Source organism: Prunus avium, chromosome 8 (assembly GCF_965620075.1).
Source record: "Prunus avium chromosome 8, drPruAviu1.hap1.1, whole genome shotgun sequence".
NCBI classification, from domain to species: Eukaryota; Viridiplantae; Streptophyta; class Magnoliopsida; order Rosales; family Rosaceae; genus Prunus; species Prunus avium.
Genome location: NC_142291.1, coordinates 30,732,295 through 30,856,964, shown reverse-complemented (window position 1 = coordinate 30,856,964; position 124,670 = coordinate 30,732,295). Strand labels below are relative to the sequence as shown.

Here is a 124,670-nt window from a genome sequence, read left to right as displayed (position 1 = left end):
TATGCATATTTAGGTGATGAAAAGACGCTGCCTGTAATCATTGCTTCTAATTTGAGTGCATCTGAAGAAGACAAACTAATTAGAGTTCTAAGGGAGCACAAGACTGCCCTAGGTTGGACCATTGCAGACATCAAAGGTATAAGCCCTACAAAGTGCATGCATAGGATCCTTTTGGAAGGAGAATCTAAACCTACAAGGGAAGCCCAAAGGAGGCTGAATCCGGTGATGAAAGAAGTTGTTAAGAAGGAAGTTTTGAAGCTTTTGGACGTGGGAATTATATACCCCATTTCGGATAGCAAGTGGGTGAGTCCCGTCCAAGTTGTTCCCAAGAAATCCGGAATTACCGTTGTGAAGAATGAAGACAATGAGTTGGTGCCTCAAAGAATTCAAACGGGTTGGAGAGTATGCATAGATTATAGAAAGCTCAATACCACGACACGTAAGGATCACTTTCCGTTACCATTTATTGATCAAATGCTTGAGCGTCTTGCAGGTCATAGTCATTTTTCTGATATGGTGGAGGAGATAATCGAGGTATTTATGGATGATTTTTCTGTTTTTGGTGATTCATTTGATATTTGTCTTCACAACCTTTCTTTAGTGTTGAAAAGGTGTCAGGAATGCAATTTAGTGCTCAACTGGGAGAAGTGCCACTTCATGGTACAGCAGGGTATTGTCTTGGGTCACATTATCTCTTGTAGGGGAATTGAAGTGGACAAGGCAAAAATCGACATTGTGAGAAGCTTGCAGCCCCCCAAAACCGTGAAGGAGATTAGGTCATTCCTAGGACATGCAGGGTTCTATAGGCGTTTCATCAAGGACTTTTCAAAGATATCAAGGCCCCTATGTCGGTTGCTTGGCAAAGATGTGGAATTCGAGTTTAATGAAGAGTGCTTGGCTGCATTTAACAAGCTTAAGGAGCTTTTGACATCTGCCCCTATCATGCAGCCTCTAGATTGGAATTTTCCCTTTGAGTTGATGTGTGACGCCTCGGATTATGCAGTGGGGGCCGTGCTTGGACAAAGAGTGCACAACGTACCACATGCCATCTATTATGCTTCCCGGACTTTGAATGATGCTCAGTTGAATTATTCAACTACGGAAAAGGAGTTGCTTGCTGTTATTTTTGCTTTAGAGAAATTTAGATCATATCTTATTGGCACTAAGGTAATTGTATTCTCTGATCATGCAGCACTTAGGTACCTCCTCCACAAGAAGGACGCCAAGCCGCGACTGATTAGGTGGACTCTCTTGCTTCAAGAATTTGATTTGGTGATTAGAGACAAGAAAGGGAGTGAAAACGTGGTGGCTGACCATTTGAGTAGGCTGGTGCACGGATCCAATGAAGAAGAGGACGTGCTTCCTCTACGTGAAAGTTTCCCCGATGAGCAACTCTTCACCTTCGAAGCCAAGGACCCTTGGTACGCTGACATTATCAATTACAAGGCTTCAAAACTGATTCCAGAGGATTCACGTCCGAAGGAGATCAACCGCGCAAGAGGAAAAAGCTGCCAGCGAGTTCTTTCTTTTCCTTTCTTCTTTTAATTTTCAGTTCTTATGTATTTATTTTTGAGTTCATCCCAGAACATGAGTAACTAATTTCTTGTTAGTTAGGGCTTAATCTTGAAGCCCTAAACATGATTTCAATTCTATAAACAAGTTTGAATGGATTTTTCAGTTTCTACAAGCGGGATGATTTCGGTTTCTCGATGTTATGTGAATTCTGATATTTTGTTTCTTTGAGTAGCTAACTTTGAAGCATGTATCGGAATTACATTGTTGTAGAACATAGGTCAATTGCCATATTGAATGTGTTCTTGTTGGCAACGAATAATTGGGTTAAGAACTAGTTATGGGAAATCGATTCTTGAATTCCTAATAACAAATGCCATGTTTTAGGGTTTTTGTGACACTCATATTCTCTTTGATCTTAATGGATTCTTGATTGTTAATTTGAGTAAATGCCATACTGGATTTCAATTAAGAATACACGTATTGATGTAAATGCCATACACTTTACATACACTTAAGAGAGAATCATACAACTCGAGTCAAATGCCATGATCTTGTTGTGAGTGTCGTCATCATATGCTTGCTAGAAATTGATTATCTATTGTTGTTTATGGATTGATTGATTGTTTGGAGGTGGATAGTGAGTCCTAGCTATTGTTCTTGATTGATTTTAAACTAATTTCTCTTAAACTCTAATTTAAATTCTGTTTTGTTTTCTTTTATTTACAAAATCAAATCAAAACCCCCTTGGTGTTGGCGTGTGTGTGGAAGTCCTTGTGATTTCAATCTTTATTTTATTTTCGTGTTTAATTGTGTTCTAGTTTTCTTTGTGTGACATTGATAAACATCTCTTTAGATTACAATCTCTGTGGGAATGACCCTTGCTTGCTTACTATACTATCATTTGATTTGTGCACTTGCAAGGTTTTAATATTGTTGTTAAAAATTACCAACAAGTTTTTGGCGGTGATCCGAGTGGCGGAGGTATGCTCTCCCAAAATTTTGAAAAGCAATATATATTGGGCTTTGCAATCGACAACCTAGGATAATATATATATTAAAATAATACTTGCGTTCCCCTCACAATAAAGAGAATGAAGGATTTAGAGCATGTCCAGCGTTAGCATCAAACCGGGTAGGAGGCCCCCCAGTCAAGCCCAGCACGCCTCCAGCGCGAGAGAAGAAGCCCGGGCAAAATGGGTGGACATGCTCTTACGATTCCCCACTCCAACTAAAAGGCTAATTCCTTTTAGCAAAATGGCTAAGGAATGGGAGATAGACACATTGTCACACTTCAGCTGCACACCATCATCAAACTTGGTGGCAAATAATTGCTTTTGCTAGTATAGCTTATCGTACATAATTGGTCGTCCACTGTGAACTTATGGGGCCGGCAGTTAGGTTTTTTCCTTCAACTCCTATATATGAAGTGACTCTTTCATTCTTTTTGGTTTAAACATAATAATTTCAGTCTAACAAAGCAAAAGTAAATGAATCATATTTAAGTCCATACATAGTTTATAACATTCAATAAAATAACCTATTCTTTGACAATAAGTTCACAAGTCAAGCCCAACAACAAAAAGCAAGAACAAAGCTCAGCATAGACCAACAAATACGGTTTAGGGTTGGGAAAAAATAATTTGCTGAATAGGAAAAAATATAAAGAGAAATTCATAAATCTGATTACCTTTCTAAATTCTCATGTTCTTATTCTCTTGGTCAAAAATTGAGAGCTTTTCAGTGAGAGATCGATTCTTAGGATTATAATGTGAGAAAAGAGGGATGAGAGAAACTGAAAATAATAGATAGCTTGAAGAGAAATTGGGAAAACATACAATAATATGGTGGTGGATTAAGGGCTGAGTGGATTCAATTAAGATTTTAAATGAGTTTAAAAATCTAGATGTTTTCAATTCAGATTTCAATTGACTTTAAAAAATATATCGAAATCTAGGTGTATCCAATTATAATATTTTAGAAGTCAAACAAAGTTTAGGTGTCTTCAAAAAGTCATTTATTTTGAAGGAATTAATGAGTTGGTCAATTCGTTAGAATTTAAAGTGGTAAGTATAAATACAAAAGGCCCAGACAAATCTTATGTAAACTCAAAAAGTGCTCTACACTTTCCAGTCTTTGAACGTGTGTACTTGTCAAGTGGAGGTAAAAAATCTCCTCTTTTTCTACTACACTTTCATATATGTATGATCTCTCATCAATAATCTTCCCAATAGTTGTTGTTGTACAATATATCTCATATATCTTCCCAACGTGTGTTTCTCTTTTTCCCAATAGTCGCTGTTGTTGTTACAAATAAAAGGGGGCTTTCTCTATTGCGAACTGCAAGTGTGCGGAGTGGATGCGGACTTCTATTTGTTACCGTTAGATTCCTTGTACGCTGTAGATTTAAAACATCATTGAGAACTTCTATTTCTATCAGACCTTTTCAGTTTTTTGGTAAGAGCCAAAATTTCCCGCGCTTACTCCTCCAATCTACTAACCTCTGTTTCTTTCTTCCACCACAACACCTTCTCTTCCCCGTGCCTTCATCTGATGCTTTCATCAATTGCTATTTGTGACTCTGTATATGCAATACGTCATTTCCCTTCTTCTCCACATTGATTTTCTATTTCTTTTTATAGGGATATCCTCGCTGATTTGGGTTTGGGTTCTACTTGGTCTTCGTATGAACTTAGCTGATCTGTTGTTTAATTATTGTTTCCCTCTTTTCGGCCGGATAGGCCAATGGAAGGAGTTTTTGGTCCTTCTTCTCTTGAGATGCGTAGGCGTGCCACCACCAAACCACTTGATGGCTTGGATGGAAAGATTGTGTGAGTGTGTTTGCGCTTCTGACTTTTAATCAAACAATTGATCGACCAAGCAAGGAACCTCCTCTTGGCCTTGGTTCTTTTTCTTCCTTGAGGTCAAGGATGATTGAGCTATTTTTAGGATTTTTGTGATAAGTGCAGCGAATGTAAATGCAATAAATGAAATGACAGAAATCTAAGTGCGAGAAATGTAAGTGCGAGGAAAATATATTAAAGTGATAAAGACTTGAATTAAATTCGAATGTAAAGACAATTGAAATTGAATTGCAAGAAAGTAAGCTTACACTAGGAAAACGAAGAACTTTGATAATCTGAAGAGCTTGAAAGATAAAATCCTAGACTATGAATTGAAAAGTACAGGATAAAGAGATAGATTTTGTGTATTCAGTTGGCGGTCCTCTTCTCTTCTTCTGACGATCAATTTATAGAGCTTCCATCAGTTCATGGATTTGGTTGATAAATGGCCTCAACCAACTCTGTCTTGAAAATCTTCCTAGAATTAATGCCTTCCGGAGCTCTAGGCGTGAACTGCCCCCAATGTCTTGATAATCCTCCCAATGTTAATGCCTTCCGGAACTCTACGCGCGAACTGCCCGACAATTTATTTCTCTCAATGTTAATGTTCTCCTATCTTTAAACTCCGCCGCTTGTAGGAAAACAACTGCTGGAACTCCAAAGCATACTTCTTGAGTTCAGGCTACTCTGACATTTTTACATTGAGGAACATTTCTCACAACCGAGGATTTTTTATGCAATCCGAGGATTTTTGGCTCAACGGAGGATTTTTATGTAATCCGAGGATTTTTGGCTCAGCGGAGGATTTTTGGCTCAGCGGAGGATTTTTATGTAATCCGAGGATTCTTGGCTCAGCGGAGGATTTTTATGTAATCCGAGGATTTTTGGCGTAGGCGGAGGATTTTTTATGTAATCCGAGGATTTTTGCCAAATAATTGGTGGGTGGGTCTAATAATACCAATCATGACATATATATAACTTAAACAAAAAGCAATAGGCCAATTGGTGGCCTCTGAGTCATCTTCAGAAAATTCCTGCGCCACTTTCATATATATATATATATATATATATATATGTATATAAAGTGATTGTAATCATGCAAAAGCTAAAGTTCCCGTCACTTTCTCCCACCAACACATAGTTTTATATTGAAAAGTTGCAACCCTTCATCTTTTCTCTTCCCTTTTGCAAAGAATTCCTACGCCACTTTCATCACTTCATCTGCTCAACTCCAGCTCCAACCTCCCCTATAGTTGTAAGCTCCTCCATAGCCAGTTAGTCCATCAACAGGTATGCCAAACTCTTTATCCTATTTAAATTTAGACTGATGACAACAAGCCAATTGATGGCTTTTGAATTATTTTCAGATTTTAATGCATTTTTTTTTTCACATATATTTGAGTTGTTTTCAGCAAGTTCCCACGCCATTGACATCATGTACTGGGATATTTTTGGATATAAAGGCAATCCATTGAGTGCATTTATATAAATGCATTAGTTGAGGCTAACAATCCATTTTATCAGATGCAACTTGATCTAATATGCCTTCTGCATGAATAGATATGAATAAATATATTGGTGCACCATATTGTTGAGGCTCAATTATATATTATTGAAAGGAGCACCAAGATGTATTTATTCATATTCGTTGTACAACAATCAAATAGATGCATTTATATTGTTGAAAGCATTCTTATGGGCTGTAATCAATTGCTGTGAATTTTCAACCACACTCAAACATTGCCCCCTCGATTTCTTAGCCTTTAGTTGACAAAAGGGGAAAGGAATCGAAAGTCAGGAATTAGATGTTGGTCTTCTTGGATTTATGCCAATCTCTGGCATATTTTATCTTGGATTGAGTTAGATTCTAGGGAGGCACTACCCATCAATCTTGAAGGAACTCATTAGCTCCTAACTTTAGGAAACCCAAGGTACTATACATACCAGTTTGCCTTCAAACATTTAATTCCCAGTCAAGACTTCTGAAAGCCCGAATAATTCTAGTGTTCTTAGCAGTCTTCGCGTTTGCCATTATATGCTTTCTGATCTTGATGTTTGTAGGAGGATTATGGCGCCAGACCCAGTCACATCTCATTTGGCCAAATTGAAGAAAGCCATGGATGAAAGTCAAAACCAACCCAAGGAATCATTTGCCGTCCGACACCAGGGAAACTTATTTGTTTTGGGCCCTCTTTACTTACTTCAACCGCCGGATGATGTGGTGGTGATTTGGGCTGAACAACATGACGACCAGCCACCCTATAAAATGAAATTTGAATGGTCGAAGACTTGGGAGAAAATTCGACCTATCAAAGGTTGGCCAAATGTGCCTATTGATCGGTGCATATTTACATATCATTTTGTACCCTTCTAGCTTATGATTTGGTTATGTTTTTGAGTTAAACTTGTGCTTTTAATCCTTTTTGTGTTTATCTTTCAGTTCATTGAGCTTTAGGTAATAATGAGGGCTTTGGATAGTAAATGATGCAATCCATGCATGTTAGGGCCTAATTTGGATGAATGGATGAAGAGCTTAAAGACAAACTCAATTTTGGCTACAGTCCCCTGCCAGCCCAGTTTCGTAGGTCATATTGCAAGCTTTGTTTCAGCAACCTACATAGCTCGGATGAGGCCACATTCTTCATGAAAGTTGTTCCAATGGGTGTGTAATATAACATATCCAAAATTCAGCCCCATTGGATAAATATGGAGTCTGTTACCTAGCAAACACAGAGCCATGCTCAGGATGGATTTTATCAGCGCGCAAAATGAGTTAGCAATTTGTTTTGGCCTTAACTTCCTCCTCCGACCTTGGATTGGCCCAAATGATATATGGCTGGAAAGAAGACATTCTGAACTTCAAGTTTGAGTGCTTAAAGTCTTAATTTGCTTAAGGGAAGCCCAATTCGTAAGCCCTTGAAGTTGCTGGTCATGCTGACCTCAGGATGAGCTATTATTTCTGGTTGGAAGCTTGGTCATGGTGACATGAAGATGAGCTAGGGCTGCTGGTGGGATTTATTAGTGAAGTGCATCAACCATTTCAGATTTTATAAAACAAGTGTTGTATGCATTAGCCATACTTAATTCAGATTTTCAGCTTCCTTAGGCCTATATATAGTGAGGTTTCCCAAGCTTGTAAACACACCCCAAGGGGGGGAGCTCTCAAACACTTCTCTAGAGCTCCCTTCCCTTCTCTCCCTCAAATTCTCTTAGTTTCCTTTGTAGTTCTCAATTGTTGTAATAAGATCATTCTACTAAATTTTCTTCTCCAAATCTCTCAAACACTTCTCCCATCTCTAAAGTTCTCCAAACACTTCTCCTCCCTTCTCCAAATTTCCCAAACACATTTCCCTTCTCTTCCAAAAGTCTCCATGTCTCAAACACTTCACAAACACCTTTCTCTCCACTCCCTAAGTTCCCAAAGTCTCCAAGTTCACAAACATTCTCCATGTTCTCCAAACACTTTCTCAAACAACTCTCTACTTCTACTTTCTTCTCCAAAAAGCCTCCATGTCCTCAAACACTTTTCCCAAACACTTCTCCTTTCTTCCTCAAAGTTCTCTTAGTCTCTCTTTAATGTTTTCTTAGTTGTAATTTATTTTTCTTGTAATGTACATTCTTTCTTAAGTATTCAAGTTTGATAAGTTTCCAAGTTTCAATTATGGTTTTTGTTCTTATTCATTATGCTTATAAGTTAATATGCTAGTTTGAATGATTGATCACCATTTAGGCTTGCATGTTAGCTATCTTGGTTTGAATTAAGAGTAGACACCATGCTTTAATTCGAATTGAACTATGAATAGGAAGAGTATGTATGGACATTCGACAACAGGGATTAGATACATGCTTGGTTGTTTAAATTGTTCTTCTATGCTTAATGGGTTCCTAATGCTTAATTTTAGGTTAGACAACAAATGATCAAATTAGGGAATTAGGAACACAAGGTTATGACCACACACCATGGCTTAATCATACTTTAGCTAGAATCAATCCATTAATCTAATTGAACTTGGGAACTTATCTACTTGAGTTAGTTATTTTCTTTCTTCCTTGTTTTATTTATTTCCTTTCTTTTTCATTTCTGTTTTGTGTAGGGAAAATGAATTGGATCATTCAATCACCAATCCTCGTGGGATCGACCTCGCACTTACATATGCTATACTACCAAACGGCTCGTGCACTTGCGAGTATCACAAGTTGAGGATGCAACTGAATCCATTTTGGTGCAGCTGAAATCCACACAACAAGTTTTTGGCGCCGTTGCCGGGGATTGGCAGCATAGTTTGGTTCTATTTCTTTTCCCTACTTTATTTATTTATTTATTTATTTTTATTTTTCATTTTCATGTTTTTCTAAACAATTTCTTGTTTTAAAGTTAATAACGTTAATGGACCAGTTGTGTTTGTAGTCCAACAGAAAAGGACAATTGCCCAACAAGCAAGAGAACTGGGTTTAAGTCCCAGCTTACACAACCCATTGGTGCTTGTTGCTTTGAAGCATGGAATTGGATGTGTGTTGATTTTCCTTTTCATTTTAGTTTTTATTTCCTAATCATTTTAATTCCATTTCAAGTTTGTGTGTTTGTTTTAGCAATTTATGACAGCTTAATAAAAATGGAGAGAGATGGCAACTTCAAAGATAGGAAGTGTGGAGTAGTGGGAGAAGTCGCGACCTCCAAATGCATGACGCTCGACCTAATCGCTTCAAGGGGGAGCATTTCAATCCTTTCTCTTTACTTGTTATTATTTTAAATTTCTGTTTCTTTTTTTATAAAAATTTAAAAAAAATAAAAAATTTAAAAATTTAAAAAGATTTTTCATATGAGCTGACTTATGGTAACTCCAGTGAGCACTTCCGTCAATACAGTGTCTAGGAGTTCTTTAGGCGACACCTTCGGTGTCTAAGAAGTTTGGGTTTTAAGCGGGACCATTGTGACCCCTCCAACCTTCCCGGATCCCCTGGCTGTGTTTTCTGAGGCCCTTAACTGGTCATCCGTGAGTTGCTTGTATATTCGTGTGTTTTTAAATTAAGTTTTTATTATTATTTTATTTTCTTTGTTTTCTTTTCTGTTGAGTCTTTGTTTTTGTTTTGTTTCTGTTTTTTTTGTTATGTTAGTTTATTTATTTATTTACGTGGTATGGTTAGTTAGTTTATTTCTGAGTGTTAAAACACATTTTTATTTCAAACATTGCATAAAAACAAAAAAAAAAACAAAAATAAAAAACAAAAAAAATAAAAAATAAAAAATAAAAAAAAACAAAAAAAAAAAACAACATCATCATCATTTTCTTCATCATCTTCTTCATCTTCTTCATCTCCATCATCATCATGGCTTGCCTCTATTTTCTCGCACTTGTAGAATCTGCAGCAGCTCCACATGGTCCTCATTTTTTCTCTGCAGTGCTTCCACGTGCTGATTGGCACAGTAGAGCCGCTTCTGCAAGTCCGCCACCATAGCCTTCAAGGAAGCTATTTCCTCGCTCATCGCGGCACACTCCCTTGTCCTCGCCAGTAATCGCATGCCCAAATTGGTAGCGGAGACCGCGTGGAGCACAGTTAAATTGTGGGACTCCTCTACCGCTGCCTTATCAGACCTCTGTGCCACATGCAGATGATCTGTCGGAGTGAGCTTGCTGCTAATCATGCCTCCTAGCAGCACTGCTCTATTCGACAGTGCCTCAGAAAAGTTCGGTATTGCCTCAGCAAAGTTTGAGGCCGTGCCGTGATGATATGTGGAGTTTGGGAAGACAGGAGTTGGAGGAGCCCTTGTCTGGGCATTCGGTGGTGCAAGTGAGAGCTCAAGGTTGAGATCATCAAGGTGAGTGCATGAGGATGCCATTTTTTTTTTTCTGTTTCTGGATTTTTTGATGTTTTTCCTTGAGTTGCAGGAAGAAATGCTGGGTATCATCCGCTTGCAGAGGTGTGGTTTAAATAGACATATGCTGATGAGAGAGAGCCAACACCATTTCGGATTTCCCGGGCATGCTCGACCTAATCGCTTCAAGGGGGAGCACCTTTACTTTTACTTTACTTTTCTTTTTTCCGTGTTTTCTGGTGTTTAATGTTTTTGCCCGTTACTTTCATTTTCTAGAGCTTTGTGTTTTTGCTTTTCCCTTTCGGCTATCATCTTTATCTTATTTTAGTTAGGGAAATGTGTTTTCTTTTCCGTTTGCCGTCTTTGTTTTCTTTTTCTTTTTCTTTTTCTTTCTGCAACCTTACTCTTTTATTTCCGAAATAAAATAACGAAAATACAAAAGCAACAAAATAAAATAAAAACAACAATAATGCAGTAGGAAATCATTTCTTCTCGGTGCTTGGTGTCTCGACCATTGGAGCTTTGAGTTTGGCCCTCTGGCTGTCCTCTTCCGGGGCTTCACGCACAGCTTCTTGGGGCTCATCACTTGAGCTCCCAAAGATCGCAATCTTAGCTTGAGCGTAACTACTCTCGCGATCTGCTTGTTTGCGTTTACCCGGTCGGTCTAGGTCTTCCAGCTGTTTTCGCATGTCGCGAGAGTACAACTCTACCATCTTTGATAGGTTTCTATTCTCGTCCCGCAATACTTCTAGCTGGTGTCGATTCACCTCCACTATCCTTGACCTCTCCCTTTTCAAGCTTTTTATAGCAGTCTGACACTCCTCAACCATACTTCGTTCCGCCGCCAACTGACCTTTCAGCACCTCTACCTCATGGGACTTCGCAAGTAGGCGATGACCCAAACTTGCGACTGTTGCCGTACTCTGCACGCTCAGTGCTAGGGCATCGCTCACGACCCGGTTGTCATCCCTTGTCCCCAGAACACGTATATCTTTAGGGGTCACTAAATTTCTAGCCACTCCAATGGCAACATCGTTGTCCAGGAGTATTGAGTCAGTTACTGTCACAGGCCCCCGTGCGGAAGCAAAGTAGGGCATCCATACTGGTGCCGCTGCTTGGCCTCGTGTCTGAGTCGGTGGAGCTAGGTTGAGATCCAACGAAAATGGGTAGTTAGAGGCCATTTGATTTCTCACTCTCTTTTCTTCTTTCTTTCTTTTCTCTTTTGTGTGTTTCTGAGTTTGTGTTTTTTTTACCCTTTCTTTTTACCTTTTATAGACTTAGTTTGCTAAACCCTAGCCGTTGCGGTTCTGAGTTCTGTGCGGCCCTTACGGCTTATCTCTATATGTCGTCGCACCCGTTTCCCAACCCCCCTTAATTGCATTTTCACCTTTCACCACCTTCTAGTGAAAAAGTCGTCCCGCTTCACCCAAGAAGCCAATAATTCTGGCTTGGGGGATGTGACAGCTGCTTCTGCGCGGCGACACGTCCCTCACCCCTTTCACCCGTGACTTCCCAGGAACCAAGGCATCAGGGACTACACACTTTCTTTTCAGAAATCCCGCCTTTGCTCTCCCAATTCAAGTTTCATTTTATTTAAAATAATAATAATAATAATAATAACAAACGTTTGGGCTTCAAAAATTTTTTGGGTTTCGGAATTGTGTGATTAGGGTTTACTGTTTCATTTTTTTGTTTGTTTGTTTGTTTGTGTTGTATTTTTTATTTTATAATTATTTTGTTTTTGTTTTCTTTTGTGATTTGGTGATTTTTTTTTATTTGCTTTAATACCTTTCATTTGTTGTTATGACATTGTTTGTGGCTAATTTTTAAACATTGAGGACAATGTTCATTTCTAGGTTTGGGGGTATTGGAGTTTAGCATGTAAAATTGGTTTTTCCTTAATTTAATTTAATTTTTTTATTTATTTGTTTTTTTTTTTTTTTTTTTTGTTTTGTTAAGTCTTGCTTTTATTTTGATTTTGATTTTGATTTTATTCACTTTCCGAACACATTTGATGAGATTGTGATAAATGTTTGCATGACTTAAATGAAAATTGAATTTTATTTATTTATTTTTTTTTTCCTTGTAAATTTTTATTGTAAAAAAAAAATTAATTAATTAATTGATTAATTTGGCATCGTTCTAGCATGATATGTTCGAAACCTTCTTTGCACTTGCCATTTGTTTCATAATTCTCCAATTAAAGGATTTGCATGACCCAAAGAATTGTATTAAGCATAAATTAGACTTATATAACCATAAATGTGAGCTTTTGAGCCTTGTGCTTCATTTCATGAGTGTTATACACATACTCTTATTTTCTTGTCATCAAAGTTGTTGTTTGATCTCATTATTCATTGATTTGGTTGAATACTTAAAAGTCATTCATTCTTTTGCAATTCGATTTCATGACATTTAAGAAATGATATTAAGGCCCTCTTTGGATCGTTTGTGCCTTTCAAGCTAACCTTATGCATGCTTAAGCATGATTTTCCATTGTTAACCATTTTAAGCCTACATGTAAACCTTTTCTTTCATTTACCAATTTTATTTCCTCGCCTTAGCCTGAAAAACAAATATTTACCTTTCTAAGGAACTCATAGGGAATGGGTGTTACATTTCGAAAAAGAAAAAAAAAAAAATCACACAATTGGTGAAAGAAAAGAGAAAAGTTGTAATTAAGTGGTGGTTGAATGAAATTTCATTTTTGGGTTTCATTTTTGGGCCTTCAAAATAAATTGGTGGTTGTTCAGGAAAGGAGTGAATCAATGTAAATGAAGGTATAAGGAGTTTTGATCATGTAAAAGAAAAATAAATTCTCATTGTGATGATTCGAAGTCTTGTAAACAATTGTTTTATGCTCTTATATTTTGAGTTCCTTGGACTTTGTTTTATCCATACCTTTCATTTCTTACTCACCTTACACCCTTGGCCCCATTACAACCTATGTTAAAGACCTAAATTGATCTTAAATGTCATGTGGTTGAATTGCATTCATTTTTCTACTTTTAAGTGTTTGGCATCTTTCTTGAGATCATTTTAATGCAAGTTCTTCATCTTTCTATTTCGAGTTAAGTCTTTATGGTTTAACTCTAATCTCATGTTTATAACTGAGTGTTGCATTATAGCCCTCTTCCGAGTGATTCATTTGTGAGAGGACAATTTTGGTGAGATTTGAAGTTGAACTTGTGCTTTGTATGATTTTTGAAATTGTGTGAAAACTAAGATTGGGGAATTTGTTGCATTTGGCTATCACACTACCACACTTTGAGCATATTATGTTTTGAACTTTGCCGCTTTGTGAATAATGTTTAAAATTGAGCTTTTATTGTTAAAACTTTTGAGTCATGTGCATGAGTCATTTCTCTTCAGAAAATGTTCGGAAAGATTGTTTTGAGTTCTTTTTATTTTTGTAATTTTTTTGTTTTGTTTTGTTTTTGTTAATGTAATTTTTTTTTTTTTTTTTTTTGTTTTTTATTTTGCTTAAAGACTAACAATCTTTTAAGTTTTCTAATTACCTTGTTTTACAGAGTCAGTAAAACGTTTGTGGGTATCGTATCTGTTAAACCCTCAGGAGACACAAAGGGATGCCTAGAGGTTTAAAGGCTTGTTGCATATGCTCAATGCAATCGAGTTACCTACGAAAGTGGTCTAGTTAACTTCTTGTTTGTTTTTATCTTTGTTTTCCTTTTGTTTTGCTCGAGGACTAGCAAAATCTAGGTTTGAGGGTATTTGATCGGTGCATATTTACATATCATTTTGTACCCTTCTAGCTTATGATTTGGTTATGTTTTTGAGTTAAACTTGTGCTTTTAATCCTTTTTGTGTTTATCTTTCAGTTCATTGAGCTTTAGGTAATAATGAGGGCTTTGGATAGTAAATGATGCAATCCATGCATGTTAGGGCCTAATTTGGATGAATGGATGAAGAGCTTAAAGACAAACTCAATTTTGGCTACAGTCCCCTGCCAGCCCAGTTTCGTAGGTCATATTCCAAGCTTTGTTTCAGCAACCTACATAGCTCGGATGAGGCCACATTCTTCATGAAAGTTGTTCCAATGGGTGTGTAATATAACATATCCAAAATTCAGCCCCATTGGATAAATATGGAGTCTGTTACCTAGCAAACACAGAGCCATGCTCAGGATGGATTTTATCAGCGCGCAAAATGAGTTAGCAATTTGTTTTGGCCTTAACTTCCTCCTCCGACCTTGGATTGGCCCAAATGATATATGGCTGGAAAGAAGACATTCTGAACTTCAAGTTTGAGTGCTTAAAGTCTTAATTTGCTTAAGGGAAGCCCAATTCGTAAGCCCTTGAAGTTGCTGGTCATGCTGACCTCAGGATGAGCTATTATTTCTGGTTGGAAGCTTGGTCATGGTGACATGAAGATGAGCTAGGGCTGCTGGTGGGATTTATTAGTGAAGTGCATCAACCATTTCAGATTTTATAAAACAAGTGTTGTATGCATTAGCCATACTTAATTCAGATTTTCAGCTTCCTTAGGCCTATATATAGTGAGGTTTCCCAAGCTTGTAAACACACCCCAAGGGGGGGAGCTCTCAAACACTTCTCTAGAGCTCCCTTCCCTTCTCTCCCTCAAATTCTCTTAGTTTCCTTTGTAGTTCTCAATTGTTGTAATAAGATCATTCTACTAAATTTTCTTCTCCAAATCTCTCAAACACTTCTCCCATCTCTAAAGTTCTCCAAACACTTCTCCTCCCTTCTCCAAATTTCCCAAACACATTTCCCTTCTCTTCCAAAAGTCTCCATGTCTCAAACACTTCACAAACACCTTTCTCTCCACTCCCTAAGTTCCCAAAGTCTCCAAGTTCACAAACATTCTCCATGTTCTCCAAACACTTTCTCAAACAACTCTCTACTTCTACTTTCTTCTCCAAAAAGCCTCCATGTCCTCAAACACTTTTCCCAAAAACTTCTCCTTTCTTCCTCAAAGTTCTCTTAGTCTCTCTTTAATGTTTTCTTAGTTGTAATTTATTTTTCTTGTAATGTACATTCTTTCTTAAGTATTCAAGTTTGATAAGTTTCCAAGTTTCAATTATGGTTTTTGTTCTTATTCATTATGCTTATAAGTTAATATGCTAGTTTGAATGATTGATCACCATTTAGGCTTGCATGTTAGCTATCTTGGTTTGAATTAAGAGTAGACACCATGCTTTAATTCGAATTGAACTATGAATAGGAAGAGTATGTATGGACATTCGACAACAGGGATTAGATACATGCTTGGTTGTTTAAATTGTTCTTCTATGCTTAATGGGTTCCTAATGCTTAATTTTAGGTTAGACAACAAATGATCAAATTAGGGAATTAGGAACACAAGGTTATGACCACACACCATGGCTTAATCATACTTTAGCTAGAATCAATCCATTAATCTAATTGAACTTGGGAACTTATCTACTTGAGTTAGTTATTTTCTTTCTTCCTTGTTTTATTTATTTCCTTTCTTTTTCATTTCTGTTTTGTGTAGGGAAAATGAATTGGATCATTCAATCACCAATCCTCGTGGGATCGACCTCGCACTTACATATGCTATACTACCAAACGGCTCGTGCACTTGCGAGTATCACAAGTTGAGGATGCAACTGAATCCATTTTGGTGCAGCTGAAATCCACACAACACCTATTCCTAATGCCATCACCACTGCTGGAACAACGTCCAAGGTAAAGAAAAATAATCCGGGCGGCGATCCCAAAAGAGATTGGTATGATTGGTTCAAAGCTCTGGAGCCAAAGCTGAAAACCTTCTGGCATAAAATCGGGATTTATGATACCTTAGTTTTATGCGCCACTGGGACTTTTCCTTGTGACCGCTCCCTCCTCATAGCAAGTTTATGCTTTTGGTCATGCTCCGCCAACTGCATGAAGCTCCGGTTTGGGATGATGACTCCTACTTTACTTGATTTAGCCGCGATTGCCGGCCTCCGACCACATGGAAAGGACTATTCAGCAGCTGACCTTCCAAAATCTATTTCAAAGCTATCCTATAGTAAGACCAACAAATATTTCAGCAAATGGGTCGAAACTTATTTTCGCTTTGCCAAGTCCTCATCCGGAGCTCCGAGGAATGGGGTATCTTATGAGGAACATGTGGCCTTTCTACATATGTGGTTGTGCAAGTTCTTGACTTGTTCGAAGTCTGGCCACATTACCCAAGAAGTTCAATCTTTGGCCGAAACTCTTGCAAATGGCGAAATAGTGGCCTTGGGTCCCATCTTCCTGGCATATCTCTATAGAGGCCTTCACCAAATGGTGTCGCCTAACCCCGTGTCATGCAATGTTTCGGGCCCAATATGGCTTTTTCAATTATGGCTCCATATTTATTTTCCGGAATTGGGGCCATCTGAAGTCACATTCCAGAGTGACACACTTCTAGGCTTGCCAATAGCTCAACTTCCTTTACAGAAGCATCACGTCGAGGATTGCTTCGACTTCTTCTATGAATGTTCAGAGAGGTCACCTAATGATTTTTCCATCTGTCTTGATCGTCGTTACCCAAGCTATTTGGCCATGGATCTTGCCACCTCAGCTACTTTGGAGAACAGAAAAGAACGGCAAGAGCTTTGGGCTAGCATTCTCATCAACTGAGACCTTCCTTATGGTCTCGTGGTAGGCGAAGGGAACCAATATCATTGCGGTTGTGAGATCTACTACCCCGCCGCTGTTGGCCGCCAATTAGGTTTTATCCAGGGCGTTCCAGCTCCCATGGTTGATTCTCTCAACCATTTCTCCTCATGGAGAGTATCTTTCAAGAAAAAGGATGAGGTGATTTCCTTGGTGATTGATAATCGCGAGTTAGCCGCACCTTTTGTCTTTCCAACTAGGGACCCTCAATTTGGTTTTACTGATTTCTTCAAGTCCTGGTGGGAGAGGATGTCATCCACCTGGTTCTCGCAACCCTTCAAAGCTGATATTGCGGGGATCTTCCGAGGTTGTCCCTGTTCATCCTCCTACAGCCAGTGGAAGAAAGGTAAACTTTTAATCTTCACTCCACTTTTTTTTTTTTTTTTTTTTTTTTTTTTTTGGACTATAAGCCTTATCGATACTTTGTATCTTTTGCAGCTAGAGCTAGAGAGATGGGGTCGATAGCTCTTGCCGACTCCAGTTCCAATCAAGGCGAGAAGAGGGCACTTTCTTCTGACAGTGGTAAGCCGATTTCTGTTGAACTTTAGCCCTTTTATTTATTTTTTTATACCTCCTATATCTTTCAGGGACAGCGGAAGATGGGCACCTCTCCAACCATGATATTGAGTTTCCACCAGTCGACAATATTTCACTCGCTCGACCGCGAAAAACCAGAAAGAACCCACATCCTACAGGCTTGGGTGTTGAAGACTCAATAAGGTTGGTGGAACTACCCAACCAATTTCATTCGACTGCGATTGCTCAATCAGCTGTTTCCTCTTCAATTGCTCCAGTGAGTTCATCTCTTACCTCGTGTTTCCTATTTAATTTTTTAGCAAGTTCCTTAACTTGTAGTTTAATATAGGATTCTCACGCTTCCACGCTTGAGCTCGATCTCGGTGGGCTGACTACGACTTCTAGTCATGGAGTTGAGGTAAGCTTCCTTTTATCAGTTGGGCTTTTTATACTTTGCCTCACTCTTACATTCTGTGGTACTTTCAGAATGAGGCAGCTGTCGACGACATGGGAGGTGTATGCGGGGCTGCCCTAACATTCGGACACTGCACTACTGAGGCCTATCTTGAGGCCACTCAGGTAACCTTGAATTTGTAATTTTTTGATACAATTTCTCCTGAACCTTTTACCAAAATCCTCGGTTATTCAGGGTACAAGGCTTGGATTTGGCAACGCTCCAGCCGTTCAACCGGCTATTGAGATAGAACTTCCAGCTTATTTGAATTCAATCTCAACCCCACGAAGAGACCCAGCTGATAAATTCATGGAGACGGGGACAGAAGGTCAACCTCCTCAGGTTAGTCTTGACACCAATTTACTTGTCCTCGGATGATTTCCCACTCTTATGAACCACCTTTATATACATGTATTTGTTTTGCAGGCCGTCGAGGATATCTTTGCCTATCTTGATCAATGGGCTGCCTCAACTTCCAAAAATGATGCTTCAACCCGACTAGCTACCTCATCTTTAACTTTTGGGATGTTACGAGATCCTGGAGCTGAAGCTTTAGTTCGAGCCTACCTAGATCGGGATTATACTTCTTTTGCTGACGAGACTGAGCGAGCTAGACTCAAAACTTCTCTTGACAATTTGGCTGCTTCTGGCTTTTTTCCTGGTCGGATCACAACTAAAACAATCACTCATCTCTTCGAAGAGGCAGAAAAGAAAATTGTCCGCTATTCTATTGCCCAAGCGGAACTAGAGGCAGGTCGAGCCTTGAAGCATAAGGTTTCTTCGGCCAATGCCGTTATTATGCAGAAGGTCGAGTTGGGCCGAAAGAAGCAGCAAGAAGTTCTGAGTATTGATGGAGAGGTGGAAAGATCTCGTGACAAAATTAAGCAACTCCAGAATCAAGTTGAGCAAATCCAAAGGCACATTGAGCAACTTGAGGAGACGAGGAATGCCATCATCACTCAGGTTTCCGAGGATGTTCGAAATCACAGATCGCTTCAGGCTCAACTCCAACAGGATTCAGAAGTTGCAAGGTGGTTCGGGGAAGACGAGACGAGCTTGCTAGCCATCATAGCAGACGGGAACCGAGCGTGGGAGAACTTCACGAGATCCCTCCGTGACTTTTTCCCTAATGCTTAGATTTATGTTAGGCCACTAGTTGGCCTGTTTTATGCTTAGCTAGACTTGTGTTTTATTGTCATGCTTTATTTCGCTGGTTTATGTAATTTGATAAACTCTTTGACCGTTGTTCGGCCTATCGTGTGATGACTCTATTTTGTAATGAATGTTTCTTGGAAAATCTTTTCATTTGTCATACACATTTCCTCGCCCTTAACATGACCAAGATGGATCACGTCCCCATCATCTCCCAAGAAGTAGGGTAATATTTTTTCAAAAAACGGCCATTGATGGGTGAATCATGGAGACGACCATTCTCATAACTCAACCTATATGCTCCTTTTCCTAAAACTTGGTTGATAAGAAAAGGTCCTTCCCATGTTGGAGACCATTTACCAAAACTACGATCTCTCGTTCCCAATGGGACAATAGTTTTCCATACTAAATCTCCAACTCCGAAGCTCTTCGCCTTAGTCTTCTTATCATATGCTCTGGCCACCTTTTCTTTTTGGGCCTTTAATTTATCCAAAGCCTCAAGTCGGACTTCGTCGAGATCATCTAGCTCTTGAGCCATTGCCTGATTATACTCATCTTCACTCCATTCAGCATGGCGAGCCACCCTTAAAGATTTTACAGAAATCTCGAGAGGTAAGACGGCGTCATGGCCGTATGTGAGTGCGAATGGTGTCGTCCCCGTGCCGGACCTTTTAGAGGTCCTGTACGCCCAAAGGGTATTGGAGAGGAGAGAATACCATTCTTTAGGATTTTTCTCAATCATTTTTTCCAAAATCCCTTTTATTACTTTGTTGCTGGCCTCAGCTTGACCATTTGACTGAGGATTGTATGGGGTGGACTGAACCATCCTAACTCCCCAATTTTTTGCAGCTGCTTTGACAGCTTCTCCCACGAAAGCCGTTCCTCGGTCAGTCATGATAGACTCTGGTAATCCGAATCGATGGATGATAGACTTCTCAATAAACTCTATCACTTCAGCTTGGGTAACTTGCTTGAGTGGTACAGCCTCTACCCATTTTGTAAAGAAGTCTGTGGCCACTAAAATGAACTTGTGACCCTTAGATGATTTCGGGTGGATTTGGCCAATCACATCCATCGCCCAACCCTTGAAATGCCAAGCCTTCACAATAGGATTCATGGGTCCGGCCGGAACATGTTGAACCGGACCATGCCTTTGACAACCTTGGCATCCTTTGGCGTAATCAATGCAATCCTTCAAGATGGTTGGCCAATAGTACCCATGCCTCCTTAGCAACCATCTCATCTTGATGCCTGCTTGATGAGCTCCGCATATTCCTTCATGAACCTCAGTCATAACCACCATCTGATCAATTCTACCCAGACATTTCATGAGTAAGTCGTCAGAGCCAATACGAAAGAGCTCTTCATCCCTGAGCACATAACTTATGGCCCTTTGTCGAACCTGCCGGCAATGCGGATCACTTGGACATTGCAGATACTCCACGATGTCGTGTCTCCAATCATCTGGAGTTACAGTCAATGCCATCACTTCCATTGGTATTCCTCTTTCAAAAACTGAGGGCAACGACCGTTTTTCAACTTTGAATAACTCCTCAGAAAGCCCTTCAGAGATCTGAACTCCAGAGGCCAATTGGGCCATTGCATTGGCCTGTGAGTTGTGCTCCCTTGGTAGGTGAGTGAGTCTCACATCATCAAAACCTTCTATTAGTTGGCTGGCCAAGGCATGATAGCCAAGCAATGCTTGACTGGTTACCTTGTAGTCGCCGGATAGTTGTTTTAGAACCAACATCGAATCCCCCATTATCGACACATTATTTATTCCAAGTTCTCTCAAAATCTCCAACCCAATGATCAAGGCCTCATATTCGGCCTGATTGTTGGTGCAATCAAAGTCTAATTGAAATGAATAACGAGTTCGAAATCCTTGGGGTGACTCAATGATGACACCTGCTCCCCCCATATTTGATGTTCGAGATCCGTCGAAATAGAGACGCCATGGGAATAAATTTACCATGTCGACTTTGAAGAAGTCCATGTCTTCTATTTCAACACAAGGGTGAGAGGCCAAGAAATCAGCCAAAGCTTGCCCCTTGACGGCTTGCTGAGGTACGTATCGGAAGGTGAATTCTGCCAATGCTATCGTCCATTTTCCAATTCACCCTCTAATGATTGGCCGAGTGAGCATGTACTTGATCAAATCAGTCTTGGCGATTATATGCACCACGGAAGGCAACATATAGTGCCTTAACTTGATTGCGGTGAAGTATAAGGCTAAACAAAGTTTCTCCACCGGTGAATACTTTCTCTCGATGTCCGTTAAAATTCGGCTTAGGTAGTACACTGCTTGCTCCTTTTTCTCATCGTTGTCTTGGGCCAAAAAACTTCCGATGGAATTTTCTGCGGCCGAAATATATAACTTCAAAGGTCGGCCTCGCTTCGGCGGGATTAGCACTGGTGGCTTGGTCAAATACTCTTTGATGGAATCAAATGCCTTTTGGTGAACTTCTTCCCATCGAAATTTCTCCTCATCCTTGAGTTTTAGCAAAGATGAAAAAGGCTCGACTTTCCCGGCTGAATTAGCTATAAAACGCCGGAGGAAGTTTATTTGGCCTAGCAAGCTTTGCAATCCTTTCTTGTTTTTTGGGGGAGATGCATCAATGATGGCCTTAGCCTTATTTTTATCAATTTCGATCCCCTTTTGATGTACCAAAAATCCTAGGAAATTTCCGGCAGAAACTCCAAAGGCACATTTCTTTGGGTTCATCTTCAATTGATGTTTTCGCATTCTCTCGAAGGCTAACCGAAGGTCATTCAAATGGCCTGGTCTCGACTCCGACTTCACAACCACATCATCGATATAAACTTCTAAGTTTCGACCGATCATGTCGTGGAAGATGGTATTCATTGCCCGTTGGTATGTGGCTCCGGCATTCTTTAGGCCGAAAGGCATCACGACATACTCAAAGGTTCCAATGGAACCCGGACATCTAAAGGCTGTCTTGTGAATGTCTTCTTCGGCTATGAAAATTTGATTATAGCCGGAGTGTCCATCCATGAAGGATAAAATTTCATGCTTGGCTGCCCCATCAACTAAGAGGTCCGCCATGGGCATGGGATATTCATCTTTGGGAGTTGCAAGATTAAGGTTCTGAAAATCAACACAAATTCTTATTGCTCCCGTTTTCTTCTTTACAGGTACAATATTAGAAAGCCACTCCACATATCTTGCTGGCCTAATAAATTTGGCTTTAACAAGCCTTACAATTTCTTCCTTGACCTGTAATTCTACTTCCGCCGACATTCGGCGAGGTGGCTGCTTGAAGGGCTTGAAATCCTCCGTTGTTGGTATACGGTGCTCGACCAAGTCACGACTTAGTCCAGGCATCTCAGTGTAATCCCAAGCAAAGCAATCCTTGAACTCTCTTAAAAGCTCTTCCATCTTGGCCCGAAGTTCTGGCTCCATCAAACCACTAATGTAGATTGGCCGACGATTGTCTTCCGTCCCCAAGTTGATTTCCAACAAAGGGTCTTGGACTTCCACCTTTGAATCATCCATCTGGGTTGGTGCCAACTCCACTTCCTCAATTTCAAGTGCATCATCTTCAGGGCCTTCGTGGAGGAACTCCACCAAATGAGCGGTGGACCCATGCTCGGCCGCTCTCTCGGCCCAAAAACCATATAGCCGTCTCAAGGTGTCTTCCACCGCGGCTCTATTCTCTTCTTTCATGGTTGTATCAATCATTAAGAGAGAAAAAATCAGACATCGTGGGGCGCTCCCCATCTGTTTGGGCATCGTGTGCCCCCAAGTCTATCAACTTCTTGGCCGAGACTCCCGTGGGTCGGCCGTTCATATCTGACCCTGTAAAATAAAGAGGACCAAGATCATCCTCGTAAAACCTGGCCTCCACCGCGTTGGCTGAAGCCATGAAAGGCCGTGAGTTGGCCCGAACCAATTCCACGCTCCCATCCTCATGCCAAAACTGTAGAGTTTGATGGAGCGATGAAGGGACACACATATTTCCATGAATCCAATCTCGACCTAACAACGCGGTAAAGTGAGCCGTTGTTTCCACCACAAAGAAAGCTGTTGCCCTTACCTTTTCTCCTACTCTGACTTGGAGTGGGATGATTCCTTTTGATATTGTGGTGTCTCCCACAAAGCCACTGACCGTTGTCTCAGTTGAAATTAGTTCTTCTGAGCTTTTCTTCAATTTCCTCATCACTGAAACTGGGAGGATATTCACCGTGGCTCCCGTATCAACTAGAACTCTGCTCACTGGAACCCCATCAAAGTGAGCATTTACGTATAAAGGTTTAAGGTGGGAAGACATCTTCTTGGTAGGCATTTCAAAGCACACTTTCTCTGGCATTTCCTTCTCCGCACTTGGCATCACAATTTGAGGTTGAGCTACCTCTGCCTTTGGAATCTCCCGAATTACCTCGATTTCCTTTGGTTCTCCCATCTAAACCATGGACTCGACTTCATCAAAAACATCTCCCTCCATGGAGTTTGGTTGACCTGGCTGAGCTTCGAAAAATAGTGGAAGTGTGACCACCATAGCATCGACCTCGTCGAAGTCCCCAAACCTCACCTTGGTCTTATTTGTCTTCAATTCAGTTTCCAACTTGGTAATCTCTTCCCTACACTCATTAGCTAGTTGCTCCATAGCTTCTTCTGGGAGGTCTTCAAAATACTCGTCATCACCATACTCTTCATTCTCCCCATAAAGTTCTTCATCATTGGCCAAGGTGCCTCCTAGGTTTTCTGAAGTCTCTTCAGTCTCTTCGTTGGCCGTTGGTTCGGCCTTTTCTTCCACTACAGATGTTTGGACATCGACCATGACTTGGTCCTCCTCCGTCGTCAGCTTATCTTCTGTCGTCTGGGGTTTTCCTCTGACATCCTCGACCATTTCATGGTTATTTTCTTTTTTCTCCTCGACCACGGGTGGTGATATCACTTTAATTGGTATTTGCTTCTTGGAGGTCGAAGGATTGGCCTTGGATTGAATTTTTTTAAACTTCTCAACTTTTGATGGTCCATCATCCAACACTTTCATTGGCCTGCTAGATTCCGCCTTGAGATTGCTTGCTTCAAAAGCTCCAGTCAAATGAGCCTCCAACTCCAACATCGGCTCATCTAAGGCTGTCACCACAACTTGACCATTCACCCATTGTCGATTTATTTTCATCTCCTCGGCCGCTGCTGCCTCTAACGAAGCCACGGCATCAGCTTTGGCGAACTCCAACTCTTCTAGTCGAAGCTTCTCTCGAAGGTCGACCAATCGGTTAAGTTGGGCTTGCCTCTCGTCCGCCCACCCAAACTCCGCTTTACAAGTGGCAGCATATTGTCTCTGAGCCCTTCTTGTTTGAGTTTTGCTCAATGGTATCGGAGGCACCTTCGAACCTCTACTCCTATACCATTGTCCTGCCTTTGTGTTTGGCATCTTGAAAGTTGGGACACCACTACCATCAGATGGGTGAGGTCTTGACACATAAGCCACATCTCGATTCTTTCCTTCTCCCACCGAAACCCACATGCTTCTATTTTTATCTTGGCTTGGGTTCAGTGGATCAACATCTTCATACTTGAGTGGCATCTGATGATTTCTTCTCTTAGGCTGATATCGCGGCCTCTCGTACCTATCTTGGTACTCATGTAATGGCCGTTTGTTCGGCCTAGTCTCCATCATGCCCCTTGGGCTATATGGACCGTAATTCCCAGCCGAACTTTTAATCTTATTTTTCCCAGCACTTCTTGGTCTACCTGTCTGGGCTTGATCCTTGATCATCTCCTTAGTCGGTTCCCTGGCTGACTCCTTGGGTTTTGGTAGAACTACCTCCACTGAGACCTCACATTGACATCGACTGCATAGTACAATAGCCTTGGGAGGTTCTTCCATAATTGGCATTTTCTCATCTAGAGCCTTTGTCACTTCTGGGTACATTTTGGCCTTACCCTTCACCTTAGGATCCATCAAGTTCTCCCTTGCTCTTCTCTCAGCTGCTGCCTTTCTGGAGCCACCCAAGTCTAATCTTGGTCGAGGTTGATCTGGCCTTGGGAAGTTGGCATTTACCATGTTGGCCTGAGCATTTGGGAATGGATTCTGATCAACACCCATTGTAGCTTTCTCTGGAAATTTCAAGATCTTCCGATCAATGAGATCCTGCACGACATTACGAAAAACAAGGCAATTGTTAGTCGCATGAGACCATACATTATGCCATTTGCAAAAAGTCTTGTTCCTAAGTTCATTAGCCGATGGAATATCATGACCATTTGGCAATTTTATCATCTTTTCTTTTAAAAGTTGGTCAAAAATTAGTTCGGCTTTCGAAATGTCAAAGGTATAGGACTTGGTTCCGACTCCCTTTTGAGAAGTTCCACTAAACTTAGAAATCTGGACCGTTGTTGGCCTCTGATCCTTGGAGGCTTTGGACAAAGCCTTGCATACGCGTGGTTCGCTGAACACGATTTCAGCCAAGTTTATCCCCGCCAATTTTTCTTCCTCTTCTAGGAAAACTTCATCGTCTGCTTCATTCGAGTCCATATTTTCGACCTCCACTGCGTGGACAGCCGTGGTTCTAGATGTGGAAGGTTTTGGTAGATCTCTATAGAAAGTTGGTCGAGATATCGGTCGATTCTTTTGTTGTTCCTCCTTTAAAAGAGCTTCGTATCGATCCACCCGAAGTAGGAGATCATAAATATCGCGGAATTCAATACCCTCGAACTTCTTCCGAAGGTCAAGCAACAACCCACCTTGAGCCAACTTTGCAAACTCCTGTTCAGGCATGTTGACCGTACATCTAGCCCTTGCTTCTCTGAATTTCCCCAAGTATTCTTGGACGGACTCGTTTTGTCCTTGGCGCATCTTGGCCAAGTCGGCCATTGACACATCTGGCTCCGGCCGATAAAATTGTTCGTGGAAGATTTGCTCCATGGTCTGCCAATTTGGAACAGAGTTCAGAGGAATTTTGACATACCATGAAAAAGCAGCCCCCGTGAGGGTGCTCGGGAATAGCCTTAATTTCAAGACCTCGCGATGTCCGATTTCGGCACATTGAGCAGTGAATCGACCAATATGCTCCACGGTCGACTGGAGTCCATCCCCTGAAAATAATGCAAAATCCGGAACTTTGAATCCTCGTGGAAATTCCTCTTGATCAAAATGCTCCGGATATGGCCTCCGGTAGACGGGTCTACCAATTCTTCTAGCATGAGGGACCATATCTTGGATCATCTGCTCGACCGCTCCTCGGTCGATTGCTTGATTTCCTAGTAATGGATTATTCCCACCAAGATTATTCCATCCACCCACTCCGGCGAATTGGTTTATATGAGGTCCAGCGAAATTGGCCCCTGCCCCCTGGTGAACTTGTGGGCGGAATTGGTTGAACTGCGGGAGCCCTTGGAATTGATTGGCCGCCGCATATGGGTTATTACCCATCGGCAGAACATTGACTGCTGGAGCTGGGTTGCCCCCAGCCGGTGCATTTGGTTGAGGCGGATTCGCTCCAAAGATGTTTGGTTGGGCCTCCACTTGAAGCCCTGCCGCTGGTATTCCATTTTGGCCATTTTGTTGGCCTAACAATCGATTAAACCTCTCATTGATCTGAGCATTCTGAGTGGCCATGGTTTGAGCCAAGGTTTGAGCAACAGTTTGAGCAATAGTTTGAGCTGCCTCCTGCATTCTCTGATTGCTCGACATTTCCATCGTACGGAAGAATTGTTGGAGTTCCAATGATGTGGCCAAACTTGGCCTCAAGACTGGTCCTTCGGCGACTTCCATAACATCTTCGACCACCATATGGTCGAGATCGACAGCCGCATTTCGGCCAAGGCCATTTTGCCATTGCTGATTGTTCGGAACATCTTGTGACTGAGAACTTGTAGGAAGTGAACCAGCCATGTTTGACTCTCATTCCGAATGAAGTCTAGACTCTTCAAACTCTTGATCTCTTCTAGGATTCCTCCTAGTGTTTACAACCATACAATTCTTTTCTAGTCCCACTGGGCGTGCCAAATTATGTTTCCCTCTTTTCGGCCAGATAGGCCAATGGAAGGAGTTTTTGGTCCTTCTTCTCTTGAGATGCGTAGGCGTGCCACCACCAAACCACTTGATGGCTTGGATGGAAAGATTGTGTGAGTGTGTTTGCGCTTCTGACTTTTAATCAAACAATTGATCGACCAAGCAAGGAACCTCCTCTTGGCCTAGGTTCTTTTTCTTCCTTGAGGTCAAGGATGATTGAGCTATTTTTAGGATTTTTGTGATAAGTGCAGCGAATGTAAATGCAATAAACGAAATGATAGAAATCTAAGTGCGAGAAATGTAAGTGCGAGGAAAATATATTAAAGTGATAAAGACTTGAATTAAATTCAAATGTAAAGACAATTGAAATTGAATTGCAAGAAAGTAAGCTTACACTAGGAAAACGAAGAACTTTGATAATCTGAAGAGCTTGAAAGATAAAATCCTAGACTATGAATTGAAAAGTACAGGATAAAGAGATAGATTTTGTGTATTCAGTTGGCGGTCCTCTTCTCTTCTTCTGACGATCAATTTATAGAGCTTCCATCAGTTCATGGATTTGGTTGATAAATGGCCTCAACCAACTCTATCTTGAAAATCTTCCTAGAATTAATGCCTTCCGGAGTTCTAGGCGTGAACTGCCCCCAATGTCTTGATAATCCTCCCAATGTTAATGCCTTCCGGAACTCTACGCGCGAACTGCCCGACAATTTATTTCTCTCAATGTTAATGTTCTCCTATCTTTAAACTCCGCCGCTTGTAGGAAAACAACTGCTGGAACTCCAAAGCATACTTCTTGAGTTCAGGCTACTCTGACATTTTTACATTGAGGAACATTTCTCACAACCGAGGATTTTTTATGCAATCCGAGGATTTTTGGCTCAACGGAGGATTTTTATGTAATCCGAGGATTTTTGGCTCAGCGGAGGATTTTTATGTAATCCGAGGATTTTTGGCTCAGCGGAGGATTTTTATGTAATCCGAGGATTTTTGGCGTAGGCGGAGGATTTTTTATGTAATCCGAGGATTTTTGGCGCAGGCGGAGGATTTTTATGTAATCCGAGGATTTTTGGCGTAGGCGGAGGATTTTTTATGTAATCCGAGGATTTTTGCCAAATAATTGGTGGGTGGGTCTAATAATACCAATCATGACATATATATATATATATATATATATATATATATATATATAACTTAAACAAAAAGCAATAGGCCAATTGGTGGCCTCTGAGTCATCTTCAGAAAATTCCTGCGCCACTTTCATATATATATATATATATGTATATAAAGTGATTGTAATCATGCAAAAGCTAAAGCTCCCGTCACTTTCTCCCACCAACACATAGTTTTATATTGAAAAGTTGCAACCCTTCATCTTTTCTCTTCCCTTTTGCAGAGAATTCCTACGCCACTTTCATCACTTCATCTGCTCAACTCCAGCTCCAACCTCCCCTATAGTTGTAAGCTCCTCCATAGCCAGTTAGTCCATCAACAGGTATGCCAAACTCTTTATCCTATTTAAATTTAGACTGATGACAACAAGCCAATTGATGGCTTTTGAATTATTTTCAGATTTTAATGCATATTTTTTTTTTTCACATATATAGCCATGGTCTGCATATATATACATATGCATATATATATATATATATATATATATATATATATATATATAACTTAAACAAATAACAATAGGCCAATTGATGGCCTTTGAGTTGTTTTCAGCAAGTTCTCACGCCATTGACATCATGTACTGGGATATTTTTGGATATAAAGGCAATCCATTGAGTGCATTTATATAAATGCATTAGTTGAGGCTAACAATCCATTTTATCAGATGCAACTTGATCTAATATGCCTTCTGCATTAATAGATATGAATAAATATATTGGTGCACCATATTGTTGAGGCTCAATTATATATTATTGAAAGGAGCACCAAGATGTATTTATTCATATTCGTTGTACAACAATCAAATAGATGCATTTATATTGTTGAAAGCATTCTTATGGGCTGTAATCAATTGCTGTGAATTTTCAACCACACTCAAACATTGCCCCCTCGATTTCTTAGCCTTTAGTTGACAAAAGGGGAAAGGAATCGAAAGTCAGGAATTAGATGTTGGTCTTCATGGATTTATGCCAATCTCTGGCATATTTTATCTTGGATTGAGTTAGATTCTAGGGAGGCACTACCCATCAATCTTGAAGGAACTCATTAGCTCCTAACTTTAGGAAACCCAAGGTACTATACATACCGGTTTGCCTTCAAACATTTAATTCCCAGTCAAGACTTCTGAAAGCCCGAATAATTCTAGTGTTCTTAGCAGTCTTCGCGTTTGCCATTATATGCTTTCTGATCTTGATGTTTGTAGGAGGATTATGGCGCCAGACCCAGTCACATCTCATTTGGCCAAATTGAAGAAAGCCATGGATGAAAGTCAAAACCAACCCAAGGAATCATTTGCCGTCCGACACCAGGGAAACTTATTTGTTTTGGGCCCTCTTTACTTACTTCAACCGCCGGATGATGTGGTGGTGATTTGGGCTGAACAACATGACGACCAGCCACCCTATAAAATGAAATTTGAATGGTCGAAGACTTGGGAGAAAATTCGACCTATCAAAGGTTGGCCAAATGTGCCTATTCCTAATGCCATCACCACTGCTGGAACAACGTCCAAGGTAAAGAAAAATAATCCGGGCGGCGATCCCAAAAGAGATTGGTATGATTGGTTCAAAGCTCTGGAGCCAAAGCTGAAAACCTTCTGGCATAAAATCGGGATTTATGATACCTTAGTTTTATGCGCCACTGGGACTTTTCCTTGTGACCGCTCCCTCCTCATAGCAAGTTTATGCTTTTGGTCATGCTCCGCCAACTGCATGAAGCTCCGGTTTGGGATGATGACTCCTACTTTACTTGATTTAGCCGCGATTGCCGGCCTCCGACCACATGGAAAGGACTATTCAGCAGCTGACCTTCCAAAATCTATTTCAAAGCTATCCTATAGTAAGACCAACAAATATTTCAGCAAATGGGTCGAAACTTATTTTCGCTTTGCCAAGTCCTCATCCGGAGCTCCGAGGAATGGGGTATCTTATGAGGAACATGTGGCCTTTCTACATATGTGGTTGTGCAAGTTCTTGACTTGTTCGAAGTCTGGCCACATTACCCAAGAAGTTCAATCTTTGGCCGAAACTCTTGCAAATGGCGAAATAGTGGCCTTGGGTCCCATCTTCCTGGCATATCTCTATAGAGGCCTTCACCAAATGGTGTCGCCTAACCCCGTGTCATGCAATGTTTCGGGCCCAATATGGCTTTTTCAATTATGGCTCCATATTTATTTTCCGGAATTGGGGCCATCTGAAGTCACATTCCAGAGTGACACACTTCTAGGCTTGCCAATAGCTCAACTTCCTTTACAGAAGCATCACGTCGAGGATTGCTTCGACTTCTTCTATGAATGTTCAGAGAGGTCACCTAATGATTTTTCCATCTGTCTTGATCGTCGTTACCCAAGCTATTTGGCCATGGATCTTGCCACCTCAGCTACTTTGGAGAACAGAAAAGAACGGCAAGAGCTTTGGGCTAGCATTCTCATCAACTGAGACCTTCCTTATGGTCTCGTGGTAGGCGAAGGGAACCAATATCATTGCGGTTGTGAGATCTACTACCCCGCCGCTGTTGGCCGCCAATTAGGTTTTATCCAGGGCGTTCCAGCTCCCATGGTTGATTCTCTCAACCATTTCTCCTCATGGAGAGTATCTTTCAAGAAAAAGGATGAGGTGATTTCCTTGGTGATTGATAATCGCGAGTTAGCCGCACCTTTTGTCTTTCCAACTAGGGACCCTCAATTTGGTTTTACTGATTTCTTCAAGTCCTGGTGGGAGAGGATGTCATCCACCTGGTTCTCGCAACCCTTCAAAGCTGATATTGCGGGGATCTTCCGAGGTTGTCCCTGTTCATCCTCCTACAGCCAGTGGAAGAAAGGTAAACTTTTAATCTTCACTCCACTTTTTTTTTTTTTTTTTTTTTTTTTTTTTGGACTATAAGCCTTATCGATACTTTGTATCTTTTGCAGCTAGAGCTAGAGAGATGGGGTCGATAGCTCTTGCCGACTCCAGTTCCAATCAAGGCGAGAAGAGGGCACTTTCTTCTGACAGTGGTAAGCCGATTTCTGTTGAACTTTAGCCCTTTTATTTATTTTTTTATACCTCCTATATCTTTCAGGGACAGCGGAAGATGGGCACCTCTCCAACCATGATATTGAGTTTCCACCAGCCGACAATATTTCACTCGCTCGACCGCGAAAAACCAGAAAGAACCCACATCCTACAGGCTTGGGTGTTGAAGACTCAATAAGGTTGGTGGAACTACCCAACCAATTTCATTCGACTGCGATTGCTCAATCAGCTGTTTCCTCTTCAATTGCTCCAGTGAGTTCATCTCTTACCTCGTGTTTCCTATTTAATTTTTTAGCAAGTTCCTTAACTTGTAGTTTAATATAGGATTCTCACGCTTCCACGCTTGAGCTCGATCTCGGTGGGCTGACTACGACTTCTAGTCATGGAGTTGAGGTAAGCTTCCTTTTATCAGTTGGGCTTTTTATACTTTGCCTCACTCTTACATTCTGTGGTACTTTCAGAATGAGGCAGCTGTCGACGACATGGGAGGTGTATGCGGGGCTGCCCTAACATTCGGACACTGCACTACTGAGGCCTATCTTGAGGCCACTCAGGTAACCTTGAATTTGTAATTTTTTGATACAATTTCTCCTGAACCTTTTACCAAAATCCTCGGTTATTCAGGGTACAAGGCTTGGATTTGGCAACGCTCCAGCCGTTCAACCGGCTATTGAGATAGAACTTCCAGCTTATTTGAATTCAATCTCAACCCCACGAAGAGACCCAGCTGATAAATTCATGGAGACGGGGACAGAAGGTCAACCTCCTCAGGTTAGTCTTGACACCAATTTACTTGTCCTCGGATGATTTCCCACTCTTATGAACCACCTTTATATACATGTATTTGTTTTGCAGGCCGTCGAGGATATCTTTGCCTATCTTGATCAATGGGCTGCCTCAACTTCCAAAAATGATGCTTCAACCCGACTAGCTACCTCATCTTTAACTTTTGGGATGTTACGAGATCCTGGAGCTGAAGCTTTAGTTCGAGCCTACCTAGATCGGGATTATACTTCTTTTGCTGACGAGACTGAGCGAGCTAGACTCAAAACTTCTCTTGACAATTTGGCTGCTTCTGGCTTTTTTCCTGGTCGGATCACAACTAAAGCAATCACTCATCTCTTCAAAGAGGCAGAAAAGAAAATTGTCCGCTATTCTATTGCCCAAGCGGAACTAGAGGCAGGTCGAGCCTTGAAGCATAAGGTTTCTTCGGCCAATGCCGTTATTATGCAGAAGGTCGAGTTGGGCCGAAAGAAGCAGCAAGATGGATCAAGATGGATCACGACCAAGATGACCAAGATGACCTCTATTTTGTAATGAATGTTTCTTGGAAAATCTTTTCATTTGTCATACACATTTCCTTGCCCTTAACATGACCAAGATGGATCACGTCCCCATCATCTCCCAAGAAGTAGGGTAATATTTTTTCAAAAAACGGCCATTGATGGGTGAATCATGGAGACGACCATTCTCATAACTCAACCTATATGCTCCTTTTCCTAAAACTTGGTTGATAAGAAAAGGTCCTTCCCATGTTGGAGACCATTTACCAAAACTACGATCTCTCGTTCCCAATGGGACAATAGTTTTCCATACTAAATCTCCAACTCCGAAGCTCTTCGCCTTAGTCTTCTTATCATATGCTCTGGCCACCTTTTCTTTTTGGGCCTTTAATTTATCCAAAGCCTCAAGTCGGACTTCGTCGAGATCATCTAGCTCTTGAGCCATTGCCTGATTATACTCATCTTCACTCCATTCAGCATGGCGAGCTGATCGGTGCATATTTACATATCATTTTGTACCCTTCTAGCTTATGATTTGGTTATGTTTTTGAGTTAAACTTGTGCTTTTAATCCTTTTTGTGTTTATCTTTCAGTTCATTGAGCTTTAGGTAATAATGAGGGCTTTGGATAGTAAATGATGCAATCCATGCATGTTAGGGCCTAATTTGGATGAATGGATGAAGAGCTTAAAGACAAACTCAATTTTGGCTACAGTCCCCTGCCAGCCCAATTTCGTAGGTCATATTGCAAGCTTTGTTTCAGCAACCTACATAGCTCGGATGAGGCCACATTCTTCATGAAAGTTGTTCCAATGGGTGTGTAATATAACATATCCAAAATTCAGCCCCATTGGATAAATATGGAGTCTGTTACCTAGCAAACACAGAGCCATGCTCAGGATGGATTTTATCAGCGCGCAAAATGAGTTAGCAATTTGTTTTGGCCTTAACTTCCTCCTCCGACCTTGGATTGGCCCAAATGATATATGGCTGGAAAGAAGACATTCTAAACTTCAAGTTTGAGTGCTTAAAGTCTTAATTTGCTTAAGGGAAGCCCAATTCGTAAGCCCTTGAAGTTGCTGGTCATGCTGACCTCAGGATGAGCTTTTATTTCTGGTTGGAAGCTTGGTCATGGTGACATGAAGATGAGCTAGGGCTGCTGGTGGGATTTATTAGTGAAGTGCATCAACCATTTCAGATTTTATAATGGAAGTGTTGTATGCATTAGTGAAGTGCATCAACCATTTCAGATTTTATAAAACAAGTGTTGTATGCATTAGCCATACTTAATTCAGATTTTCAGCTTCCTTAGGCCTATATATAGTGAGGTTTCCCAAGCTTGTAAACACCCCAAGGGGGGGGAGCTCTCAAACACTTCTCTAGAGCTCCCTTCCCTTCTCTCCCTCAAATTCTCTTAGTTTCCCTTTGTAGTTCTCAATTGTTGTAATAAGATCATTCTATTAAATTTTCTTTGTACTAAATATCAAACACTTTTCCTTTCTCTTCTTCTAATTCTCTAAAGCTTTCAAACACATGTTCTTCCAAAATTCTCAAAGTTCCTAAACACTCTCTTCCAAAATCCACAAAGCTCTCAAAACACCTCTCTACTTTCTTCTCCAAATCCTCCAAGTTCTCAAACACTCTCTTCCAAATTCCCCATGTCTTAAACACATTCCCTTCCAAAATCCTCAAAGCTCTCAAACACATGTTCTTCCAAAATTCTCTAAAGTTCCCAAACACTTTCTTCTCCCTCCTCAAAGTTCTCAAACACTTCCTTTCTTCCTCAAAGTTCTCTTAGTTTCCTTAATGTTTTCTTAGTTGTAATTTATTTTTCTTTGTTATGTAAATTCTTTTCTTAAGTTTTCAAGTTGAATTAGTTTCCAAGTTTCAATTATGGTTTTTGTTCTTATTCATTATGCTTATAAGTTAATATGCTAGTTTGAATGATTGATCACCATTTAGGCTTGCATGTTAGCTATCTTGGTTTGAATTAAGAGTATACACCATGCTTTAATTCGAATTGAACTATGAATAGGAAGAGTATGTATGGACATTCGACAACAGGGATTAGATACATGCTTGGTTGTTTAAAATGTTCTTCTATGCTTAATGGGTTCCTAATGCTTAATTTTAGGTTAGACAACAAATGATCAAATTAGGGAATTAGGAACACAAGGTTATGACCACACACCATGGCTTAATCATACTTTAGCTAGAATCAATCCATTAATCTAAATTGAACTTGGGAACTTATTTGCTTGAGTTACTTATTTCTTTCTTCCTTGTTTTATGTTCTTTTTTTTTTGTTTCTATTTTGTGTAGGGAAACTAAATTGGATCATTCAATCACCAATCCCTGTGGAATCGACCTCGCACTTACATATGCTATACTACCAACGGTTCGTGCACTTGCGAGTATCACAAGTTGAGGATGCAGCTTAATCCATTTTGGTGGAGCTAAATCCCCGGCAACGGCTTGACCTCTCCCTTTTCAAGCTTTTTATAGCAGTCTGACACTCCTCAACCATACTTCGCTCCGCCGCCAACTGACCTTTCAGCACCTCTACCTCATGGGACTTCGCAAGTAGGCGATGACCCAAACTTGCGACTGTTGCTGTACTCTGCACGCTCAGTGCCAGGGCATCGCTCACGACCCGGTTGTCATCCCTTGTCCCCAGAACACGTATATCTTTAGGGGTCACTAAATTTCTAGCCACTCCAATGGCAACATCGTTGTCCAGGAGTATTGAGTCAGTTACTGTCACAGGCCCCCGTGCGGAAGCAAAGTAGGGCATCCATACTGGTGCCGCTGCTTGGCCTCGTGTCTGAGTCGGTGGAGCTAGGTTGAGATCCAACGAAAATGGGTAGTTAGAGGCCATTTGATTTCTCACTCTCTTTTCTTCTTTCTTTCTTTTCTCTTTTGTGTGTTTCTGAGTTTGCGTTTTTTTTCACCCTTTCTTATAGACTTAGTCTTTGACAAACCCTAGCCATTACAGCATCTGAGCATTTTCTGAATCTCCAGCATTCCTTGAGTCCCACAACCTTCTCGCCTTCCAACCATACCCAACTCATTTATCACGACGTGTCTTTTCTGAACGAACGCGTTCAGTAAAGTCTTCGCGCCTTTCCATGAGCCCGTAATTTTTGCTTGTGGAGTCTGCGGCGCCTCTACGCGTCAACACGTGTCTCGCCCTGTCAGTTGGTCCCTTACACTGAACCGAGACATCATGACCCATGTTCTCTTAAAAATAAAAAATAAAAAAAAAAAAACGTGTGGGCTTCGGATTTCATTGTGGGTCGGGTTTTCACCGTTGTTTAGGTTTCAAGGTGGGTTAACTTTCTTTTGGGTTGGGCTTTCAATTGTTTGGGTTTTGGTTTGCGTAAGACTGTCTGTTTAGGGCTTACTGTTTTGTCTGTTTAGGGCTTTCTGTTTCGAGTGTTTTACTGTTTCATTTTTTTTCTTTTTTGTTTATTTGTTTGTTTGTTTTGTAATTTTTATTTTTGTAATTATTTTATTTGTGTTTTTTTTTTTTTTGTGTGGTTTATATTTACTTTAGTACCTTTCATTTCTTATTATGACATTGTTTGTTCCTAATTTTTAAACATTGAGGACAATGTTCATTTCTAGGTTTGGGGGTATTGGAGTTTAGCATGTAAAATTGGTTTTTCCTTAATTTTATTTAATTTTTTTTTTTATTTGCTTGTTTTTATTTTTATTTTATTTTGTTAAGTCTTGCTTTTATTTTGATTTTGATTTTATTCACTTTCCGAACACATTTGATGAGATTGTGATAAATGTTTGCATGACTTAAATGAAAATTGAATTTTATTTATTATTTATTTTTTTTCCTTGTAAATTTTTATTGTAAAAAAAAAAAAAATTAATTAATTGATTAATTTGGCATCGTTCTAGCATGATATGTTCGAAACCTTCTTTGCACTTGCCATTTGTTTCATAATTCTCCAATTAAAGGATTTGCATGACCCAAAGAATTGTATCAAGCATAAATTAGACTTATATAACCATAAATGTGAGCTTTTGAGCCTTGTGCTTCATTTCATGAGTGTTATACACATACTCTTATTTTCTTGTCATCAAAGTTGTTGTTTGATCTCATTATTCATTGATTTGGTTGAATACTTAAAAGTCATTCATTCTTTTGCAATTCGATTTCATGACATTTAAGAAATGATATTAGGCCCTCTTTGGATCGTTTGTACCTTTCAAGCTAACCTTATGCATGCTTAAGCATGATTTTCCATTGTTAACCATTTTGAGCCTACATGTAAACCTTTTCTTTCATTTACCAATTATATTTCCTCGCCTTAGCCTGAAAAACAAATATTTACCTTTCTAAGGAACTCATGAGCTTTAATTGGGATGTGTTTTTCATACTAAGTTTAGGAATTGGTGTTACATTTTGAAGGAAAAAAAAAAAAATCACACAATTGGTGAAAGAAAAGAGAAAAGTTGTGATTAAGTGGTGGTTGAATGAAATTTCATTTTTGGGTTTCATTTTTGGGCCTTCAAAATAAATTGGTGTTTAAGGAAAGGAGTGAATCAATGTAAATGAAGGTATAAGGAGTTTTGATCATGTAAAAGAAAAATAAATTCTCATTGTGATGATTCGAAGTCTTGTAAACAATTGTTTTATGCTCTTATATTTTGAGTTCCTTGGACTTTGTTTTATCCATACCTTTCATTTCTTACTCACCTTACACCCTTGGCCCCATTACAACCTATGTTAAAGACCTAAATTGATCTTAAATGTCATGTGGTTGAATTGCATTCATTTTTCTACTTTTAAGTGTTTGGCATCCTTCTTGAGATCATATTAATGCAAGTTCTTCATCTTTCTATTTCGAGTTAAGTCTTTATGGTTTAACTCTAATCTCATGTTTATAACTGAGTGTTGCATTATAGCCCTCTTCCGAGTGATTCCTTTGTGAGAGGACAACTTTGGTGAGATTTGAAGTTGAACTTGTGCTTTGTATGATTTTTGAAATTGTGTGAAAACTAAGATTGGGGAATTTGTTGCATTTGGCTATCACACTACCACACTTTGAGCATATTATGTTTTGAACTTTGCCGCTTTGTGAATAATGTTTAAAATTGAGCTTTTATTGTTAAAACTTTTGAGTCATGTGCATGAGTCATTTCTCTTCAGAAAATGTTCGGAAAGATTGTTTTGAGTTCTTTTTATTTTTGTAATTTTTTTGTTTTGTTTTGTTTTGTTTTGTTTTTTTTGTTTTGTTTTTGTTAATGTAATTATTTTTTTTGTTTTTGTTTTTTATTTTGCTTAAGGACTAACAATCTTTTAAGTTTTCTAATTACCTTGTTTTACAGAGTCAGTAAAACGTTTGTGGGTATCGTATCTGTTAAACCCTCAGGAGACACAACTCCTCCTACTAGGGATGCCTAGAGGTTTAAAGGCTTGTTGCATATGCTCAATGCAATCGAGTTACCTACGAAAGTGGTCTAGTTAACTTCTTGTTTGTTTTTATCTTTGTTTTCCTTTTGTTTTGCTCGAGGACTAGCAAAATCTAGGTTTGGGGGTATTTGATCGGTGCATATTTACATATCATTTTGTACCCTTCTAGCTTATGATTTGGTTATGTTTTTGAGTTAAACTTGTGCTTTTAATCCTTTTTGTGTTTATCTTTCAGTTCATTGAGCTTTAGGTAATAATGAGGGCTTTGGATAGTAAATGATGCAATCCATGCATGTTAGGGCCTAATTTGGATGAATGGATGAAGAGCTTAAAGACAAACTCAATTTTGGCTACAGTCCCCTGCCAGCCCAATTTCGTAGGTCATATTGCAAGCTTTGTTTCAGCAACCTACATAGCTCGGATGAGGCCACATTCTTCATGAAAGTTGTTCCAATGGGTGTGTAATATAACATATCCAAAATTCAGCCCCATTGGATAAATATGGAGTCTGTTACCTAGCAAACACAGAGCCATGCTCAGGATGGATTTTATCAGCGCGCAAAATGAGTTAGCAATTTGTTTTGGCCTTAACTTCCTCCTCCGACCTTGGATTGGCCCAAATGATATATGGCTGGAAAGAAGACATTCTAAACTTCAAGTTTGAGTGCTTAAAGTCTTAATTTGCTTAAGGGAAGCCCAATTCGTAAGCCCTTGAAGTTGCTGGTCATGCTGACCTCAGGATGAGCTATTATTTCTGGTTGGAAGCTTGGTCATGGTGACATGAAGATGAGCTAGGGCTGCTGGTGGGATTTATTAGTGAAGTGCATCAACCATTTCAGATTTTATAATGGAAGTGTTGTATGCATTAGTGAAGTGCATCAACCATTTCAGATTTTATAAAACAAGTGTTGTATGCATTAGCCATACTTAATTCAGATTTTCAGCTTCCTTAGGCCTATATATAGTGAGGTTTCCCAAGCTTGTAAACACCCCAAGGGGGGGGAGCTCTCAAACACTTCTCTAGAGCTCCCTTCCCTTCTCTCCCTCAAATTCTCTTAGTTTCCCTTTGTAGTTCTCAATTGTTGTAATAAGATCATTCTATTAAATTTTCTTTGTACTAAATATCAAACACTTTTCCTTTCTCTTCTTCTAATTCTCTAAAGCTTTCAAACACATGTTCTTCCAAAATTCTCAAAGTTCCTAAACACTCTCTTCCAAAATCCACAAAGCTCTCAAAACACCTCTCTACTTTCTTCTCCAAATCCTCCAAGTTCTCAAACACTCTCTTCCAAATTCCCCATGTCTTAAACACATTCCCTTCCAAAATCCTCAAAGCTCTCAAACACATGTTCTTCCAAAATTCTCTAAAGTTCCCAAACACTTTCTTCTCCCTCCTCAAAGTTCTCAAACACTTCCTTTCTTCCTCAAAGTTCTCTTAGTTTCCTTAATGTTTTCTTAGTTGTAATTTATTTTTCTTTGTTATGTAAATTCTTTTCTTAAGTTTTCAAGTTGAATTAGTTTCCAAGTTTCAATTATGGTTTTTGTTCTTATTCATTATGCTTATAAGTTAATATGCTAGTTTGAATGATTGATCACCATTTAGGCTTGCATGTTAGCTATCTTGGTTTGAATTAAGAGTATACACCATGCTTTAATTCGAATTGAACTATGAATAGGAAGAGTATGTATGGACATTCGACAACAGGGATTAGATACATGCTTGGTTGTTTAAAATGTTCTTCTATGCTTAATGGGTTCCTAATGCTTAATTTTAGGTTAGACAACAAATGATCAAATTAGGGAATTAGGAACACAAGGTTATGACCACACACCATGGCTTAATCATACTTTAGCTAGAATCAATCCATTAATCTAAATTGAACTTGGGAACTTATTTGCTTGAGTTACTTATTTCTTTCTTCCTTGTTTTATGTTCTTTTTTTTTTGTTTCTATTTTGTGTAGGGAAACTAAATTGGATCATTCAATCACCAATCCCTGTGGAATCGACCTCGCACTTACATATGCTATACTACCAACGGTTCGTGCACTTGCGAGTATCACAAGTTGAGGATGCAGCTTAATCCATTTTGGTGGAGCTAAATCTACGCAACACGAGCCACCCTTAAAGATTTTACAGAAATCTCGAGAGGTAAGACGGCGTCATGGCCGTATGTGAGTGCGAATGGTGTCGTCCCCGTGCCGGACCTTTTAGAGGTCCTGTACGCCCAAAGGGTATTGGAGAGGAGAGAATACCATTCTTTAGGATTTTTCTCAATCATTTTTTCCAAAATCCCTTTTATTACTTTGTTGCTGGCCTCAGCTTGACCATTTGACTGAGGATTGTATGGGGTGGACTGAACCATCCTAACTCCCCAATTTTTTGCAGCTGCTTTGACAGCTTCTCCCACGAAAGCCGTTCCTCGGTCAGTCATGATAGACTCTGGTAATCCGAATCGATGGATGATAGACTTCTTCTATGAATGTTCAGAGAGGTCACCTAATGATTTTTCCATCTGTCTTGATCGTCGTTACCCAAGCTATTTGGCCATGGATCTTGCCACCCCAGCTACTTTGGAGAACAGAAAAGAACGGCAAGAGCTTTGGGCTAGCATTCTCATCAACTGAGACCTTCCTTATGGTCTCGTGGTAGGCGAAGGGAACCAATATCATTGCGGTTGTGAGATCTACTACCCCGCCGCTGTTGGCCGCCAATTAGGTTTTATCCAGGGCGTTCCAGCTCCCATGGTTGATTCTCTTAACCATTTCTCCTCATGGAGAGTATCTTTCAAGAAAAAGGATGAGGTGATTTCCTTGGTGATTGATAATCGCGAGTTGCATTTTCATTATTGCTTCCACATATATTTTCATTAGTATCTTCCATAAATTCATATGTCCCGAGTCATTCTTGTGGGCTTCCCATCTCTAAAGTTTCATCTATTAAAGCAAAAAATAACAAAAATATTGGTCAATGGGACATTGGTAAACAATAGCAAAGAATACTGTAGCAATGCTTAAACCAAAAGCCAAACTCGTAAGTGCATATCAAAAACAAAGACCAATTAGTAGCCAAATCCATATAACTCATACATCAGTGATGTCTGTTTTTCCGATTCCAACCTTCAAGATTTCCAACAAAACCCAAATATTTTTAGTAAACAATCCCATACCATAAGAAAATCAGAAAACTTTGTATAAGCAAAATGGAAAATATCCATATATCATAAAGCCAAAAAAAAAAGAAGAAGAAATAAAAATATTCTAACCTGGAGGAGCAGTTGTGATTAGACCTGGCAATATTATACGAAACACGATAACACGACACGAATTCGCAAAAAAATTTCAGTATTCGTGTCCGTGTTATCGTGTCGTGTTGCTATCGTGTCAACCCGTTAGTCACACGATAAGTTATCGTGTCGTGTCGTGTAAATTCGCGAATACCCGTTAACCCGTTAAGCTCAGGGGCATTTTTGTAAATTTATCTCTTTCTTTTTTTATTTTTATTTTTTCTTCTTCTCTTTCTTCTCTTTTGTCTCTTCCTCCCCCATTCCACCGATTCTCTCACTACCCCATCTCTCTCTCTCTCTCTCTCTCTCTCTCTTCAAAACCCAGAAACCTTTAAGCTTTCTTCTTCTCTCAACTTGAGAGTCTTAAGCAGCCACCACACCACCTAACCACCATGAGCCATCCCAGCCACCTCCCCCTTCTGTCTCCCTCCCTCACCGATCAATGCAGATACATACAAGCTCAAACTCGTGGATCAAACTCTGAGAAATTTTCAAGCCCAGATTAGCATTTGGAGCCTCCATGAAGATCACAACCATGGCTGAAGCAGAACTAGAAGCAAAACCCAGAAGCCCTTTAAATGTGCATGCATGAAAAAGCTGAAGATCAAACAACAACAAGAAGCAGACAACGTGTTGTTTGGAGACCAGACAAAAAAATATATTTTATTTTAAGATTTTAAAAATCATATGTTTTTATTTTTTTATTTAATATTTTAATTCTTATCGTGTTAATCGTGTCGTGTCGTGTGATTCGCGAATCGTAATGGGTCGTGTTCGTGTTGGGCATTTCCAACTCGTTTTCTTATCGTGTCGTGTCGTGTCAACCCGTTAAGAAAAGCGGGTTGACACGAACACGACACGAACACTGATAACACGACACGAATGCCAGGTCTAGTTGTGATATTGCTAGGGATGAGAGCACACTGAAGAGAAGGTGTTGAAAAGAAGAAATAAAAATATTATAACCCGGAGGAGCAGCTGTGATATTGGCTCTTACCAAAAGACTGAAAAGGTTTGATAGAAATAGAAGTTCTCAATGATGTTTTAAATCTACAGCGTACAAGGAATCTAACGGTGACAAATAGAAGTCCGCATCCACTCCGCACACTTGCAGTTCGCAATAGAGAAAGCCCCCAAATAAAAGCTCCAATCTCTTATCTTTGAGTGGTTGTTGTACATCATATATCGATGTACAGTAGCATCCCAATCTACTTTTCTTTTCTTTTCTTTTTTTGGTTGCTGTTATTTTTTATTTGTTTTTTTACATCATGTCATATATATGCTATAGCCTTCTTTATCGATCTACAGGAATCTTTTTTTTTTTGTTGTCATTAATGGAGATGGAAGTAGGTGTAGTAGTAGTACTACGGAATGAAGAAATCGAGGGAAAAAAAAAAGAAGAGGAAATGGTTGATGAAGAATTAGAGAAACATTATTCTGAAACATAAAGATATTGTTGATGGAAAAACGATAAACATCCCAAAAAAAGGAAATAAAATAAAATAACATTTTAGAACTCTAATCAATTATTTTAAAATCATAAAACTTTAACAAACACCATTAAAATCAAACTAGGAATTCAGTCAAACTCTAAGTAGTATTTATAGAAATCAATTGAAATATATTGAACTCTATAAACTTTATAACTCCATTGAACTCTTTTAAAATCTTAATTGAATACACCCTCCTAAATAGAGAGTATAATCTTCTATGGAAAAACTGAAGTAGGCATTGCGTGAGAAAAGAAGAAGAGTGTTGGAGTTTCTTCTCTGGAAAGGAATTGTGTTTCCTCATTTAATTTCATCGTGTGTGTGTGTTTTTTTTAATTGGACACTTTTGCTGTGTAATATATATAATACTAGCCTCTCTGCACGCGCTTTCGCGCTTGCAAGAGGCTTTTTTAAAAAATATTTTATTTTATTTTAGAATTAAAAAAATAATGGGTAGTTGTGTTCCTTAAAAATAGGATCCACTATCTGATTTTTCTTTTAATTTTAATTTTTTTTAAATATGAAAATGTATGAATTTACCATATTATTCTCATTTAATTAATAATTTCAATTCTTAATATTTGCATTAACCAAGGACATTTTCTGGTATTTTGAATGTTTCACCATTCTCTGCCTTTTGGTTTATATATATAGATATACAATAATTTAGGGGCCCCCTTAATTGGAGGCCATGGCCCTTCCACTCACCCTAAAGGTCCACCCTGAACATTAGGTGTTAGTCCAAGAAACAAAGACTATTAGGTGAAAGTAGCCTCGTGAGTGTACAAGAAGACCCTCTTCTCACAAGGATATATATGATTTCCTTACCTACTTTATTTATGAAATTTATTTTATTAAAATCAGTTTGCCATTTTCAACAAAATCAATTGTAACATTTGGTTGTTTGAAAATAATAGAGTTGGACAGATTTAGCTCATGTGAAAAGCAACTCATTAGCAACCACTCAAAGATCATTTCTGTAAAAAAAATTACTTCAATTTGAAACCATTTGACCACTCAATTAGATGATTGTTATTTAATCTGTTCTTCAAGCACCGTGTTCGTCTATTTTGTTGTTTGCAATGCCTTAATGATTTTCAATTTATCTGATTTTTTTTCAAAAATTATCTATGAATGAAGACTTGAATAGATGGTTTGTATCGTTGAAAAAAAATTATAGGGTATCATTAGCGACTGTTTAAGAGTTCGACCCACGGATCGTTGAAATAAATTTTATAGAGACTTTACAAGTGTTAATAGATAAGAATGACATAAATGAGAGAGTTTGGTGTGTTGTTCAAACTATGAAGTGAGTGTACATATATATGGATGGGGTTGGATAACATTAATAATGAGGTGGAACTTCATAATCAATATCAGAAAAGGACTCCATGAAATTGTCCCTTTTATTTTCTTTTTACTTTTGTACATATTATGGGTGCAAGTTAGATTGGAAAATCTAATTCTAACCGATTCCGATATAAAAATTTCTACTTTTGACAAGTCCAAATTAATTCGGATATTAAAAACTTTTGAAATTCGAAAATTCTGAAAATAAAAAATAAAAAATGTTGGATTGGAATCTCAAGATTTTGAAAATTTTCAAATTCCGAAATATATTGGGGTTTCAAGCTTAGACTATATACAATTACTAATTCCATGTTGAACTAAATATAATTTAATGACCAAATAGACATAGAATGGTTATTCCATAAAGAATAACAACATCCAAGTACTATAATATAATAATGGTTGGGCATGTTTAAAACTTTTGTACTATGTTCCGAAATTTTCCAAAAACAACTCGAAATTTTCAGAAAATTCTGAATGTTCGGAGTTTTTCGAATCATAATGGATATTGAAATTTCAAATTTTTTTGGAAAGGAAATGGAATAGAATTTTTATGTAGGAAAAAATATGGGTAAATTCTTACGAAGGAAAATAAAGAAAAAAAGTTGGTTTGAAATTGGCAAGAAAGCCCACAAGAAGAAACAATCGCAGCCAAATATCAATTATGAAGTTAAAAGAAGGAAGGCGTATTGTTGGGATTTTCGGGTTGCTTGATTAAAGTTTGAAGCGTAGATGATCTTTGGAAAAATTTATTTTAATTTTATAATAAGTAGGATCCTCAATATAAGCTTATATATATAATTTGATAAATGAACAAGATAAAAGAAAGGCAGAGGGCTTATCCCTTGCAACCATGGTGGTGATATCAGAATAAGAAATACACTCAAGCGCACTTGGTTGGCTAGCTGATTCATCCAGCAACACTGACTCATCACATCTCTGAACTTGACAGCAAAGCAAGCCAACAGCTTGGCCAAAATCCTCCTCGAAGACTTCGAGTTATTTCAGAGAGGTAAATGATGACTATATTTATGTGGGTTTTGGTCGGAGATCTCAGTTGGTATTTGTAGAGAGTATTTGTGATGATAAAGTGTTATAAAATAAATAGATAAAATATTTATAGGCATAAAAGGTAAATAAATAATTCTCAATAACTCAAGGCTAAAGTATATTTTATTTATTTTTTGTGCCTACTATTTATAGGCATAGGAAATACATCGTTATTTACCACCCTTAAATAGTACGTTACAACAACCTTTTATAGGTATAATGATAGGAATTACAATATCCTTATAGTGGAGATCCATAACCTTTGAGTTTACAACAAAAATATAAAATAATATAAGATAAATAACCCATCACCCCATCTTCCCTGCAAACCCTTCCCATCAATTAAAATTTCATTTTGTATGTGAGGTCCAACTTTACCTTTGGCAACTCAACTCTTCTATTAAAGCATTCAAATCAAAATGGGATGATCCTCCTTTCTCAATAGCCCATCTTGCCTGCTCTGCTAGTCCCTTGGATCTGCTTCTCATTTCCTCTGCTTCCTCACCCACCATAATCTGAGTCACAGCTTTTTCAATAGCTTCCCTCTTGACGCTATCACCCTCAACACTCACCCACATCTGATCACCAACACCAACCCCAATTTTCAGCACTTGGGTCACCAACTTCTCATTGTAAAATTGCTCTGCAGAAACTGGCCATGTCACCATAGGCAACCCAGCAGCAATTCCTTCCAATGTGGAATTCCACCCACAATGAGTCACAAATCCCCCAACAGCCCCATGATCAAGAATCGGGACTTGTGGAGCCCACCCTCTTATGATTAGCCCTTTTCCTTCCATCCTCTCCTCAAACCCTTCAGGCAACCAATCCTCTTTGCCCACATCATCATCATTTTTGCCTCTCCTCACAACCCAAATGAACTCCAGCCTAGTAGCCTCAAGCCCAGCTGCAATCTCCTTCAGCTGAGAATTACTGAATCTAGCCATACTCCCAAAGCACACATAAACAACTGAATTGGGTTTCTTTGAATTAAGCCACTTCAAACATTCGTGCTCATCAATAGAAACTTCCTTTCCTCTATATGATTTTTCCTCATTGTCCCTGTTGCACAGAGAAAGAGGACCAATATGCCATGCCTTCCTCCCTAAGAGCTTTCTGTAATAATCTGCATAAACTGGTTCAAGTTCATAGAAACTATTGACAACAATACCATAGCTCCCCACCTCAGAGTCATGAGCTTGTTTCATTAACTGGGTCAAGTCATTTTCAATATTCTCCTTCAAAAAATAAGGCACTTGGGCTCTTGTCATCTTGATCTCCCCTGGAAGATTGGGAATCACAAAGGGTTCTGAATCAGATGACATGTTCTTGAAAGGTTGATATCGCCTCACACAATCTGATGCAGCCAAAGCGAAGAAACTAATCCCATGAAAAACGAGCCTTGGAATGCCAAATTTTGCAGCAGCATCAGTTGCCCAAGGAAAAAACATGCCAGCTACAAGGCAAGACGGTTGGTCTTCAAATAGCAGCCGTTCGAGTGGTTCTTGGAGCAAGCCCAATGCTTTAGAGAAATTATTGGCGAATTCTGGTGTGGGGAGTGAGTCTAGATTCTCACACCCTTCTGGCAGCCCAGCCTCTTGAGAAGGGAACTTGATGGTTTTGATTTCGATTTCGATGCGGCCGGAGTTGGTTTTTCTTGATCGGGTGGATTTAGAGAATGTTGGGGCGTTGAGAGGGGTTGTGAATCTGTGATTATGGTTGTCTTCACTCCTTGTGCTGCAAATAGCTTTGCCATGTCTGAGACTGGTATCATGTGCCCATAAGCCATGAAAGGGAACAAGAATATGTGCAACTCTCGGTTTTCACTACTCATGCTTGGGACTAGAAATGAAGATGAAGAGGTGTAGGGTTTTAGAAAAATTCGGGTGGTGGTGCTTTTTATGTTTATGTTTGTGTTTGTGATACTGGTATGGACATGAAGGTCACATATAGAGGATGTAAATCACTTACATACTGTTCTGGCTACCTATCCTAACTCAAGCCAGTCCACCCGTCCGCTGATATAAAGTGCATTATTGCTACAACGTTTCTACAAATGGGACATGTGATTATACAGCATGTTGGCCCCATTTATGGAAAATCATTAACTTTGCTGACTAATTCTTTCTCAATGATTTGAGCTCTGAAATCAAAGCATCCACCCCTTCATACGAGGAACCACCTTCTTCGACGGCTCTCCTAGCCTTCTCCTCAAGCGCTCTCGCTTGCTTCCTCATCTCCTCCGCCTCCTCACCGCCACCCATCACCCTCCTCACCACCGCTTCCACCTTCTCTCTCTCCACCAACTCCTCCCTCTCCGCATTCCACGACACCCACTCTTTGCTCCCAACCTGGACTCCAATCCCCAACACATCAGTTATCAGCTTCTCATTGTAGAATTGCTCCGCCGACAGCGGCCACGTCATCATGGGGACCCCAGCAGTCACACTCTCCAACGTCGAGTTCCAGCCACAGTGGCTCATAAACCCCCCAACAGCGCCATGCTCCAGCATCAATATCTGCGGGGCCCATCCCCTTATCAAAATCCCTCTCTTCATCTCCATCATTCTCTCTTCAAATCCCAGAGGAACCCAATTCTCGTCGTCCCCAACATGACCTTCGTTCTCTGCGCATCTAAAAATCTTCCCAACAACCCAAATGAAATTGTGGGTCGAGGCCTCGAGCCCATGTGCGATCTCGAGGAGCTGGGCGGGCGGCAACCGAGCCAAGCTGCCGAAACTGATGTAAACGACCGAGTTGGGTTCTTTAGAATCCAACCAGCTCAAACAATTTCGGAGGCTCTGTTCATCAACTGAGGCTGCTTGGCCTCTCTCAGTCTTATCGGCATTGTTTCTGTTGCACAGAGAAACTGGGCCAACAAGCCATGCCTTTTTCCCCAACACAGTCTTAAAATACTCCACATATTTTGGCTCCAATTCATAGAAACTATTCACCACAACCCCAAAAGCCTTCTCCTCTGCTTTTCCAATTTTATCAGGAAGCCCTGGTTTGTTTCTTGCAAAAGGGGGCAGCTGAGACCTCGTCAATTCGATCCTATCAGGAATTTGAGGCACCAGAAATGGCTCAGAATCAGAACCCAGTTGCTCATGCGGCGCGTATCGGCCGATACACTCGCTGACGCAGCGAGAGAAGAAGCCATTTCCATTGAACACCACTCGTTTGATGTTAAGCCCGTCGATGACATCAGCCGCCCAGCGGTGGAAGACGTCGATGACGATGCAGTCGGGTAGGTTTTGGGTGAGGAAAAGCTTGAAGGGTTCTCGGAGGACGGAGGTGTCTGTGAAGGGGGCTGCGGACATGGAGGAGTCGGGCGAGACGGCGTCGTTTGGGAGGTCGAGGACGCGGATGGTGATCGGGAGGTTGAGGCTTTGGTCGCGGCGGATGGAGCTTCGGAAACGCAGGCCGTTGGCGGGTGTGGTGGTTAGGATTGTGGCTTTGGCTCCGTGGGAGGAGAAGACTCTTGCTATGTCTATCATTGGGATTTGGTGGCCTCCTCCTACAAATGGGAAGAAGTACATGACAACTGGAGTTTCTGATGAATCCATGGATGCAGAGAGAAAGAGAGAGATTGAGAAATGGTTTTGGAGGTTAGGATTTTAGGATGGAGACAAAATAGGAGGAAGAGATTGACTGTTTGATGGGTTCCTGGCCCGGGGATGCCCCGTCAGTTTTTCACCTCATTATATCAAGCCAATAGGATACTGCCACTTGCCAATTTTCTTTAAAAACTTTTAATAATATATTTTAATTAAAACAATCAACTAAAAGTAAAGGTTTTCTCAAATCCCATCTCTACATCCGTACCAGCTCTTTTACTCCCCAATTAATTTTTTTTTCCCAAACTAAATTAATGTTTTACATTCTTTTCTTTTTCTGCCAACCCTCTTGCGTCTCCTATGCAAAAACATTCCATCTGTAAAATAATCGTTCTTGTCTCTGTTCAATCCCTCTCCTTCCTCTCTTCTATCCATATAATTTTTTTATATTATATTTTTTTTAATGACGTGATGTATTTTATTGTTACAACTAATGACATTTTTTTTAAAATAATGAAGTAATGCTAATAAAATTTAGTTTGCTGTACAATTTTGTTTCTAATATTAATAACTCAAAGAAGAAGTATGTTCTTTTTTCCTTTTCGCATGATATCAATAACTCAAAGAAGAAATATGTTTTTTTTTCTGTGATCAAGTGTAACGTGGGTAATTTGCATGAATGGATTTATAATTGACTAATCCTTCTTCAAATAACATATTAAGGAAGAGCATAAACTTAATCTCATGTACAAAAGTAGTCTTTTGGCCAAATAGTACAACAAAAAGGAAAAGGAGTGCGGAATTATTCTCTTGTACAAAAGTGTAACCTCGGCCAAATAACATAACAAAAAGAAAAGGAGAACACTACGTCACATCTACAAAAACGTAATTTTGCCAAACTAAAGATTATATTGTTCTCCTTTGCAAAATATGTTGGCCTTAATACATCAAAATGAGCACATTACACTTGTTCAAATAAGATGTCCAAACAAAAATTACAAAATTAATACAAAGCATAGCATATCCTTCAAACGTTCATATTATGAATAAAAGTACAATCTCTACGTACCTATGTTGACCTTATACTTGCTTCAACCATAGAAGGCACAACATTTGCGTGAGCCTTTCGTATCTCTGGATGTGTAACGATTCAAGCTTCCGACTTTATCCATGGAGGGATACCTCCAAAGGCATAGTTGATTCTTGATGAGCTCGCTTGCACTATAGCCATGGCCACTCATTATCTCCCCTCTGATTCATTTGAGTAAACCTGGTTTTCGATTTTGTTGTTGAGGTCGTGGTGGGGTTGGCTGGGTGAGGAAGAGACTATGGGAGATTTTTTTGTTTTGAATTTTGAATTTTTATTTATTTAATATAATTTACCTCTTTTTAATATTTGAAAAAATAAAGATTTTTTTAATTATTTGTTTGTCTACATGGAAGTCCACCTGTAAGTCCACCTTATTAAAAAATGGGGTCTATATTTGACACATCAATATTTAACAGATTCATTAACGGTTTGGCTAATGGAGGGGGCAATTTGTAGGGTTTCTATGACGTTGAGTATGTACTAGTAAATATCCCTAAAATCGGGTATGAACTTTTAAATGACCCTATAGGTTGGGGGGTTTTATGTAGTTTTTCCAAAAAATTAATTAAGAAGTAAAAGAGCTTGCACGGATGTAGAGATTGGATGAGAGATAAACTTTACTTTTTGGTTGATTTTTTGATTAAAATATGTTTTTAAAAGTCTTTAAAAAAGATTGGCAAGTGGCAGTATTCTATTGGCTTGGGATATTGAGTTGGAAAACTGACCTGGCATCCCCGTGCCAGGAAAGTTTTTCTCCTTTGCTAGGGCCACTGTATTGAGTTGCATTGTGTATTTTCTTTTTCAAATTTACATTTTTAATCCTTGTTATTTTCATTTTCACAATTCAGTCTGTACATTTTGTTTGTTGCAATTAAGTCCAAATCTTAAACTCCTTTAAATTAATAGATGGAATTAGTTGTGGTGTTATACAACCATCCCATGTGACGATATTTTTTGTCATTTTAAAACGTTTGCAATCAGTCCAAATTGCAAGAATTTTTTTGTTTTTCTTAATAATATTTTGATACAAGCGATATTAAGGAAGGAGAAAATCAAACCTAAGACCTTGATTACATAAATAAATACTCTTAATCACTTAAATTACAAGTTACAAGTTACAAGTGACTTGTAGCAAGTCTCTTTTTTCTTAACAATATTAAATTTGTATGACATGATTGCGTACTAGATAAAATTGCTGGTCTAAAATTGTCAAAATTGAAATACATTTCTCAATAAAAGAAAACCTTAAGTATATATATGTTGTTTCTAGTATGATTACAATTTTGAACAAATGCTCAAATATTAGAAAATATAGCACCGATGTAATTCTATAAGATAAGCACCACATCAGTGTTGCAAGGAATCATTATGAGCCCACTACTAAATTTGATTAAGCTCATCAAGTCAAATACGGATTGAATCAGGTTGATTAAACTCATTTAGATATGGAGTTTTACCTCAAAAGGTATTAATTTTATTAGTAGTGAATCACCTATTTTTATATTGTACATTGTTGTGATACGTTTTCTATGTGAGGTTATGTTTGTCCACATCTATAGCTTGTAACTTGACAAGATTTAAGCCACGATAATTATCCATTGCAAGCCCTACACTTTCAAGCAAGTGTGACATGGTCCCTTCTACCGTGTTTTACTATATTTGTGTCCTGCATATTCATGTCATGTGAAATTATCCTAAATCAGAGATACACGCAATTTAAGTAAGAGGCACAAACCATATGATATTCTGTTCCATGCATTGGTGGATCCAGGGATTTTTTAGCGGAGGTGCAATATTGACTAAGTATGAAAAATGGTTTTTCAGAATAATCATTTTCTCAAGATAATTTTTGGCGGCTGTTATTCCTTACACATCAAATAAGAAAACTTGATTTTATGAGATTTTAGTATGAAGTATATATTGACTTAATGAGCCATCATTTTTAGCCTAAATCGTATTTTGCACTAAAACCGATTTTTCATATTTTGATTTGGTGGGAATTTGATTTTCTAGTATTTTTATTTGAATCCAAATGGGGGGTACTTCCTCATTTACATTGTAAACTTAGGTAAATTGAGTAATATAAAAATAAATGAAAGTAAAAGGACAAAGACATTTACTTAAATGTTAAAAATGGAAATAAGGTAATATGTACACCAATTGAGCAAAGAGGCCATTTGAAGCACCTACAATGGTTTTTCCGGCAAGGGGAGGTGCAGGCCTTGCGCCTTAATAGGTCCGTCACTTCCATGTTCTATTGTCCTATCTGGTTTATGGTGTTTCTTTTTTGCTAGTCTATGTCTTTGGATAGCATCCCTCTTTTGCTTTAGTTTCTCCGGTGACATTTCGGCATGTCTGTTCGGTTTCTTGGGTTTTGGCTCCCCTTTGTGAAGGAAACCTTTAGAAAATCATGAGTTTCATTTGAACATCAACATAGATAATTAAAATCATGGCAACGGAAGCTTAAGCATGCATCTATGAGTTCAAAAACAAAAACTTTTCCCATGAATCTTTTAAGCCAAGTGATAGTTGTACTACTTTCCTAGAACATACTTCTAGTAAGATTGGAAGGAGGAGTTACCCTTGGTGCGTGCTTTCAACCCTATCATCGAATTCCACCAAAGTTGTTGAAACTTGAATGGCTCCTTCAAAATCTCCACCTTGTTGTTGAAGCTTGAATGACTCCTTCAAAACTTCAACTTAGGAGGTTCTCCAAAAGTCACCAAAATAGGTAACCTCTAAGTCTCTTCACCAACTAGAGCTTGAGAAGAAGATGATGAGCTTAGTGAGAGGATGATGCTAGTGATCCCTCACTAAGATGGTATGAAAGTGTAGAGAGAGTTTTTGGAAGACTAGAGCTTTCTTTCTCTCTCTTGTTTTTCACTAATGACCCTCTTAGGCTTCAAAAAGATGATAGTCATCTTTTTCTTAAGTCAACAAGTTGACTCTAGCAAACCAAAAGCCCATATGAACGTCCATCCCTTGAAATTGGGCCTCTTGGGCTCAATTTAATTTATGTTTTCATACAACCCAATCTCCATGTCCAAAAGGATAAAACCCAACGAGCCCGGAATTCAAAATTCCCGTTTGAAGCCTATTCCGACATCACGTGTCGTTTAAATTAATTTTGCCTTAACCAATTAACAAATCTTAATTGATCTCTTCAATTCATCATCTCCATAACGGTTTCTCAAATAACTCAAGTTTAACGGTGTGCGATCCATTAGGTTCTAATTAGCAAGGTCGTGGGCAATTTGGACAAAATAGGAGGAAGAGGTTGACTGTTTGATGGGTTCCTGGCCCGGGGATGCCCCGTCAGTTTTTCACCTCATTATATCAAGCCAATAGGATACTGCCACCTGCCAATTTTCTTTAAAAACTTTTAATAATATATTTTAATTAAAAAAATCAACTAAAAGTAAAGGTTTTCTCAAATCCCATCTCTACATCCGTACCAGCTCTTTTACTCCCCCAATTAATTTTTTTTTCCCAAACTAAATTAATGTTTTACATTCTTTTCTTTTTCTGCCAACCCTCTTGCGTCTCCTATGCAAAAACATTCCATCTGTAAAATAATTGTTCTTGTCTCTGTTCAATCCCTCCCCTTCCTCTCTTCTATCCATACAAATTTTTTATATTATATTTTTTTTAATGACGTGATGTATTTTATTGTTACAACTAATGACATTTTTTTTAAAATAATGAAGTAATGCTAATAAAATTTAGTTTGCTGTACAATTTTGTTTCTAATATTAATAACTCAAAGAAGAAGTATGTTCTTTTTTCCTTTTCGCATGATATCAATAACTCAAAGAAGAAATATGTTTTTTTTTCTGTGATCAAGTGTAACGTGGGTAATTTGCATGAATGGATTTATAATTGACTAATCCTTCTTCAAATAACATATTAAGGAAGAGCATAAACTTAATCTCATGTACAAAAGTAGTCTTTTGGCCAAATAGTACAACAAAAAGGAAAAGGAGTGCGGAATTATTCTCTTGTACAAAAGTGTAACCTCGGCCAAATAACATAACAAAAAGAAAAGGAGAACACTACGTCACATCTACAAAAACGTAATTTTGCCAAACTAAAGATTATATTGTTCTCCTTTGCAAAATATGTTGGCCTTAATACATCAAAATGAGCACATTACACTTGTTCAAATAAGATGTCCAAACAAAAATTACAAAATTAATACAAAGCATAGCATATCCTTCAAACGTTCATATTATGAATAAAAGTACAATCTCTACGTACCTATGTTGGCCTTATACTTGCTTCAACCATAGAAGGCACAACATTTGCGTGAGCCTTTCGTATCTCTGGATGTGTAACGATTCAAGCTTCCGACTTTATCCATGGAGGGATACCTCCAAAGGCATAGTTGATTCTTGATGAGCTCACTTGCACTATAGCCATGGCCACTCATTATCTCCCCTCTGATTCATTTGAGTAAACCTGGTTTTCGATTTTGTTGTTGAGGTCGTGGTGGGGTTGGCTGGGTGAGGAAGAGACTATGGGAGATTTTTTTGTTTTGAATTTTGAATTTTTATTTATTTAATATAATTTACCTCTTTTTAATATTTGAAAAAATAAAGATTTTTTTAATTATTTGTTTGTCTACATGGAAGTCCACCTGTAAGTCCACCTTATTAAAAAATGGGGTCTATATTTGACACATCAATATTTAACAGATTCATTAACGGTTTGGCTAATGGAGGGGGCAATTTGTAGGGTTTCTATGACGTTGAGTATGTACTAGTAAATATCCCTAAAATCGGGTATGAACTTTTAAATGACCCTATAGGTTGGGGGGTTTTATGTAGTTTTTCCAAAAAATTAATTAAGAAGTAAAAGAGCTTGCACGGATGTAGAGATTGGATAAGAGATAAACTTTACTTTTTGGTTGATTTTTTTTATTAAAATATGTTTTTAAAAGTTTTTAAAAAAGATTGGCAAGTGGCAGTATTCTATTGGCTTGGGATACTGAGTTGGAAAATTGACCTGGCATCCCCGTGCCAGGAAAGTTTTTCTCCTTTGCTAGGGGCACTGTATTTAGTTGCATTGTGTATTTTCTTTTTCAAATTTACATTTTTAATCCTTGTTATTTTCATTTTCACAATTCAGTCTGTACATTTTGTTTGTTGCAATTAAGTCCAAATCTTAAACTCCTTTAAATTAATAGATGGAATTAGTTGTGGTGTTATACAACCATCGCATGTGACGATATTTTTTGTCATTTTAAAACGTTTGCAATCAGTCCAAATTGCAAGAATTTTTTTGTTTTTCTTAATAATATTTTGATACAAGCGATATTAAGGAAGGAGAAAATCAAACCTAAGACCTTGATTACATGAATAAATACTCTTAATCACTTAAATTACAAGTTACAAGTTACAAGTGACTTGTAACAAGTCTCTTTTTTCTTAACAATATTAAATTTGTAAGGCATGATTGCGTACTAGATAAAATTGCTGGTCTAAAATTATCAAAATTGAAATACATTTCTCAATAAAAGAAAACCTTAAGTATATATATGTTGTTTCTAGTATGATTACAATTTTGAACAAATGCTCGTATATTAGAAAATATAGCACCGATGTAATTCTATAAGATAAGCACCACATCAGTGTTGCAACGAATCATTATGAGCCCACTACTAAATTTTATTAAGCTCATCAGGTCAAATATGGATTGAATCAGGTTGATTAAACTCATTTAGATATAGAGTTTTACCTCAAAAGGTATTAATATTATTAGTAGTGAATCACCTATTTTTATATTGTACATTGTTGTGATACGTTTTCTATGTGAGGTTATGTTTGTCCACATCTATAGCTTGTAACTTGACAAGATTTAAGCCACGATAATTATCCATTACAACCCCTACACTTTCAAGCAAGTGTGACATGGTCCCTTCTACCGTGTTTTACTATATTTGTGTCCTGCATATTCATGTCATGTGAAATTATCCTAAATCAGAGATACACGCAATTTAAGTAAGAGGCACAAACCATATGATATTCTGTTCCATGCATTGGTGGATCCAGAAATTTTTTAGCGGAGGTGCAATATTGACTAAGTATGAAAAATGGTTTTTCATAATAATCATTTTCTCAAGATAATTTTTGGCGGCTTTTATTCCTTACACATCAAATAAGAAAACTTGATTTTATGAGATTTTAGTATGAAGTATATATTGACTTAATGAGCCATCATTTTTAGCCTAAATTGTATTTTGCACTAAAACCGATTTTTCATATTTTGATTTGGTGGGAATTTGATTTTCTAGTATTTTTATTTGAATCCAAATGGGGGGTACTTCCTTATTTACATTGTAAACTTAAATAAATTGAATAATATAAAAATAAATGAAAGTAAAAGGATAAAGACATTTACTTAAATGTTAAAAATGGAAATAAGGTAATATGTACACCAGTTGAGCAAATGAGCAATTTGAAGCACCTACAATGGTTTTTCCGGCAAGGGGAGGTGCAGCGACACCTCCTTGCGCCTTAATAGGTCCGTCACTTCCATGATCTATTGTCCTATCTGGTTTATGGTGTTTCTTTTTGGCTAGTCTATGTCTTTGGATAGCATCCCCCTTTTGCTTTAGTTTCTTCGGTGATGTTTTGGCATGTCTGTTCGGTTTCTCGGGTTTTGGCTCCCCTTTGGGTATTTGCCATTTGGCCTTTTCTGAATCTTCAATTGAACAACGACAAAAAAAAACTTCAATTTTTCGAAAGCATTTGTCACGTTATATTTGTTAAGGGAATCAAAAACTAGAACAATGAATCTCCATTATTAAGAGATAACCACTTTTATTGTTGGAAACAAGATACAGAGAGGGAGCCAGATTAGAGACAGAAAATGGCGGAGTTTGTAGTTTCGACTATCGTCGGAAAGCTCACAAACTGGATCACTGAAGAAGCACATCTCTTGGAAGGTGTGGGTGACAAGGTTGAGCAACTGCGAGATGAATTGCAGTGGATGCAAAGTTTTCTCAAGGACGCAGATGCAAAGAAAGAGAAAAATGAAAGACTTCGCAATTGGGTGTCTCAAATAAGAGAAGTGGCCCTAGATGCTGAAGATGTTTTAGAAACTTAATTACATCGCCAAAGCAGCATCTCACAGTTCATCGAACATACCTGCAAAGTTGATCAATCTTTACGAGGTCAGAAAGAAGATTGGAAAAATCCAGTCTAGGGTCCAAAACATTTCAAGCCAAAAAGAACATTTTGGGTTCACTAGCACTGGTCGAGAGGGACATGAAGGGACGATTGCTTCCGCAAATGAAAGGCTGCGATGGTGGAGACAGACATTGCCCAGTATCGAGGAGGATGATTTGGTTGATCTTGTAGAAGATACCAAAACATTGCTAAGACAACTATCTCGCATAGAGCCACGTCGCCTTGTGGTTTCTATTGTGGGCATGGGAGGTCTCGGCAAAACCACTCTTGCAAAAAAATTGTACAACCATAGTGATATCGAAAACCAATTTGATTGCAAAGCATTTGTTTATGTATCAAAAGATTACAGTAGAAGAGACACTCTAGAAGGGATAATTGTAGCTACAAATCCTGATTGCAATATAGATGATTTGAAGAAATTGGAAGAGGAGGCGTTGGTATTGAAGTTGCATCAATTGTTGAAAGAGATGAGGTATCTAGTTGTTCTTGATGATATCTGGGAAACGGAGGTCTGGGATAGCTTCCAATCTGCATTTCCAAGTGGAAAGATGGGAAGTAAAGTGATGCTCACCACCCGAAATAAGGAAGTTGCTTTATATGCAGATCCCACGAGCGAACCACTTGAACCCCAATTTTTAACACAAGATGAAAGCTTGGAATTGTTTCGCAAGAAAGCACTCCCAGGAAAGGATATGCCTTGTGATTTGGAGAAGATTGGAAGAGAGATGATGGTGAAATGTGATGGTCTGCCACTAGTAGTGGTGGTGCTTGGAGGATTATTGTCCACGAAAAGGAAGACAGCAAAGGAATGGAGACACGTGCTTCAAAACATCACCTGGCGTCTCATTGATCAAGATCGCGTTTCTGCAATTTTAGCTCTAAGCTATAATGATTTGCCTTTCAACTTAAAATCATGTTTTCTCCATTTGGGTCTTTTTCCCGAGGATTCCTCTATATCAAAAATAAAGTTGATACACTTGTTGGTTGTAGAACAATTCTTACCACAATAAGGAGAAGAACCGGCGGAAGGTGTTGCTGAAAATTGCTTAAACGAATTGGTTGATAGGTGCATGATCCAAGTGGCAGCATTAACCTCACTTGGAAAGGTTAAAACCATTCGCATGCATGATCTTCTCAGAGACTTCTCTATCTCAAAGGGGAATGAGGAAAGTTTTTTTGAAATTTATAGTAAGCACCAAGTTGCATCGCCAACATCACAACGCAACAAATCTCGGAGGCTTACAATCCATGGTGAACATGATTTGTATGTTTTTCTAAAGCCGTATGCCTCTTACTTACGCTCCCTTCAATTATTCAACGTAGGGTATTTGAAAAACGGTTTTATTTACAAGGATTTCAAGTTGCTCATGGTCCTAGATGGTGTTCCCTTTCCATCTCAAGCACTAAGTGCAGTGGGAAACCTAATTCAACTGAGGTATCTAGGATTATCTTTGATACAGGTCCCCTTCGGACTCCAGCTTCCACGATGGATTGGAAAACTAAAGAATCTACAGACACTTAAAGTAGAATATAGCTTCTCATCAAAAGTAAAATATAACTATGAGAATTTTCAAATTTACACATTCGTATTGTTTCCCCGATGTTATTTGGAAGTTGAAGAATTTGAGACATTTGCTCCTCCATGGAACCAACCCAATGAATCTCATATTGGATACCTTGTGCAATTTACGGACCCTAAAATGTTCTGATGGAAGTTGGATAGAAGAATTTACGGACCCTAATTTGCAATTTACGGACCCTAATTTGCAACAACTGAAGATAGTAGAATTAACAAGAGCAAACTTAGACTTGGTGGTTTCCAACATAGAGATTGCACTGCCTTCAATCCTTGTCGATGGAATTCAGGGGTGGCCATGTTGAGAGTTAAACCAAGTCCACCGAATTCAAAGCCACATTTAATATTTTATTCACTTTGTAAAAGCATGCCCATGCTTTATGTAGGATATGTTTTGTTTATTGGCTCAAGGAGTGATGCTACTATGGCTAATTTTGTATCAGGCATGCTGTCGGCAATGTGCGCTCTTGTCTCTAGGACTCTCTTGTCTCTAGGATGTTTTTATTGTTTCTGCTAAAAAGTCTCTCTCTCTCTCTCTCAGAAGAGGCGTTGCCTCTATTTGTACTTTGTGCTGTTGCTTGTTGTTTGAATTAATTGAATGAAGCTTATCAGTTTTAGCTTTAGTCTTCTTCCTTCTATTTTTCTTCTGTATCTGTGTGAGAATATTTTGCTGCTTGAGCATTGAGAATCTGCGTGCTTGCTGTGTTGTTTGGTTTGTTTGTCTGTGAGTTTGCTGGTGTGGGTTTTTAGTTCTCTACATTTGGTATCAGAGCTGTGTTTGAGCAGCAAGTGCTAGTGTGTTGAAGATGGCAAGTGACATGGAAGCTGAAGGTGGAAGTAGCTCTATGCAACGGAGGCAACCACAAGCTGTCAGCATGAAGGTGAAGTTGAAGTCTTTCACAGGGAAGGAAAACTTCATGCTATGGCAAATGAGGATGAAGTCAGCCCTTACACAACAAAATCTCAATGTTGTCTTGGGAGGTAAAGAGAAGAAGCCAGCAACCATGACAGACGCGGAGTGGGGTGTTCTAGACGAGTTGGCTAGAGGAGCCATCGAGAACTTCATCGCAGATAAGGTGCTCATCAACGTGATGCAAGACACAGCGAAGCAAACATGGGAGAAGCTCGAAGAGATGTTTGCAGGAAAGTCGCTGTCCAACAAGCTCTTCCTCAAGGAAAAACTCATAAATCTTCGGATGGAAGAGGAAGGTAATCTAATGGCGCATTTGAGCAGCTTCAATAGATGTGTTGCTGATTTGCAAAGAATGGAAGTGTTGTATGATACGGAGGATAAGGCACTCATGTTTCTAACATCCTTACCTCCGTCTTATAAGCATTTCCGAACAACGCTTATGTTCAGGAAGAGTACTTTGAAGGTTGAGGAGGTGGTGCAAGATGTGATGACGCATCACCGGATGTCCCAACGTTCGGAGGAGAACTCTCAAGATGCGAGTCTATTCGCAATGAACTGTTCAAGCAAGCGTGAAGGCAAGAGAAGCGACGGGAGGAATGCTAAGTTCAAGGACAAAGAAGGGTGCTTCGAGTGTGGGTCTAAGGAGCATTGGAAGCAAAATTGTCCGATATGGAAGGAGAAGATAAAGAAAACCGGAAGTTCAGCAAATGTGTGTGATGATGACATTTGTGATGAACTTTTAACGGTTACGGAGGAGAGTAACGGGGAAGTCATGGCAAGTTCTTCGGGTAAGAGTTCTACTTCAAGTTGGATTTTAGATTCCGGGTGCTCATATCATGTGTGTTCAAATAAGTTGATGTTTGACACATATGAGGAGAAGAAGGCAAGCAAGATTATGTTGGGAGACAAAACTACATGTGAAGTTTTGAGCATAGGGACTATGAAGATCAAGTTGCAAGATGGTGAAATTTGGAGTCTTAGTGAGGTAAGGTTTGTACCTGCACTAAGAATGAATCTACTTTCTCTTGGCTCCTTGGATAGAGAAGGTTGCTCTTACAAGGCCAAAGGAGGGAAGCTCATGGTCACACAAGGTACTGTGGTGGTTATGAGGGGTGGTCAAGTAGCTGGGAGCTAGAATGTCCACAAGAGGTTAAACTCACCAAGGGAGGAAGGGAGAGAGGGCAATCAGTTCAAGATAGGAGCTGAGTTGGGTCTTGAGAGTCTAGACACCAAGGAGGGAAACACCAAGTGTGAGAGAGTGTTCACGAGTGCATCAAAGTGTTGAGCAAGGGGTGAGAGAGAAAAGAGAGCTTAGGAGAGAATAGAGTTCAAAGGGGGTTTCTGTGTAAACCAAAGTTGTAACTTATTCTTTCATTAGTGAATTTCTCAAGGGGATCACCAAGAGGATATAGGCAATTGCTGAACCTCTAAAATACTTGTGTCACTTTGTGCTTGGTTGGTTTCTTAAGTGTGTGTGTGTGATTCATCCATAATTGTTTGTGTCACAAAGTCCATCAACAACAAGATCATTAGGGGAGTGAGTGAAAGTCTTGGCCATTTTCACAACAAGCCAACCAACACCCATAAGACTTTCTCATTTTTAGCATCTCCGCAAGCTCCATTTGGCTGGGAGAATAAACAAGCTACCTGAACTCCCACAGAACCTCGTCAAGCTAAGTCTGTTGTATTCCGATCTTAAGGAAGATTCAATAGGTAAACTTGAGAGGTTGCCAAACCCGAAGTTTCTTTTCTTGGGAGAAGGGTCATACAACAGAAGAAAACTGGTTTACTCCTCAGAAGTAGGGTTTCCTCAGTTGCACATTCTACGTCTACAATTATTAGATGATTTGGAAGAGTTGATAGTGGAAGAAGGGGCAATGATGAAGCTCAATAATCTAGAGATAAGCCGCTACCCACGATTGGAATTGGGAAAGATTCCAGAACGATTGAAGTTATTGACTTCATGCTCTTTATGGGGATTGGAGGAGTTATTGACTAACTAGCAAGTACTATTTGAATTTTGAGGGTGTATGTTCTGTTGTTGCAATTTTACTTTTGAACAATTTGTCCAGCCTATATGAAATTTAGGTAAATTTGATAAATTTAGCTAGATACGAATTTTATCATATTGGTCTTGCTAGGGTAAAGGGCCGTCTATTTAAGCCGGCAGGCTTGGTGGATTTGTTTGTTTTTGGGCTTCATGCCCCCTTTGTTACCAAACAAATATATTAAGAACCTCAACCGTATTTGCAAAAATAAATTTAGTTTACCAACCATAACTCTTAACTTGTGGATGAACCAACTGTTATCATGATCAATATCGAGCTCATATTTATCTTTGGACAAAGCAGGCCCAAAATCCCACATATACCAACGAGAAGGATTGTTAGCATTCGTCACACGTGCGGGGCGTGTGAGAATGTGAAACTAAAAAGTCTGATATTGAAAAATTAGAAATCTTACAAGTTCTTATAACGAATTGAACTACTCCCCCTATTACCAATTGATTTTGAGATGAAACTTTAACTTCCTACTGCCATTTGTCAATCCACCAAAAGTAAAAGCTGTTCCGATACGTGCATATTCAAATTTCAACTTTCTTTTCTATTGTTTTTCTTTTTCTTTTCTTTTTGCAGAAAATATATCAATGATCACATGAAACTTGATTGCTTTTGTCATGACATGACATATCATAATCGAAGGGTGGTTTGTGCGTGTGGTAATGCCTTGGACAACGTTACTCCCGTCACTTTCATGCTACTTATAATTAGCCAACCATACTTCTTTTTATAGCAAGGAAAATTGATCATTTAGGCATAGTCTATTCAAGCGCCACTCTGGCCTCTTTTACTTTACATGCATCAATCTTAAGCCCAAAATTGCAATGGGGCCTCATAATAATAGATAGAAGGTTTGTCCGCAAGGGTTCATTAGAAATTTTGCCCTCTTTTTGGGTTACATACAAGGGAGGTAAAATGTAGAGAAGCGATTTGAACTCTAAACTCGCGCGTGGTAGAAATACTCACTATCATTGGAGCTACAAGTTCCTTTTCATAAGTTTTTTATGCAAATAATAATAGTGCCTAATAACACTCAAATAACATAGTTAAAAGGAATAAAACTACCTTAATAATATTGACACACATAGAAACTCTCAATGTTAGCGTATAAATCCGAAGTAGGATATATATTCATTTATCTCCCAAATCAAGTGAGTGGATCTGAATATCATTGTGAGAGAATAAGTTATTGTGTGTATCTGGTACACCACGTAGCTTGCCTGCCGATATAGTGTATTGAATTCACGCAATAATTTTTCCATTAGAGCGGATTAAGAGCATCACCATTCTAAAGAAAAACATGTGGGGAATGAGTATTGCTAATTATTACTTACGGTATCGTTGATTCATTCATGTAAGCCAATGGTACAACTACGCGTGCACAAATGTTGTGCACCACGTGTGGAATATACTATCTCTTTCGTTGAGGTAAAAGGTTGAGGATTTGACTCTTATTAAATAATATTGAAGAATTTATTTTAAAAATGAATATTTTGTTATATATTCATATTTATATGAATGACTTATATCGTTTGTTGTAAAATATATAAGCAAATAATAAGTGCACTAGGCTGTGAAATCTACTCTCATTTGCTTAAATATATATATATCACCATACGATATCATGCATGGAGTTAAAAATTCTATAAAAAAAATATTTATAGGTACATCACTAGTTTCAAAGGAAAAGAAAAGAAAAAGTAAAAAAAAATCTTGGATTCCCTTCGATTTACAAGCAAGAGAGACATAAAAATTATACAATATATGACCTAAACAAGTAAGTAGTTGGCTGCACATTGTTTTTAATTCCATATAATTATTTTGGATTCTGGATGTACGCACAAAGATTGGCCATCTCACCTATAGCTGTTGGTGAATTGTGAATTACATGTTTATAGAATATGCGGTCAACTATGTGATTAGAAAATATAGGTGAGATGTAATACAACAAAATAAGCACCATATTAGTGTTGTGCAACGAATCATTACGAGCCCACCACTAAATTTATTCAGCTCATCAGGTCAAACATGGATTGAATCAAGTTGACTGAATTCATTTAGATATGGAGTTTTATCTCAAAAGGCATTAATATTATATTAGTAGTGAATCACTTATTTTTATATTATACATTGTTGTGATATATATTTTTTTATGTGAGGTTATGTTTGTCCACATCTATAGCTTGTAATTTGACAAAATCCAAGCCAAGATACTTGTCCATTACAACCCCTACACTTTCAAGTAATTGTGACATGGTCCCATCTATCGTGTTTTCCCATGTTTGTGTCGTGTATGTTCATGTCATGAGAAAAAATTATCCTAAACCAGAAATACTAGGCAATTTAAACCAGAGGCACAAGGCAAAGCCCAAACTTGTTATGCATCACAATATGAGGGAAAATGAAGATAAAAAGATATTGGCATGATTTCAAACTTGTATGAGATAATCACAAAGGTGAGCTTTATTTGTACTTTTGAGAAAGTGTACCACACCATATAAATGTAAGATGCTTAATTGCCCCAACGAGGAAAAAAATTTGTCTATCACAAGAACACATAGATAGATGGATAGATAGATAGATAGATGTGTTTCATGTAAGTTTTTTTTTTTTTTTTTTGGGTCTGAATTTCATGTAAGTATTTCACTCTAATAATAGCCCTACATTTCTTTATTTCAATAATGGAGGAAGTACAATAAATGAAGGAGATGGTGAAGTTAATGAAAACTTACAAATTTACAATCCAGTCCAAATTAATCATTTATTGATGACAATGAAACAACGTCGTACCAAATTACAGATGACCATTTTGATTTTTCCGGCGAGACTTGAGCTCAGCTATGAAAGCATCAACATTTGCATAAGAAGAGCCACCTTCTTCAAAAGCTCTCATGGCTTTGTCTCTATACTCTGCTGCTCTCATTCTCATGGCCAGAACTTCAGCTTCTTTACTGCCCATTAGTCTTTTCACAACTTTGGCTACTTTCTCACTCTTGATGGTCACTCTAGGCAGCTCCTTCAATGGAACCCAGTGCTCATTTCCCATTGAAATCCCGACCCTTATGACATTGAGAATGAATCTCTCATTGTAAAATTGCTCAGAGGAGAAAGGCCATGTGATCATAGGCACACCAGCTGTGACACCTTCAATGATTGAGTTCCATCCACAATGGTTCATATAAGCCCCAACTGCTGGATGTTCTAGAATCAGAAGCTGAGGAGCCCAGCCTCTGATTATGAGCCCTCTTTTTGATTTTTTAACTCTTTCTTCAAACCCAACAGGAAGCAGAACACTTTCTACTTGTTGCTTCTCTCTGGATGAATAATCTAAAATTCTCCCAATCACCCAAATGAAAGGGTGGTTGGAGGCTTCAAGCCCATGAGCAATCTCCAAGAGCTGAGCTGAAGTGATTCTTGGCATGCTTCCAAAACTGATGTAAAGAACAGAGTTGGGTTCTCTAGAATCAAGCCAATTCAAACAACTGTGCTCATCAATGGAGGTTTTAATACCTCTTTCAACTTTGTCAATGTTGCTTCTGTTGTGCAATGAGACTGGCCCTATGTGCCATGTTTTTCTCTTCATCTCCTTTTGAAAATAATCAGCATAAGCTTGTTCCAACTCATAGAAGCTGTTGACCACAATCCCATAGCTTTTAATCTCACCCTCCAGAGCCTCATTGAGGAACAGAGTGAAGCCATTTTCAGCTTTGACATAATCTGGCAGCATTGACCTCTTCAGCTCAATCTTGTTGGGCAGGCCTGGAACAACAAAAGCCTCTGTTTCAGATAAAACTCTCTCATGCGGTGCGTAGCGTCTGAGGCTCTCTTCCACGCAATGAGAGAAGCAACCACTCCCATCGAACACAATCCGGGGAATGCCAAGCCCATCAGTGACATCTGCTGTCCAAGGATAAAGCCTGTCGGAGACGAGACAGTCTGGTCTGGTCTCACAAAGGAGCTTCCCAAGAGGCTCTTGAAGCTTCATAGCAGCCATGAAGAGCTTGATGAACATGTCACCATTAGTGGTTGTGAGCTCATTTTCACAACCATTTGGTAGGCCAAACTCTTCTGATGGGAAATTTAGAGTGTGGAAGCCAATATCATAGCCTAATTTTTGGTCTCTGAGGATGGGGTTTTGAAAGAGGAGGACATTGTGAGGGGTTGTGACAATGGTGGCCTTCACTCCATGAGATGCGAAGAGTCTGGCTAAATCTATCATGGGGATCAAGCGACCACCAAGAATGTATGGGAAAAAGAAAATTTCAAGTTTGGGTTCAGCTTGTGAATCCATTTTTTGGTGTATAACAATTGCACCTAGCTAGCTCTAGTCTCCTCGGCTTAATTAATTTATAGTTCTAGCTCTTCCTTCAACCTCGTGGCTTGGCTTGTAATGCATGATGAAATTATTTATACCGCACTTACTGATTACATACGTTATTGATCTACTTAGGGCCCATCTATACAAATGGATTCCATGTTGTTACAACTGTCTATACAAATGGATTCTATGTTGTTACAACTATTTTTACAACGTTTTGACTTTTGTTGTGTTTGATAAAATCATTCGTACCATATTCACTAATTACATTGCTAACTTTATCTTTCATAGAATTGATAATTATGTAAAATCAATCTCGCATCAATGAGTAATGTTGTGTACGATCTATCATCTATACCTATATAAATGAGTTTTCATATATGTGAGAGTGTGAGACTCATCAATATATAAATAATGCATTTCGTTTATGTAAGGTCTGTTATCAATAATGCAATTCGTAAATGTCGAGAGTGATTTTGTGCATAATTGGAAAATTTTATAAATAAAAAAATTAATATACAATGACAAAAATTTATGCATGTGTTTATGTTTTTTTTTCAACTTTTTGTTTATGCGCAGTCGGTTGTGCATGTGACATTGGTTTCAAAATGCAGTGATATAATAAAGTCCTTGATTCATTTGGATTCTGTTTCTCTGCTTCCCTACTTTGGGAAAAGATCGTATCCACAAATTTCATCTGCATTATGAGACTTATTAGTTATAAAAATTGGACCCAAAATGTCCACCAATTTGAATTGCTGATTAAATACTGAGTACTCGTTTTCAATCACACCACACATAGAAAATGAAACATCACAACAAGACTTCTGGTTCGGGAAGTTCATATATTAGAGCGGTTCCACCGCTCTACCCTTTGCTCGGGCAAGGGGGGGCCTAGGCCCAAAAAGGGTAACAAGCGGACAAATGTTGCCAGTGCTATTGGTGGGCTCCACAAACTTGGGCTGACCCAAAGGCAAGAATAGCCTAAGCTGTTGTCCGGGTTTGTTGACGTCAAAGATTATGTCAGTAATGAAAAAAAAAAATTAAAACCTTTACAAAATTCAGAATTTTTTTAAATAAATACTTAGTCAAATTTTTTATTTCCCACACCAAAATTTTATACAAATTCCTCTCCTCATATCTCATGTGAATAGTGGTTGCCATGGCAATAGATAGAAACACCACAAGCCTTTTGCTAGGGCTGTCATTATTTATGTCAATAGTAACAGCCCTTACCTTGTCCTTGCCCTTTGCCATGAAAAATGGATAGAAGTACTTTTAATGGCTCTCTATGTCTCTCGGAACATGTCTAATAGGAGTGATCTGGCCAGAGGCAAGATAAGGAGCTCCTTTTGGAGAGATTATATAATAGTACTGTACCACCACGTCAGTTAGTACTATTTCCATTCAAAGTTTGCCACGTGTCATTTTTTAGAAAAAAAGTTATAGCTTATTTATAGTTGAATTTGAAGTTACTGTTTTAGCCTTCAAAACACTAAAAAACTTGGCAAACTGTTTTAGCCTTCCAAACACTTAAAATTCGGCAAAATTCATCCACCGTCGTTCTGCCTCTCCTCCCACCAACCCCTCCCTCTCTCTCTCTCTTCCTCTTTGTTTCTCTTCTTCCCTCCATCTCTCTCTCTAGAAAACAACGAATATGAGTTGACTGGGTTCAATTGGACATGCATCCATTAATGTAATTGAAGACAAGAGAGGAGAGAGAAACTGAGAGGAAGGAAGGCAAATAGAGGGATGGGGCGGCGACAAGTGGAGGTAATGCTGGGTTCAGGGTGGGTTGTGGTTGGCTGCTGTACAATAATCTATTTCTTCAATTTTTTTAATTCTTTTTTAGGGAGATGAGAATTGAGGAAATTGAACAATTGAGATTATGATTACGATGCTGTTGTTAAGGAAGAAAAATGAAAAAAAAATTTGAATGTGAAAACAAACACCAGATGTAAAATAAGATTGTCGTTTGTACATGAGAGAGAAGGACGGAGGAATAGAAATAGAGGAGGAGTGGCGGCAGCGGCCAAGGGTAATTGCATCTGAGTTGGGGTGGGAGAGTTCATTCTTTTTTTCATTTTTAAAATTTCATTCTAAAGGGTAAAATTGGATGTCAAAGTCTAGCTGTCCAAAAAGTTTTTATTTTCTTTAAAAAATAACACGTGTCAAATTTTAAAAGGGAGTATCACCAGCTGATGTGGTGGTACAGTACTATTCTATAATCTCTCCTCGTTTTGCCCGAGCAAAAATAGCCCCACAGTCATTTTTTCAAATTTAAAAAAAAAAAGGACGCAGCTTTTGCTGACTTTTCAATTGCAATGACAATTGAGGAGCTGCCACGTGGCGCCCTTAATGGCAATGGCCTAACGGCTATAGTTGTTGGCCTTTTTTGTTTTGTTTTTTTCCAATTCCAGACTAGCTGACTTTTTTTTTCCCCCCCTTTTATTCATCACATTCTCACCTAAAAAATCTCTCAATTACTCCAAACATTTCTCTTTGTTTGTTTTTTTTCATTTTGCTCAAAATTGTTATTCCAAAGTACAGCTCAAAAATAAATTTTTGTGTTGATTTGATTTTTATCACAAATAAAATAATAATAATAAACTAAAATAAAAGGTTTTGAGTTTTAGCCCCTAACCCCTCACCACCGTTAGAACCACAAAAAAATTGAGAAGTTAGATTTTATGAACAATACCATTTTGAGGGGCTAAAACAGCACCTAGCTCCTTGCCCTTGCATTCAAAACCCCTCCTCCTCTTCCTGTCCTCACTTATTGTACTTAGTTTAATCTTTTTGACTTCACATACACGTGAAATTGTAGGGAGTATAAAATTATTGAACAAAACGTTGATTCAATGAAACACCGAAAATGCTATTATATCTACCATGTTTTAAATGTTGACATTTTATAAGAAATGTTACTTTGATTACTTTTGAAGCATTTGACCATGCGATCAAGAAATAATTTTTTAACAGAAATTATTTATTCAGAAAAACTATGGAGTTCCCTTAAGAGAAAAAAAAACAAATAATAAACTATAGCCCCCTTTTTCCTTTTTCTTTTTGATAAGGTCTATAGCCCATTTTACCAAGAGGACTTTGTTTATATTTTGGAGATTGGAATAAATATATTTTCTATTAGAAAAGAAAATGCAAGAATTGATATTTGAAGGGTTGTATATTTCAAAATTATCATCAATATGGCTATATTTAAGACACATTAAAAAAAAAATGTCTAAGGACCTCTTAGGCCTTATTTGGTATCCTACTCAAAAACTATGATTGTTTTTTTAAATATGATTTTTGAAATAGTGATTTTAAGATCTAAGAACTTGTTAGCTATTTTTAAGAACTAAAAAAAATTGAAATTGAAATTAAAATCAGAAAATCAAAAACCATAGATTCCCAAATTGAAATTAACAATAGAAAAGGAGAGAGAGAGAGAGAGAGAGAGGGAGGAGAGAGAAAGAGACGGGAGAGGGAGGAGAGAGAGAAAGAGACGGGAGAGAGAAATGTAAAATCTCACTTTTTTTTGTTTTCAATAATGGGGTGTTTTTACCAATAGGAGTTGGTCCAAGTGGAAGGGGCTTGGATCCTTTAAACAAGAAGTCCTGGGTTCGATCCCAGGCTCTTGCGAATAGAGCAGACTTTGTTGGGAGAGGTCCCCGCTTTGCGCCCGACAATACCTCGAGGGTTTTTTGGGTTTTGGACTTAAAATTTGTTTTTGAGCTTATAAAATTAGATCCAACTAAGATACCAAACAGGCCCTCAAATTCTGCATGCTTATTTTTGCATGCATAGTGCCATCAGCAAAAGTAAAACATCAATCTTTATCTTGCTGGCTTGAATTGGACATTCATTGTACGGTTTCTACATCTCCCACAATATGATTGCAGGATTGGGCGATAATGGTGACAAGACTAGCTAGTGATTGCAGGATTGGGCAAAATTATTGATATGATCATTGATAATGTTGGACTCTCATTTAAAAAAATAATAAAAAAAGAAGAAGTAATTTGAGGGATGTTATTGGATGGGGGTTGTTGTCTGAGTTTTCTTTTATATAGATAAAGAAGAGGTCATTCAAATTTGAACCTATTCCAATATGGAAAAGGGAAGGATCGTCATGGTTATCTTGATATTGTTGAATCCGGCACCATCATATAATAATATTGCTTAAACACTTACTAATTAGTGTTTTAACTGGACAAACTAATGGGATATTACAATTTGTAAGCCTCTGAATTTAGGCTAATCCATAAAAATGGATGAGTTAACTATCAAGAGTCCGCACAGAACATATATAGAAGTCATGGATTTAGGGTTTTGGTTCCATCCATGAACCAATAGACTGCAAGTTAGATCACGTTTTACACTAACAAATAATTATATATATGCATATGATATAAATTATTCACGCAATGAGTGCGCGACTGTCATTAGTATTTCTCTACTGATCGCCAAAATGCTAGTTTAGGAGTTAAGTTTTGATTACGTAGATGTCAAATCATATCAATTTATAGATGGTTGGAAATGGTATTGGCTGCCAGCTAATATCAAAGCAACTAGAAGACGCTCGAAACAGGAAGATGCTTAAAGGGGTCTTCGATCTTGATTGTAAAGATTTCAATCATTTGAATCCCTTGAAAAAAGTGAGAGCTATATGTTTTTGGAGCAGTGCAGTGCAGATATATTTGGAAGAATGAGAGGTTCTCTTTGCGCTGAAGGTCCAACGTTGATGGAAGCTTATTTATGAGGTGCCTTAAACATGGGATATTCTAAACGCTCCTTTAAAAGCTTTACCAGCTGTAAAGGCTATGGTTTATGGAGGCCTGTGTCTTGTCAAAAAATATATGGAATCTGGAGGGATCATGTCAAATAATTTGACAGTATTCTCTGGGATAAAATCTTATGTTCGAGAGTTCTGGAGGCCATGGTTTCGAAGAGCTGCTTGGAATTTTTTATTATTATTTTTTAAAAAGGTGGCTTTGCTCTCAACCAGGAAAAGAGCTTTACAGTCTGTCAGTCTGATTTCTGTGGTCAAGCTCATCTGGTAAGATATGATGATATGGAGAGAAAATCTATCTTAGGGAGGGCTGATATGTACAAGATACACAAAAGATCTGCTGATTTTTTATGTCAGGGGGTTGCTTCCTGAAGTAGAAGTATAGTGGGAACATTTTTGCTCACCACTTTAATAATAGGTGTACCCTCATTACCATCCTCAATGCTTGACACGTGTCCATAGATATAATCATGATTCCATAAATACAAAGCAAAAGTTAACTATGTTTATGTCTATGGACACATGTCAAGCATTGAGGATGGTGGTGAGAGTACACCTATGATTAAAGTAGTGAGCAAAAATGCACCCGAAGTATAGATGCATCCCCAAAACAAAAACGTTTTTAATAAATGATATCATTCTTTGTATTTAGGTAGAAGAAGGTTTTCTAGGGTCTGTTTGTTCATTGGTTGGTTTTGAGTCCTAATTAACCTACGTTAGTTTCATCTGCTTGGTTAATTCTTAATCGTAAGCATAACTTCTGTGTACGACGCCAGACACGATAGATCTCATAGATCTCATACGTCGGTGATACATAATTCATTATATCACCAACTCGTTATTTTTCACCAATGAATTGGTCATACTTCATTCATCATATCATCATCACTTTCATAAATTCAAAAAAAATAAAATAAAATAATTGGATCTTATAATTTGGTGATACATAATTCATTGTATCACCAACTCGTTACTTTCATCAATGAATTGGTGATACTTTAAACATTGTATCATCACTTTCATAAATTCATTGTATGAATTGGTGATACTTAATTCAACCATGAAAAGGAAGTTCTTTTGGTTGAAATTAAGTTATTTGAAAAGTGAATCCAATTTTTTTTTTTTTGGGTCCTTTTAATTCCAATCATTACATTATTAAGAGGTGCACAAATTCAAATGTTCAAAACCAGTGTAGTTGCATATAATATAATCAACTAGTGAAGAAATGCGAGTGTTGAGTCAAATTGTTAATTCTCAGGTGCAAATTCCACTTCTTTACCAAAACAAGAAGCGCAATTATCTTATTTTCAAATGTAGAAATTGTTTATTCTCAAAGTGCATATACCACTTCTTAAAAGGGGCCACGGCACGGGTGATGAGACTCCACTCAATGCCAATAAACCTCAGATGGACCCGAAAAGCTTTTCTATTTTCTTTTTTTCCGGTCTGAAAGGTTGGTCAAGCTAAAACACACTGGAAAAGCTAAATAAAAAGTTCAAACAATTAGCTTTAAAGACGAAAGACTGAAGTCGGTAGCTAGTTGTTGTGGCAATGGCAGGGTTGGTGCTCGTGGTGCAATGAGGTGCATCTGCACCTCTCTTTGCCAGAAAAATCATTATAAGTATTGCATATTGCAGCTCTGCTCAACCTGAGAGGTACGCTCTAGATGTTCGACAAAAAGCCTAAACGAAGTTAGTCTGCTGTGTTACTGTGTGCTTCGCTGCATTGCCAGGGCACTTGTTTTTTTTTTATTTTTTTATTAATAAGGCCTTGCCAAAATTACACATCCACTAAAAATTTTATGGGTCCTCCAGTGATTGGTGCCGGGGGTAATGTGGCAACTCGATGGGGGTAATGATGGTAAGAGCAGTGGTGACCATGGTTACATTTTTTCAAAACTCTTTCTTCAAATTTAAGAAATAACACATTTTAGGTGGAACTTAAACTTGTGATTTGTTCCTCCCACAATCCATATGTTAGTGTTCATAGAATTTATAAATCCCGTTATTTTAGAAAATTTGTACACGCCATTCTTGAAAATTATGAGGTTTGTGTTTGTCCAAACAATCTATCCATAATTTTCCTCGAACTTTAAGAACTATATTGGACCAAGCTAAGCTTTGAAAATCACTCTTCACAACTAGAATTTGGTGATGCCAAAACAAAATCCTAGTCTGTAAATCATTCTGATAAGTAATCCCCAAAGGGTCCACCGCCTAGCCCAGCCCCAACCTCCCTCAAAAAAACCCCAAATGAAATTATTCAATTTCGTTTCAACCACCCATTTATATGGCTGGTTGGTGGAAGCATAGAGAGATATGGGGCAAAGCTCCTCATAAACTATAAACGAAATAATCATTGGTTTTGAGGTTATAATGGTCTTTATAATACAAAAATTTGGCTCAGGACAACTGCAAGTCAGCAAGTCACAGATCTGATCCTAGAAAATGTTGATAATTTTACAAGCCTAAATACAAGTGCAACCCTATTATAAGGCAATCTATACTATTAAGGACAGCAATGATGAAGTTTAAGTGGCCTCTTAATACCTGCAATGACAAGCTGTGTGGCCTACGCCTTGCAGAAATAATTATGATATCAATGAGACTTAGCTCATTATGCATGCCTATGAGCTCCGCCGATGTTCCCCTGAACTAAACTCATTTTTCACCAGCACGTTTTATCTGTAGGGCAGCTTTAACAACGTTTCCCCTCGTAATGATCCCAACCTTTTGCAATGGAAGAAGAAACCAATCAGAAAAAACTTGCAACAATATAGCATCCAACAAATAAGAAACTTTTTTTTTAAAGAAGAAAAAAGGAAAAGAAAAGAATCATTACCAGTTTGCCCTCACTGTCTACAACTGGCAGTCGGCGATATTTTGTTTCAAGCAACAACCTAACAAAATACAAATGATGGTTTTAGCTGACTGTACTTTGAACTGCATCGAACTGTACATTTCAGATTATTCTTGTCTTACTGTGCATAGCTAACTTGCAACCACATCTTAGAATGAAAAGACACAATCATCACTTCCACAAGTCAGAGAAATTCTATGAGAAATTTAAGTTCCATTCCAACTAAAGCTCCACAATAGTCATAAGAAAACTCGTAACAGCCTGCCACCCATACTTTCATTCTCAAATAAAACCATATAACACAAATGAAACATTTATACTACAAGAGATTTTCCCTAAGCAACAAAACAGATATTAGGGAAATTAGTTAAATCCATTACCTAGCAGCATCTTCTAGGTTGGTGGTTTCACGAACAACAAGCGGAGCAGGTGTCATCACGTCACCAACAACTTTGCCGTTGTTCTTGCTAAGCAGTTTCTGTATCTTGTTGAATGTCTGCCATACTCATCCAGATTTAGAAAGCAATCAACGAAGCAACTAACCACACATCTGATCTAAGCATTATTTTAAATAATTTGTAACAGGGCAGCTTCAATTCTAGGCGACAACATGTCTCCAACTTTAGTTTTAGTGGACATTATTCTTGCTGATATATAGACTCACACTACTCACTCAGTCATACAAGAGGATAGTACAAGTGAAAAAGAATTAACAAGAACATCACATAAATTCTAGAGCTCTATCAATTATCACTTGTCATGCGAAGACTATCACTGTGTTAGGTATGCTCAAATGTAACCAACCATAATACTAGCAAGCTTCCATATGATAGAATTTTTAACTTTTTTTTTTTCTGAATAATAAATGGGAATATTATTAATACAAGAAAACAGACTACAAAATAGGTCCATCAGGAACAACCAAACTGAAACCAACAAAGCCCCACAAAACAAAAAGACCAAAAACTAACGGAACCCTTAACCCACAAAATCAGACCAATTCAGAAAAAATTTACTAAAAGGAAATTTCCTAGACAGTGAATCCAAATAGTACTAAGATATCTAATTCCCTCCCCCAATGAAGACACCTCTTCTTCTCAATCATCAAAATTCTCCTATTTCTTTCCCACCACACCACACACAAAGAGGCCACCACAGCAGGGTTCCACAGAGTAGCCCTCTTTTTAACTATAGAAGCCATATCTCCGAAGAATTCCCAACTCCAACTGTCTTGCAAAGACAGACAGTAAATGTGCCTAGTGTGGCTACATGATCCACATGTGGTGTGTACATATGCACAATGGGCATGTTATAATATTATATGAAAATTATCAGGAGTAACAAATCAATCTTATGATCCAACGTAAACAAAAAAGATAAAATCCATCATAGTGTAGTAACAAAACAGGCATTGCAATAGAGATTACTTGTAAATACAAATAAAAAAATGTGTGGCAAAGAAAACTTTACATACTTTCCAAGAACTATCAACATCTGGAAACAAGTTTGTGTCACTTTGACCACCTGGTAGCATCAAAAAAAAAAATCATAATAAATTTCCATTCATTTCACCCTAAAAAACAGAAAAACAAACAGTAAGAACAAAATTATAGCCAGCAAAGCACCGCCTAAGGCAGGCCTTGAGGACAGCCTGGTAAGGCATTCGCCTCAGGTCCCCAATCTTTTAGCTTCCAAAAGGGCACGCTTAACCCCTATGTTAACCTTAGGCCCAAGAACTTGCATTAATTAGTAATTTTGCAGCTGAAAATGTGAGAAATTCAATGTTTTAAGTGATACTTTGCTGCAAATGGCTCATCACTTTATGGTATTATAGCTTTGAATTTATTTGGTTTTTGTTTTCTCTTGTGGATTTTGCCAAGCTCTGGAGCAACAAGACCATATGTATCTTTCTATGGTTTGGTAAAAATTACGCATGAGTCATGACCTTACTCTAATTAAGAAACTTTTAGTAGTAAATTATAGTAATTACACATACGCAAATTTTGTGCGAGTACTTGTATCTTTTATATTTGTCGCCACTTACCAATTTTAATTTCTTTCATGTGAATATATGTATGGAGGCTCATTTTTTAGGAGTTTACCACATGCCCCAAAAGGCAAAAGCACAATTATAGCTGGAAATCCAGAATGCACAAATATTTTTTTTTTTTTTTTTTTTAAGTTTAAATCTTCGGATCATGGAATACAACATACCTTTTATGTTTCCTGATATGGAGTCTAACGCTAACAAGTCATAATCTGAAACAACACCAACCTGCAGCAGTGGTAAACAAACCCTCAAATCAAGGTGTATGGGAGCAACACAAACCCATAAACACAAAAAGCTAAAGCAATTAAGAAAATATACCAACACAATCAAGCATCAAGACACAAGATAAGCTTTGTTAACAGAAGGAGGAGAAATTTTTAAATGTTCCAGGTACACCAGAAGGAGATAGAATGTTGCACCAAAAACTCTTACTCTTTCCTTATAAACCTCTACGTTAATATCATTTATATGCATAGATAGAGACTTCAATTACACGATTTATATATGAAAACGCAAAAAAGGAAAGAAAAAAAGAAAGAAAGATAAGATTTACTTACGAGTTTCCAGTCATCATCAATCACAGGAAAACCGGTAATTCTCTTCTCCACAAGAGCATCCAATGCTGTAAACAGAGAAAAAAGAAGCAATCATCAATCAGAAAGCAAAGACTCGAGCTTGAGCTCGAAGGTTTGAGCTTGCGGCATACTATACCTTGGTCGACGGTCGTGGTGGGCTTGACGACGTGCAAACACTCCTTGGTGGTCATGAAATCGCCGACGGTGTAGGTCCCATTTCTGGGGAGGGAATTGGCGGCGACGCCGGCGGCTGAGGAGGCGAGAACCAGAGGCCGGAACTGGAGGCAACGGCGTCGTTTGGAGAGAGCGAGGAGAGGGGATCGACGAAGCGGAAGAAGGGAAGAGCTGGGAGTTGCAGAAGAAGAAAGAGAAGAGTAAGTGGGGAAAGTTATGGGGATAGGGATTGAGATTGAGCCCATCATGGCAGAGCAGCGCAGCTTTTGATTTGATGTAGCTCAGCTCACCTAAGCAGACACCAAAGCAAAGAAGCTAATTTTTTAAAATTTATTTACTCTTTTTAAATAAATAATTATGATTTTGTTCTGTTTTTAATTCTGGAGAGAGAGATAGAGAGGAGGCTCCGCTGCAGCTGCTGCTGGGATTTTCAGATTTCTTTTTAAGAGAGAGAGCGCATGTAGTTGTTTATTATATTTCTTTTTCTTTTTTTGCTTTTTGGGTTTCCGTGTCAAGAGGAAATGTTGGAGAAATGGAGAGAGAGTAGGACCACGCCCGCTTGGTCGCTTATGACTGCTTTCCACTTATCACGCGCCGCGCCGTTTTCAAACTTCCTTCTCTAGAGTTGCGGCTCGGAGTGTTGGAGAGTTGGACAAGTTGGCATGTTGCAAGGTAAATCCAAACTCAATCCGTCCTAATTGTAGTGTGATGCTAGAACACGAGAACTTATTATTCATACTGGAATATAATTACGTGTTATATTAACATAAGAGAAATCAAAATAATAAAGTTCGGTTGTTCTTGACCATTCTTGTGTGTTTCTTTCCAAATATCATAATAATATTAGAACCGTGGTCCGTGGACATGCAATGTTAGATGATGTTGATTTTTCCTGCCAATACGGTTCATGCAGCAATCCATACGTTGTCAACTGATGGGTATAGCTTAGATTTCGCAATTAAACACATTTTTTTTTCATATGTTTCACAAGCTAGATGTTTCTGCGTCACTTCCACATACACACCATTGAAAATGTCTGCATACATTTCGCATTTCAACCCATGTGTCACTCTCCATGTTCAAACCTCTTGACAAACCATATTCCACTTTTCCACTTCTCCACTTTCTCATCCGATCTTGTTTTAATTTCTTTTTACTATGTTGAAATTGCTTCGGCCAGCACTAAAAAACTTCTAACCCTTCTTCCCGACGCTAAAAACAGTGTGATACTCGAATTAAGGGCGAAACAACGCTTGTATTAGGGTGGGCTCTAGTTCAATGTAAATATTTACAAACATAGAAATTTGGTACTAATCTTTAGGAAATTCACTTCAATTGGTGAAAATTATCTCATCTCATCTTAGCAAAATTTGGTCCACTCCATCACTACAACTCCTTATACAAAGTCAGTTAACTATCCACATATTATAAAAAGAAAAAAAAAAGAAAAATATACCCCACTTCTTAAGAAATTCATATAATTCCGTCGTTGACTCAAACTAACCAACTTAGTGTCAATTTTTAACCTCCTAATTCTCAAGGCATAAATTTGACACAGTTCTGGTGGGATACCTAAAGAGCTAGAATTTGCATGTGCAAAAGCTCTTTTTTATTGCCCATTTTATGTATGGTTCATTGTCTACTGCTCCACCACTTGTGTATTTGATGTGTGTATCGAATTGATTTTACTTTTAACTCTTTTTATTTATTTATTTACAAACTTGTAAATTGAATGAGAAAAACTTCCATACACCGAATTTACGTCACGAGAGTTAGTTTAAGGTTGAAGTGAAGTCATGATGCATCAAAAAATTAGCCAAAATAATCAATTCCATTATTGGTCACTCTTTGACCAGATACATATCCTTTCCCATTTTTAGACCAATAAATAGACATTCCATTGTTCTATCCTCCTACCAACTATTTCAAAATCAACCGACCTTAGAAAAAAAAAATTAAAAAAAAAATAAATTCATTCTTCCAGTTATTGTGAGAACAAGAAAAGTCCTTACTCCTTAAATAAATTGAAGAAAATTGAATATATTTTTGTATGCTTTTGTACAATCTGTCGGTATTTTCCAGGAAACATTCTTTGGATCTTCTCCTTCACTCATGGAACATTCTGGGTTTTCTCATTCACAAAATATTCTTGCGTATATATGTTAAGTATACGTGTATATGTACATTAACTCGTTTGGTGGGTAGAATATGTAGTAAGATTTGATTAACTTAATCCAATGTCATGTTTGGTGTTTAAAAATGAATGCGAATAAGATAAAAAATAATCTTACCGTACTTCAATTATGTACATTTTTGTAGAATAACTTATCCTTTAAGAAAAGTGAGATACATAATCCTACCACTCCAATCTCTCAATCTTTAACCTTAGACCTGAGAACCGGGACACGAAATCAGGACTCTAGTGCTAATGAAAAATACTTATCATTTTCAATGCATTGTAATTCAGTCAATCCAATAATGCCTTCTAATTCAATCGTACATCATAATCTAATCCAATTATAGTTAGTGACCACACATGGACTAAATATGTGACAGTCATAAAGAACAATTTTGTAAGCCACCAATGCAAAGTAAAAATTTCAGTTTTTACCGATGTGTTGTGTGTGGACTCCACCAGTAAATCAGCATATCACGCGCTGACATGACGCGTGGCAGTTGCCCAACAGCCCGACGGCCCCCACACCAAACCCCACAAGACAAGACCTACCTTAGCATGACTCTTATCTAGAAAATCTACCGTTACCAGAAGTTGTACCTCACAACTCACATTCGACACATCTCAGCCGTTGATCTTCCACATACGACCTCGTCATCATGGGCCCACTACATCCAAATCAACGGTCCAGATCGCCTCCTTCAGATCATCCTAGGGCTCACCCAAGCCCACCAACTATATCAACACTCACAGCGGCAAGTCCCACCCTTTTACTGCAGTTCTTCCAGCTGCCCGCAGCAGGAAAAAAACCATCTTCCCTATTTTCTTTCCTTCCCTTTCTCTCTCTACATTTCTCTCTTATCACCCACAGAATTATCTCACGCGCCGCCAACCACCGGCGGCCTCTGCCACCCTCCGTCGGATCTCCGACTATTTATCCCTCCACTCCCTTCCCTCTCCTCCCTATCAAATAAACCAAAAAAGCAACAAAAAAAAGATTGAGTTTTTCCTTTTCCTCAGCGGTTTTTTATCGAGCAGTTGGTGAGCGTTTAGTAGTTAGTGTCTTTGTTGGCTTATTTTATCTTCCTCGGATTTTCTGGTGCTGAAATAACAAAGAGGAGAGGGAAGATTATCGGAAAACGAAAGAAAAAATTCAAAAATTTTGAAAAGAAAAAAAATTTTAGGCTTTTCTGTTGAAGATGGCGCAAGTTCAGGTTCAGGCTCAGAATGCGAACGCAGCAGCGGCGGCGGCGGCTGCGGCGAACGGTGGTGCGGCCAACCAGTTCGTGACGACGTCGCTTTATGTTGGGGATCTTGACCAGAACGTTACGGATTCGCAGCTCTACGACCTGTTTAACCAGCTGGGTCAGGTGGTTTCGGTTAGGGTTTGCAGGGACTTGTCCACCCGGAGGTCGCTTGGCTATGGCTATGTCAATTATAGCAACCCACAAGATGGTAAGTGGTTTTGATTCACTTTATTAGGGATTTTGAAGCTCATTTGTATGCTTTGTTTTTTTGGGTTGCTTACTGTTTCATATAAGATTTAGATCATGGATGTATTCTTTCTATTGTAAGCTGAATAAGATGGTTATGCATGCCATATAGGTGGCTAAGGAGGCTAAGTAAACTTAGCCCAACGTTTTAATTTTTGTGTGCAAGTTACATCTTTTAGGTGTGGTGACTGGATCCATTTGTATTTAACAGTGTTTGTGCAATTTATTGTAGAAAGAAAAGGCAATTAAGTGATAGGTACGTGGTAGTGTTGATTGTATAAGATGTAGTTTTTGCGAACAGGGATTTCTGTGAGGTAGGGGAAGTGAATTCGAACATGTGTATTTTATTGATGTAGTTGTGACTTCCTGCAAGCATATGCTTCAAATTTCGTCAAAAAGACTCTTAGGAGAATAATAGGAAATTTGTGGTTGTCAATATATTATGGGGGGCAGGCATTGAGTAGAATTACTGTACGAGTAAATTAAGGGGTTAGGCTAAAAATTATAGGTGCATTTGGATTTAGCATTGATTGTTTTGTAATTACAAGATATATTTTCCTCAGATATGGAACATGGTGCTTTACTTTGTATGTGCTCAATTTTCTCTTTCAAGTTTTCCTTCCTGGTGATGCATTTTAACAATAATGAGTCCGTGCCTGTTGGTGGGGTTTGTGATGCTGAGATTCTGGCTATTATGTTGGACTTTTGTACGATTTTTCTTGTCTTCTTGTCATGCCTTAGGCCTTCTGTTGGGGTGTTCAGTAAAGGCTCCCATTTTGGCTAATACAAGAAAGAGCATAATATGCCCTGAAATTGAATTAGACTACTGTCGTATTTGGTTCCTTCCAGCAAAGGACCTTTCCTTCACCAACCAAGCTCACTATTAACCAGGAATAAGGTTGCTTAGGTTTATAATTTTAAGAGTGTATACATGTTTTCCGTTTTCTTACTACTCTAAGCACTAATTTGATAGGTGTTATGTGGAAACATATTTGGAAGAAACATTGTGACCTTGGGTTAGAATCCCATTTAATCCTTTACCCATCCTTTCTGAGATATTAAATTTGCAATATTGAGGAGGATAACATAGGTTGGTTCCTGTAAACAGTGTCATGCAGAGAAACAATTAAGTTGAATATTGTGTTTTGTTATTGAAACAGAGATTAGAGATGTCTGATATTCTTTCCCTTCGTTTCTTTTGCATCGTGTGAGATTTGTCAATGCTCCTTTTCCTTTTGATTTTTACTTGCATTTTTCGATGGAATTGGTGGCAGCTGCTAGGGCATTGGATGTGTTGAACTTCAGTCCCGTGAATGGAAGGCCCATTAGGATTATGTACTCTCATCGTGATCCTAGTATCCGCAAAAGTGGGGCTGGAAATATATTTATTAAGGTATTCATGTTTTTAATGTTTTAGGAAGCACTGTTATATGTTTATATATCACAGCTATCTCCTTGCTGACACTTTCACTTGTATTACTTTTGTCAGAATTTGGACAAAGCTATTGATCACAAAGCCTTGCATGATACCTTTTCTGCATTTGGAAACATCCTTTCTTGCAAGGTGGCTACAGACCCCTCTGGCCAGTCAAAAGGCTATGGCTTTGTACAATTCGACAATGATGAAGCTGCCCAAAAAGCTATAGAGAAGTTGAATGGTATGCTTTTAAATGATAAGCAAGTTTATGTAGGGCCTTTCCTCCGCAAGCAGGAAAGGGACGGTGTTTCTGACAAGTCAAGATTCAACAATGTTTTTGTAAAGAATCTATCAGAATCAACTACTGAGGAAGACTTGGACAAAATTTTTGCTAAATTTGGAAAAATCACTAGCGTAGTGGTGATGCGGGATGCAGATGGAAAATCAAAGTGCTTTGGGTTTGTCAATTTTGAAAACACTGATGATGCTGCTAGAGCTGTTGAGGATCTAAATGGAAAGAAATTTGATGATAAGGAGTGGTATGTTGGGAAGGCCCAGAAGAAATCTGAAAGGGAAAATGAATTGAAACAACGATTTGAACAGAGCATGAAAGAGGCAGCAGACAAGTATCAAGGGGCAAACTTGTATGTTAAAAATTTAGACGATACCATAGGTGATGAGAAACTTAAGGAACTGTTCGCTCCATTTGGGACTATTACCTCATGCAAGGTGTGTAGCCCTTGTTTTAGATTGCAAAGCAGCTGTGTCATAATCATCATTCATTTTGCATTGGTATGGCCTAACAAAACTCTTTTTATTCACATGTGAGCAGGTCATGCGAGACCCTAGTGGAATAAGTAGGGGATCAGGTTTTGTTGCATTCTCAACTCCTGAAGAGGCAAATAGAGCTGTAAGTTTATTTTTTATATGGATTAATGGAGTGCTTGTCCTATTCAGAAAAAGGGAAAATATTTAGTAAAACAATTTTGTTGTTTTTTGCTGCCATGACCAACTGTGGAAGTGACATTCATGGCCGCCCTCATCTATGCCCAGAAAAAGAAAGTTGGGGTTAGGAGTTATGGATATTTTTAGAATTGCGGGTGTTATGAGTAATGTGTGGGATGGCGATAGAAACACTCTTAATAAATTTCTTTATTGTTATTTTTTTTTGGTCAGACAAATTTCTTTATTGTTAAATAAGTAAAGATATATGTTTTTTTTCCTGTTTGATAGCTCTTGGAAATGAACGGCAAAATGATTGTAAGCAAACCTCTCTATGTTGCACTTGCACAACGAAAAGAAGATAGAAGAGCAAGGTTGCAGGTATGTCTTTTGCTGATCCTCGAACAAAACAAACTTTAAGTTTGGCCCAACATCAATTAATATATAGCTCCTCTTTATGCAATGAGTTACTTTCCTACAAGATCGTCAATGTGGATTGTAGACAAAAAGCATCTAAGCAATACTTATCCTTACTCTGGTCGTGTTCTCTTTTGTTTCGATATTGACATGTTAGTATTGTCACGTGTTATTGCATTTACTGCTTGCACAGGCCCAGTTTTCTCAAATGCGGCCAGTTGCAATGGCACCTTCAGTTGCTCCTCGTATGCCAATGTACCCTCCTGGTGGTCCAGGTCTTGGACAACAAATATTCTATGGTCAAGGTCCACCTGCTATCATTCCTTCCCAGGTGACCAGAAATTTCATATTTTTCCCATTTAACGGTCATTTTTATTTATGGGGAAGACATTCAACAGTCTTAGTTAAACTATTAACATTTTTGGGTATTTCGTACATTTTTGTTGTTTTCAGCTGTATATTAGTTTGGATTATGTACTTGCATGATTTGGATGCAGATTACGAATTCAGTAATGTTGCCTCATTACCTTTGAATTTTTTATAATGATATTATTTTGTTTTTGTAGCCTGGATTTGGGTATCAGCAGCAGCTTGTTCCTGGTATGAGGCCTGGTGGGGCTCCCATGCCAAATTTCTTTGTGCCAATGGTTCAGCAGGGGCAGCAAGGGCAGCGCCCTGGTGGCAGACGTGGAGGCTCTGTTCAGCAAAACCAGCAACCAGTTCCTATAATGCAACAGCAGGTTAGATGCATGTTGTCTCTAATGTAGTTTTTATTTTGGTATATTGTCATAATTTCTGATGGATTTTTAATGACAGATGCTTCCAAGGGGGCGTGTCTACCGTTACCCATCTGGTCGCGGTTTACCTGATGTTCCCATGCCTGGTGTTGCTGGAGGCATGTTTTCTGTTCCATATGACATGGGTGGCATGCCAATGCGTGATGCAGCACTGTCTCAACCAATTCCAATAGGGGCTTTGGCTACTGCTCTTGCAAATGCTACACCGGAGCAGCAAAGAACGGTATGCTTTTGTGTTTCTTTGTCCATTTATTAGTCTATGCTAGACATTTTGGACTTTGTAGTGCTTACCGGATTGTGTTCATTGTTTTGATTACGATACAAAATAAATATGGTTATTAGATGTTATTTTGGCAAGTAATTTTGTCCTGGTTATTATGCTATTAATGAGTTTTGTCTGTTTGGTGGAAATTTGTAGATGCTGGGTGAGAGTCTTTACCCACTCGTGGAACAGCTGGAACCTGAGAATGCAGCCAAGGTTACAGGCATGCTTCTGGAGATGGATCAGACTGAGGTTCTGCATTTGCTGGAGTCACCTGAAGCTCTGAAAGCAAAGGTAGCTGAGGCTATGGAAGTTCTGAGGAATGTTGCTCAGCAGCAGCAAGCTGGCAATGCAGCTGATCAACTTGCCTCATTGTCACTCAATGAAAACCTGGTGTCTTGAGAGTGTTTTCTTTCGCATGATGGATTGATACTCAAGTAGGTGTGTGGTTTTTAGTGTTTGAGAAGAGTTTCTTGCGTAGCTACTAGAAACTGGTTTTTGTCTGTTCCATGAGCTTTTGGAGTTTATGTTGAGATTGTGACGTTTATGCATAAATATTTCTATGCACATCTGTTGCTTTCCTTATTTTTTCTGTGCCAAAGGTGGTGATTTTTTGTTAGACATGAGAAAAGGAAATGCTAGAAAAAAATCCAAGGACATGGTTTCATTCATGGATTCATAAGCCATCACGTTTACATGAGCTATTGAGAAATGTATAAGCAAACCAGCAGCAAGAACTTTCGCATGACTTAAACCCCCCCCACCCTTTTGTCTCATACCCTTCTAGAATTATGCTCTCTCTCCCAGCCTGTTTGTACATCGATAGCCTGTCTTCCCTTATGCCTAACCATCCAAAAGACTTGTCTGAAAAATGTTTCCACGAGCAGAAAGCATCTAAGAAAGCGGTAAAAAAACTAGAAATTTGGCATCAGACGAGGGGCTCGGATTTGAGTTTTCAACGTTAGTTGCGTCGTTTAACTTCAAGTATTGTTTCCTTATATTAATACAGTCCACTTGGAAATCGGATTATACAAATTCATGTTCCTGCTATCAAAATGTATCCAATGAATTTATACATTGCTGATCCCCCCAATCGTCATGAGTGGTTTACGGTAAGCGAAAAAATAATTCCTGACCGACACTTTGAAATCCAATCTTGAAATAAGCAGCGATGTTTATTAATGCAAACAAGAAAAGAACAAAAGGACCAAGGATGACTAAAGCAGAGGCAAAAATGTGAGTTTATAGACAATTTTGCATTCATGTAAACTCTAATTACTAATTTCACAAGCATTATATGCACAAACTTAAAGACAACTCTAATAAGAGGGATATTTTGAATACCCTTTCTTACATCCATGGAGATGACGTACAAAACCAGTCCTATAAGGGGATGTAAGTATCTAAAGCTTCATATTAGCCTTGGATAAGACGAAAACCTTCTCTTGATTTGTGTCATACATTAAGCTTCAAGTCGGTTTGCACGCCTTAGTCGGAGTCCTACATCAGCTTCTCGGTCGTGTCGAATTAAACCACTGGCCTCAAAATTAGAGTCCTGCATTTCAGATGATGTCCCAGATTCATTTTGCTTCTCCACAATGGCTTCTCCAAAGTTATGAAGCCTACGACCAATTAGATACCGGTCATCCCGTATAGAGTTGTGAAGGTTGGTGAACCAGACATGGAATCTCTTGGCACAAAAGCACAGCAGGCTAAAGCAAAGGCACCCCAGCCAAGCAAACCGATAAACTGCTGAGTTGACCACTAATGGGTAGCCGAGAACAGGAAATAACCCTCTGGCAAGTACATAAGGCACACACAGGGCAGTCAACAACTTCATTATGATTGGAAATACAATCTCGCGAAGCACCCATAGACCTTGCAGCCTGGAGAAACCATCTTCCCTCACTCTTTCAAACTTTACTCGCCAGCTTTCATCTACCAGTGGCATCATGTGATCCAACATAACCTGCAAAGTACAAAACAAGTACAACCATAAAGACCTAACTCCCCAGTGGATAGAAAATCCTCAACATAAAGAAGTCCAACAAAATATGCAACTCATTATTTTATAGGACCGCTCACCAGTCTAGTCCATATCTTGAGAAAAATAAGTCCTAATGCCCAGTCCTGATAAAGCAGGAATACTGGGCTTTCATCAACAGGCACGCGCATCGGCACGATCACCAAAAGCTCAAAGAGCAGCCCAATCAATACCGGAATGATAAAAATCTGGAACAATAACAATATGTCAGCATTTTATATACAAACCTGATACAGAACACTGATTCCTAGGAATAAAAAACCATATGATTCTTACCCATATTGACAAAAGTACAGAACTCTTGATAACAATGGCACACCACTTCCAGATATGGCCCAACAGAACTGCAACCCTTTTTGTTCTAATATGCTCGATGGAATATCTAACTCCAGCTACAGCGGTCCACATTATGTAGCTTCCAATGATGAAAGCGTACAAATCTAAATAATAAAAAATGGTAAAAAGTTCAACATTCTGATCTCAGAAATATGAAGCATAACAATCAGAAAAGAATTTACCATTGCACTTGATGCCATGAGTTATGGGGAGAAAAGGAATGACATTGAAAATCGCCCTTCCAAGTGAGGTTGGTACAACTATCAAGGCAGAGTTGAATACAAGTAAAGTCATCCAAGCCACCACCAACAAGAGTACAATGCGAAGCACAAAGCTGTATCGTCTGAAAAACAGAGGGAAAAAGAGGTAAAACCAGTTAAGATAATCAAATAAAACAACACACTATTTCAGATGCAATAGAAAAAAGACAAATGATGGCATGACTTAAAATCGTGAACTAACAACAGCTGCATTTATGAATGTTCAATATCAAAGTGGAAATGCAAACCAGGAAAATTAAGACCAGATAGCACAATAAGGACAATTTTTGAAATAAATCCTGCGATAATCAGATCTACTCTCATCTTTCAATTTGTAAGGATTCTCTCAACTTACTCAGAATCAGATTGTTCATCTGTGTCATACTCTTCTGCGACATTTGAGTCCCCTGATGCAAGAATGCTTCCATTTGGATCACCACCACCTGGAAGTGCCACCAAAGCCTGGTCCTGTACCCCCAGTTGAACCTCTACTCTATCCTGTCTTCCTGGCTCTGCATTTCCATTTTCCTGAGCTGCACTGTCCTCAGGTCTGGGCAGCAAGAAATCAGTTAAACCAAGTGCCCAGCCAACGGCCGTAAACCAATAACGGAGGAGGGATTTAATCGTTGTCCTTAATTTAAAATGCTCAATGGCAAATGGAATGCATATTTGAAAAAGAAGCATGTCCGCAGGAATTTCAGTAAATGGATCAGATACCCTGCCAAAGGGGAAAAACAAGGTGCATGTTAGCTAACAATATAAAATATCAACAATAAAACTGCAGTTGTGGAACAATAAGTGCCACTGAAACATTGAGGGTCATCTTACGAGATGTCAAGAGGAAAAATGGAGGGTGCCATCCGCATAGCTAATTTAACTGGTAAAAACACCAGCATCACAATTAAACTCCCATAAACCGCAACAGATAACAGGACCCTGCGAGCGTGTTTGTGCACAGGATCATCAATAAGATCACGGAAGGGATTGTAGTTTGGATCAGCGGGATCTCTAAGGAAATAAAGAACTCCATTACGCAGAACCTGCAGACAGAAGCATAGGAAAAAAAAAACATGTAAAATTGGTGTTTGGAAAAACATATTGACCAATATGATAAGATGGCAAAGAACAATACCCCTCGAAGAAGACTGACGAATATACTTATTTGTAGCATGTATACAATTCCTACAACCCAATGGACCAGTGAGCTGGCTAAAGGAGACGCTGAGAAAAATTGAACCCTGTGAGACATCGACTTCCCAAACATCCTTATAGTACATACATCTAGCCACCATCCACACATCAATGGAAACACCCCCAGTTCAATAACTAGAAGGAAAGCAACCTTAATCATTGTCATCAAATGCCTCATTGCTGCCAAAAACTGCCTGAAGAGAGATGGAATTGTCTCTGCCATCGAAGCAATACCATAAAACCTTCCCATAGTCAATGGCTCACCCCTAGTGTACCGAATCAAAGCAACAATGCCAAGGTAGAAGAAAACTAGGGAGAAGATAAACATGTATCCAATAGCAAGAGTTGTAACATCAGAGAGCCTTGAAGTTCCAAGTGTTGCCCCTTTCAAGAAGTCTGCTGAAAGTGGTGAACTTACATTGTTTGAAACCTCATTTAGTCCACTCATGTTCACTTTCAAGATCTCTGCAACCTGGTCAACCATGCCACTTTGTTGGCTTTCAGATGATGCATTCGTTACAGCAGTTACTGCATTCTTCAATGTCACATTTGCCAAGGAAAGGGCTGATTCTGTGAGTGGCACGACTGTTGACAAAACTGGACCACTAGCAGTGGAGAAAAGCCAGGATAAATGATAGAGTATAATCCGACCTAATGAGAAAGGCACAAAGATTACTACACCAAGGAATATCATATTGCTGGCCAGAACCTGCGGAGAGAAATGGAGCCATTCAACATATTAATACAAATTGAATACAAACAAAACCTTTAACTGTTAATACAACATAGACTCTTAAATCAAAAACTACCACTGAGAGTCAACCTCAACCAAATAGCGCACACACATACAGATACATAATAAGACGAGAATTAGTTCAACCATAGTTGTCAAAAGAATCAGAAACGACGACAAAAACCTGGAAAAAAGAAGAAGAGAGAAATGACGCAAACATAAAAATATATGAAAAGATTAAGAGTACAAGGAGAGCAACTAAGACAAGACTGTAAAACTGGAGAAACAGTATTTAATTATGAGCTAGCGTAATTCAAAAAGGGTGGAGGGAGCACCAACAAAAGACAAAGAAAACACAACTTACAGTGAATGCATTTTCAACTAAGTGAAATACAGGTCCCTGCATGCCAACGAGCTCATCAAACGGTACATCCTCTGCCCCATCAGCATCATCCAAACCATCAAACATCTGTTCAACATGAGCTTCAAGACGAGCTGCCTGCATTTCCCATCGAGCAGCAACGTTTTCTGCATTCCTTCTAATCATTAGACCTGCTCCAGCAATCCCTTGTGCCCCAGCAGCATCTTCCCCATTTGCATCACCAACAAAATTCCTGTTAGCTTGTCCAGGAGCTCTTCTTGCAGCACGAGCACCATTTCTTTCCCCTTCATCTTCTCTGTCAGCATCCTGTCCTCCAAGCTCACGTAAATGCCTGAAATAATCTCTCAGAGAAGTGGCTCCGAGAAAAATAAACACGATGCTAGCAGAAAGTAGGAACCCATGCAGACAATCAGTGAGGATGACAGTAGTGGATAAATGACTTAGGAATAGTCTCTGAGCATCACCAAAACTCCTCACAAAAGCCAGCCGCCATATCCAAAATGTAATAAAAGGTATAATGAGGAGCCAAACAGAAAGCACAAAACTAAGGCGCAGAAAAAATTGCAGAACATGGCATGTTTTCATTGCCATCCCAACTACAAACTCTTGAAAAGGCAGCCTTGCAGGAGCATTCTCAGCATAAACAGGAGAGAAGGAAAATGCATGCTTGCAAACCTGCAATGCATGTCAAGTAAATCATGAGTGCCCAAAAAATAACAACATTAAGCTTAAACACAAATTGCATGGGAATTCAAGAAACAGCAAAAAATTAAAAACCAACAATATTGGAGTTCTCGATGAAATCTAACCAAACATATATATAAAATGATAGAGTGCATAAAAAAGAATTTAAGGTCCAAGATAAAAAGGTCTCAAATGAGATAGCTCAAGCAAAGCTGATAAATGAAATCAATGAAATTCACATTCCTATGCTAGGATATCAACATTTAGCAACTTTTGGCTTTGGACATAGGCCTGACACTGGGGTTTAGCTACTAACATAATGATATATTTATTTATTATTTTAGAAAACCTTATTTTGCCAAGTGATAGGTTACCAAACCATTGCCTCCCACCAAGATGATCATGAAAACCCAAGAAAAAACTTTCGAATATATCTTTGCTCTTTTGTTTTTGTAAACAGGAGCACATTTCATTCAAAGAACCCAAAAGAGCAATCCCAAGTACACTAACATACAATCATTTTGCAGCTCTCATCTCTTACAGTAGAGTTAACATCCCCATAAGACAATTATGAACTAACAGGGAAAGATTTCATAGCTAAATAAACTTTATCCGACTCTTCAGCACAAAGCAAGTATAAAGAAGCTCAAATCTTGTTTGATTACCCAATATAATCATGAGAGAATAAAAACAAAAATAAAAAATTTGAAATTGCCACCGTTCTTCAACGCTTCCCATTTCTCAACACGACAACGCTAGCCTCCCTTGCCAATAGCATAAACTATGAGTACACAAATAAACCCTAGAACCCTAACCTAATCAATTCCAAACTCTCGTATCTAAGAAATTGAGGGACTGCAAACACCAATTCATCACCAATCAAAACCGAAACACACAAAAATCCACAAAATCCAATCACAGAGATAGAGAGAGAGAGTTGAACCTCGCATTGGCGAGCATTGCTGTGATTGAGCCACTGAAGGAGGCAATCCTGGTGCACAAACTTGATGCTCCCGCTACAAGCGCACGGGTACCGGAGCGGGTTATCGGCGTCGCCCGGGTTCCTACAGATCCGGCACACGTCCTCCTCCTCTTCCTCGTCGTCGTATTTCACCGCCACCGACGAAGACGATGTCGTCGCCGCCGCGTTCGCTTCGTTCTTAGACGACGACGACGTCTTGACGGCGTCTGCCGACGCGGCGTCGTCTGGGACGTCCCGGTCTGCGGGCGGTGGCGGGGCCGGGGCGATCTCCATGGGTTGGGTCGGGGGGGGGGGCCGCGCGTCGGAGTCCGCGTTTGGGTATGGATCTGTCCTCGGTGGGCGTTTCGAAGTGGGGATGACGAAGATGGGTGGGGGTTTGGGTCGTGGTGGGAAAGATGGGGATGCGTAGCGTTGATTTTTTTGGGGGTTTATTTTTATGTTCCGATTTTACCCCTGCTCCGTGTGCCCACGGGACTCTGCGCTGCTTTTATCGTTGTGGGGGGTATGTCGGTGATTTCGACGACGTAATTTTGGTCCAATTTGTGGTGACGTGGACGCGGGGAAATAGAGGTGGTTTACTGGGAAGTTTCGACGGTCCCAAATCTACCTATCACATCACATTTTAAATCTAGGACACGCTAATAACTTTAAGATTAATTTATTATTGCAACAAAATTACTTTATGATAAAATAATAAGTTAAATAAAATTATTCTGAGGATATTAACATCAAGGGGTGGTGGCGCAGTTGGCTAGCGCGTAGGTCTCATAGCTTCTGAGTTATCCTGAGGTCGAGAGTTCGAGCCTCTCTCACCCCAATAAAATGTTTTTTTTTTCCTCACAATATCTTTTTTATTTACGAAAAATTTATGAGTTTTTTTATTCCTCAGAATATATTTTTTTCATTTACAAAATAATTTATGAGCATTTTGACGGAATAAAAAGTAGGCGTTGCACTGAGCATAGACAAACCTAGCTAGTGCTCAATGGGAACCACTTCCCACCAAGAAAACAAAAAGGAAAGATTTTATTCTTCGTGGATAATTTATACAAATATATATATATTTTTCATTCTTCATGTTTTTTACTTTATTTATAACAACAGTATTTTCTTCTGGAAAAACTGTGAAGAATCGAATGTGCAATTAAATGGCAAATGAGGTCTAGCTAGCTCAATGAAAGAGATCTTGATTTTCACGCACATTGGCATTGTGTGTGAGAAAACTCTCATCTCTTTTCTAACTTTGACCAAAAAGAAAAAGAAAAAAGGAATGTGTAATTAAATGGTAAATTCCTTGATAACAGCTTAGAGCAACTCCACCCATTTGCCCCTTGTCATGGCAAGGGCTGCCTAGGGCAGCCACTATTCACTTGAATAGTGGTTGCCCTTGCAAATAGTATTGTGTGTTTCCACCTGTTGCAATGGCAAAGGGCAATTACTATTCATTTATTTATTTTTTTCACAAATTTTTTTACCTCAATAATTAATTTGGATAATATTTTCGGATAAGATTTTCAGATTCCTACGTGTCAAGACTATTCATAATCGGATAAAATTTCCGGATAAGATTTTTGGGTTCAAATTTCGGATTAATTTCAAAATTCAAAATTCAGATAAATTTCAGATGAATTTCAAATTTCAAATAAGATTTTCATCCAATCAAATCAAGCCACGTGGCATCTCTATTTGGCCAAAATTTTCTATAAAACCATAGGCTTAGCTCATACCTCTCACACCATATCTTTCTATATTTTCATTTATGAGAGTTTAGAATTCATACTTCATTCTCAAATGGAAGATTTTAGGAGATGCTTAGAAAGGCAAGAGCGAGAAACAAATTAGAGAAGCCGTAGAGCAGATGAAAGAAATATGTTGCAGAGAGAAGAAGATGAACAAGTTGTCATAGCAGTGACTTTGCTTGATGAAGAGACAATGACAAATTTGGAGCCAAGCCTCACATAAGGAAACATCTTCCATGGTGCTCCACGCCCCTCTGGTTTCGATAGAAGAAGCCATAAATATAAGAAATAAAAATACAATTTGAAAGAGAGGAAAATGTTGAGTAAAGAGTGAATAATAGTAGAAGTAGAAGAAAATGTATGAGGATTGGTGTTGAAAGTGAAGGGTATTCATAGGTATTTATAGAAAAAAAATTCAGAATATTTTGGTATTTTTTATATAAAAAAATTTGATTTGATTTTTTTTCATAATTTTATTGCCAAAAATGCCAGTCGTTGGATTGGAGGAGGAGAAGCAGATCGGAGCGCTTAGTCCTTGACACCTGTCTTCTACCCGTTGGAGCTTGCTCAGGGTTGACGTCAGCGCACGCGAGTTAATTTTTTTTTTTTTACCGTTAAAAAATTTAAAACCGCACAATGATGTCACGCTGACGTCATCAGCCCTTGGGCTTGAGCTTGGGCCAGCTTGTCTTCGTGGGTCCCACTCCTAGCCCAGGCTTGGGCTCCTCGCTGGAACTGGATTCACCCCCCCCCAGACAGAGGCCTGGGCTGCTCGCTGGAGTTGCTCTTAATGGTAGGTAAGTTACCGTTAATAGAGCATAATTGTCTAAGGTCTTTAATGATCAAAAGCAAGTGTTAAAAGTCATGAACACTTTAGCATCTGTTTGACAAAGTGTTCAATTATTTACTGTAGCAGTAGCTAAATTATGTCCAATGTTTATTGGTCTACGGATTTTGCATTTCAATCCAATTAAATTGGATGATTGCAAATGTTGGTTAAGCCAGTTGATTAAGGTAGTGTGCCATCTTCATTGCACCCGAGTTTGAATCCTCTTCTATACATTAGAATAGTTTAGAATATCGCCCTCACTATAAATGTAAGACTGAAAATCTCAGTGGCAACGTAAGACAAGCTCATACATAGCATAGTTTATTATTGACCAAACAAGAAGTATAGGTATAGCTTATCAACTTAGTAGGGCCTAGAACAAGAAACCTAAAAAAAGAGACACCATAAATTTTCAGATGTTTGTACCAACTTTTCTTGTCTCGTATTGTATAATAATGTATCCCACTAAGTTCTTAGAGAGCACCCACCAACTCCATTCTCAACGCAAACAGACACTTGGATCCACCAAAACTTGGTAATATGTTCACGTCTGTCTGATGCAACTTTGTCTTCTACCACCCTTAACCATGCTCCACACTTGCTCTAAACACCTTCTTCTGCAACTAAAACTAAAACTAAACCCACATAACGCATATATTCAAAGCAACTCTCTCTCTCTCTCTCTCTCTCTCTCTCTCTCTCTGTGTTCTAACTCGGGCCATTTGTTCTTTGACTCCTTTTGTCTTTGGTTTTCTCCTTTTCCCTTTTCCCTTTTCCCTTTTCTTCTTTTTCCCCTTTACTCTCTCTCTCTCTCTCTCTTGAATTATTACACACACAGGTAACTGTCGGTGGGGGTACGAGCATCCTATGATTCCTAGGGAGAAAACTTTCTCTTCCTTTATGAGATTTTATAAGATGTTTGGTTGTCTTTGACTTTCATTTCCCAAACGTTAAAAACAGCATAAGCTTTCTATGCTTCCTCTGTCTTGCTTCACAGCAACGGTTTTGGATGAGATTACTGTTTAGCATTTTGGTCTTTCACTTAATTACCCAGGTTTGGATAAAAATGTGGCTTGAATCCTCATGCATGATCTATCTCTTGGTTATTATCTTAAACAAAACTTAGATTTACTTCTTGTTAACTGTCATAACATCAAGACATAAATTTTCTTGATGATCACCACCACCACCCTTCTTCCTTCTGAGAATTTTTCAGCCTCCATTTTACTTTTTACTTCTTCAGAACTGCATGCCTTGCAACTGATGAGGCCTGACTGGAACAGAAAATTTTAGATTGCTTGAAATTCTTTTTCTTTTTCCTAATTTAGTGACTTTTTTTATTATCTGTTTTTTGTTTTTATTTTTGTTTTTGAAAAAATCACTCTGCTTCATCATGCTCCAGCTTCTGTATGTTATCTGCATGCCAAGATGCTTAGATCTTTGTCCAATGCTTTCTTTTTATGGTTCTGATCATTTTCCAAGTATGAACTTGGATGTGTTCTGGATTTCATCATAGAAGAATCCAAACTTACAGTATGATATCATCCAGTGACAATTGGTGTAACTGTAAATATCCTTTACTCTTTATCTATCAAATTTTTAGTCACCAGAGTGTCTTAGCTATAGGCAATCACTTTAGTCCACTTCAATTTACTGAGATTGTTACTGTAATGACTTGCCTTTACAGGGTTTTTTTTGATATTTTTTGATATTTTTACATACTAATTTCTCCTTTTCTGTTCTTGAATTAGGACCGAAATCATGGACCAGAAGGCTTGGCTCTGGAGGAAAAGATCTTCAGAGAAGACAATTCTTGCAACAAACGCCATTCCTCTCGGAAGAATTGAAGAAGAGGTAACTGAGAAGCTTAGTATAGTTTTAGTTTTTTAAGCAACGATGTCGAATCTGAATATTGTGTTTACCAATGTTTCATCATGTTAGATACAAACATATCCAACTGAGAAAGGAAATGAAACAGAGAGATCAGGGAAAAATCTAAATGAGAAGCTAGCTTCAGTCCTCCTAGACTGTCATGTTAAAGAAGATCTTGTTACAGAACATGCAAAAACAGCAGAAGAAGCTATAGCAGGTAGTTCTCAATTATCCTTCTTTTCTCAGAGCTTCCATATTGTTCCTTTACAAGCTTAGTTGTTCTGTAGATAGTATTAGGCAATCTGTTCTCATTGGATGCTCACATTTTGGCTTTTGGCTGATCGAATATATAATTTTTGTTTCAGGTGGCAAGAAGGCAGGAGAGCCGGTACTAAAGCAAGAACTAGATCAAGCTTTGAGGCAGGGAATATCTGCAAATGAGAGATTAACTCATTCAGATGATGCATTGGCAGAGTGCAAGCAGCAATTAAATTTCGTTCGAGAAGAACAGGAGCAAAGAATAAACGATGCTGTTATGATGACAGCAAGAGAGTATGAGAAGGCACAGAAGAAATTAGAAGAGAAGCTAAGAGAGACAAGTCAACAGCTTACAAACTTGGCTGTGGAAAATACTAATCTGAACAAAGCCCTTCGAGCAAAAGAGAAACTCATTGAAGATTTGAATAGACACAAGTCTAGAGCAGATGCAGAGTTCAGTGCACTAATGGCCAGACTGGATTCCACAGAAAAAGAAAATGCTTTTCTAAGATATGAATTTCACATGCTTGAGAAGGAACTTGAGATTCGGGGTGAGGAGATGGAATACAACCGCCGGTCTGCTGAAGAATCACACAAACAACTTTTGGAGAGTGTGAGGAAAATCACAAAGTTAGAACAAGAATGTCAAAGACTTCATCTCCTTATGCGAAAAAGGCTGCCAGGTCCTACTGCTTTGCTGAATATGAAGAGTGAGGTTCAAATGCTTGGAAGGGATCAGACCGAGATGAGAAGAAGAAAGTTGAATCCTACCAGAGATATGATTGTAAGAGATGCCAACAAAGGAAATTCTCCTGAAATTCCAAATAAGAAGATGCGTCTCATGATTGAGCAATTACATGATCTGGAAGAGGAAAACAAAACCCTTAAAGAAATTTTAATCAGGAAAAACTCTGAACTCCTTTCTTCGAGGACCACTCATTCTCAAACAGCTTCCAGATTGTCACAGGCTGGTACTCAGCTTGGACAGCTTTCCAAAGGCCAGAAATCTATGGAGCTAGTTGCATGCAGTCCAATTCCAAATGACATTTCTCGGTCTTCAAGGTTTGACATTGGCAGTGATGATGGGATTAGTTCCTCTGAATCATGGGCTAGTGCTCTAATTTCAGAGTTGGAACATTTTAAAAATGAGAGACTTAAAAGTCCAAAGGAATGCAGAGAAGTTGAGGTTTCAGACATTAGCTTAATGGACGATTTTGTTGAGATGGAGAAAATGGCAGTAGTTTCTGCAGGTACACCACCTAACAAGGGACATCATCGTTGCTTTACTGGTAGGGAACTAGTGCCAGTTGAAGTTGATTCCAGCTTCAGCGACAGAAGAAAGTACAGCCAGTCAAAAGATGCAAGGCCAGAGAATTCTTTTGACTGGCTTCAGGTTGTTTTAAAAGCAATGTTGGAGCAAAAGAATGTTTCGAACCGAAGTCTAGATGAGCTATTTGAGGACATCAAAATTGCCTTGGGTTACATAAATCAACCAACTAACCATGAAGCTCATAGAACTGCGGTCTCGGGGCATCGTGCAGAATGTGATCCTATAGATTCATTTAGTGGATCTCTGAGTATCGACACCTCAGTGGAAGATAATGGCAGCCAACGCAGTCAGTCCAGTCTGAGTAAATCAATCTCTAAACTCATTAAGCTGTTTCAAGGAATCAACCAAACATCTTTGGTATATGATTGTACTACAGATGTTTTGTCATATAGGGACCAGAGTTCCCAGATATTTAACTCAGGAGCATCAACAGACTACTTAATCCGCATTTTCCAATGGAAACGTTCGGAACTAAATGCTGTTGTGGAAAAGTTTGTCCTTACTTGTCACAATCTGTTGGGAGGAAAGGCTAATTTTGAAAATTTTGTTGAGGAACTGAGTTCTACTTTGGACTGGCTTTTGAACGACTATAGGACACCTAAAGATGCTTCAAGCATGAGGAATAAAATTAAGAAGCATTTTGGTTGGCAAGAAGACCAAGGAGATATTGCAGTTGAGGGTGCAATTGGGGAATCAATTATTGGACACACATCTGAAGAGCAGTCATTGTGTTTGCCTTTAGTTGCTTCTTCAAATGACCAAGATGTTTCGTTTCAGTTGAATAAGGTTCAGGATAAACTGCAAGAAGAAAACGGTAGATTAAAGGATGAACTAAAGAGCATGGAAGCTCAACTAAAGGAATCACAGCAAATAGTTGAAAGCTTGCAAACAGAACTGGAGAGTCTGAAACAATCGGAAGGGATTATGGAAGACCAGATCGAAAATCAGAAGTCGGTTAATGAAGATCTTGATACCCAGCTAAATGTTACCAAAGCAAAGTTGAATGAAGTCTTCCAGAAGTTCTCGTCGTTAGAAGCTGAATTGGAGCATAAACATAGCTGTTGTGAAGATTTAGAAGCAACATGTCTTGAGCTCCAACTCCAGCTACAAAGGTAATCACCAGTCTCCTGACTTTTTCTGCTGTGGAAACTATATAATGCTTATGTTGAATGATGAGAAAATTCTGATTTTTTTAATTCACAGTGCTGAAAAGAAGGAAACTCCAGAGTTTGGCATAAACCAAGAGGAAAAGCAGTCCCAATCTGTAAGTTACAATTTTTTTTTTTGGTTTAGCTAATAGAGTTCAATTACATGAAATCTATAATTAAGTGAAGGCAACTCAACTATGCTTGACAAAATTGAAAGAAGTGATAGCAGAAGAATATGATCACATCCAAACATATATAGTGGAACTGCATTGATCATCTCATTACATGCTGGTTGTGTTTAAAAAGGAGTTCAAACTTCCTAAGAAAATATATTTAAAAAATCAACTGCAATTGTAAACAATATTTCAATTAGGCACTGCAGTGTGACTGTTCTTCAAACTTTCAGGGATGGGAAATCACAACAGCTTCGGTGAAGTTGGCAGAGTGCCAAGAAACCATCCTAAACCTAGGAAAACAGCTGAAGGCACTGGCTACGCCAAGGGAAGCAGAACTTTTTGACAAGGTGTTCTCAACAACCACCAGCACTGCAGCCAATGCCAGTGACAATAACTTGAACAGGCGCTCTTCGCTACGTGATCAAATGCTTGCTGAGGATAACCCCAAAGTCGGGGATATCAAGTCTCCAAAGGAGAAAGAAACACTGAGAGATGCAGATGCAGAAAAACCATTTCTTCTTCACTCTGATAGTCATAATGCCTTGTCCACGCCTACTGCTCTGATGCGAGAAGGGCATCTCGGTTCAAGGCATAAAGCTGGTAATAGTGCAGTTGGGAGTCTGGCTATCGTGCCAAGTAAGAAACAAGGAGGTTTCGGTTTGCTAAGGAGGCTACTGCTGCGAAGAAAGAAAGGAAGCAGCAAGAAACCCCAATCCTTGGCCAAGGCATAATTGCCAAAAGCCGCAACAAGCCGCATGCCTACTGGGGGAATAAGAACTAGCAGCATGCAACTTATTCTTGGTTACTTACGGGGTTTGGTCGCACGACATTGATTGTTAGATCCTGAGAGTTTGGTTCTTTTCTTATATAGTGTTTAGTGTTAGAAAGAGAGAGTGTGACATCGTAGGTATGGCTGATGTATATATGTCTTTGTTTGTAAGAGTTTGAACGCCTACAAGGATGATGATGATGGCAAATGAGCCGACCATCTACATATTAGCCTTTTCAGATATTTGCCCTTTCTGCATGTCAATGAAATGTATCACTAATCTTCCTTTCACATTCAACCTCATAAAATTTTCTGACATTCCATTAAAATGTATAGTGGTCCTCCTAGGTTCGATTGATGGCTGCTGCTGCTTCCTTCATATCAAGCAAGGCCTCCTCAAAGCACTTTGCCAGAAATGCCGGGTCAGGGATGATATCTTTGGCCACCAAAATTTGCATGTCTGCTCTTTCAGCATAGCTTATCATGTGCATTGTAAGTGCCTGCATTACCAACCAGCAAAATCATTCATGTTATACGTATATATTTCTGATTTGCTCTAGTTGACAATTCAGTACGTCTAGACAAATTTTAAGTGATTCTGTGGGCTGTACATGGGGCAGGCTGGATGAATTCACTCTTAGATAAGTTATAGGGTTGCCTCCAAGTATGATTTCTTCTTGCGGGCCAAGTATATTTGAGATAGTAAAGCTAGTATTGCAAACAATCCTGTAATTCAGCCAGGCAGCAAGCTGCAGTACAACAGAAAGAAGCGGTTTTTAATATCCAAATTGGAAAGTGAACGTTGCATTATTTTTTTTATTGTTTTGGTTTCAAAACTGCATTCTGTGCTCACCTTTGCTCCCAAGTAGGTCATTACAAAATACCCAATTTTGTACGAGAAATAAGCCTCAAGAGATCGTTTCTTCCGGTCAATCATCACTTTAGCTATCTTCAGATACGCTAGAGGATCAGTTCCACTTCTTTTATGATAATATATAGGTAGGAGAAGCATGCCGAATTTGTTACCCCAACTTGACCCTGAATTGCTTTTCATCAAATCGGATAGTTCCTGTTCCAATATCATCAGATTGATTCAAGTAACCACCAGAAGTTGAAACTTCAATAATTTCATAAGAAAACAAAGACAACACCATTGAAATAAATGGATAGCACAAATAAAATATAAGGTTACAAGTTTCAGCAAACAAACCTGCAATCCAGGTTGCTCTCTTAAATTCACCATGGCTATCCCTGTAATTTGAAGTCCTTCAGGCAAAGCTGATGACATACACAATTGGGTTATTGTCCTTGAATGCATCAGACATCTGATTCAAATGGGAAGTACAAGTAAACAATCTCAGTTGTCATTTAATTACCATTTGTTGTTCTGTGATCTAGGTATCTTGATAGCCCTGATGAAATCACCCCAAAAAGAACATCATTGATGGTCTGCATAGTGGCATGAAATTATGGTCAAAACCTTTATAAAAAAAATACTATTTTTTTACCAAAAAAGAATCTTTAAAAAACACTCTCAGAAAGAGACCCAACCCAAATACCCAATATAGAAATCCTTTTTCCCAAGCAGTGGCCAACAATCTCATAAATCACTTACTGCATTTGGAACAGCCTTCTTGACGAGCTTCATGTCCTGAAGCCTAAAACGAGCAGTGGCCAACTTTCTAGGCCAAAGCTCAACCCCATCACCACCACTGATCTCTGTTTTTCTGTCACAAACCCACAAGCATCTCAACACAAACTCCACCACAAAAATCAAGCTAAACCACAACATACCCACAAACCCAATCAACAAAGCCCACCAACCCTTTTCACCATTCACTCTGTTTCTCTTCCCAGAAGCCAAAGTTGGCATCTTTTCCTCATCTTCAGCTCCCCTGCAACTCGCCAAGAACAGAGACATGAGCGAAACACCATCTCCCAAAGCGTGGTGGATTCGGAAGATGGCGCAGTTGTGAGCCATTAGAAGGTGAACTTCCCACATGGGTTTCTCGGCGCTTAGCCCAGAGCTGGTGGAGAGGTCGGCCAAGTAGTCGTTGACCGCGGTGTCATGGTCAAAATGGGATGCGGTGATGATGGGGTTGGGGACGACGATGACGTGGCGGTCGAGGTCGAGGTCGACTTGGGGGATTTTGCGCCAGTGCTCGAGGCCCTGTGAGTCGCGGACCATGAGGCTTGAGAATCTGGGGTGGGAGAGAAGGAGAGAGCTTTTGAGATGGGACTTGATTGAGTCTATGTTTATTGGGTTCTTGAAGCCGACGGCGCAATGAATTATTTGGTTCATTTGGGGTTGAACAAAGAGGCGGCCTGCTGGGGTTAGAGGCTCGTCGGAGTAGTCAGCCGCCGCTGAAGCCATGACAGAGAGAGATGAGGCTGCCTGGTTGGTCCGTGTCGGCAAAGAGGGGCGTGGTTGACTGTTGAAAAATTACAACACGTAATGAATTTAGTGGCCAGAGAATGTCTTGGGAGTATCAAAATCAAACTATGTATACTAGATTTATACTCTTCTTTCTACTTGTTTTAGATTTTATACTCTTCTTTCTACTTGTTTTAGATTTATACTCTTCTTTATGGGATTCTTTTTGTGGTTCTGATTTTAAGGAGTCCTGCTGTGGTACAGTGACTGCACCTGTGCAATCAGTCACATGCTAGTCACGTGACCTGTTTTAAAATAAGGGAAACCTGATGTTGTGGTTAATAAGCATTCGGCTCCTTAAATAAATATTTTTAATTTAGTGTTTGATTTTCGTTATGGTGAAATTGAAATGTTTAGTGTTTGATTCATCACTGCTTTCCTGTGGCCAAAAAATTGAGAATGTGATGAACTAGAGACAATTTTATGGCCACAAGTTCTCCGATTCTTCCTCTTTGTCAGTCCCCTCTTCTTCTTCTGGGAATATGTTTATTTGTGCTAAGGTACATTGCCTAATTCACATATTATGATATGTTAGTTTTGTGGGCTATGGGTATGGCTACTTCTTTGTTGATTGATTATGGACCTTATGATTGTGTGTTTCTTTACAGGTGGACAAGGGTAAGGTTCCACCACCCTTCACATTGAAAGATCAGGATGGAAAAGCTGTGAGCTTCTCCAAGTTCAAATGAAAGCCTTCGGTTCTCTATTTCTACCCTGCTGTGTTGATGAGACCCCAGGGTGCAGCAAACAGGTTCAAAATCATGACATTGTTACATGTTCTAATTCTCCCATTCGTTTAGTGGTAGGGGCAGCCTGAAATGTTCATTTCCTTACTTAAAGCTTGATATCTTTTCAGTCAGCTTATCCTAGATCTGATTATTGGGTTTTTGCCCAATAATTTTTGCTTTCCGGAAAAAAACCACTATGATCTGATTATTGTTGTAAGTTATCATTTGTTATGATATGCAGATTCACATTGGAGCTGACAGTACCAGATAAAGACTGTATCTTTAATTAGTGCAGACACTGATAAGTTGATGCTCCCTTAGGCTTGTGATTTCAGAGATTCTTATGAGAAGTCTAAAAAGTCTGGCACTCAACTTGTACTCAGTTCGTTGCCTATGTTGCACAGAAGAGCTGGCTTGTTCAGAGTTTCTTTGTTCTGCCACTCAGCTACTTAAAAGTACGTTTTGGGTGCCATTTTTGTTAGGTCTCATTGTGACTTTACTTGTATCGTTTTTAATTCTAGTCATCGCGACTCTCTCTCTTTGCTTGTGTTTAAGGCTGGGCTCGTGGAGAAAAGAGAAAGGTTGTCTTAGGTTGTGTTGCTCATGATCTTCAAAGTGCTAGATAGCTTGGTTATCATTTCGAGTACTTTTACTTTTAAATCTAATTTTTATTGTGATTTAAATATCATTTTACAATGGATAGATTGACAAAGTTGTAATTTTGTATTTTCAATCATTGTATCTAATTTTATGTAGTGGATGTGCAATTTGTTTTGTTACACCCAGTTATTATGAGTAATTGCATGTTAGTTCACAGTATAATTAACTTGACAGTTTATATGCAATTGCTTACAATGAATATGCAATTGCACAACCATTCTAGGCCTAGCCGACCTACACGCTTCTTTAAACATCACATTATCACTAATTGCATAAAGGGGGTCAAAATTTGCATAAACTGTATGCAATTGCACATTGCGCATAAGAAATTATATAGTAAAACGTGGAGTGTTGGATGTTAATACTCGTATTCAAATTCTATAGCTAAGAAAGCACCAGTTCTGAGACATGTATAGATACTCAAAGAACATAATAATTAAACTATCTATATTATAAATCCTTAATTGTCAAGGGAATCTTTAAGTTTGGATGTCCTCATGTACAAAAAATAATGTGAATATTCTTCCTAAGGCTAGTGTCACACCCCTAGTACAACATTAATGTTGTCTTTCAATCGTATAGTCATATTATTATTTTTATTTCATTACTAATTGAAAACACATTGCTCATCTACTATTACCTTAATGAAGACCTACATAACAAAATGCTCTAATGTTTGAACCACATTGAATTAATAGATATTTATAAAAATACCCAATCCTAGACATGTATTTATAAAAATACTCAAGCACTATTTAAACATAGAAACATACCCAAAATGGGTTTTGGGTATGTGTGTAATGATGGGTTTTGGGTATGTTTATAAATGGGTTTTGAGTGTGTGTAATGATGAGTTTTGGGTATGTTTATAAAGTGTTTTGGGTGTTGGGTATTTTTATAATTTCAGCCCCCATTTTGGGTATTTTAGTGAAACTCCCTTGAATTAATTCATTCATTATGTAATTTACTCAACGAATGACATAATTTACCCAATGAACGATCCCATTAGTGTTCCTTGTGTAACTTATTATGTTCGCTTGGTAATGAGTCTAAATGTCCATTACCCACCGAACGTCAATTTTTACCCAACAAACGTTGAGGGAGTCGTTTGTTGAGTAAATCATGGCTTACTCAATGAACGACATTATTTACCCAACGAATGACATAATTTACCCAATGAACGAGCCCCTTAGCGTTTGTTGTGTAAATTCTTTTGTTCGCTTCGTAACGAGACTAAATGCCCATTACCCACTGAACGTCAATTTTTACCCAACGAATGCCGAGGGAGTCGTTCGTTGACTTACTCAACGAACGACATTATTTACCCAACGAACGAGCCCTTTATTGTTTTCCATGTAAATTATTTTATTCGTTATGTAATTTACCCAACGAACGACATAAGTTACCCAATGAACAATCCCCCTTAGTGTTCCTTCTATAAATTATTATGTTTTGCTTGGTAACAAGTCTAAATGCCTATTACCCACCGAACATCATTTTTTACCCAACGGACGCTGAGGGAGTCATTTGTTGAGTAAATCATGGCGTTTACTCAACGAACGAAATTATTTACCCACCAAACAAACCCTTTATCGTTTACCATGTAAATTATTCCGTTCGTTATGTAATTTACCCAATGAAAGAGCTCTTAGCGTTCATTGTGTAAATTATTATGTTCGCTTGGTAACGAGTCTAAATGCCCATTACGTGTCTTGTTCTTATTGGCTGTTCATTTTGGTATAAACATAACCAAATTGGCTATAGTGGATGTGCTCCATACTCTACACTCGAGTTCGAATTCTCCTTCTCATAGTTTAGATTAGATTAAAATAAATTATCATTTGTATCAAAAACATTTTGTTTTTGTTTTTTTTTTCTATGTTCATTTACCGTTATTGTATTTTTCACGCCATCAATCTATAGCTTGATTTTTTCTTGTGCTTATACAATGCATTTTTGAATGGCAGTTATTCCTTCCGTGAAAGTACTTAAACAATGCATGAATATTGAATAAATAAATCGTAACTTGTACAAAATAAGTTAACTTTTGTAACAAAAATAATACTTATGAAAAATGAGTGCTTGGTTGTTTTTCTCAACCACAAAAAAAGAAAAAAAGAAAAAGAAAAAGAGTGCTTGTGTTTTTTTTTTTCCTACTCGTTTCTTCTCCCAAAAAAAATAATCAATCATTTGTTTCACAATGGGCTGCTTCCTTCATATCAAGCAAGGCCTCCTCAAAGCACTTTGCAAGAAATTCCGGGTCAGGAATGATATCTTTGGCAACCGAAATTTGCATGTCTGCTCTTTCCACATAGCTCACCATATGCATTGTAAGTGCCTGCATGTACGAATCAGCAAAAACCTTCATACCCTAAATTGACAATTTAGAAACTTTAAATTGAATTTTTGGGGTATACATGGGGCAGGCTAGATGCATTCACTCTGAGGTAAGTTACAGGGTTTCCTCCAACTGCAATTTCTTCTTGTGGGCCAAGTATATTTGAGATAGAAAAGCTAGTGTTGCAGACAATCCTGTAAAGAAGCCATGTAGCAATCTGCAGTTCAATGGAAAAAAATTTGTAAATGTATTATTTTCTTGTTTGAAAACTGCATTTTGATGATCCTCACCTTTGCTCCCAAATAGGTCATTAAAAAACACCCAATTTTGTATGAGAAAAGAGCCTCCAGAGACTGTTTCTTGCGGTCCATAATCACCTTAGCTTTCCTCAAATACTCCAGAGGTTCAGTTCCAGAACTTTTTTTATAATAAATAGGTAGGAGAAACGTGCTGAATTTGTTACCCCAACTCGATCCAGAGTTGCTTTTCATCAAATCTGTTAGTTCCTGATCAGATTGTTGATTTCATAAGCAAAACAAAAACAACCCATTGAAATGCATAGCACAAACAAAAACTATGCAAGTTCAGAATTTACAGCAGACCTGCAATCTAGGTTGCTCTCTTAAATTTGCCATAGCTATCCCTGTAATTCGAAGCCCCTCGGGCAAACCTGGTGAGAAGAACAACTGGGTTTAGCTAACTTTTGGTTATGATTGAATGCCATTGATCTCTGTTTCAAATGGGAAGCAAAAGTGCACATCAGCAATTTCTAATTACCATTTGGTGTTCGGTGATCTAGGTATCTTGATAGCCCTGCTGAAACCACCCCCACAAGAACATCATTGATGGTCTGCAGCATTGTGGCATAGAATTTTCAGTCAAAACCCTTTTCTTTTTTCTGAAGAAAAATAATTTGAAAAAAAAAAACGGATCTTTTTTATTTGGACAACTCCAGAAAAGGAACCAACAAAACCCAATATACAAGAAAAACAGAAGAATTAGCAAATCAATTACCGCATTTGGAACACATTTCTTGACGAGCTTCATGTCCTGAAGCTTAAACCGTGCGGTGGCCAGCTTCCTAGGCCAGAGCTCAACTCCATCGCCGCCACTTATCTCTGTTTTTCTGTCACAATCCCACAAGCACCTCAACGCAAACTCCACCGCAAAAATCAAGCTGAACCAAACCATACCCACAAACCCAATCAACAAAACCCACCAGCCCTTTTCACCATTCACTCTGTTTTTCTTCTTCGAGGCAGAGCCCAAAGCCGGAAGCTTTTCTTCCTCTTCAGCTCCCCTGAAACTCGCCGAGAACAGAGACATGAGCGAAGTCCCATCTCCCAGAGCGTGGTGAATGCGGAAGACGCCGCAGTTGTGGGCCATGAGGAGATGAAATTCCCACAGAGGTTTGTCAGCGCTGAGGCCAGAGCTGGTGGAGAGGTCAGCCAAGTAGGCGTTGACCGCGGCCTCGTGGTCAAAGTTTGATGCGGTTATGATGGTGTTGGGGACGACGATGATGTGGCGGTCGAGGTCGACGTGGGAGGTCCTGTGCCATTGCTTGAGGCCTCGGGGGCCGCGGACCATGAGGCTGGAGAATCTGGGGTGGGAAAGAAGGAGGGAGGTTTTGAGGTGGGATTTAATGGCGGCGATGTCAATGGGGTTTTTGAAGCCCATGGTGCAGTGGATTATTTGGTCCATTTGGGGTTGGAGGAAGAACCCACCAATTGGAGTTATGGGCTCGTCGGAGAACTTGTCAGCTGCCGACGAACCCATGAAACACAGACAGAGAGATGAAGAAGAAGAAGAAGAAGAAGGGTCGTTGGCTCTGGTTTCCTTGCTCTCTCCCATGTGGCTCTGCATGTTTCTGTGGTCTTTGCTGGCCTTGTACTTGTGGATTTGATACATGGTGGAGTTATTGGGTTGTTTTTTCTTTCTTTATAGAAAGCAAAATTATTGTATCAAAAGGGAATTAAAATTTAGATTATCACCACCCCTTTCCTTACAGTCTATATAGATTATATATGCATGCCCATCTTTCGTCCAAAAAAAAATAAATGCATAACCATCTGGATCATTGTCTCATTAATGGCAATAAGAGAAGTAAGAAGATTCGGATGAAATTCTGCGCAATTTTCTTGGATTAGTTAGCAAATTGATGAGTCTCTAGACCGAGTGACGGTAGAGAGACCACATTTATGTGTCAAATTGTGTATCACCCTCTTAATAGAGTGAACGTGTCATTTATTAATTATTCATTTGAGTATTAATTAAGAAATAAAAAGGGCATGAAGGTTTTAAAATAAAAAAATATAATATTACATGATGTGACTAATTATCCATTACTTGTGGCTCTTGGTTAATTACTCATGGTTGCATTGCGGCTGGCTGCTTCCTTCATATCAAGCAAGGCCTCCTCAAAGCAGCTTGCGAGAAATGCCGGGTCAGGAATGATATCTTTGGCCACCAAAATTTGCATGTCTACTCTTCCAGCATAGCTCACCATGTGCATTGTGAGCGCCTGCATTTACCAGTGAGCAAAAACATTCAGACCATAAATTATAAACTACAGAAAAACATACATTTATGATCATGCCTAGAAAAAATTGTCTTGTTTTGAGGGCAGTACATGTGGAAGGCTAGTTGAATTCACTCTCAGATAAGTTACTGTGTTGCCTGCGGCTATAATTTCCTCTTCTGGGCCAATAATATTTGAGATAGAAAAGCTTGTATTGCAAAGGATCTTGTAATTAAGCCAGGCAGTAACCTGCATGCAGTAAAAAAGCAAAAAATTTCAATATTCAAATTGGAAGGTGAACGTAACCTGCATGCATTTTTTATTATCCTGAATTTGATCACCTTTGCTCCCAAGTAGGGCATTGTAGAAAGTATAGTTTTGTATGAGAAATGAGCCTGTAGAGATTGTTTCCTCCTATCAATCATCACCTTAGCTCTGTTCAGATACACCAGAGGATCATGGCCGTTGCTTTTATGATAATAAATAGGTAGGAGAATCATGCCGAACTTGTTACCCCAACTTAGTCCTGGTGAATTGTTTTTCATCATATCGGATAGTTCCTGATCAGTTTCGTTTCAGTTCCATCCAACCACCACGATCGAGTTGAAATTAATTTCAATCATTTCATGAGAAAAATAAAGAGAGAATTAATTAACAAGCCATAGGGTTGCAAGTTACAACAAACCTGCAATCCAAGTTGCTCTCTTAGATCTACCATTGCTAGCCCTGTAATTTGAAGCCCCTCAGGCAAAGCTGATGATGACAGAAACAATTGGGTTTAGTTAATTTAGCTATCTCGTCTTAGGAGTGATCATTTTTTCACTATTCCAACCCGTTACAAATTTAGTTACCGCACAAAAAAAACGAATATGACATGCTACGGTAATTAACTTACACAAAATAAGAAAGTATTTATGCATATATGTCGGACTGTGACTAATTAGTATTGAATTGGTACCCCTTCATAATTGTGACTTATAATTTATAAGGTTGTACGTTGGTTCAAAATCAATACAATTTAGTTAATCTGCGTATGATCCAATAAAAATTGAATAATTGTGATTTTTTCAATCTGATCCAATCATATTAGATGTTTAAATCCAATCCGATCTTATCCAATTGATATTGAATTGGATTGAATCGGATAATTGGTTTTGATAATAGAAAAGGACAATAATGATACATGTTAAATATTTATCCTTATGTTTAATATAATCAAAGACATAAATGTAAAATATAAATGAAATATTAGAGAAAATTGTTTTGATTTATATAATATATCAAACATAACTCCATTAAATGACTTAAAATATTCATAACCTTTTTAACGACAAATACCTAAAATAGAAAAATAAGCATAAAACTAGCTAACTAGATTGTATTGGATTGGATTTTGATAAGCAAATTCGTCATCCGATCCAATCATATCGGTTTTAAAAATTACGGATCCAATGCAATCCGCCAAATTTTCAAAACCAATTAAAGTTGGATTGGATTGAATTGAATTGATCGGTTTGGACGAATTGAATTGAATCTTCTACACCCCTAGGCCCCGTTTGGTTCATGGGAAAGGAATCTTGGGGATAGGAAATCAATTGCTTTCCCATGTTTGGTAAGTCAGGCATGGGAAATCGTTGTCTAGCACATGGGAAAGTAGGAGGGAAAGTGAAGCCTTCCTTCCTCCTTGGGTTTTACTTTCCCTTCCCATGGGAAAGTAAGGCTAGCATTAAATACACTTTTTTCTGACTAATTTGTCTTTACTAACAATTCATAATTACAGTTTTTATCCAACAACTATTGGTATTCTTTTTTATTTTTTTTATTCATATTTCTTTAATAGGGGTACAATTGGGAAACTAAACAAAATTTGTTTTCCATTCCTACCCAAAACAAACATGGGAAAGGAAATAAAGTAATATTTCCGGGTTACTTTCCCAGCATTACCAAATATGGGAAAGGAATCACCATTTCTCATCCCTTGGGAAATGACATGGGATATGATTTCCTATCAAATCCGTTCCGTAAACCAAACGGGGCCCTAATATCTGATTTGCACGGGAAGTATCAAAAGCTATTTTAATTACCATTTGGTGTTCGGTGTTCCAGGTATCTTGAAAGTCCTGATGAAATCACACCAAAAAGAACATCGTTGATTGTCTGCATGGTGGGAGAAAACTTATAATTAAAACCTCCTTTTTGAAAAATAAAAAATAAAAAGATTTCTCATGCAAAGTCAAAAACAAAATATTAATTAGAAGCAACGTATATATATTAATCAAATTACCGCATTTGGAACAGCTTTCTTGACGAGCTTCATGTCCTGAAGCCTAAACCGAGCAGTGGCCAACTTCCTAGGCCACAGCTCAACCCCATCGCCACCACTGATCTCTGTTTTTCTGTCACAAACCCACAAGCTCCTCATCACAAGCTCCACCACAAACACCAAGTTGAACCACACCATACTCAAAAACCCTATCAACAAAACCCACCAACCCTTTCCACTACTACTATTCACTCTTTTCTTGTCCCTCTTCTTCCCATAAGCCAAAGTTGGGAACTTTTCTTGATCGTCGGCTCTCCTACAATCGGCCAAGAACAGAGACATGAGCGAAGCCCCGTCTCCCAAAGCATGGTGGAGTCGAAACACGCAGCAGTTGTGAGCCATGAGAAGGTGCAATTCCCACAAGGGTTTGTCAGTGCTTAGCCCAGAGCTGATGGAGAGGTCAGCCAAGTAGTTGTTGACAGCGGTATCATGGTCAACAGACTGTGATGCGGTAGAGACGGGGTTGTGGAGGATGATGATGTGGCGGTCGAAGTCAATGTGGGTTGCTTTTTGCCAGTGCTCGACGCCGAGGGAGTCGCGGACCACGAGGCTTGAGAATCTGGGGTGGGAGAGAAGGAGGGAGGTTTTGAGGCGGGACTTGATGGCGTCTATATCTATAGGGTTCTTGAAGCCGATGGCGCAGTGGATTATTAGGTTCCATCGGGGATGGAGGAAGAGACGGCCTGGTGGAGACAAGGGCTGCTCTGCACAGTTATCATCTGAGGAACCCATGAGAGACAGAGAGAGGGATATGGTGGAAGAGTTGTCTGTGTTGGTGCAAGTTGTGATTGCCTTCTTGGAGCATTCAATTTTATAGTAACATTATGTGACACTGTGATATAATTTTCTTTAGAATATTCGTAATAATTTAGTTTGGCATGAGGGATATGAATATACTCTTTCTTAAGGGCAATCAATTATGGTTTCTTCTAAGCAATGCAATATTGTACCAAAAAAGGGAATAACCTTTGGCACAACTACACAAAGTCAAGCTTGGACTATGCGGCTATGCCTATCTCAAGTAGGAAGAAAAATGAGCTGACTCTGGGGGAAGAGTTGTTTGTGTTGGTGCAAATTGTGATTGCCTCATTGGTCTTTTAGGGAAGGAAAAGTCTTGGATTATTGAATTTTGGTGGCAGAGTTGTGTATAGTATCATCACGTGACATTATGATATAATTTTCTCATTGTTGATATAGTTGCTCATTGCATAAAAAAGTTGACTTGGCAATAGTTTAGTTTAGCATGAGGGATATGATTGTGCTCTTTCTTAAGAGCAATGAATTATCTTTTCTTCTGAAAAAGGTAATAATGTACCCCAAAAAAAAGGGAACTACGTACTTTGGACAACTTTACACCCTTCACCTTACACAAAGTCAAGATATGATTGTGCAATTAGAGGAGTAGGGAAGAAAAATGGGCTGACTCTAAGACAACCTAAGTTCCATGAGAGAGAGAGAGAGAGAGAGAGAGAGTTGTTTGTGTTGGTGCAAGTTGTGATTGCCTCGTTGGTTTTCTTTAAGAAAGGGAAGGTTTTGGAGTATTGAATTTTATACACTACCTGACAGTGCAATATAATTTTCTTCTCGTTGATGTAATGGAGTTGCTCATCGCATATTACACAAAGTCAAGCTTAGACGATGCCCATCTCAATTATCTCATTCATTGTAATTAGAGACATAGGAAGCCAAATGAGATGACTTCTAAATTGAGAATAATTTCCCATACTATTGATCGTCCTACCAAAATAGAGAGAAATTATAGAATAGTTTTCGTGTGTCGGGCCTTCTGTTTAGCAAAAAGTTTGTATTGAACATGGTAGAGTTTGGGTTGGTAACTTGCTTTGTTTGAACATGTCGTATATAATTAGACAAAAAAAGAACATGTCGTACAGAAAGCAAAATGATTGTGTGAAAAGGGAACTATATTTTGGATATGCCTGCCCATCTTGATCATTGTCTCATTAATCGCAATCATCTCCTTCCAATATTTTTCACTTTCCCCACCAAATTTTCTACTACAAAATTCCATTTGTGTAAAAATAAAAATGGCCTCTTCCATCGAAGCTGGAGGGTCATGGACAAACGTTCAAAGCGGTCAAAATCTTGGCGACGAAGTTATAAATTTTTTTTTGCCGTTTTATTCAATTTAATGTCATTTTTAAAAATATTTCTTGCATTTCCAATTTCATTTTTTAAAATAGATTATTCGAGGCAAAACAAAAAAGAGGAAAACCATTACACATGGCTCCCCAAGTGAACAATGCCCGCAGTCGGTTCCAGTGGTGCGTTTAGTGTCAAAAATAATGGCACTATTACGTCCTCCGAAGGAAAATACTCCTCCATGTTGTGATCTGGTGGAACCGCCTCAGCCAATGATTGAGTCGTGCTTGTACTCGATTGTGTCAGACTATGAGGACATGGAGTTTTTTAATTGTATGATGAGTGAGTAGGTTTTTCAATTGTATGATGAGTGAGATGTGAATTTTATAATAAATATGGACAAGTGGCAACTAAAAATCTTACCCAAAAATTTTATATGAAATTTGAGATGTGAATTTTATAATAAATATGACACGTGGCAATCGAAAATCTTATCCTAAAATTTAATCCTAAAAACTTATCCGAAAATTTTATCTGAAATTTGAGATGAGAATTTTATAATAAATAGTGACACGTGGCAACCAAAAATCTTATCAAAATTAATGGTTTAAGTATAAAAACATAGAAAATAAATTAAAGTGAATAATAATTGCTATTGCCCTTACCCTTTGGGGTCGAAACAAAAAAGACAAAGGTTGCCACTATTCAAGTGAATAGTGACAAATATTGTCTTGCCTTTGTCTTGCCCTTGCCCTTTGGGGTGGAAGTGCTCTTATAGGACACAAGGCCTCCATTCAAAAAAGATGTTACTGAAAAATATCAACAAATGTGGTGCAATGTTTCAATTACTATGAAACAATGCAACTTTTCACATAAAGTATTATTTAATAATATTTTATTTTTCTTCTGTTAAGAACATGATTATTCTCAATTGATACATAACAATTTGTAAAAGTCATGTACTTAAAAGTCACGAATCCCACAATTTAATTACCATTCAATTATTAAAAAATTAAATATAAATTTTATAAATTTCTAACAAATCAATAATTTGTTTCTCAATGGGCTGCTTCCTTCATATCAAGCAAGGCCTCCTCAAAGCACTTTGCAAGAAATTCCGGGTCAGGAATGATATCTTTAGCAACCAAAATTTGCATGTCTGCTCTTTCCACGTAGCTCACCATATGCATTAGAAGTGCCTGCATGTACGGATCAGCAAAAACCTTCATACCCTAAATTGACAATGTAGAAACTTTAAAGTGAATATTTGAGGTATACCTGGGGCACGCTAGATGCATTCACTCTGAGGTAAGTTATAGGGTTTCCTCCAACTGCAATTTCTTCTTGTGGGCCAGGTATATTTGAGATAGCAAAGCTAGTGTTGCAGACAGTCCTGTAAAGAAGCCGAGTAGCAATCTGCAGTTCAATGGAAAAAAAAAAAATTGTAAATGCATTATTTTCTTGTTTGAAAACTGCATTTTGATGATCCTCACCTCTGCTCCCAAATAGGTCATTAAAAAACACAAAATTTTGTACGACCAAAGAGCCTCCAGAGACTGTTTCTTGCGGTCCATAATCACCTTAGCTCTCCTCAAATATTCCAGAGGTTCAGTTCCAGAACTTTTTTTATAATAAATAGGTAGGAGAAACGTGCTGAATTTGTTACCCCAACTCGATCCAGAGTTGCTTTTCATCAAATCTGATTGTTCCTGATCAGATTGTTCATTTCATAAGGAAAACAAAAACAACCCATTGAAATACATAGCACAAACAAAATTATGCAAGTTTAGAATTTACAGCAGACCTGCAATCTAAGTTGCTCTCTTAAATTTACCATAACCATCCCTGTAATTCGAAGCCCCTCGGGCAAACCTGGTGAGAAGAACGACTGGGTTTAGCTAACTTTTGGTTATGGTGATTCAATGCCATTGATATCTGTTTCAAATGGGAAGTACAAGTGCACATCAGCAATTTCTAATTACCATTTGGTGTTCGGTGATCTAGGTATCTTGATAGCCCTGCTGAAACCACCCCCACAAGAACATCATTGATGGTCTGCAGCATTGTGGCATAGAATTTTCAGTCAAAACCCTTTTCTTTTTTCTAAAGAAAAATAATTTGAAAAAAAAAAACGGATCTTTTTTATTTGGACAACTCCAGAAAAGGAACCAACAAAACCCAATATACAAGAAAAACAGAAGAATTAGCAAATCAATTACCGCATTTGGAACAGCTTTCTTGACGAGCTTCATGTCCTGAAGCTTAAACCGAGCGGTGGCCAGCTTCCTAGGCCAGAGCTCAACTCCATCGCCGCCACTTATCTCTGTTTTTCTGTCACAATCCCACAAGCACCTCAACGCAAACTGCACCGCAAAAATCAAGCTGAACCAAACCATACCCACAAACCCAATCAACAAAACCCACCAGCCCTTTTCACCATTCACTCTGTTTCTCTTCTTCCCGGCAGAGCCCAGAGCCGGTAGCTTTTCTTCCTCTTCAGCTCCCCTGAAACTCGCCGAGAACAGAGACATGATTGAAATCCCATCTCCCAGAGCGTGGTGGATGCGGAAGACGCCGCAGTTGTGGGCCATGAGGAGATGAAATTCCCACAGAGGTTTGTCGGCGCTGAGGTCAGAGCTGGTGGAGAGGTCGGCCAAGTAGGCGTTGACCGCGGCCTCATGGTCAAAGTTTGATGCGGTTGTGATGGTGTTGGGGACGACGATGATGTGGCGGTCGAGGTCGACGTGGGAGGTCCTGTGCCATTGCTTGAGGCCTCGGGGGCCGCGGACCATGAGGCTTGAGAATCTGGGGTGGGAAAGAAGGAGGGAGGCTTTGAGGTGGGATTTAATGGCGGCGATGTCAATGGGGTTTTTGAAGCCCATGGTGCAGTGGATTATTTGGTCCATTTGGGGTTGGAGGAAGAACCCACCAATTGGGGTTATGGGCTCGTCTGAGAACTTGTCAGCTGCCGACGAACCCATGAAACACAGACAGAGAGATGAAGAATAAGAAGAAGAAGAAGGTTGTGGTTTTGATACGTGGGGTTGTTGGGTTGATTTTGCTTTCTTTATAGAAAGCAAAATTATTGTATCAAAAGGGAATTAAAATTTAGATTATCACCACCCTTTTCCTTACAGTCAATATAGATTATATATGCATGCCCATCTTGATCATTTGTCTCATTAATGGCAATAAGAGAAGTTAGAAAATTGGGATGAAATTCATGAGTCTCTAGATCGAGTGTCGGTAGGGAGACCACATTTACGTGCCAAATTGTATATCACTCCTCTAATAGAGTGGACGTGCAGTTTACTGATTCTTCATATGAGTGTTAAGAAGTAAAAAGAGCATCTTGATCAAAAAAAAAAAGAAGTAAAAAGAGCATGAAGGTTGTAAAATAAAAAATATAATACATGATGTGACTCATTATCCATTACTTGAGGTTCTTGGTTAATTACTTATGGTTGCATTGCAGCTGGCTGCTTCCTTCATATCAAGTGGTCGTTGACAGCGGTATCATGGTCAACAGGCTGTGATGCGGTAGAGACGGGGTTGTGGAGATGATGATGTGGCGGTCGAGGTCAATGTGGGTTGCTTTTTGCCAGTGCTTGACGCCGTGGGAGTCGTGGACCACGAGGCTTGAGAATCTGGGGTGGGAGAGAAGGAGGGAGGTTTTGAGGCGGGGCTTGATGGCGTCTATATCTATAGGGTTCTTGAAGCCGATGGCGCAGTGGATTATTAGGTTCCATCGGGGATGGGGGTAGAGACGGCCTGGTGGAGACAAGGGCTGCTCTGCACAGTCATCATCTGAGGAACCCATGAGAGAGAGAGAGGGATATGGTGGAAGAGTTGTCTGTGTTGGTGCAAGTTGTGATTGCCTTCTTGGAGTATTCAATTTTATAGTAACATTATGTGACGCTGTGATATAATTTTCTTTAGAATATTCGTAATAATTTAGTTTGGCATGGGGGATATGAATATACTCTTTCTTAAGGGCAATCAATTATGGTTTCTTCTAAGCAATGCAATATTGTACTAAAAATGGGAATAACCTTTGGCACAACTTCACAAAGTCAAGCTTAGACTATGCGGCTATGCCTATCTTGCAAGTAGGAAGAAAAATGAGCTGACTCTAAATTAGGGATGGTGGAAGAGTTGTTTGTGTTGGTGCAAATTGTGATGAATTATTGTTTCTTCAAAAAAAGGTAAAAATGTACCCCCAAAAAAAGGGTATTACTTTGGACAACTTTACACCCTTCACCTTACACAAAGTCAAGCTTATGCCCATCTCAACTATCACATCCATTGCAATTAGAGGAGTAGGGAAGAAAAATGGGCTGACTCTAAGACAACCAAAGTTCCATGAGAGAGAGAGAGAGAGAGAGAGAGAGTTGTTTGTGTTGGTGCAAGTTGTGATTGCCTCGTTGGTTTTCTTTAAGAAAGGGAAGGTTTTGGAGTATTGAATTTTATACACTACCTGACAGTGCAATATAATTTTCTTCTCGTTGATGTAATGGAGTTGCTCATCGCATATTACACAAAGTCAAGCTTAGACGATGCCCATCTCAATTATCTCATTCATTGTAATTAGAGACGTAGGAAGCCAAATGAGATGACTTCTAAATTGAGAATAATTTCCCATACTATTGATCGTCCTACCAAAATAGAGAGAAATTATAGAATAGTTTTCGTGTGTCGGGCCTTCTGTTTAGCAAAAAGTTTGTATTGAACATGGTAGAGTTTGGGTTGGTAACTTGCTTTGTTTTTTTTTTTTTTTTTTTTTATCAAAGTAAGATAACTTCATTGAATCAACAATGTCATAGTACAAAGGAAAACTGGACCTTAGTAATGTAACAAATGTGGCCTCATTAAAACCTTGCCTTTAAAAACCCCAAATGGGGAAAATCCGGTCAAGGAAAGAGAGTACCACTACATCACATCCAGCAGAAAATAATTAAGAAAATAATTTGTCACTGGCCAAAACATCAGAAATCCATAAAGGACCATCCTCTAACCACACTTTGAAATCCTGAGTCAGAAGTGCCTGCTTAGCCAATAGATGAGCAACCTGATTACATTCCCGAGGAGCAAATTGACAGGAAATATGAGTAAAATGATTAAAAAGGCCCTTGACTTCATCGACTAAAACACCCTCCACCGACCAGCTTTCCTCAAAAGATTGAAGATTCATAATAATCTCCTTTGCATCCATTTCCAAAATGACAGAAAGATGTCCCAGTTGACGTGCAATCTGTAATCCCAAAATTGCTGCATAAAGTTCAGTAGCTTTAGGAGAAAACATGCCGTGAAGACCTTTATAGCCAGCCATCATTAAATCACCCATATTATCCCGTATCACAACTCCCAAACCCCTAAATCCAAACAGCAAATTGACAGCACCATCAACATTTATCTTCACAAAATCACCAGTAGGTGGAGACCAATGCCGCGTATGATTATTTGCTGGAACACGAGATGGTAGTAAAATAATAGCCCGTTGATACTCCAAAACAAGCTTTCGAGTGCGAGCCAAAAGACAAAGATGTGAAGTACTTCGGCCAGACTGTAAAAAATCATTACGAGAGCTCCATAATCCCCAACTCAAAAAAACAAAGAAGACTAACTCGTCATTAGTCAAAACTGAGGTAATATATCGGTATAACTCCTTAAAAGTACCAACCTATAGGGGAATAGTCAAATCATGAATAGGCGAATGCTGCCAAACCTCCCTTGACAATCGACAAAACCAAAGAGCATGTATAACAGTTTCAGGCTGTTGAGAGCATCTAAAACAAAGTGAATCCAAAACAATTTGACGCTTAAAAAGGTTCACCTTACATGGAATAATGTCATGTACCGCTCTCCATAAGAACACCTTCAATTTATTTGGAACTCGCAAGGACCAGATAGATGACCATAACAAATCCACTGAATAATCTGACCCACTTACATCTCCCTGCTGTCTCGAAATTAAACTTTGAGATAGCCAATAACCACTTTTGACACTATATTTCCCATTCACAGCATAATGCCAAATTAGCCTATCTGAAGAATTTGGTACCAAAGGAATGGACAAAATAGCAGCAACTTCTTCTTCCCAAAAAACTGCAGAAAGTAAATCTAAATTCCAACAACCAGCTGAATCGATTAAAAATTGAACAGTAGCATCATCCCCAAAAAATTGAGGTGAAGAAGGCCGAAAAGAGGACGGCAGAGGCAGCCAAGGATCTCGATTAATTTTAATTGATGAACCATCACCTACTCTCCAACGAAGACCAGCAGTCAATAATTCCCGACCCCAAATTAAGGATCTCCAAATAAGTGAAGGAGAATTCCCTAATGGAGCAGTCAAAAAATCTCCATTAGGAAAATACCTTCCACGATACACCTGCCCCACAAAAGAATTTGCATTGGTGAGAAGCCTCCAACCTTGTTTAGCCACCAAAGCCTGATTAAATTGTTCAAAATCTCTGAAACCCAGGCCACTAACTTTTTTGGTTTTACATAAGGAAGACCATTTGAGCCAATGAATCCCATGACGATTATGAGTTTTTCCCCACCAAAATCTCGCACACATAGCAGAGAGTTCTTTACATAGGCTTTTGGGTAAATGAAACACCCCCATAGGATAAGAAGGAATAGCTTGAATTACAGATTTAATAAGAACTTCTTTACCAGCTTGTGAAAGAAGTTTTTCTTTCCACCCATTGAGACGATGCCAAACACGATCTTTAACAGATCGAAATAATTCCTTTCTTCCCCTACCAGCCAAAGTAGGCAAACCCAAATAAACCTCATGGCAAACCACCACCGGAATGAATAAAGAATCAGTCACTAGTTGTTGAAATTCCATAGAAGTATTAGGACTAAAAGACAAAGCTGACTTCTGAAAATTAATTACCTGACCTGTTACTTCTTCAAACACTTGAAAGATATTCTTCAATATGGAACATACATCTGGAGTTTGCTCTAAAAATAATAAACTGTCATCTGCAAATAATAAATGCGTAATTGGAGGGGCATAACGACCAGCACAGACCCCAATTAAACTTCCATTCCTCTCAGCAAAACGAAGTAAACCAGAAAAGCCTTCAGCACAAAACAAGAAAAGATAAGGGGATAAAGGACAGCCCTGACGTAATCCCCTCTGTGAGTTGAAATGACCAAAAGAATTGCCATGCCATAACACCGAAAAGGAAACAGTCGAAATACAATCCATTATGCGTCGTACCCATTCCTGTGCAAATCCCAACCGTAACATAACAGCCTCAATATAACACCATTCCACCCTATCATAAGCCTTAGCCATATCCAGTTTAATTGCCAAAGCTCCCTGTTTACCCTTTTTCCTCCTTTTGACAGCATGCATAACTTCAAAACCCACCATGACATTGTCAAGAATATTCCTTGATGGTACAAAAGCACTCTGAGTATGATAAATGACAGATTGCAAAACCAACTTCAGACGATTTGCAAAGCATTTTGCAATAAGTTTATAAATGACAGTACATAAACTTATTGGTCTAAAATCACCAACTTTTGAAGGAGACTTTAGCTTAGGAATCAAGGCGAGCAAAGTGTGATTAAAAGGCTGGACACTACTCAAACCATTCAACACACTTAAACATAGCAGACTAACCTCATCACCAAGAATATGCCAATACCTTTGAAAAAATAAAGCTGACATCCCATCAACACCAGGGGATTTAGTGGCTGGCATTTGAAATAAAACCTTTTCCAAATCAGATCGCGTAAATGGAGATAGTAAATGCGAGTTCATACCGGAAGAAACACAAGGCTCCAGAACAGACAAAACACGATCCATATTAATACCTCCAACACGTGTAAAAAGATTGCTAAAAAAAGAGCAAAACATATTACCAATTGCATCAGAATCGGTTTGCCAAACCCCATGATCATCTTGCAGTTGACGAATTAAATTAACTCGTTGCCTTGTTTTTGCCCTTTCATGGAAAAAACGTGTATTGTTATCCCCTTGCTGCAGCCAAGTTACTCTAGAGCGTTGTCGCCATATTGTCTCCTCCTGTTCCAGTAGAAGATCTAAACGAGCCTCCAGGAGTTTAAGATTTGGCAAGTAAATAGGAGAAGGAACAGTAGCCTGCAAATGAGCAATATCAACCTTCACCTTCCGGATTTGCACTTGTAAATTGCCAAAATGTATCCAATTCCAACGTTGTAGAGAATTGGCACAACGAGTAAGTCCCTGACTAATACCAATTGCAGAACCATCAGACCCTTGCCATGCCCCTTGAATAATCCTCTCACAATCAGAATCACCAACCCAAAATTCCTCAAAATGAAAACGCCGGCGTTTTCGGGATTGTTGTGGTAACTTGCTTTGTTTGAACAGGTTCTATATAATTAGACAAAAAAAGAACATGTCGTATAGAAAGCAAAATGATTGTGTGGAAAGGGAACTATATTTTGACAGAATGACCTTATTAGAATGATTGGAATGAAATCTGGGCAATTTTCTTGGATTTAGTTAGCAAATTGATGAGTCTTTAGACAGAATGACCTTATTAGAGAGACCACATTATTTATGTACGAAATTATTAATTATTCATATGACAGTATGGATTACTTATTATTAATAAGAACTAGTAGCATATTGCTCATTATTAATTACATATGATGCTTGGTTGTTTCATTAATTACTTGTAGCTGCAGCCTGCAGCTATTTCCTTCATATCATATCACTTTGCGAGAATATGAGATGATATCTTTGGCCGCCAAATTTTGCATGTCTGCTCTGTTTGAAAAAAAATAAATCAGTGACTACTATAACAATAACCCGACTTGCCTACTAAAATCATGGCACTGAATTAGAATACAATCAAATACACGTTTGTGTTATTGTCCTGCACGCTCGAATATATATACTACCTATAATATTAATATATATATATATATACACGTGAAAAAATTTCAGGGCCCTTAAAAATTGGGGGCCCTGTGTGGTGGCACCACTTGCACACCCTCAGAGCCGCCCATGCCGTAACTAATGGGTCCCAATTGTCCAACAGCAACTGCGTTGACTTTATGGTCAACCATGGTTTGTTGACCGCAAAAGCCAGTCGGTAACCGGTGATTTTCGATGTTTGTGGTCCAACCGCGCTGCCCTACTTTGTGTTGGGTGTTCTTTGCTAGGATATATTGGACTTTCGGGGTCATTTGGTATGCCGGACTGTTTTGGACTGGACTAAATATTGGGACTGTCTTGAATTGGCTTGACCTTGCATAAGCTCGATAAGACTTGTACTGCGTTTGGTATACGATTGGACTATGACTATATTTTTAATTTTTAATTTTTAAAAAGAAGGCAAATGGATTTATTTGTTTTTATTTTTACTTTTCTTGTTTCTCTCTCTGCTTTTTCATCTTCTTCTACCTCCCTGTGTCTTTTTCTTCTTCTTCTTCTCCCTCCTCTCTCCTTCTCCTCTTCTTCTCAATATATTTATCTCTCTGCTTCTTAATTTTCAAAATTTTCCTATTTCACTATTTCTCTCTTCACCCTTCTCTCTCTCTTCAATAGCCACATACCCAAACCCCACAATCTAAATTTGGGAATTTGCTTCTTTGAGGAGGTTCCTACCTGGGTGGGTTCTTTGATGGTGAATTGCTTGATGGTTAGCTATTGTTTTATGAGGTTCTTCCCCAAATTTCATAAAAAGAAAAAGTCATTTGAATTAATTGATTTATTTCCTCCATTTGGGTTTTGTAGCAGACTTTGAGAGAGAGAGAGAGAGAGAGAGAGAGAGAGAGAGAGAGAGAGAGAGAGAGCAATTGAAAGGGATGAGGGGAGGAGGCCATGGCTGTGACAAGGTGTCTGCGTAGTTTGGAGGTGATGGTAGAGACAAAGGCGTGGAGAGGGGAGAAAGTCGTGAGTGATGAGGAGGGGATTATTTGTCCCCCCCTTCACACATGGGTCTCAGGAGCTCAGCTAAGAAAGTGTTTTTGGTGGTCATTTAATACCTCCGTTTGGGTTTTGTAGCAGACTTTGAGAGAGAGAGAGAGAGAGAGAGAGAGAGAGCAGCTAAAAGGGATGAGGGTGGGAGGCCATGGCTGCGACGAGGTGTGTGCGTAGGTTGAAGGTGATGGCCGAGACGAAGGCATGGAGAGGGAGGAAGTCGTGAGCAATGAGGAGGGGATTATTTGTCTCTCCCCCCTCCCCCCTCCTTTTTTCACACATGGGTCTCAAGAAGCTCAGCTAAGAAGGTGTTTTTGGTGGGCCACAGATTACTAATCTCATTTTAAATTAGAACCATGTGACAATAAACTTGGGATAATTTTTGGCAAAAATTCACTTATGGTCCCTGTAGTTTGCCACTTTTACCACTTTGGTCTCCATCATTTCAATTTGATCAATTTTGCCTCTGTAGTTTTCAAATTAAGGAATTCAAGGACAAATTCCAATCTCTATCAAAATAGATTGAGTTAATTTCAGTTTGGTATCCTGAAGTTGTACCGTTAAGGCATGTTTGTCCTTGCGTTTTCATTCAATTTTAACAGTGTAGTATCCTCATTTTTAAAATTTGTTTCAATGTGGCTTTGCCGTTAGATTGGTGATGAGCACAAAATTAATACAAGTTTTATCCTTAAATTTATATTTGTTAATGTTTTCTTTTATTTTATTTAAATCTATTAGAGTATTTGTATTGATTACAATCTTTGTGTTTTGTATTTAATGAGTGGTTGTTTGTAGCTATTAAGTGTCTTCCACCAATAGCAATTGTGGAGGAATAAACAATGTGTTGCAAGAAGAAGGTAGAGGATAAGAAGAAAATGTGTGCAGCAAAAGTCAAGGAAATCTGCTGAAAACAAAGGAAAAACATGGAGAGCAACCCGTGTGAAGCATATTCAAAGCCAAAACCAAAGATAAAGAAGTGTGTGCAACAACAAAAGCAAATGAAGATAAGATAAAACAAATGGAAGCAAGAAGCAATCAATTGCACGAATGAGCTCCAGGATATGCATGCAAGCTGCCATACCGTAGTTATTTTTGTCATAAATTTAATCTCAATTTCAGTTCATTGTCATTTTCATATTTGTTTTATGCTTTATTTAATTTTCTTTACAAACAAATCACTATTTGAATGAACTAGGTTGGCAATGAAATTAACTTGCGTTTAATTGGTTTTCTATCTCTTCACACAATCCCTTGGGTACGACCTCGCTCTTACACACTTATGCTATATTCAATTCATGCGCTTGCAAGTTTATACATTTTAAAAATACATCTTTTGGTGACAACAATTGGCTGTTAGAAAACCTGTTAAGTGATGACGTGGCACATGTGAGGCCCACGTTCATTTAAAATCGAATTTTTTTAAAAGAAAACAAACAAAAAACGTTTTTTTTTTCTCTCTCAAACCCTAGAAATTTGAATACCAGGCGGCGAATCTTTCTGGCACAAAGTAGTCTTCCATGTATGATTCTTGCACTGCGTTTCTGATTTTAAAGAATTATATGAAAATTGGGTTTGATGATTTTTGACTGTTTTGGGATTTAATTTGATTGGATTGGTGGAGGGTGGAGAGAGACAAACTGAAAGTCTGGAGCTTTGTGTCTCTGTAAAAAGCAAGAGGCAAATGCTAACAGAAAGAGAGAGAGAGACATTACAATCTTGGAAAAGCAAATCCAGAATCAGATCAGGAGGGTCCACATTGTGTTGGCGAGTCCTATTCTATTTGGGTTTTATTTATTTTTCCTTTTGTGTAGATATTACCTTCCCCAGTTACCGGTGAAGGTACCATCCATCTTACTCCTTCTTTACCCCTTTCTCATGCACTCTTGGTTCCCAATATTCATTGCAATTTGTTATCTGTTGGGCGTTTACTTGATACACTTAACGCTTCTACTACCTTCTATTCTACCCATTGTTTTTTCCAGGATCTCAGGACTCACGAGAAGATTGGGCATGGTAAACGGATAGGGGGGTTATATTACTTACAGTTGCCGACTGCAGCAGTTCGTGATTGTGTCGCTAATAAAGCTCTGAGTGGCAGTGTCAAGGACAAGCACCAACTTTGGTTATGGCATCGTCGCTTAGGACATCCGTCGTTTGGTTATCTTAGACATTTGTTTCCTTCGTTATTTAGTTCGTGTGATGAGTCTAGTTTCAAATGTGAGACTTGTGTAATGGCCAAGAGCCACCGTACTGTTTTTCCCTTAAGTAATAATAAAGCTGCTTTGCCTTTTGAGTTAGTACATTCTGATGTGTGGGGTCCTGCTCGTGTGACTTCTCATGGTTTCCGTTGGTTTGTGACGTTTATTGATGACTGCACTCGTTTAACATGGGTGTATTTGATGAAAAATAAAAATGATGTTGCCTCTATTCTTCTTGACTTTTGTGCCATGGTGTCTACTCAGTTCCATGCTCGTGTTAAAGTATTTCGCACTGATAATGGCGGTGAATATGTGAATCATACCTTGGCCCAATTCTTTCGTGATCAAGGTATCATTCACTAAACTACCACTCCATTTACACCTCAACAGAATGGTGTGTCTGAAAGGAAGAATCGCCAGTTACTTGAAGTTGCTCGCTCTCTGATGTTGGATATGTCTGTTCCCCATCATCTTTGGGGACATGGTGTCTTAGCCGCCGCCTACTTGATTAACCGTACTCCTAGTCAGGTTCTTGATTTCAAGACTCCACTTGATATGTTATGTGCTCTTACTCCTCCGGTTTCGGTCTCTAAGTTACCTCCGAAGGTGTTTGGGTGTGTTGCGTGTGTTTATGTTTACTCTCATCAAAGGAGTAAACTTGATCCTTGTGCTCTCCGCTGTGTCTTCATTGGTTATTCTACGACTCAGAAAGGTTATAAGTGTTATCACCCGCCTACTCAGAAGGTACATGTCACTTTGGATGTCACATTTCATGAAGAAGTACCCTATTATGTTTCTCCCTCCTCTTCAATTCAGGGGGAGAGGGGGAGTGAATTGAAGAGTTTGGAAAATATGGAATTTTTTGGCGAACAGGATGAAAACGACCGGTCGCTCATAGGACGCGATCGGTCGCTCATAGGACGCGACTGGTCGCTCGCGTCGAGCTGGGACTACAGTACCGATACGAGCAAAGCGACCGGTCGCATTGAGGAAACGACCGGTCGCGAACGAATCTGTCTAGATACGACCGGTCGTGTAGAAGTGGGCGAC

The 124,670-nt window shown here is 38.7% G+C and overlaps 12 protein-coding genes, 1 long non-coding RNA gene, 1 other non-coding gene and 1 pseudogene across 16 annotated transcripts; 5 read left to right on the top strand and 10 right to left on the bottom strand.

Annotated features, from left to right (window-relative positions):
- Positions 1-32,497: 32,497 nt before the first annotated feature.
- Positions 32,498-32,893, bottom strand: LOC148292529 (uncharacterized). The gene has a single exon (XM_088245851.1). It carries the CDS (start codon positions 32,891-32,893, stop codon positions 32,498-32,500), a length of 396 nt encoding a protein of 131 aa, XP_088101977.1.
- Positions 32,894-45,121: 12,228 nt separating this feature from the next.
- Positions 45,122-47,077, bottom strand: LOC110765170 (putative UDP-glucosyl transferase 73B6). Its single transcript, XM_021968242.2, has one exon. It carries the CDS (start codon positions 46,448-46,450, stop codon positions 45,374-45,376), a length of 1,077 nt encoding a protein of 358 aa, XP_021823934.2. The 5' UTR covers positions 46,451-47,077; the 3' UTR covers positions 45,122-45,373.
- Positions 47,078-47,116: 39 nt separating this feature from the next.
- Positions 47,117-48,659, bottom strand: LOC110765171 (abscisate beta-glucosyltransferase-like). The gene has a single exon (XM_021968243.2). It carries the CDS (start codon positions 48,563-48,565, stop codon positions 47,117-47,119), a length of 1,449 nt encoding a protein of 482 aa, XP_021823935.2. The 5' UTR covers positions 48,566-48,659.
- Positions 48,660-56,516: 7,857 nt separating this feature from the next.
- On the top strand, positions 56,517-61,328 carry LOC110765137 (putative disease resistance protein At1g50180; annotated as a pseudogene).
- A 2,798-nt stretch (positions 61,329-64,126) lies between these two features.
- On the bottom strand, positions 64,127-65,737 carry LOC110765165 (abscisate beta-glucosyltransferase-like). Its single transcript, XM_021968239.2, has one exon. It carries the CDS (start codon positions 65,674-65,676, stop codon positions 64,180-64,182), a length of 1,497 nt encoding a protein of 498 aa, XP_021823931.1. The 5' UTR covers positions 65,677-65,737; the 3' UTR covers positions 64,127-64,179.
- A 7,094-nt stretch (positions 65,738-72,831) lies between these two features.
- Positions 72,832-76,611, bottom strand: LOC110765161 (CBS domain-containing protein CBSX1, chloroplastic). Its single transcript, XM_021968235.2, has 7 exons — positions 76,116-76,611; positions 75,962-76,026; positions 75,569-75,629; positions 74,829-74,878; positions 73,735-73,850; positions 73,337-73,394; positions 72,832-73,224 (listed from the first exon to the last, which is right to left on the bottom strand). Exons 1-7 carry the CDS (start codon positions 76,399-76,401, stop codon positions 73,156-73,158), a joined length of 705 nt encoding a protein of 234 aa, XP_021823927.2. The 5' UTR covers positions 76,402-76,611; the 3' UTR covers positions 72,832-73,155.
- Positions 76,612-79,087: 2,476 nt separating this feature from the next.
- On the top strand, positions 79,088-84,242 carry LOC110765173 (polyadenylate-binding protein 2). Its single transcript, XM_021968245.2, has 9 exons — positions 79,088-79,784; positions 81,097-81,215; positions 81,312-81,968; positions 82,072-82,149; positions 82,473-82,562; positions 82,792-82,929; positions 83,165-83,338; positions 83,415-83,618; positions 83,814-84,242. The coding sequence occupies exons 1-9, from the start codon at positions 79,529-79,531 to the stop codon at positions 84,057-84,059; spliced, it is 1,962 nt and encodes a 653-aa protein (XP_021823937.1). The 5' UTR covers positions 79,088-79,528; the 3' UTR covers positions 84,060-84,242.
- A 571-nt stretch (positions 84,243-84,813) lies between these two features.
- Positions 84,814-90,722, bottom strand: CER9 (RING/U-box superfamily protein). Its single transcript, XM_021968220.2, has 9 exons — positions 90,231-90,722; positions 88,586-89,278; positions 87,430-88,197; positions 87,126-87,337; positions 86,653-87,015; positions 86,220-86,380; positions 85,978-86,141; positions 85,743-85,889; positions 84,814-85,626 (listed from the first exon to the last, which is right to left on the bottom strand). The coding sequence occupies exons 1-9, from the start codon at positions 90,540-90,542 to the stop codon at positions 85,120-85,122; spliced, it is 3,327 nt and encodes a 1,108-aa protein (XP_021823912.2). The 5' UTR covers positions 90,543-90,722; the 3' UTR covers positions 84,814-85,119.
- Positions 90,723-91,001: 279 nt separating this feature from the next.
- On the top strand, positions 91,002-91,086 carry TRNAM-CAU (transfer RNA methionine (anticodon CAU)). The gene is given in 2 exon segments: positions 91,002-91,039; positions 91,051-91,086. It is a non-coding gene; the product is annotated as a tRNA-Met (tRNA).
- A 2,422-nt stretch (positions 91,087-93,508) lies between these two features.
- On the top strand, positions 93,509-98,681 carry LOC110765147 (filament-like plant protein 7). Of its 3 annotated transcripts, none has more exons than XM_088245344.1 (6): positions 93,509-93,675; positions 94,589-94,691; positions 94,779-94,926; positions 95,075-97,409; positions 97,501-97,561; positions 97,852-98,681. In XM_088245344.1, the coding sequence occupies exons 2-6, from the start codon at positions 94,599-94,601 to the stop codon at positions 98,350-98,352; spliced, it is 3,138 nt and encodes a 1,045-aa protein (XP_088101470.1). In that variant the 5' UTR covers positions 93,509-93,675; positions 94,589-94,598; the 3' UTR covers positions 98,353-98,681. The 3 variants fall into 3 exon arrangements, with proteins under 3 accessions (XP_088101470.1, XP_021823913.1, XP_021823914.1); XM_021968221.2 differs by lacking the exon at positions 93,509-93,675 and adding an exon at positions 93,694-93,891; XM_021968222.2 differs by lacking the exon at positions 93,509-93,675 and adding an exon at positions 93,909-94,403.
- On the bottom strand, positions 98,518-100,914 carry LOC110765149 (wax ester synthase/diacylglycerol acyltransferase 5-like). The gene is made up of 6 exons (XM_088245345.1): positions 100,006-100,914; positions 99,767-99,839; positions 99,601-99,668; positions 99,244-99,459; positions 99,002-99,139; positions 98,518-98,890 (listed from the first exon to the last, which is right to left on the bottom strand). The coding sequence occupies exons 1-6, from the start codon at positions 100,762-100,764 to the stop codon at positions 98,735-98,737; spliced, it is 1,410 nt and encodes a 469-aa protein (XP_088101471.1). The 5' UTR covers positions 100,765-100,914; the 3' UTR covers positions 98,518-98,734.
- Positions 100,915-100,946: 32 nt separating this feature from the next.
- On the top strand, positions 100,947-102,331 carry LOC110765150 (uncharacterized). Its single transcript, XR_015826247.1, has 3 exons — positions 100,947-101,324; positions 101,433-101,575; positions 101,794-102,331. It is a non-coding gene; the product is annotated as an uncharacterized LOC110765150 (long non-coding RNA).
- A 1,878-nt stretch (positions 102,332-104,209) lies between these two features.
- Positions 104,210-106,594, bottom strand: LOC110765145 (wax ester synthase/diacylglycerol acyltransferase 11-like). Its single transcript, XM_021968219.2, has 6 exons — positions 105,565-106,594; positions 105,328-105,400; positions 105,153-105,220; positions 104,841-105,056; positions 104,630-104,767; positions 104,210-104,550 (listed from the first exon to the last, which is right to left on the bottom strand). The coding sequence occupies exons 1-6, from the start codon at positions 106,456-106,458 to the stop codon at positions 104,395-104,397; spliced, it is 1,545 nt and encodes a 514-aa protein (XP_021823911.2). The 5' UTR covers positions 106,459-106,594; the 3' UTR covers positions 104,210-104,394.
- Positions 106,595-106,777: 183 nt separating this feature from the next.
- Positions 106,778-110,169, bottom strand: LOC110765144 (wax ester synthase/diacylglycerol acyltransferase 5-like). The gene is made up of 6 exons (XM_021968218.2): positions 109,353-110,169; positions 109,153-109,225; positions 107,754-107,821; positions 107,410-107,628; positions 107,180-107,317; positions 106,778-107,071 (listed from the first exon to the last, which is right to left on the bottom strand). The coding sequence occupies exons 1-6, from the start codon at positions 110,121-110,123 to the stop codon at positions 106,910-106,912; spliced, it is 1,431 nt and encodes a 476-aa protein (XP_021823910.1). The 5' UTR covers positions 110,124-110,169; the 3' UTR covers positions 106,778-106,909.
- Positions 110,170-112,474: 2,305 nt separating this feature from the next.
- LOC110765138 (wax ester synthase/diacylglycerol acyltransferase 11-like) lies at positions 112,475-115,347 on the bottom strand. The gene is made up of 6 exons (XM_021968211.2): positions 113,711-115,347; positions 113,474-113,546; positions 113,296-113,363; positions 112,985-113,200; positions 112,770-112,907; positions 112,475-112,690 (listed from the first exon to the last, which is right to left on the bottom strand). The coding sequence occupies exons 1-6, from the start codon at positions 114,470-114,472 to the stop codon at positions 112,550-112,552; spliced, it is 1,398 nt and encodes a 465-aa protein (XP_021823903.2). The 5' UTR covers positions 114,473-115,347; the 3' UTR covers positions 112,475-112,549.
- Between the last annotated feature and the right edge of the window lie 9,323 nt (positions 115,348-124,670).

Coding starts and splice junctions, on each gene's coding strand:
- LOC148292529 (XM_088245851.1), bottom strand. CDS start 32,893: ATGCACCGATCAGCTCGCCATGCTGAATGGAGTGAAGATGAGTATAAT.
- LOC110765170 (XM_021968242.2), bottom strand. CDS start 46,450: ATGTTTTTTCCTTGGGCAACTGATGCTGCTGCAAAATTTGGCATTCCA.
- LOC110765171 (XM_021968243.2), bottom strand. CDS start 48,565: ATGGATTCATCAGAAACTCCAGTTGTCATGTACTTCTTCCCATTTGTA.
- LOC110765165 (XM_021968239.2), bottom strand. CDS start 65,676: ATGGATTCACAAGCTGAACCCAAACTTGAAATTTTCTTTTTCCCATAC.
- LOC110765161 (XM_021968235.2), bottom strand. CDS start 76,401: ATGATGGGCTCAATCTCAATCCCTATCCCCATAACTTTCCCCACTTAC. Junction 75,630..75,961: donor TTGATGATGACTGGAAACTC/GTAAGTAAATCT, acceptor CCACTGCTGCAG/GTTGGTGTTGTTTCAGATTA. Junction 73,225..73,336: donor TAGACAGTGAGGGCAAACTG/GTAATGATTCTT, acceptor CCATTGCAAAAG/GTTGGGATCATTACGAGGGG.
- LOC110765173 (XM_021968245.2), top strand. CDS start 79,529: ATGGCGCAAGTTCAGGTTCAGGCTCAGAATGCGAACGCAGCAGCGGCG. Junction 82,563..82,791: donor ATAGAAGAGCAAGGTTGCAG/GTATGTCTTTTG, acceptor CTGCTTGCACAG/GCCCAGTTTTCTCAAATGCG. Junction 82,930..83,164: donor CTGCTATCATTCCTTCCCAG/GTGACCAGAAAT, acceptor TTGTTTTTGTAG/CCTGGATTTGGGTATCAGCA.
- CER9 (XM_021968220.2), bottom strand. CDS start 90,542: ATGGAGATCGCCCCGGCCCCGCCACCGCCCGCAGACCGGGACGTCCCA. Junction 87,338..87,429: donor TCGTCAGTCTTCTTCGAGGG/GTATTGTTCTTT, acceptor TTCTGTCTGCAG/GTTCTGCGTAATGGAGTTCT. Junction 85,627..85,742: donor TCAAGATATGGACTAGACTG/GTGAGCGGTCCT, acceptor TGTACTTTGCAG/GTTATGTTGGATCACATGAT.
- LOC110765147 (XM_088245344.1), top strand. CDS start 94,599: ATGGACCAGAAGGCTTGGCTCTGGAGGAAAAGATCTTCAGAGAAGACA. Junction 94,692..94,778: donor TCGGAAGAATTGAAGAAGAG/GTAACTGAGAAG, acceptor TCATCATGTTAG/ATACAAACATATCCAACTGA. Junction 97,410..97,500: donor CTCCAACTCCAGCTACAAAG/GTAATCACCAGT, acceptor TTTAATTCACAG/TGCTGAAAAGAAGGAAACTC.
- LOC110765149 (XM_088245345.1), bottom strand. CDS start 100,764: ATGGCTTCAGCGGCGGCTGACTACTCCGACGAGCCTCTAACCCCAGCA. Junction 99,840..100,005: donor AGAAGGCTGTTCCAAATGCA/GTAAGTGATTTA, acceptor GCCACTATGCAG/ACCATCAATGATGTTCTTTT. Junction 99,669..99,766: donor AGATCACAGAACAACAAATG/GTAATTAAATGA, acceptor GTATGTCATCAG/CTTTGCCTGAAGGACTTCAA.
- LOC110765145 (XM_021968219.2), bottom strand. CDS start 106,458: ATGTATCAAATCCACAAGTACAAGGCCAGCAAAGACCACAGAAACATG. Junction 105,057..105,152: donor GAGAGCAACCTAGATTGCAG/GTCTGCTGTAAA, acceptor CAATCTGATCAG/GAACTAACAGATTTGATGAA. Junction 104,768..104,840: donor TGACCTATTTGGGAGCAAAG/GTGAGGATCATC, acceptor ATTGAACTGCAG/ATTGCTACATGGCTTCTTTA.
- LOC110765144 (XM_021968218.2), bottom strand. CDS start 110,123: ATGGGTTCCTCAGATGATAACTGTGCAGAGCAGCCCTTGTCTCCACCA. Junction 107,822..109,152: donor GGAACACCGAACACCAAATG/GTAATTAAAATA, acceptor TGTCATCATCAG/CTTTGCCTGAGGGGCTTCAA. Junction 107,318..107,409: donor TGCCCTACTTGGGAGCAAAG/GTGATCAAATTC, acceptor TACTGCATGCAG/GTTACTGCCTGGCTTAATTA.
- LOC110765138 (XM_021968211.2), bottom strand. CDS start 114,472: ATGGGTTCGTCGGCAGCTGACAAGTTCTCAGACGAGCCCATAACCCCA. Junction 113,547..113,710: donor AGAAAGCTGTTCCAAATGCG/GTAATTGATTTG, acceptor ACAATGCTGCAG/ACCATCAATGATGTTCTTGT. Junction 113,201..113,295: donor GAGAGCAACTTAGATTGCAG/GTCTGCTGTAAA, acceptor CAATCTGATCAG/GAACAATCAGATTTGATGAA.